This window comes from Rhipicephalus microplus, chromosome 4, assembly GCF_043290135.1.
Source record: "Rhipicephalus microplus isolate Deutch F79 chromosome 4, USDA_Rmic, whole genome shotgun sequence".
Lineage (NCBI taxonomy): Eukaryota > Metazoa > Arthropoda > Arachnida > Ixodida > Ixodidae > Rhipicephalus > Rhipicephalus microplus.
Window position 1 is genome coordinate 74,260,694 of NC_134703.1, and position 131,212 is coordinate 74,391,905.

General features: G+C 44.6%; 4 protein-coding genes across 7 annotated transcripts; all 4 read left to right on the plus strand.

Annotated features, from left to right (window-relative positions):
• The first annotated feature begins 2,551 nt into the window (after window positions 1–2,551).
• On the plus strand, window positions 2,552–27,420 carry LOC119172111 (venom allergen 5). 3 transcript variants are annotated; one of them, XM_075892956.1, is made up of 10 exons: window positions 2,552–3,186; window positions 7,601–7,648; window positions 11,830–12,177; window positions 16,116–16,203; window positions 17,297–17,466; window positions 18,736–18,842; window positions 20,748–20,872; window positions 22,913–23,056; window positions 24,087–24,352; window positions 25,838–27,420. In XM_075892956.1, the coding sequence occupies exons 3-10, from the start codon at window positions 11,869–11,871 to the stop codon at window positions 25,934–25,936; spliced, it is 1,308 nt and encodes a 435-aa protein (XP_075749071.1). In that variant the 5' UTR covers window positions 2,552–3,186; window positions 7,601–7,648; window positions 11,830–11,868; the 3' UTR covers window positions 25,937–27,420. The 3 variants fall into 3 exon arrangements, with proteins under 3 accessions (XP_075749071.1, XP_075749070.1, XP_075749072.1); XM_075892955.1 differs by lacking the exon at window positions 7,601–7,648 and having other exon boundaries at window positions 2,553–3,186; XM_075892957.1 differs by lacking the exons at window positions 2,552–3,186; window positions 7,601–7,648 and adding an exon at window positions 10,077–10,206.
• A 5,806-nt stretch (window positions 27,421–33,226) lies between these two features.
• Window positions 33,227–70,162, plus strand: LOC142813939 (CRISP/Allergen/PR-1-like). Of its 2 annotated transcripts, none has more exons than XM_075891891.1 (14): window positions 33,227–33,450; window positions 44,911–45,093; window positions 48,285–48,419; window positions 49,059–49,146; window positions 50,470–50,639; window positions 54,744–54,847; window positions 56,255–56,376; window positions 57,037–57,084; window positions 57,325–57,381; window positions 62,096–62,218; window positions 63,026–63,097; window positions 65,668–65,775; window positions 66,992–67,101; window positions 70,029–70,162. In XM_075891891.1, exons 1-14 carry the CDS (start codon window positions 33,445–33,447, stop codon window positions 70,056–70,058), a joined length of 1,356 nt encoding a protein of 451 aa, XP_075748006.1. In that variant the 5' UTR covers window positions 33,227–33,444; the 3' UTR covers window positions 70,059–70,162. The 2 variants fall into 2 exon arrangements, with proteins under 2 accessions (XP_075748006.1, XP_075748007.1); XM_075891892.1 differs by lacking the exon at window positions 33,227–33,450 and adding an exon at window positions 39,706–40,073.
• A 2,626-nt stretch (window positions 70,163–72,788) lies between these two features.
• On the plus strand, window positions 72,789–79,271 carry LOC142814373 (uncharacterized). The gene is made up of 4 exons (XM_075893101.1): window positions 72,789–73,121; window positions 74,922–75,335; window positions 75,816–75,992; window positions 78,887–79,271. The coding sequence occupies exons 1-4, from the start codon at window positions 72,825–72,827 to the stop codon at window positions 79,064–79,066; spliced, it is 1,068 nt and encodes a 355-aa protein (XP_075749216.1). The 5' UTR covers window positions 72,789–72,824; the 3' UTR covers window positions 79,067–79,271.
• Window positions 79,272–83,708: 4,437 nt separating this feature from the next.
• Window positions 83,709–108,563, plus strand: Gpdh1 (Glycerol-3-phosphate dehydrogenase 1). Its single transcript, XM_037423101.2, has 9 exons — window positions 83,709–83,918; window positions 85,131–85,308; window positions 87,231–87,371; window positions 88,084–88,225; window positions 88,979–89,091; window positions 90,240–90,470; window positions 98,796–98,902; window positions 100,624–100,716; window positions 107,862–108,563. The coding sequence occupies exons 1-9, from the start codon at window positions 83,878–83,880 to the stop codon at window positions 107,893–107,895; spliced, it is 1,080 nt and encodes a 359-aa protein (XP_037278998.1). The 5' UTR covers window positions 83,709–83,877; the 3' UTR covers window positions 107,896–108,563.
• The last annotated feature ends 22,649 nt before the right edge of the window (window positions 108,564–131,212 follow it).

Sequence of the window (131,212 nt, forward strand, 5' to 3'; positions counted from 1 at the left end):
AACAATGATGGTGCAGAGTTCGGTAAGGTAGTCGTGGCTATCAAATGCACTGCCTCGTTCGCTCTTTCCGGAGCGCGATGATTTGTTCTCACATGATCCTCAACTATGCATGTTTCACATATGTCGGTGACAGATACGACATTTCTTAGTGCGTGTATGCGCAGCCTTTCCGGGAAAGCTAGATGTTCCGCATGCGCGTGTGGAAACCCTCATCTTCCAAGATTCTCAAGAAACCGCTTCCTCTGGACACATAATACCCGGGCAAAACCAGCCAAGTGGCTTGTTACAGGACTGTGTGCAACATGGGGAAGCAGAATGCCTAGAAATGAAGGCCCACGATGGATTTCCGGTCGATTATTTTATCACTCTGTAAACTGAGATGGGTGACATGCGAATATATGGTGTATGAGGATGAATAATTGATTATGATGAAGATGATGCGAAGAGAAAATTAGTGAAGTTTCTTCGCAGTTCGACGTTGAAGCTGATGTATTTTAACCGATTGAGAGTGAAGGCGAATTATCTTTCCTCAGATATCGGACTGACCGAAGTAAGCTATCGCTTCTCACGGCATCGAAAATATTTTGTCTGCAAAAGCCATCCGCTTCATTGTTGCTAACATGAGAAGGTACCCACTGACACGTTGTCTTCAACAGAGCTGGTGTACTGGAAGTGCAAGGGCTTCTGTATATTGGTGTTTTACATGCGGGTCCGTATTCGGCTTGTGTTTACGCAAGTTCCACTCAAGCAGGCACTCTGGCTAAAGCAATGTAGTATCTGCATTACTGTGCGTTGAGCTTCGTGGCAGCAATCGAATGGCTATTATACACCACCATCACTCTAAAGGGCTGCGCAAAAATGTCCCTTGAACAATACAGAGCACTTAAACGTTCTGGAACGCTCCTCAAATAAGTTGCACGTGGGTAGCTCACATCGCACTAACGTAATGCTAACATTCGCTTCTTGGCACATCGAAAGTTTAATCGATAGTTTAATCGACGTTTGATCAATATTTCTGTAGACGCTCGTTATGAATCAATTTCGCTTGTGTATTAGCCGGAAGTGACTTTGAAAACCAGCAGAAAGTAGCCTTCTTACACACATTCATTCAGACAGCGTGAATTCCGGCGTGCAGGTACACATAACACACGACTGACTTCAACAGCACATGCCTGTCTCTCGCGCCAATGACAACGTGAAACGTTACCTCTAAGTCTACGCTAAATTAATTGAAGGGAGCAGGGCTCCTGTTCGTTGTATGGGATGCAGATCGTTTCCGTTAGCTGCTATTAGGCACTTATGTTGTCTTGGAAGACAACTGTTCAACTTCGCTTGACGTTGAATTACGGGCTAAGCGACTCTGATATCATTGTGCATAGAGCTGTTCAGGGGGGGGGGGGGCGAAGAACTTGACTGGAGTGCCCCGCCTAGGTGGTCTAGTGGCTAAGGTACTCGGCTTCTCACCCGCAGGATCGAATCCCGGCTGCGGCGGCTACATTTTCGATGGAGGCGGAAATGTAGGCCCGTGTGCTCAGATTTGCGTGTACGTTAAAGAACCCCAGGTGGTCGAATTTTGCGGAGCCCTCCATTACGGCGTCTCTCATAATCATATGGTGGTTTTGGGACGTTAAACCCCACATATCAATCAAACTTGACTGGAGTGGCAGGGGCATCCTATACCTCGCCTCTTTCTCTCCTCTGGGCTTTGAATATTCAAGTTAGAGAAATATTTGTATGGACATAGAGTCCACACCACCATAAAAGTAAAACACTGCTGCGGTCTCGGGGGCAGACGGGAGCCAAGTTCAGCTTGCACAAGTATCACAAGGTCAAGTTGCACTTAGCAGTGAAGTTACGACCTGAGCATTTCTTGGAACAGCAGAATCAGAATCAGGTTGCTTATGATAATTTACGAATTGAGTATCTCTTGGGACAGCAGAATCACCCGCCACGGTGGTCTGGTGGCTAAGGCACTCTGCTGCTGACACGCAGGTCGTGGGATCGAATCCCGGTTGTGGTGGTCGCATTTTCAGTGGAGGTGAGAATTCTAGAGGCCCGTGTGCTTAGATTTAAATGCACGTCCAGCCACCCCAGGTGGCCCAAATTTCCGGAGCCCTTCACTACGGCATCTCTCATAATCATACGGTGGTTTTGGGACGTTGAATTTCAACAGTTATCTCAGCAGAATAAGAATCAGTTTGTTCGTGTTAATAATTTGCGATAATTGCATATGTATGCATAAAAGGAGATCCCATTGTTAGAAATAAAAATGGGACCTCCTGTTTCGCCGTCAGCAGAGGTTGCTCTCATTCTTTCGTCGTCGCCAAGGTAACGAGGGCTACTGCAAATCCACGTTCAAGGGGAACAGAACGACGGACTAGTTGGGGCGGATTCGTAATAGCTTGCTTAGCACAAAGAAGGCGGCAGAAGAAAGAGAGGCAGGGTAAGTACTATGCCCCAGAGTTACGTCACGCCCGTCTCCTTTCGTCATCATCCTTTGTGCTACTTTACCGCGATCCAGCTGTGGCGTGCCTGTGTAAGAAGCATTCCTTCGTCGAGCCATCGCTTGTCGTCATTTCTTGGCCGTGAATTTGCTGCGCTCGTCACTCTGACGGTCGCGAACAGCACTCGCATTCACGAAACGACCCGCCCCTTACACGGAAGAACGTGCACTTCCCCTGCCGGGACAGGTCTATCACGAGTCGGGGCAGCCTCGCTTCCTGCCGATGGGCGTCGAAAGCTCGGTCCAAGTTTACTCGGCCCTTCACAGGGACATCGTTGACGTGGTGGCGGCGTCGTGGTCGAAAGCCAGCCGCGGCGCCGGTGGCAGAAGCGCCGAGCCAGCCGGTTACGCTGCAACGCGCGTGCACCGTGACCTTGAGGAACGCCCCCACTCACTCTCTCCCCTGAAGCCGCCACATTATGTGCATACGTTATATGCAGAGTTGCTCCGTCAGCGAGTGCAGAACGCATTCGGCTTAGCTAGCTATAAGAGCGACCTATTCTCTTGTCTGAGACATCGCACGAGCGAACGATCAAGCGCCTGTGCATTGCCTGCACGAGTGTACACACGTCTCGCACGCTGGTCCGCCGCGCCTCTGTCCGAGTGACCGTGTTCTGGACTTGTGATTGCCGTTTAGGAAAACAAGATCGACTAGCATCGTCCACCGGCTTGTATTTGTCCAGGTAAGTGCGCTAGACTTGAACCAAGAACTGCGAATGTTTTACGCTGTTCCACCAATCCTTATTAGACTGCGTGCGCGAATGCAGCTTGTTTGTTTACGAGTGACGCCACGCTTGCGCGGCCATGCAAATACGCTGTACCTATGGGCAGCTTTCCGAACAAAGAAAGAAATGCTTTTTCAAGCATTTAATGTCATGCCGCTGGCTACGTTCTGATATTTCGACATATTTATGAGTGTTCATTAGGGAAAGTTTGCATTATCGATATATCCGGATAAGTTTACCCCTTGAAAGAATTTCAGTGCTGTTTAGAACTTACTCTTTTGCAATATGGCACTAGTTCTCGGTCGTCGTTTTGGTTTTACAACCAAGGAATGGAGTGCCTCTGGTAAAGAAATTATACTGCGAAGCACAATTAGGTATATAAAAGAGAAAACCGGCGAATGATTAGTTTACATGTCGCGAGAAGGTCAGGGCCTACGTGAATCTCTGCGTCATATCCCGAGTAATAGCCTGTCAACGATTTCATGGTATTGCATTACGTTGTCATGATCTCGTCGCCAGCACGTTGGGACAGTAAGTACATGTGATTTGGATGCCTTTGCCTTCACTAAGGAGTACAAATATTGAGAGAATGTAAAAAATTGCAAAGTGTAATGCCGACGCCCCAAAGAACCACATTACGTGCAACGATTCTCTTGCATCATGGCGGGCTCATAAACAACGCGAGATAATCTATTTTAGGAACTAGTGACAGTGACTGCTGCTGCGATTGCGCTTTACGTACCAATGCCTTGCGCCTCACGTGACGCTAACGGGGCCTTGCGTATCACCGATAGATATTCTTTTAGGGGCGTGGTTATCTAGTTAAACGGAAGTGTGTATGTCAAGTTAGTTTGATATAGCAGCAGACCTCAGTACAAAAGTTTAACACAAACACACGCACTCTATTTGAACTTGTATTAATTGTTTCGTGTTGCATGTCTTCGCTGTATGTTTTTCCGTGATTCAGAACCTTACCACCTATATAGTGCTCTAAATGACTTGACTGAAGTGTGAAGCTAAAATGACATGGAGTTATCGTCCAGTGGCTGTAAGCGTGCTACTGGGCGATGACCCCATGACATTGTAACGTCGCACGTGCGCAAGCTGTTGCCCTAATATCCGGCGTTTCAAATATAGTGAAGCTCTAAAAAATCTACATTTATTTGCAACATGGTAACACACACACGTCAGTGGGAATTCATTATGAAAACTGTCGGATACTTTGGGCTAATGTGAAATCGTGCAATAGCGACATATTCGGTCATAAAAAGAAGCAGCCCCGATGAAGCCGTTTAGATGGAAATACGTGTAGATGGGTTCTTCGTAATCGCCGTCTATGCAGGCCAAAACGTAATGCTAGACAGTCCGTTGTAGCAGCCAACAGCAAAGGCACCACAGAATGCTTCGTGTTTACATCTTGCTTCTTTCGTGTATCTCCTCTTCCCGGGTACATCTCGCTACTGGTGTCGTTGACATGAACAATGCGGTGAAATTCAGCTGTGGCACACGAAGATCACGAAGGCTTCTTGCCCATAGGACCTTAGCGGTGCAAGGAAATGTGAACGTCGTTTCATTCATAAATGGAGCTTCTGCCGTAGAACAGTGAAATGTGTGATATTAGTCGAACTGCTTCTGACATCGATTCGAACAGTGTGGAATAACATTTTTTTCTTTTTTTGTTTGTTTGTTTCTAGTTAATATGTCCCGTCGCTGTACATTACAGTGCTGTAAAACACCTAGAGCTTCAAATAATGTAATTAATCCAAATGCCTAGGCTACGCTGAACATTTTATTGACACCCATTTTATTTATTTCCTTTTTACTTCTTCTTCTCTGTCTTCGCAATATTTTTCAAAGTTAGCGCTCTGTACCCAACAGCAAAACATTTGTGCTTTTTCGCTTTTACTCGTTATACACTAGGCGCTTTGCCGACGAATCAACAATCCTAAAAGCTGGCACAAGTTTATCAAGGTCGCTGTAATTCCGTCACTCTCTTCTTTCTTCGCTGCACACTCAACTAAATCCTGTCCTTTTTTTTCAATTAACGCTTTTCTTTTTCCTATCTCTCCAGACAACGCCATGGACCACTTAGACAGTTCTTTTAAGCTTGGATATTCGCGCGCGTCAAGTGTATATTGGAAGCTTCGCGTGGCGTGTCGCCACCGAAATTTCGAAAATTTCCGTCGCCCTTCACCGACATCCGGAGTCGTAGTTGCCCTGTCCCACGGCCTATAATTGACTTGTCATGTTCGAAAGAACAGTCACATTCAAAACCATCGTCGCAACTGCTGTACGCATAGGCAGCCTGTCTTGTGAGGCACATGCATGTGTCTGAGAGCATCGCGCGCATTCTTTATTGGCTTGGCGTGTGTAAATCGCCACCGCCTTTGTCGTCTATTTTAGTACGCCTGTGCGCAGCATTGGATGCTTTTATGCTTCCGCTTTTTTTGTTCAACGGCTGCACAGATCTGGCCTGGGGTTAAACAGGTGTTACTTGGATTCTATGTAACTTAAGATTTGCATGAAGATAAACATGCAGCCTGATCTTTGCAATTAAATTTCAAGTGACAAATGAGTCTCTTCATCAACTTCATCACTGTATATAATTTCAAACAATTAGCGTTCAAGTTGCACAGTTTGGGTTATCTTCGTACGCGTACACAACAGTGGCGCTAATCATTCTGGCATGCTTACGGTGTCTTATAAAGCGAAGACGCAGTAAGATAACCTTACACTGCCGTTATGTATCGATGCACTTTATGTATTTTCATGTGCTGTGTCCATATTATCTCTCTTTTTTTGTCAGTCATTCAGCTACTTTCAAAAATAATAAACATCACCTGCGGTAGTTGTATCACGGGACGCACATCAGTAATTTGCTAGAATTAGGATATCTCACCGCATGGCCACACGTGAACATGGGATTTAGTTTCTAAGAGTGAAGTGGCTGAACAATATGGTGGGTATCATTCAGCCAAGTTTGCACGAAGCTTAGCGCATTTGAATGACAAAGAGAAAGAATGCAGACTCGCGGGTGGATATAGTGTCGAGAAATGGCAAACTCTGCAGGGATGCCACGCAGTATGTTACCGTATCTTTCGCGTGTAGAAATTAAAAAAGAAATGGTTTAACTATTATCCAAAATACTTAAAGGTGTATTCTTTTCTCGGTGGTCACTAAGAGGATAGGTTAAAGAGCGTCTTTCTGCAGTTATCACACCAGTAAAGTTCGTTTCCTTATAGCACAACCGAAATACGTTCATGTATCGCGTCATGCCGCAGAAGTGTCTCGACGTTCACAGTAATACTCTAGTGTTTCCAAGTTACTCGTCTGATGATCCTCTCAGATGATGCTCCCAGTTTACTAACTCTAGTCTCCTTGCGGACGAATGAGAAGGAGCTTCAAGGTGATAATAATGCTCGGTACGTTCTTCCGTCCCGAAAGGGCTTAGAGGGTCCGAGATAAATATACCTTAACACACACACACACACACACACACACACACACACACACACACACACACACACACACACACACTGTTCTGCTTAACTGCTTGAAACGAAAAGCTCAACAAACACCATAATAATTTGAGGCACTTTTTCACAGGACCTTCAGCTCAAATCGGCTCATTCCTCTTATCTAGTGCGCGTTAGTGTTTGTCTACATTAGGATAGGAGTTTTTCTCAGGGCGTTAGCCTTTAAGATTATTCACCCAGGAGGCATTAGAGCAGGAAGAAGCTGGATGAGGTTCAACGGCCTGTCATTTTTATTTCTTCAAACACGCACGCATCCATCAGTCAGGTTTGAGGTGCACGAACGTAACAAGACTCCCTCCGACTGCGGAGTTCCCGCGGTTGTCGTTTTCCTCGAAGTATTAGTTATTCTTCCGCTCTGTTTATTTGGTTTTCCTACGAGGGAGTGGGTTTGGCTTCCCCTACAGATGCGCTTTACGTGTGGAGCGCTTACGCCACTCCTTGTGTATACGAGGAAAGCATGTCGCTTGTGCGGAACTGTAACATGTCATCTTTATGCATAAGCTGTTTCAGTCGGCATCAGCGGGAGCGTCGACAGGTTTCGAACGAAAGCTTCCATTTCCCAGGTGGGAAGCATGCCATGAATAAGAGAACTGTCATAAAACTGTCCTCCGTGAAATTTCTATCTATATCGTTGAAACGCCTCATGCTCGAGCTGTACAGTTTTTTTACATTGGTTACTATGTTTTTTGTTTTCTTTTGGTTTTCTTGATGGTTAATGTGTGCGCGTACGTGAAGAAAAGGAGTGAGCAGAGGGGGGGGGGGGGCACGTTTCTTATTGAAATCCTACTTGTTAGGAAACGTAGGTGCATTTACATACCTTATAACCGTGTCTTTAGGTTGAGCCCTCAAAGGCATGGCAATTACTACCTGGAGTGGGGCTCAAGGTAATTTTTTATCGCTTTCCCATTTTCCTTGTGATACTTAAATGCTTCTCTGTGAAATCTATTGTCTCCTCTATTTGTTGGCAGTCGATGTTCTTTGTCTCAAACTTTTGAAAGACGAAGACCCTTAAATCAGCAAACTGTTTTGTAATGTTGCCAATACGTCATTGCAGTTGAGTATGACCAACGTGTTGTTAGTATCGGAATAATGGACGTGCAAAAGCGGCTGTAGCCCTATAAAATGCATTTGACGAAGCACCTGGCTTTAAAGGCTGCTGCTACACGTTGCCGGGCATCCGCTCCTTTTAGTTCTGCTCTGAAAAGAAGCCTGCCAGCACAGCACAGAAAATCGAGGAGTTTATTCAGTATGTTTACTTCGACAATGTGTTTTCTCTGTCTGTGTGGAAAAGTACACGCCCTTTTCTATTGTATGGTACACTGACGAAGCTAGTGACACCGAAAGCGCTCTGGCGTGCACTGCAACGGTCCACCAAGCACGTGTGACGCAGTTGGCCCCCGGAGAACGGCTACGTGCACTCGCATTGCTTGCGCAATGTGAGCGTAAACAATGTGAGTAGCAGCCGCAACACACTAGTGACGCTGTACATACAAATTCACAGATTTACTTGTACAAGTGAACCGTGAACAGAAGCACCTCGAGTGCCACACCACAGGAAGTGGTGCGTGAAATACACCCCACCTGTAGGATTTATTTACTGATATGTGGGGTTTAACGTCCCAAAACCACCCCATGATTATGAGAGACGCCGAAGTGGGGGGGGCTCCGGAAAATTTGACCACCTGGGGTTCATTAACGTGCATTCAAATCTGAGCACACGGGCCTGCAACATTTCCGCCGGCATCGGAAATGCAGCCGCCCTGTAGGATTTATGAGCGGCAAGCGAGGCCGTTGAGTTAATGACAGAATCACGGAACACTTAAATCACCTGAATACGCCGCAGTGCATTTCTTCGCACAATGAAAGCCACTGTTCCAATATATACGTCCCAGTGCGGCAATATTGGGCACGAACAGTCGATAACTACAGGAAATACTTCGTATCAAGGAAAAAAGTAATTTACGTGTAAATTATGTTCTCTCTTGAAGCTTAAACTCCTCCGAGTTTATTTCATATGTGTTCACGAACCTCCGGCGCCCTGTCTGCATCGAACAACAGTCATTTCACGAATGTGACACCCACGTACTGATATACGCGTCTTATCCGTCAGATGGTAAAACAATTCATTGGCTTCTTTAAGATATGTTTTGGTTTCTTCGCGTTCAGCTATGTCCTTGCACAGTGTAATGTGCACTTACTTGACTACAGCCAGCACCACCCTCTCCTGTTTGCATGTGATAAACTGATTGCATATGTGACTACCTCTTCTTCGAATGACATGCGCGTCGTTTGGTACGCGGTTTTTTATGCGAAGTTTCAAGTTCCGATGAATTTTTTTTCTAACCACCCATAATCGCACCTTAGTGTACAAAGCGTGCGGGGCTGTTCTTTTCGAGACGTCATCACTCGGGCGACACGCATTCAATGGAATAAGCACGGCCCCCGTGATTACACGCGATCGGGTTGGCGTGTATCCTCTGCGGACGCCCCATCGTCGCCAACGAATGCTGCCCGCGGAACATGTGATCATTGCCGGTGAGCGGAAACATCGCTGTGTCGCTGCAGCAGCCGTGCGTCAGAGTCTGGGTAATATGGACGATTTCTGTCGGCGCGTTTCAGTTAGTTCGTTCTTTGCGGTGTCTTAGAGAGATATGTTTCAAAACCAAATGTGTGGCTAAAGTGGTGCTTTCTGAGTCTGCTCGTATATGTAAAGGTGGTTGATTCAGCCGAGTGAACAGTTCGGCTTCGAGATTTTCGTTCACTATAGGCCACGTTGCCGCATGCACTTGTTGCGTCTTCGCTAGCAAGGGCATTGGCTGGACAAGTGCATTGCAAAGTTAATGGGAGTACTTAACTCTGATACCACTAAAATCTCGCTGGCATGCACGTGCAGCTTTTTTTTCGCTTTGTTTTGTATAAAGCATCGTCCATGGGCAAGGTCTCAAATCGCACTGACTTCGACGACCCGTGTTAGAGTTAACGCGTTCATAACAGTCTACCACTTTCATGTAACTATCGAACCTTGTACTGATATCTCGAGTGGCGGAAAATCAGTACTCTTTCCTCTATATAGTTGGTCACCACGTTACTCACATCCATTCCTACGTGTGACAATCGCTCGACACAACGCGCTCATTTTTTTCCCGTCTCTCCCTTCGCGGTGACGCCACAGGCGTCACAGGTAGGTCACCGACGGCACTTCCGATATCGATTGCGACGTCGAAAAAGCTTCCATTGTCTGTTGTATTTGTAACGGGCACAACACTTGGCTATCTCCTTCACCGAGCCCATGCCTTTGTAAACGCGTGCGTCCTATCGGGGAGGCGACGTGCGCGTCTCCTTCTCCGACTTTTGCCGCACGGCTACGGCTCCGAGATAAGAACGTAAGACGGGCAATTTTAAGCTGCCAGAGAGCGTCAGATGCGTTGAGGCGACCGTTCATGTGAGTAGTTCGGCCGGGATTCTGAGCGACGTGTTTTAATGTGACATGAGCGTGCGACAGGAATGTCCCTGGATCGAGCAAAGTTACGCTGACTCAAACATCAGTAATTTTGGGGGTTTAGCGTCCCTAAACCACGATATGATTACGAGAGATACCTTGGTGGAGGATTATGTAAATTTCGACTATCTAGGGTTCTTTAACGTGCGCTTAAACTGAAGCAAATGGGTCTCCAGCATTTTGCCACCGCAGTTGGGATTCAACCCCTCGACCTTCTTGCCAGTGCTCGAGCACCGTAACCAGTAGTCCACCGCGACGGGTGACAGACTTTGTTAACCATTCAAACTAGAACATGAATCCCTTGTGCCGCGTTATTCGCACGCTCTCTTTCAATGTTCACAAAAACTTAATGATTGAACTTTGCATGTTTGTCTTCATTCGAGCTACATTGAAGGAGCGAACGGGGCTCGCGGCTTTAAGTCGTCGCTGGTTTCGATGATTCTGAAACAGCCATGCATTAGTAGCCCATCAAGGCTCCGAACTTAGGATAATCTGCCTATACTCAGACAATGAAAATATTGGTCCCATTCAAAATGTTGCACAAAGGTCGTGCGTGAGTGTTATTTTGAATGCGAAATAACTATGATTGCTACGACTGCTCAATTATGTTTATCTTCATGAAGTAACCTTGAATGTCAAAAGGGGTGATAAGCTTCGCCGCTTATTACATCTCTACACAACTTTATGAGCCGTAATGCAGTGTTACATCATAACCGCGATTGAGAAATCCTCAGCGGCACTCGCAATAGCGCTTATGTACGACCATTCAAGAGAACCACATGCAGTGTATACGATAATATGTGGCAGTTACGATGCGGTATCGATCCCTGACCCAGGTGCCCATTGTCTCGGGAAGTAGTAAACGTATCGGTGCGTGGCTAATATAGCTTCAAAGGTAACTTCTCACCTATACATTTATATATAGGAGAATGAGAAGATGGTTAAAGCAGTGCTTCTAAGTTGAAAATTACGTACATCTATGGTGATATCAGAACTAAATCTTGTGAAAGAAACCATTCGAAAATTGCACAAATCGCATACCTAAAGGAAATCGATTGCCTTGCAAGCATTTTCCCATAAGTAGGAAGTTGATACCTAATGTCAGATCTAAGTCATTAAAGGTGAACCAACGCACTAACAGCAGCCGGTCTTTTTCGATTACAACATGCTTATGAAATAACACGTTAATAGCACTTCTTCGGCAAGTTCTTGCGATTTACTAAGCTTCCCTTTTGGGTGCTAAATCAACGCACACAGAGAGAAACGAACATACAGACACGCAGAGTCAGTGTGGTTACACGTTTCACTCGGCGTCTGTTGCTTTAGCGCGTAGAAATCGTGTTTACTTGGGAAAGTTTGTTCAATATAGGCGAAATAATCAAACAGTTGTCCTCCTATTTCTGGCTCTGTGTGTTTTTCAGGTAAATATATGGGTTTACAAATAAGTACATCGAAAATGGGAACTATGGAGAACGAAAGTGGCAGATATTGGAAGTGGAAAACTATATAGTGTCGTGGTAGTAGTAGCGGAACGCTTTTGTAATCACCTTGTACGTTTCCTTGCAGATCTCATTTGGCCCGGATTATTTGAGTAGTTCTCTGAGGATGACCGCTGTGCGGCTGCAACTCGAGCGGTGCTTGTTCCTTCTGCTGCCAACACTGCTACTGCTGGCATTGCCTGCTGTCCCGGAAGGGGAAGCAGCGCCGATTGTAACATCGAACTGCAGCGAGACGTTCCTGCGCTACAACCAGAACCACACCATGTGCCGAGAGGAGCCAGAGTGCGAGATCCAGGTTGCGGGCATCGACGACAACGTCAAGCAGCTCATCCTTAAACTGCACAATCACTACCGTAGCCTCATCGCCGGAGGAAACGAGACGCACATGCCTCCGGCAGCCAACATGCTCGAAATGGTAAACACTTGCCTACTGCGGTAAAATGAGACACTGTTTCGACAAAATCTGGCTGTTTTGTGCTGGTAAGGTATAAAATTTTTCACGGATCCAAACAATTTAATGGCTATAGCTAAATGTCGTATTATATATAGGCTAGAGCGTAATGCCGTTTGCCACGTACGGCAGTAGGTTCGCCTTGTGCATTCGTTCATAAAGGGGAGGGTGAAAACACCATCACCTTTCTGGGATCGTGTTGAATGGCTGCAGGTAACCTCTAGGGGCTCTGGTGGCCGACAGAGGATGAACAGATTAGTTCGCGCTCGCTTTCTCGGCGCACTCTATAGCTGTCTACTCGTAGCTTCCGGTTGGCCTCCATTATCTTGCCGAGGGTAGCGGCCGACTACGAGCCCACATTTGGCACCCCTTGTGGGCATCCAAGTGGTGTGGCCATGCTATTTTGTAACGTTGAGTTCTATTTCTTGAAGGTAACGAATTTTGGGTCACACAGATTATGCAAATAAGAGATCCATGGTCATAAAGGATACGTCCTTACCGGTAGACTTTTTGGTTATAGAGTGCGTAACCCCCCCCCCCCCGTGGACACGCAACGGTCCTGAAGATGATAGCTCGTGCGTTGTGTACGGATATAGCCTTCGCGCAGCTATGCAGCCACAGCGCAGCGATTGCAAACAGAGGGCAACAAGGATGAAAAGGTGGTGACCGACAACAATTTTCACGAGATGCTTCCGTCAGTTGTCCGTTCTCTCTTCCGTCAGCCGTCTTAACGCTCTTAACGAGTCTGTACACGCTTCTTGCTCAGAGTCGCCTTTCAAGGGCGAATCTCCTTAGCCGTGGGTCGTACGTCCCGTGTCGTCGTAGTAGCCACCTCTCGTTTTGTTCTTAAAATGTCCGCTGGATGGCGGTACTTGTATATGATGAATATATGATGAAAAGATGCGAGATGGTGGTACTTGAAGTGTTCACTAGATGGATGGATCGACGTTTTGCCCAACTCCTTATTATTCACTCCATGGACATGCTGTGATTTTTTTCCTTGGTCCCGTGACATTTCTGCAACTTCCCAGCTGCATCGTTTTTATAGATATGCGATTTCCGCATGTTCTCTGCAAACCGAATCGTTCCTAACTGTGCAATTTTGATAGGACAAAGCTCGCTAGCAAATTCCATCAAACTTCTGCCTCTAGCATTGTCGCTCGCATCTGAACCAGTGATTAGGCGACCAAACGGGCTTTTCAACAACCCGGCGAGCCGCAATTACCGAGTCGAAGAATTGCGAAATGGGCAATAGTCGTAGCGCAAGCTTTTGACCACTTGCGCTATAGCAAAAGCCGCACACCAGCAGGCGTGAGTGTCGTAAAATGCACACATGCCGGTGTACGGGAAGGGTACCAAGCGGGACACGCAGCCTGCAATTCGATTTCCTTGTAAGGCATTTCGCGAGTCGGGACAATGCACGCTGTGAGGTAAGATGACCTTGGCACCCCCTGTCTGTGTGTTCAGGATGCCTCCGCCCCTGCGTACTTTCAGGGCGCCGACTAGGACGTGAGCTTTTCTTTATTCGGTGGAGAAGCTGGCGATTGTGGCATTTTCCTTCGTATGTTGATTACACACGTCACCGTAAAAGCAGTTTGTGCTTATATCCATGTTCGCTGGACAAGTTTTTGATGTTTTATTGATGAACTTTGCGAGGAAGTGGCTACATGTAGGTAACATTTAGGAATCGCTTACTAATAAACGTTGTACCTCCACAATTGTTTATTACGTGTCCATATCGAGAAGATGTACAAAAAAGCGCTCTTCCCACTATCAGATATTTTCAATCAGTTTGCTTTAATCAATGTTTAGCTTTTAGGTTGCCGCTTAGAATGTATAAGGATATGCTCAGCTTTTGACATAATTTTCTCATGGTGTTATTTCATTTTAATGTTACTGCGACGTGCTTTAATCAGCTGATTTGGTCAGGTTAGGCTTGCCCACTAGTCCGACTGCATGTTATATTCAAGGACTGGCTCTCAGTTTTCTAATATGATTGTCACAATGAAATCAAATAGCCTGTGTAGCGCCACGCGAAATTTCTTGATCACCACTTCAGTAAGGGCTACGTTCTGTTGATTACACAAATGAGGGAGAAGGTTGTCGGAGTTCTTTCCGGAAGCGTCGCGTGGTCAGTGATGGCCTCGGAATGAGTGCGCGCTTGGGAAACTGGGCGCCTCAACCTCCGTACCCGCACGTACGCTCGCGTTATCGCCCTGTGGGTCCGGAAAGTTTGCATAACGCTCTTGTCAAAGAGCACACGCAGAGCCACGCGTATGCGTAGGCAAACATAACTTCTTTGTCTAAAGCAACCGGATGGGCTTTAGACAATCATGCGGACAAAGATTTTTAGCATTAGAAAGGAAGCCGAGTAGAAATACCGTATACATTACACCGCTATATATTGGTCAGGTGCATCGTGTACATCCTTGAAAATAAAATGCGTCATCTTATTCTCTATATACGCGTATTCCAAGCGAGAACGGCAACAGCTCAAGCCTAACTGCCACTGCTAGCTAATATTTTTTAGGGATATGGTTGCCGAGCGAGCATATATATACGACCATTGTAATTGTACGAGTTTTACGTACGGGAACCAAGATATGCTCACGAGGGGCACCGTAGTAAAGGGCTCCAGGAATTAGTCATCTGGTCTTCTTCAACGTGTGCCCCGATCTAATAATCGGTGCTCAAGCGTTTCGCCAACATTGCAATGCAGCCGTCCCGTGCGGGATTCGTTACCACGACCTACAGGTCAGCAGTCGAGCTCTGGACTGTAGTGGCGGGTAGGCTTATCTAACGCTTTGCTGTTTCTCCTCTACGTGTTATAGGGGTGGACAACTAAGCTTGAAGGAAGCCATTTCCCGAACTGCCATCGTAGGTGCACTATGGCTGATACTTCAAATTTTCAGTTCTATGTAGTCGTTTGACAACGCCGGACGATGGGCGCATGAAGTCGAATATCTCACTGACGACGACAAAGTTCTGATCTTAGCTTTAATACCGGTGGGGCGTTACATTTAGAATTGTACCAAACTGTACACCAGTCTAGAACTATCTGAAAGAAAGGAAAGGGGGGATGTATGCGCATGCATAATTGCGTATGCTCCTTAGATCTCGAGCGAGGTCTGTTGGCAAGGCCCACAATGTGCACGCTTTTGGCAGCAAGGTGCGTGACTTCATACCAAGAAGCGGGAATCTTTTGATTGGAGTTGACCTCGTGGGCCATGCAAGACGGCCAGGTAGTTCCCGGCACAGAAATAAAAATGATAAAAAGCACGCCCATTTGGAGGTACGAGCCAACTTCGATGCTCGCTTCGGCGCGGTCCCATGGCTTGGCAAATACAAAGTGACGTTGAAAGAGGAGCCTGTCACGTCGCGCGCCTACACGGCGACGAAACGCAGAGGGGCGGTTCTGTCTAATGCGATTCTGTTGAATCCTCGGTCACGCGTTTAATGACCACGTCGGATGGTAAACAGTATTTTTCCAGTTTCCTCGTTGCTTCCTAACGCGCGTTTTGAGTTGTCCAGCCTGTCTGAAATTGTAGATTGCGCGAAATCAACTCGTACGTCTGTTCTGCTTATCTAGAATTACGTATTATGTTAAGTGTGCCGAAGTTTCCTCGATTAGTCAGACATTTCTGCCCTTTTCCGTTCTTAAAGTATGCATTGGGGCAGTGCAGCTCTCTTTTATGTTGTTCCTCCTTATTGTGGTTCTAATGGATACTGAAGTTTGACGCCTGAAAGCCATCGATTTTCACGTATAAACAAAATCAAGTTTTGGAGCCCACCTGGTGCTTTTCTCAACCTAATTAACAGCACTTTCCCCATCTTCCTTATGTGTGGGCCTGCATTGGCTGCAAATATTTCACTTCTTAATACATTTGCCTTGTTCGACGCAGGAGTGGGACGATGACTTGGCGATGGTGGCCCAAGCACACGCTAACCTGTGCCAGTTCGAGCACGACTGCCCGTCATGCCGATCACTGCGTAAGTGTGCGCAATGAGCATACGAACTTACACTCATCGTTGCCTTTTTTTCAGCGAGTAGTAAAATTCATTACGCTAGCCAATACACACAGTGTACTGAAAGATTAATATTGGCACGGTAGATAAGGACAGTGAGGCTGTTTCGAAGCAGTGAGTATTTGCAACAAGCTAGCGTTCATGATGTCTCACCTTTAGCTTAATATTGCCCTCCAAAATGGCGCAATAACAAAAATATGGGCAAACATTTCATTATTCACGTCGTCTCGTGGAGAACTCTTCTCGCCTATTTTTCTTTCTCTCCCAGAGAGTGAAGCAACACGCCATTTGCTTTAACGCACACTTAGTTAAGAGAACGTTCCTGCCCTATAACCTCTTAACCTAATCGTGATCCCTCTACGCTCTTGGCAGGGGTTCTGTAACACGAAATAGGTATCTCCTACATTGCTAAATTGAAACGTGTGCACAGAACGACGTCATATTTCAAGTATTACTGGATGTGTCATTGTTCAGGAACTAATCCTCGTCTAACAGCTGTTAGTTAACATTGGCAGTGGTGGTCATCGTTAATTGACTTGAGTACTCAATTGACTTGAGCAAATCAGTCGCCGAAGCTATTTTACTTCTCTTGAATTGTGATTCCATGCATTGGTCGGAAAAATGCTGCGCATCGCATGCATGCGTAGAAAAGATTTTTCTCATTTGTTAGTGCACCCTTCTAAGAAATTTGAGTGAAAGAACATTATTTGAATAAACGCGATCGTACCAGCTGGTTCTATACGGATGACGGCCGAGATAAAGTTGAGAAAGTGTGACTAGAAAGGGGATTAGCTGCAAAGGTCGCCGCGCTAAACAGGTCCTTTCATACACGGTGAGCACACCTTACGCAAAATTATCGACAAAGGTTCCATGGAAGTCGCCACGCTAAACAGGTCCTTTCATACACGGTGAGCACACCTTACGCGAAATTATCGACAAAGGTTCCATAGAGGTCAATTCGGTATAAATACGTAATAACTTTCAGTAAAGCTCTATTTCAGGCAGCAATAATTTTGTTTCACCCTCCCTGAAAAACTCCGCGCTCTTACACTTGCAGAGAAGTTTACCGACGTCGGCCAAAACCTGTGCCTGGACAGGACCACAAGACACAATCCACAGCCGGACTGGGAAAGCTGCGTGCGGCGCTGGTACGACGAGGTGTCCCTCTTTTCCAACGCCTCGCGCACACCATTCCAGTTCGACCTTCCCACTGGACATTTCACGCAGGTGGGCAGAAGCACACTCTAGCTCATGAGCATAGTTTCGATTTAGTGCCATAGTTTCGATTTAGTGCATGGCGCAGTACCTATTTTCGCATGGTGCCCTCTAAAAACTTCTTCTGTGTGAACTGAGTCGTGAATCAGTGTTTGGAGGGACGCTATACACTTCACCCGTGAAAAGTAATTGTCTGTTAAATATTCATAAGTAAGATTCCGTTAATGTATACAGAGGCTTGGGTGAGCCACATAGACTTGAGCTTCGAGGAAATGCACTAACTTGATGTTGCAGAAGGGGTGAAGTGGTGACGGTGTACATTGCCACAGTATACATGTGTCGTTACAGAGGCACCCGCAACACCACCAGCTACGAGGTGGCGATCATTCGCCAGCAAGTCCGCGGAGCATGAAATGTGCACATGCTCAGGGCAACTATAGCTGCAGTGAAATGACCTACATCGGGAACTTCGCAGTGCACGTTATATCACGGGGTCGTCATAGGTCAGTCTGAAAACACGGTTGAACTGGGCTCTGTTTTCATGAACGGGTTCGCATTTTTGTCCACAGTGGAACGCTGGCGCCATCTATCATTCGCTGAACATAAAGCAAAGTATAGCGCTTACAAACTCCAGCGCATCGAGGCAGTTGCGTGGCACCACATGCGTGTTTGTGACAGTGAAAATAGCTACACATATGCATGAGTAAAAGCTGGGTAGCAAATTGGGGCCCCCAAGTACAGTGGCTGTAATCGGCAATCCAGTAGCGGAAATGCTTTCACCGATTACCAGGATCTGTAGTGTATTTGTACTTCTTGTTAATTCTTGTTATCTATATCGTTTCAGTAGTTTCTTAGCGTTTCGTGTATATATAAAATGCATATGAAGGCGACCGGTATGCTCAAGCATTAAACTTTTTGTTTTTGATAAAAACAGAAAAACAATCGCATACACGATATTGCTTATTGTTAACGCGGTAATTATTGTTATGTTCCTCTATGCTTTTTTGTTTCTATTCATGAATGCTTCGCTTTTATGGTGACAATGACTGCTTCTGAACTGAATTCTGTTACTTTCTCGAGAAAAACATGTTTTTCTGCGAATTATTATTACATATATAACGTGCTACTACTGTCTTTTTCCTTGTTTTTTTAGTTAATTTGCGGCCATTTTTTTTTTCTTTTAAGCGTCAAGTGTGACAATATGCTGCACCCAGTAGTCGTAACAATGATGACGCGCCTGCTCGTTCTAGAGCCTTAACGCTACGATTTTTTACGTCGCAGATGGTGTGGGCGACCACGTGGAAGATTGGCTGCGGCTACACGCGCTATCCTTCCACCGAGCCGCCTTTCACCTACGACCTTCTCTACACCTGCGACTACGGCCCAGGGTCAGTGATTATTGACTTCGGTTTTTGTTTGTTTGTTTTTTTGCAATGTAGTAAACCGAGAAATCAATATTTGAGTGCGCCAACTCGTATGAATGTTTAGAAACAAGGCACCGCGGGACTTGGAACAAACGTTATTTAATTCGATAGTAACAATCCGCCGCGGTGGATCAGCGACTAAGGGGCTGCTGATACGAAGGTCGCGGATTCCATCCCGGCCGCGCCAGTCGCTTTTCGGTGGAGGCCCGTGCACTGTGTGATGTTGCTGCATGCTAAAAAGCGCAAGATAGCCGAAATTTCTGAATTCCTCCGTCTATCATAACCATATCTTAGTTTCGGGACGTAAACCCGCAGATATCATTATTGAATTGGAACAAACTTTACACTATTCTCCTTTTATCAGAGCATCAGGCGCTAAGACCAAGCGATCTAAATGGGTGGTTAGGTGCGCCATGTTTCTGAAGCTTCTCACAGCTCTCGCAATCAATATATGGTAGAGTAATTATGCAGTCAAAGATATACGCAGGCAGAGCTAATGCACATGTACCATTCAGTGAGTGGCGTGGACTGCATCAACATCAGCTTTGTTTTCCGAACTTGGCTTTCTTCTTTTGCACTCTTAGCATGGTCATTGTCATGTTTACGAATAGGCGCTTCAGGTGGTGTCCAAAATAAGAAGCTCCCCGATTGTGGAGAGAAGCTGGTGTCAGCGGCCCTATAATAAGGTCATCTAAGCGTGTATTTTATCGACACCAGTCAGCGCGTTTTCAGAACTGCGGCATTGCCACTTAGCCATTTGCTTGATCCCACTAGAACTAAATAAATGACGCTTAGAACGAACATAAGCGCATTATTCGTCTTCCGCACGCTATAGATCACGGGCGCCTTGTTTGTAAACAAGGGATAGGTCAATCAAGAGGCAGCGGTAATCCTCCGACCGCGTGGTGAATGCGTATACGCGCAGCATCCATTGAGCTCACGTTGGCGGACAGTTGCTATGACGTTATGTGCAATTCGGCTTCGAAGATACGTGCAGCGCAAAAGAACAAAGAAAGGCGAAAGGCACTAAGGAAGTCTCTTCGTTTTCCTTCGATCCCTTATTTCGCATACACGGTCGCATCAACTCGTAGTTGAAGGGAGTGCGAGCGTTAGTCTGCTCTATCTGCATCACACGAAGTTTCGGTAACAACATATTTGTCTTGCAGTCAAGCTATATTATCACTTTGCTGAAAATTGCTACCTTGTCAACCATGTTCCCACAGTCACAAATGAAATTTCATCAACACAATGTTTGTTATTGCGCAACAAGGAACTTGCAGCGCAAATATTTCTAAGCATTCTTAGAAATATGAAACGAGTGTTAATTTTAAGTATATCTCAGGCAAATATTTCTCATGCGAGAGGACAATCTGAGAGGACCTGAACACATGTTTCCTGCCAGAGCAATATATAGATTGTACATAGATGTATTTCTAATGGACGTATAGCATCAGCGGCCCCATTTGAGAAGAACACTAGTTAGCAGCTTGATTGATGTAGCGAACATCGATAAATGTTTTCGTTGTAAACAAGCTGCTCCGATATGCTCAACAGGGTTGGCTCAACAAACATGACTATATGTGTTGAGCCATATAGACTATATGTGTTAAACTATATAGAAAAATGTGCTTGCTGGGAAAAAATATGTTTTCGTAAACATAAAAACGAAATCGGAACCTTGCTCGGCATCGTCATTCATGTTTCGGCGCTGATAAGATCTACAGAAGCTTGGGATCCGTATTTTATTGCGTAACAATAGCTGATATTACTCTGTTTTTATTGTGTATAATTGATAGCCTCACTTCAATATTGAGCAATGGCTTTGTAGTTTGTCTTACACTCAGTTTTCGCCTGTTGTGTTTTCTGCAGGGGAAACATTGTGGGCGGCGAAATGTACGAGGAAGGCGACGCGTGCTCCAACTGCCCCGAGGGAACCTGCTGTGGAAGTTCTTGCGATGAACAGAACGTCGACACACGCTTCAAGGGACTGTGCAGTGAGTTTTTATTGCGCATTCTCTGTATACAGTTCGTAAGCATGCTGACAAGCTCCTGCGAACACAAACACCCGCTATGTTAAATAAAAGATACGCTGTCGGATGTTCATTTCCTGCTCTATAGGTTCCAATCTAAAGAAATGGGACCGCAAGTAAATTTTTTCAAATCAATTAAGTGCGCTGAGCTGCGCTTGTTCACGGTAAACGCTTGTCTTTCAGCAAGACTTTACTCCAAGTTCCTATTCTTGACCATAGAATAGCATCGTTTTCGGCAGCATTGGGCCAGATAAGGAAGCCGTCTACAGAAAACAAAGTTCTTAGATCCTGGCTTGCCCGGGCCTTCGACCTGGTGCGTTTTCTGAGAGATCACGGGACTGAAACAAATATTGTGCGTTAAATAGTGTTTTTATGTGTTATATGGACATCAATATTGTCACAATTATATTTTGATGTTTCTACACTGTTCTCGTGTATAATTCTCCTTCTTTAGTAGCGACGCGAGCACGGAGGGGCACTGCTGTTTCGCACGTTAAAGAACCCCAGGTGGTAAAAATTTCCGGAGCTTTTCACTACGGCGTCTCTCATAATCAAATGGTGGTTTTGGGACGTTAATCCCCACAAATCAATCAATCAATCAATCACTGCTGTTTCTCTTGCAAGTTTTTCCGATCACTCACTCATCTTCGCTTTTTGAATATTCGAAAAACGTCGTGTAAAAAAAACCACTGGCATGAAATAGATATATAGCTTCGGCTCAAGTTAAGAGTTGTATTGGGTATCTGCGACATCAGAGCGCAGTTTACTAAGACAGAGGCCAATTAAAAGTAAAAAAAACATAATCAAAATCAGCTGAATGAGTTCACTGAAAGGACAGATGCTTTTCTTTGTGAGCAACAGGAACGTTGCATTACCGAAAGGAGCAGATCATAACCATTTGTATCTGTCTACGTGGTCTCTGATATTCGCGTCTGCAGCACGACTAGCAACACCTACCACCAGGGCTAACGTTTCTTGCTCCGTGAGTCGGGCACAAGATTGCTGCTCCGTGACGCGCAAGTTCCATTGCCTCAATGTTCACAGTTCTTTTCTCTTTCTCAAGAACAGGGTAGTCAACTGGGCGTCTTCGCTGACGTCCTTTTTTGCGTCATGTGCTACATCAGTTGCTGGCGTCGCCTAATCTAAACAACTCTACCGTAAACAACGTCTGTCCTTCTCTGAGAGAACATTATCTTAATGCAAACGTTGCAGCAACCACCGTTCGCGCATGTTGCTTGTTGGCCAGCCAACATGTGCTGGATTTGCATGTAGTCATTCGCGGCACTGAACACCATCGTGATAAGAAATAGTGTGGACAACGGGCGCATAATGCGAAAAGTCTGCAGCTGCGGCTGCCGATAGACGTGGTTCACCCGCGTTCATAACTTGTAACTTAGCAAGTCTTAGAAGCTGGTTCCGTTGTCGATGCGCATTGAAGGCTACAGTTATAGCAAAAAATTTCAAAAATGTTCCCAAGATGTTTGCAAAATGTTCGCATTTGAGAACCATTGCATGGCTACCATTAACCATTATAGTGTGCATTGCTTTTGGCTGTAAACGCTTCCTTCAGAATCAGTGATGGTGAAGAAAGCTACATTTCTGCAAAGACTGGGCACTTAGTTTTGAATTGAAAAGTTCTGACCTTTTATAGTGCTTGCGCATGGTCCATTAAAGTTATTATTTACTGTATATGCCGTACCTTGTAAAATTTTGAGGCCAACTGCATACGTTTACGTAGTCTCTAAACGAGCATGTGGATACGAAGCTATATACCGAAAATTGATAAAGAAGCACTTTGACACTCCTTTGGGTTCTACGGCAGCCCTGGTATAGTAAAACAATCTTTAAATAGAGGTTAGCATGTGTTCTTAAAGAAAGTCATGTGCTTGCCAAGAAAAGAGACATAAAACAATTGAACTATTTTTTTTTCCTTTCATAGTTTATGGGCATGACAAACTTTTTGTGAGAGATAACGTTAATCTTGCATTTCCGTTTTCTTCCCAGAGCCGACGACTCCTGAAGGTCCCAAGCCCACCGTAAACAAGAAGGGCCTCATCTGGGCGTGTCTTTTCAACAACGAGACGTCCGAATCGTGCGAGACTGTCTCCGATCCCCCAGACGTTTTCAACACCAAGCCGATGTTTGGTGGTGAGTTGTTTTATTTATTTTTCTGTTTTATGTGTGTGTGGGGAGGGGGGGGTGTGGGGTGTGTGTGTGTGTGTGTGGGTGGGTGTGTGTGTGTGTGTGTGTGTGTGTCGGTGGGTGTGGGTGGGGTCTAACGGTCGCTATATTTGTAAATTGTACCCGCGTCAACCACAGTCTCAATATGCTTGCACTTGATCTGGGGTTATGAATATCCTTCAATTCCGCTTAGTATTCATGATAACTAACAATGTGTTGTTAGCTTGTGATCTCACAGCCTAAACGGGCATGGTGATGGCTGATAAGGTGATACATAACGATGAAGAACACGCAACTTGATATTGAATGAACATTTTATAACGTATCTTTTAGCGATGCTCCAAAAATTATGACACAGGACATCGAATAAGCGTGCACATAAAAAACGACCGGCTTTCACATGGGCATTAAAATTTTTTGGCAACCGGATCTAGCCACAATTGCAAGCTCGAAAACTAGTGAATACCGAGGGTTCTTGGAGCAGGCAAGTGTATATGTACCAGATGGTACGTGACATTTATAATGTTAGAACGTCCGTACGAGGGTGTCTGCAGCATTAGGGTCTCTCTTTATACCGCGTTTCTATTCACTATGCCCTGAGCAGCATCTTAGAAGTTCGCTTCTGGCAAAAATACTATGATTAAGAAGACGGGTAAATAGCAAATGTTCTCTACAATCAATCGATTGACATAAAGAGCCTATGAAGTAAAATATTTTTTTCAGCCGGGTCGGTAAATCACCTCTTTAGTATACTAATTACGACCGTTATCGCCAGGAGGTCAGGACCATTTATTGCGACCACACCCATAATATCGCTGTTGATCTATAAGCACAAGTTCATTCTCCTGAAGCATTTTAAAATTGTATTCGTTGCCTTCATCCGCGATAACTTCTCAGCGCGATATTTTATGTGTAAACTCGCGGAGCTTTCCATGCCTTTTTAAGTGTTGCCTTTACTGGAGCTGCGTTTTAACGCGCCAATCGTCTGCCATCGCAGCCGGCTACTTGGAGACCGTGGTAGAGGGCGGTAGTCGGGTCGAGCTCACGTTCAAGCGCATCATCAAGAGCCCGCAGTCTCCGTTCTGCATCAACATCGAGTACGCCAAGGGACCGAGCGTGGCGGGAGACCAGGCGGACGGTTCGCTGCGACTGCTCCTGACGTCGCCAGTGCTAAACCTCTTCCAGATCGACGCCGAACTTGGCGGTGACTACTCGGGTTACCAGATGTACTCCTTCTCCCTGGACTTTCGCGTACCCGTCCAGGTAGGCACAACGTGGTCCCCTCGAGCAGTGCTGGTGGGACATTTTTCGGCTTGCCGGTCGTGCTGGCTTAACTTTTACGGCGTTGCGCCGCTGTAAGCACGAGGATGCGAATTTGTTTCCCGTGTGATAGTGGCTGCACCTTCATGGAGGCGAAATACAGGATCAGCCGCGTGCTTAGGTTTAGGTGCCGGTTAATATCCACACGAAGCCTAATATGTTGCGAAGTCCCCCCCCCCCTTGCAGAGTGCCTCATAAATATGGTTCTGGCAGTTCGAAACCCGAATAAGATTTTAACCATGCCACTGTCGGCAATAAATAAAGCAGGGGCGGAGCAAAAATTTTTATTCCGAGGACAACCACACTGTGGGTGTTCGTGTGTGTGCATACACGCAACCGAAATAGCAAATTGTTGAGTTGTGAACCCTCTCCTCCTTGGCTACGTCCTTGACCTGAAGAAATGATGATGATGATGATGATGATGATGATGATGATGATGATTTTATTTTCACCAACACACAGTTGATGGAAGGGCTGAGAATAAAAGCGACTCTCTGCTTCACTTAGTTCTCACCTCCCTTATATACACAGGGCAGTGGTGGTAGCGGCGACAAATAAAAAATATATATAATACTGGAACGAATCGCAGTAGGCCAAACAATGTAACATACTCCCGAGAAGGAACTGGTTGCAAGAAACCTACGTGCGTTGCGTGAAATACGACAGACTTCATGACGATCTCACTGGCAATCTGTTCGGTACGAAGCGGACGACTATTAATCACCTAGTCAGTGCTTCTTTTTTTCTCCCTTTTAATTCTTACGATTGGGTGTTGTTTTGGTGAGTGAACTCCAGCATTCATGAAAGTTGCTTCAGTTTCAAATATCCCCAAAATGTTTTATACGGCTTTCATATCGCTTCCCGAGAGGTGTGTGTCGCATGCGGGCCAAACATATCAATATTATCGTACTCTATTCTATTTAGCTTGCTCATCTTTACAATGTAATTACATTGGGAAATGCGACAGGCTGGCAGCATAAGCACGGAACTGAAAGAACCAGAGCGAGGGTGAAAATATTGTCACGATGATTATTCGCACTAGCACCTTGTGCGCCATGGGGACATATTCTTAGAAAGGATGCCAGTTCGTATAGAACCAGATTATAGCGCTTTGGGGCTTCCCAGTATTCCTTCCTAGCGTGTCAGTCAGTCAGAATTACTAACAATATGTCAACTTATGTAAAACGTTCAATGCTTTCACGACCCCGGTATCGTTTGTTTGGTCGCAGTATGTCTCTCTCTCTCCTGAGAGAGTGAATACCGAAACTTCCTCCGTTAGAAATGTACCAAGAGGATCCTAAGCTATAGCTTCAAGTTATTTAGGCTATTTGGAACTCTTTTAAACACCAAATATTGGTTTGACAGTTCGTAAAAGCAAATAAGAGAAACATTCCCGCTTACCCATTCGTTGCATCTGTTCTTCCGCAGGTTGGCTTCTCCTACTCTGTTCCAACGAACAGCTCTGCGCAGTACTTCAGCCTGTACAAGCTCATCGTAAATCAAGGGGCTTGTTCGCAAGGCTTCTAGGGAACGTCTTTGTGACGTTTCTCAGCTGCGACGTTGTTTCGCATCGGACAAAGCGTGTTTCACGAAGACTCTCGACTCGCGTATACGTGTTGCGCACGTCACAAGCGACGAGTGTCACTTGCCTAACTCGAGGTGTTCCCGTGAGCGTGCCGTGTATTTGCTGGATCAACACCACAGATGAGATTGTGCCTACCCGACGCAGTATACGTCTCTGGAAGGCTGTTTGGAGGCTTCGGTCTCTCTCCACTTTTGTCGGATGTGGTCTCATTCTTTTCGTGCAGGTGATTGTTTTTTTTAGAGTTATCTGTTTGTGTTAACGTACTGTGATGTCCGTAGCACTTGGTCCATGATTTTTGTGTATTGTTCGGTGCAGTCATCTTTTGCGGTCATATGAGTTTTAATCGCTTTCAGGGGCTTCAAACGTGTAAACTTAACTACCGATCTCTAGGCCAAAGCATGTATTTTTTTATTTTGTCCCTCCCTTTAAGCGTACCATTCAGCTCGTGTTTGGGATAGTGCTTAGCAACTTGACTCAGTAGTCGCTCACAAAAAACTAGTTAGCGCATCAAAAGTGGGGCTGCTAGTGAGGGTCAACTACTACTGATCGAAACATGAATCGGCCACAATTTAAGTTTTGTTGTGTTTCAAGACCAAGAGAAGCATTTTTTTTATATTGAACGCATTTGCGACGCCTTTCTTTTTACAGTACATCATCATTACATCCCATGCCATCATTTTTCGCGAATCCTCGTTGCGTTGATACTTTTATAAAACCATTTACTGGAAAGATTTGTACAATAATGCACTTGTGTTAGCTATTCGCGTCTGCTGTAAAGAGGCGTGCTTTCTAGGTGCAACACGTTTTTGAGCCACAGTTTTTTGGGAAAAAAAAGCATTACGTCGTTAAAACAAAGCATTGTTTTTAGAACACTGCTTTAGAGCGTGTACCGATGTTACAGGCTTTCTTTTTCGAACAGCTCTCACAAGCGCATATGGGTGTTTCTATTGATTTGTAACGTTACTGTGCGCTTCAACCGAAATCTTCAGTCTTATACAAAATGCTACTCATGCTATCCGTTACCCCTACTCTTCATTTGTTATCCAAAATGGTTGGTTTTTCGCTTTTCACACTTCAAAAGCGAGAATCTTATTCATCACATCACATGCGTGCTGAAGCATGTTTCAGACAGACACTGATCACGAGCCTAATTTCTTTTTGTACATAATCAACATTTCCATATCGTAACAAGTCCTCGAGAAAATGTGTTGTATACGCAATGCCTTCATTCTTTAGCAAAGTGTTCATTTTTTGTGCATGTATGTACAGTACATAACATGTTCACCGAAGACGCATTTATTTGCATTGTCAACGCATTCATCCTACCACGCTCGTAAACATTCATAATCTTTTTTAGATGAAAGTTATGTATTGGGACATTCAATCATTGTGCAATAAGTATAATAAATTTTCTGTACGGCTCCTACTTTTTGTGCTTCTTCGATGTTAACATGGCTTTTAACATCCAATGCGTATGACTTTCTTGCTAAATTTGAATGCTCATTGCTGCTGCAGTGTAGCGGGTAGCATTGCTCGGCTGCATACCCGAAGGTCGCGGATTCGATCCCGATCACGGGGGTCACATTCGTAGAGGCCCGTGCACTGGTCGCCACAACTGGGATTCGATACCGCGACCAGCGGGTTCCGCAATCGAGTACCTCAGCCACTCGACCGCCGCGGCGCGGCTAAGTCTGAGGAGACAGTCAGATAGAGAGATGGAGAGATAGAGAGAGAGAGAGAGATAGAGAGAAAGATAGATATATATATATAGATAGAGATAGAGAGATAGAGATAGAGATAGAGAGATAGAGAGAGAGATAGATATATATATATATATATATATATATATATATATATATATATATATATATATATATATAGATAGATAGATAGATAGATAGAGATATAGATAGATAGAGATATAGATAGATAGAGATATAGATAGATAGAGATATAGATAGAGATAGAAATGTTTCGCACTTAAAACAAACAGCCACATACACGACCATTGTAAAACATGATCGAAGCCATTCGAGTGAAGTGAAAGTGCCTGGTTGACAGCCAAAGGAGGCGTAACTTCGCATGTAGGCGTCCCGAAAAGCGTAATGTGTGAGCTCGTCAGACCGGCCGGCCGTTTGGCTTGAAGGTGCTGTGCGGGAGGGTCGTTATTTATTCGCGGCTAATCTCCTCGAGTAGCGCATCCAACGCAACCGATGCTCACGGCCGAATGGCATTTGTCTCGTCTCACAGCCACAGGCAAGGTGCCTACCGTCCTCGCAGGTGGGCGCTAGGTATATCTGAGTATCGCCTGTGTAGGTTTCGTTTGCTGACCGTTTGAATATCGCATTGGATAACTGTCGCTCTCGGCAAGGAAATAATACGTGAGTACGGCGTGTATTCTCTATATAAACGTGCTTGCATAAATTGCAAAAAAAAAGCTGAGGCCTTCTTGATTTTCTCGGAGTAAAGGGAAGTAATTCAAAAAGGGAAATCAGACAACGAACACGATACAGATAGACACAGAACTTTATTGGGTCCTGAAAAACGCTACTCCTTTTGAGCAACGCCAGGGGGTGCTATTCTGGACATTGTTGATTTGCGCCATGTTGTCAAATTCCGCCGTAAATGAATGCTAATTGGCCAAGTGAGCTACTACGAGCTCTCTGATTGGCTTAAAATGCCACCATTACGAAATTTGACAATGTGGTGGAATTAGACAGTGTCCAGAATAGCACCCCCCATCGCTACCACGTAGGAACGGGGAGGCCTAGCCTCACCGCCACATCGTGGGCTCTCTGGACAGCCCGTAGTTTTGGTAGTAACTTTGAACTTCGTATGGCAGAGGTCCATTCCTGTTCTGTATGCCGACTTGGGTCCCGTAACGAGAGGCACCATGTTAGCATACGTTCAATGTTACTAACCTCACTACACCCATGAAGAGGAGACACAACAGAGTCTGATGACACTGCAGAGGAAATATAGATTTGGACAAGACCTGGTCTGGAGAATCGATGCTGTTACCTAAAGAGAAAGAACGAAGGGCGCCACACGGCTATGACGCGTTCCCGAATAATTTTTCCCTTTACCGTACAGTGCAATTATTCGCAGACAGTGTATGATCGACAAGCCACTACTGCCGCGCCCTTCTTGCATACAAAACACTACAGTTACCCCAAACGTAGGATAATCTTACAATGATAAAACGAAAGGCAAATTGGCAGGCGTGACATTAAGAGATAAGAAGACAGATGACTGGACCTTATTATAGATAGGGGCAACCGATATGCTAGTTGACAAGGTAAAATAATATACCTGGGCGAGTGACGTCATAAGAAAGACAAATAGCACCGGTGGTTAGTTGAATCGACGGAATAGATACAAAGGAATGGGAAACGAAGTCAAGGCTATTGAAGGATTAAGCTGTGGGGAGCAATAAAAAGAAATGTATACTCTAAAGGTAATCGCCTCAGCAGCAAAAGAGGGAGGTACATTTGCAGGGAATCAGCAAAACAGGGTAAATTGAAGGTCCTTATAAAAGAGGCCTTCGAGTTACAATGGTGCAGTTGATGAGCGAAGACTAAAGAACGTGGATTTTTTGCAAAAGTGGGGTCCACTTCGTTTTAACCACTGGCTCGTTAACTTCTGAAAGTCCAACCTACTCAGACGCTGATGAGCTACGGGCGAAACTTTGTGTCGCAGATCGAATTGTTGTGAGCGCGTAAGGACTGCCTAGCAAGAGAGTACTCCAAGTCATAGTCTGAGGAGTGCGCTGTTATGCATGAATCATTTTGAATAGCCTCGCGATGTGATGTTTCTCGCACTACTGTGTACCATCGGAATATGCAGGGCCCCGCCACGGTGGTCTAGAGGCTAAGGTACTCGGCTGCTGACCCACAGGTCGCAGGATCAAATCCCGGCTGTGGTGGCTGCATTTCCGATGGAGGCGGAAATGTTGTAGGCCCGTGTACTCAGATTTGGGTGCACGTTAAAGAACCCCAGGTGGTCGAAATTTCCGGAGCCCTCCACTACGGCATCTCTCATAATCAACTTGTGGTTTTGGGACGTTAAACCCCCCAAATCATCATCATCATCGTCGGAATATGCAGAATATAGCGCGACATCTTTTTTTGCCTCCCGTGATAAAATCATCACTTGTTAGAGCTGCTATCAAAATACATAAAGAGAACAAAACGGGAAACGTGTGCAAGATGCGCATTGAAAAAAAGTTTTTTTTTGTCTTAACACTTTTGCATGCGCATTCCCACCTACCTGAAATAATAAAATGTCGTAGGGCTATCACATCTGGTAACGAAATACGTGTTCAGCTTAATTGGCCAAGACGTGCTGTTTTAGTGTCCGCTCCAGCTAATTGGCATAGCCGCGCTCACTCGGTTCAACGTCGCAAGCTCCTGCCCCCGTCATATTGACACTTGGTGCTTGGGCGTAACGTGTCAACGGCTGTCATGAATCGCGGCAACCTTTACTCTTCACTTCTACCGGCGGTTGAGCACACGCTATACGGTAAATCTATCGTGGTAAATTTGTTTTGGGGGATTGCGAGAACCCCAAACGGGGAGCCACGGCTTGCTAACCGGCTGATACTGCGTCTGAAGTTTTTATTTCTCGTTTACCGCCTGATATGTCTGCCGGGCATTTATAAACAAGGTTGCCACGGAGATCGCGCATGTGATGAGGGTAAAGTGCAGAGCCGGAACATTGTTCAAGAACGCTTGCAACATTAATACACACGCTGTAAAATAGTCGCATGGTGTATCCACTAGCGAAAACTTTTATCCGCAATCACGCTTTCTGCTTCAAAGAAGTGTCCTCGATTGGCTGATATGTTGTGTTCAACGTCCCAAAACCGCTATATGACTATATCAGACACCGTAGTGGAGGGCTCCAGAAATTTTGACCACCTGGGTTTTTTTTTTTAACGTGCACCCAAATCTGAGCTCACGGAAAAAAGTGTCCTCATTACGAGATTCAGCACACATTCACTTCATCACCCACACGCTCAGTCAAAGGAAAGCCCCGGACGCAACCACTGATGTGATTTCACGTCCAATGAGGATGAGTATTTTGTTACCACATGCCTGCGCTGATACTCCTCGCGTAGACAGGCACACAATAATAAACTATCCTTTAAGCTTGCGCATTCGATTTCAAAATTATGCATTACGCTAACGAGAACCTCTGCGTAACGAACACCTGCGGGCCAACGCCACCGTGACATCTTAGTGAACGTATGGCTGTTGAACGTGCTGGAAGACATACGGGCAACAATAAACTCTGATGGGCATCACGCATTTATTGCTCCTTCCTACAAAAAAAGAAAAAAATCATTTATCAGACACGCGTGATCTATGCTTTGCGAGCTAGAGGTTGCTGCGGCCGGAATTTGCCGTAAATACGAAAGCATTTGACAGGGCCTGATCGCACGCCGTGGTACCACGTACCAGTGACATTTGTTCGGTGTACTTTCATCTGATCGAGCGCGTCTGCTGTGCGAGGTAGGTCAAACGTATCGCGACAAGTCGGTGGCGTAATTGCCAGGTGTGTTTGCAATTGCACTTCCTGACCCTGCGACTGGTTGGTAAGCGCAGTGTTTGCGCTTCAACTTATCTCATTCTATCTCTCATTCTTCTGTTTCGTACTTCTCATTCTCCGCTTCACCGTTCCGCAGTGCATGGCTACAAGTCACATTTATCTCTTGGTTACCGAGTCTACCTTTCGCCATTCCAATTATCTCGCTCTTTATCTAACTGGTTGAATATTCTTACGCTCTTGGTCAAACAACTGTCCAGTATTTTGAGGATGCGAAAAAAAAGAGTCACTTAAACGAAATCTGGTGCAGCATTTCGACGTAATGGCCCTCCGAAACCTGCCTCGTAAAAAGTTAATGGACATTTTTTTATTATGGTTGCCGATGTAGTTGCTCGACCTCTAACGTCTCCAATTTAATGATGTGACTTCTGATTTATTCACACGCCAAATGTTCAACGGTTCAATGTCAGGCTTCTTGGGCAATCAGAGACGTGTGCGCGCGACGCAGTACACTCATGAGTATCTGCATAAACCCACAGTTTTTATTAAAATGATCTAATAATTACCGAAAAACATTTTTGTATGTTTGCGAATTCGTCCCAGCGTTCGAGATTTCCCTGTGTTTCTGTGTTGTCAGTCATATGCAATACCAGAGACTATAAAGGTTATTGTGCCCTTGAGTTTCATTCCGTGTTCCCTTAATGATGTTACTGCCTAGCCAGACCATGCTTTGTCAGTCTTGTTTGCGCAATGAATGTAATTTTTATTTAAATTATACAAATCAATGACAGACAAACTTATCAGATATCAAAAGAATTTGCTGGGACATACTTCCCTGAATAAATTCAATAATATACCACCCAAATTACGCCAAGCAACCTGATGCTCAAAGCCACGCGTCTAATACACACTCCTCGGCGAAAATTCTTTGTATATTCTCTAGTCAACGTCTATCTAATGAAGGTTCTCAATGGTTTCTTTCTCTACGCTAAGGCTGTGTTGGAAACTCTGCAACTTTATCTCGATGGTACACCGTCCCAAAACCTGGAGACCAATGACGTACGAACTAAATCGACAGGACGCGGCTTTAAGGACCCTACAATGCAGGCCAACTATTAGGATTATCGTAATTGTGCGGGCTCAAGAGAGGAGCGCATTACAAAACACATTATTAAATTTGCGGAATCACTTATCTCGCAATGGCATCAGGTCTTCCCCGCTAAGTAAAGCGTCTTTAAATGTGGACGGAGACGTACTCCCAGCCACCAACTTCGACAAACAATTCCGGTTATAGGCAGCCGTTTGTTAACGAAATCAGAATATAGTGAATGCACAACCAAAATTGAAGTATGCTATGAAAACTTTCACTTGCGGAAAGCGCAAGTGACACTCAAATGTAAAGCGAATTCAGTGACAAGCACTAACAAAGTAGTACAAGAAGCAACAGCGCTGGGTACGTCACTAATAGCGATTCTCTTGCTCGGTTGGCGCGCAACAATCTTGACCCCGTCTCGAGCGAACACGTGCGCCTCGCCTCACATCCACGCTGCTGAATCATCAACTTCATTCTGACGCCTTCATGCGCCCTGGAAAGACTAGTGGCATGTTTGCAACAGCCCGGCTGTTAGGGGCAGATGGACGAGCGGCACCCGCGGCGTGCTCAAATCGACGCGCTCAAAGGCAAGGGCTGCCTGCAGGTCATCGTGTACGGCCAGGCTGGTGGCATAAAATGTGCTCGACCGAGTGCGGCTGCGCGCACACGATCCAAAGAACGCGAGAAGGCAACGCGGCCCGGCGTCAGCTGTTTAGCTAACCGTTCTGTCTCGCGCTTTTTGATGTGCCGACAGACGCGCAGCGGCGACGGAAGCCATCGGGAGAAAAGAGCACACCCGTGAAGGTGAAGATGCAAGTGGGTTTTTCTTTTCTTTCTCGCACGCGTTCTTCCTCGCCGAGTTGCTCGAAGCTGTCTCAGTCGCCGCCGCCGACTGCACAAATAGGAGTGATTAGAAAGGACAAATCGCGGTGCTATATAGAGCCAGATGGATGAAAGAAAGCGTGACCGCTGATTTGATGGCGTCACCATTCGTTTGCGAGACGTCGTTAGTTAGCTGCGATTGTGCCATGGATAATTTATTTTTTGGGTGCTATACGGGCTTTTTTTCACTTTTTCTGTCTGGTATCAATGGAGCGAACGATGGCAGGACTCTCCGACGTGCACTGGATCTTTTACAGTTTGAGGCCGTTTCGAGTCCACTTCCTGCATGCGCTTGAAGCGTGTGCTCTTGTGACGGCAACAGGCTTTATCACACTCATTCACTATTCTGGGCAAGCATTTTTAGCCAAATAGAACGTCACTGTAGTCTTTGGAACCTATTACTACGTGCCATGCTAGCGACTCAGTTCAAGAAGACATTTTACTCTCACGTTCCTTCCACCCCTTCCTTCTTTCCTTCCTCCTCACCTTCACGTTCCTTAAGCACCACCTTGCTAGACATGTGTAGCATAGCCTTATACTATACAAGGCTATGCTACACATTGTTTTTTATTTATTTTATTGATACTGCAAGCCTTAACAGGCTCCTACAGGAGCGGGAAGAAATTATACAGATTGTCATCTTCACATTAGACCACAGAACAAAAAATAGTAAACAAAAAAAATGAACACGGGAAAAAATAAGAAGGAACAGTACAGACTACTCTAAACAATTACAAATTACAACTGTACATCTAGTCGAATGAATGGTTTTGCTTTCGCTGTGTTGGAGCAGCAGTTATTGTGCTCGGCTGATGGCCCGAAGGTCACAGGTTTGATGCCAGTCATGGTGGTCGCAGTACGATGAAGGTTTATATCTACAGGTCTGTGTGCGGTGCAAGGTCAGTGCGCGTTAAAGAACAACAGAGGGTCGAAACTTCCGGTACCCTCCACTACGTCTATCATATTTATGACGTGGTTTTAAAACGTAAAATCCTAGATATTACTATTACGTGGTTTAGCCGACGTGTAGCGGAATGAAATTAGACGATGATGTCAGTGTAGAAATGTACGGGCCACTGAAGAGCTCCGCACTTAACGCTTTTAGTGATAATGGGACGAATGCGTCCCATTTTGCCGCTTTGCAGTGCATCAGCTCAATGATTGTCTGCTAAATTGTATTAGCAATATATATATATATATATATATATATATATATATATATATATATATATATATATATATATATATAAAGCACACTTGCGATGCAAGGTATTGGCGATACGCTCAATGTTTATAAAGGTGGTGCCACAACATTGTGTGCAAGATAGCTAAAGTTGGAGGCCTATGGTATTTCCTTCATTTTGCGGATCTTGAGAGAAGTAACTTTAGCATACAACTATGGATTTTCTTTCGAAACTGGAGCAGTATATCGGTCAAAAAGCACGTTTAAAGTGCACTTGACAAAAAATAAAGCGATTTCTCACTTAGTGTAACTACAAAACATGCACGCACAGTTGTTTTCTTCAAGTTAGCAGGGCATTGTTGCGTTACAAACAGCAATTTGTGATTGAAAACACCCTCAAGTTCTTTTTGATCCTGTTGTAGCATTAAGAGAGCAGTGGCAATTGCACCAACAGCTGCGGCTAAAAGGCTGTTGCTGAAATTGAGGTCCAAAGGGAAAGAATGATGAAATTGATAGTTCAGACAGCCAAGAAGCGAAAGCGAAGACAAATGCACAAGATGAGAAAAGTTAAATGCACAAGATAAGAAAAGTAATTCTATTCAGGCCTGGTTGCAATAGAACCAGGGATATCTGACCACCACTTAGTATGCGTTACTTTACCCCTTCTCAAGTTAAGCTCCCAAGATAGGTCGACGACATGGCGCTTCAAAGATTACTCAGGAGCTAATGACAAATGTGTACTTGACCATCTAGAAATGTGTCTTGCTAATTTTGATGGTGATGACGTTTGCAATCTATGGGACCGGTTCAAGGACATGTGCCATTACTGCCTTGATAGCTTTATACCAAGCAAGCGCAAAAAAATTCACAAGTGTACACCCTGGATAACACAAAAAATTATTCACTTGAAACACAAACTTAAAAGATTAAAGAACAAGAAGGCACAGTCTGACGTTATCAGTGAGATTAAAAATTCTTTGCAAAACACAGTGCGCTGCTCAAAAGACCACTACTTTCAAACCCTCCTACCAAAGTTCATAAAAAATGATCCTGATAAGTTTTGGCATTACATTACTGACAAAACGCAGCCTGTAAGGGAAATGAAAATCGATGGTGACCTCGTTTCTGACCCTGGAATTATTGCAAAATATTTTAATCATTATTTTCACAGTGTGTTTTCTCCTGCGCAAACGTATCCACTGTTAATATCAGATCCTGGCATTTATGACGCTGACTTTGTATCTTACTCTGGTGTACTATCTATGCTGTTAAATTTGAAAACCAAGTCTTCATGTGGTGCAGACCAGATTCCAAACGCCTTTTTACGCAGATATGCCGAAATACTTGCTAAGTTTCTTGTAGTAATATTTCGTACTTCTTTGTCCACTGGGAAGCTGCCGAGTGACTGGAGGGTGGCTATGATTATTCCCGTTTTAAAAAAAGGTGACCGGTCCAGCTTTCAAAATTACCGTCCGATATCTTTAACGTCTCAATGCTGCGAGATCATTGAACATATTACTTCCAAACAGATTTTTGAATTCCTAGACGAAAATGCCGTACTAACGAATTTTCAACATGGTTTTAGAAAAGGTTATTCCACGGCAACCCAATTGGTGACAATAATTCATTCGTTAGCAGCGTGTCTTGGCAATAACGGCCAAATTGATGCTATATTTTTAGATTTCAAAAAAGCTTTCAACAAGGTACCACACGACAAATTAATAGCAAAACTTAAAAACATTCACATTCCGGATATTATTGTTTCCTGGATTGCAGCCTACCTATCCAACCACCAACAGCTTGTAAAAATTAACGAAGAAGAATCTCGGTGTCTTCCTGTCACCTCTGGGGTTCCACAAGGTAGTGTTTTGGGACCATTGCTTTTTTTGTTGTATATTAACGATTTAGTAACTGTTGTTGACCCTACTGTTCAAATTCGATTGTTCGCTGACGACTGTGTTTTGTTTCGGGAAGTCACATGTACTAATGATCAGAACAAACTCGAGAAAAACATTGAAAACGTGCGGGAGTGGTGTGTAGAATGGGGAATGGAATTAAATTGGAAAAAAGTGTATATCTCTGTAACGAGAAAGAAAAATCCTAGTGAACACGTGTATAAATTAGGATCGTCTTCTCTCACACAGGTTGACAGTTATAAGTACCTCGGCGTTACGCTAACAAACAACTTATCATGGAACATGCACATAGATAATATTTGCTCGTCTGCCTTTCGGAAATTATGCTTCCTAAGATATAAGCTCAGAAATTCCCCTCCAAACGTAAAGCTTCTTAGTTATTTCACTTTCGTTAGGCCGAAGCTGGAGTATGCGAGTATCGTGTGGGACCCCCATACTAAACAAAACGTTAAAAAACTTGAAAGGATTCAGCGGAAGGCCATTCGGTTTGTTTATTCTAGGTTTTTGCGAACGGACTCCCCCACAGACCTAATGCTAGCTAATAATGTTCCTTCCCTTCAGGATCGTAGAAAGAAGTCCTGCCTTGATTTTCTGTCTCTTTTAGATAATCGCAAACTTTCCCTTGATCCAACCCCTTTTCTTTCTTCATTAAACACAAGACCGACAAGACATCGCCAACCAAATGCACTAACTCCGTACTTCGCGAGAACGGACACGTTCAAATTTTCATTTTTTCCACGCACCATTTCAGACTGGAACCAGACAATCGAATGTAGTACTTGCGTGTATTAGTACTTGCGTGTAGAATGTTTTGCGTGTATTGTATTTCTCTTTGCATTACACCATGCCCTCTTGCTTGGACCAAAGTGTGGTCCGCAGTATGTGTTAAATAAATAAATAAATAAAATGAATTGTTAAGCCAAGTCCTATGGCTCCGTCCTATGCCAAGTCCTATAGTTCACGAATCTAAAGCAGCAGATGTAAACGCACTTACAGGTTTCAATGCATTCAGTGACATCGCGTCAATATTACTTACTAAGGTTCATTAGCACAATTTGATATATGGGCAGAAATTCAGGCGCAACTGAGGTGTTTGTCCTTATATACACCAACCAGACACAGAAAGAAGCTAATGTGGTTGATGTATGCGAAAACCTCAGACAGAGCCACTGGGCTGAATCCAACAGGCAGAGGCGCAGATTGTGTACCACATCTGGAAATAAGGTACCCCACAAATTTTTTTTTTCTTTGCAGTTTTCGAAGTGTCCCTCTGTAGCGCTTGTATCGGTCGTTTTCGTGCTATAAAGTTGCCAAATGAGTTACAGCTTGGTTCCCTCGTGAGACAATGGGACAGGTGCCCCACTTTTTTTTTTTTTCAAAGACACCTCATGGGTCAATGGAACACATACGTTCCACTTTTTCAACGTAAACTAATAATCATATTTTGGTGAAACGTGCTTCATGCTATTTCTAAGTCCGATATATAGGTATTATACAAGCATAATGTCTATTATGTGAAAAATAATGAAAAACCCACAAAGATAAGGGCTTAGCACCATTGTTAGAGAAATAGGTACAATATTGTTGCGGATATCAAGCAGGAAGAAAAGATAGAGAAGCCGACTGGTGCTTGAGTGTGATGGTCAGCCATGCTGATTCTTTTTACCATCCTTCTCTGTAAATAGATTTTGTGTGTACCTGGTGTAGCTGCTGGGCCTTCTTCTTATTTATCTCCTCCTCTCAGGGTTCATACCCAATGCATGGGATTGGCTGCTGGGTCTTCTCCAGGTCTTGATCTTCTTTCACTTCATCTCCATATGAATATTGATAACGTCACGTCTGTCAACAAGTCGTTCAGCTTGTCCAACATTCTAAAAAGACATGAAGTAGGCCATAACGAAAAAATTGCCGATCTTTGCGAAAGGTACCTGCGTGCCATAACAGCGTCGCGATATTAATACATTAACTTAACAATGAATACAAAAGGTAGTTTTAAACCAGAAAGAACTTTTCACAAGTAACCACTAAAAAAATAATTTTCTGAGCACGCAGTCAGCAATTCTTGCAGTAGAACTTTGTATGACCATGAATATCGTCTATTCTTTCAGAGCGTCAACAAACACGCATGTTCCACACAAAGAGGCGAACTATACCAGTGGTCGTCGGTCCACTGAAAGTTAGGAACGCTCCAATTAGGATTTTGCAAATAGCTATGAAGATCGAAATGGAAAGTCCAAGAGCAGGCGGCAAGCCAGACAACACGTCACGTGTGGCGAAACGAAGAATGTCATGTTACTCAAAGTACCATTCCACCGAAATGAAACACTATAAGGAAGCATACTGACTTCGAAGGGGAATTTATGGGCATGAATTTCAGATTTATTTGCAAGGTTGAGATCGGTGGAGTAAAAGCTGTACGAGCTGAACGTCCTTTCAAGTATATTATATTTTTAGTTTCCGTTCCTGACCTCAGCGTTCCTAATGTGTTGACTTTTAAAAAATAATTGAAATGCTCGTGTATACAACTCTTTAAGCGCAAGCTAATAAAGAAAAAAGAAACCCGCGGAATTCAAGTTGTCCCAAAACCCCGTCACCATTGCATCACTTAGAGAAGCTAAACACCATGAATCAAGCACAGCCGTCAAGAAAAAAAAAAAAGATCAGACAGCCAAGTGTGTATGTGTGCTTGATTCTTGGTCAGGTCAATTTGAGAAGCGGCACCAGTCAGCCATTCATTCACTCACTTAAGGCGGCGAGGCATGCTCGGCCAGAGAGTGCCGGTCCCATTCCAGGAAGCGGCATCGCTTTCTCCCTCACCGCTTGTTCTTTCCGGCGCACGCCGCAGAACAGGTGGTCCTGACACCTCGGGGCCTCTCCCCCGCCACGAGCTCAGTCAAGCAAGCTCGCTGGCATAAAAAGAAAAGAAGAAGAACAGCGCGCAGCTGAGGCGTTGTCGACGCACGCCAATCATTTCGGGGGGCACGTGTTTCCGCTCGACTCCGTCGCGGTGCGACCACGAGTGCGTGCCGCATCGCGCTGGACTGATCTGGGTGAGGGTGGTCAGCCTTTGCGGTAGTCCCTCCCCCTCCCCTCACTTTTGTTGTGATTGGTACACGGCGCGAGATTCATTGTGTTTCCGCCAGCGAATTCGTCGCCCATACAGTGGACAACTTGGCGCGGCCAATGGTGTCCTGAATCTACTGACCATCGCTTTTTTTTATTATTTTTTGGGTGAAACCGACCCATGATCTACAGTTCTGCCCGCAGTAGCTTAGACAAGCCGCCGCCACCCTTTTGCCCGAGACATCCAGTGACACTTTTGTTGCGGGATGGCTATCTGAGCTCCTTTCTTGAAGACCGTGAGCAAAAGGGTCTCTCGCTTGGTAGAATTGGTCTTGGAAATTGAGGAAGAAGTGAGCTTTGTGTATCCTGGAGCCCCGCGTGGAGCGGATCTAGAGGTAAGTGGATCTACTCGATATGCCTGAATGGGAGCTTCGGAGAAGCAAAATGGGCTGTTCTTAGTAGGGAGTTTCACACGTTATTTGAAGAGCGAAGCCCTTTATGCTAGAGGTGAAGCGTCGCGTGTCCGCAAGAAAGCCTCCAAGCCGTTGCTTATCAGTTGCGCCCACAGCAGAGAAAACCTGCGCACCGCCACGCTGAGTTTTTCCGCCGCCAGAGTTGAGTACGAATGACAAATGTTGCACGTTTACGCTTCTGCGACGTTAGTTTTGGTGCCCATCTTCTATCACTGCAACCCGTGTTGAGGTGGTAGGAGATGTAAGGAGACTGAGAATCATGTCATGTGTACCAGTATTTCTGCTTCCGCAAACGATGCCAAAGTCTCTAGGGTGCCCTAATGAAAGCCCCATCTCACAGAAGAAGGGAACACTGTTAATTGAGGAATGCGGCAAGAGGGACACGCCACAAGTTATAAACTCGATGAATAGTGAGTCTCCCTGCACTAACACATAGCTAATGATAATATGGCTGATGACAGGCTGCGCTCGTGATTTGAGATGTACGAGTCTTGTAAGGTGACATTGCAGGCCGGTGCAATGACACGCACCATGCTCTATAAATCACAAGCACATAGCATTCGCCCTTCCGAGTTCCGAAATGTCTTTGCAGCATTACCACCAACAAGGTTTTCTACAGCGAGAAGACAGCAGCAGAAGACGTGCCCCTTCTGCGACTGTCATCGCTACAATGCACAGAGAAAATCACTCGCAGTCGCTCGAGCTTGCAGAGACCACAGACCAATGACGCCAGAAATCCTTTCGCAATGTCGTCCTGAGTGGTCATCACTGCCGAAGGTGACGAAGGCAGTGCTCAACTTCTTGAGGACGTCAGACCTACACCAGTGGCTTATGAACTAATGGCGTTGTCATGACTGTGAGGTGTGTGACTTTCTGTGTACGTGTTGTCCCCTTCACTCTTTCTCCATCTTCAAAAGTGTCCCATCTTTTTTCCCGGTGCAGGGTACCATACCGGTCCTTCTAGACTGGTCAACATCCCTGCCTTTCCTTTCTCTCCTTTTCCTTCCTCCTATGATTGAGTCGAAATCTAAAATGTTTAAATTTGTTAGTGCGATCAATGTAGCACACTACAAGCATTGCTTGGACACGTCTGTTGAAAGCGTACAGTTTAAGCACACAGTGTTTTCCCTTTCTTGACTAAGGAAGGAGCGACGTGATGCCGACGAAGATGCCGAAATTTCGTGAGAAATTTGTTCAGAAGAGAAATGCCGAGACAAATGAACGCAGTACCAAAAAGTGGAACTTTACAAATGCCATGAATGGTGCGTGGGAAGGACGCACAAAGGAAACGTACACAATAAGCAAGAAGCTCTATTTTCAAGACAGGAAATATGTACATATTGTGCGACAAGTCTCAGCCTCGGTTAATTGGCACATACGTAGTTTCGGAGCAGACTTCACCTGTCAACTTTCACGTGACGCCAATTGTCATGCCAACGAACCGCCGTTACTCCAGCACTGAAGTTGTTCACGTCTGCCGCATGAAGCTCTTTCTTCACGCGACGTACATATCAAATCAGGATGAGGCATACAATAAATGCCTACAATATCACATTCTTTGTCAGCGTTATCCTGCGTGGTTGATAGGACGTTGCTGCATTTTACAAAGACTTCATACGTGAAGCTCTTACAACTTAAGAATAAGCGGTTCACAGTTTGCTGCTACTCTCTTTCTGTCTGAACCTTGGTGGTGTCGAAAGCCAATAGTTTACGCAATCTCCCCGTTTGTGGTGCAAGCAAGAACTATACTGACCACATTATGTAACATAGCATAAAAAACTCATCATGAAAAAGAAGCTGGGATTGGATTCTGCTGTAACCAAAGCCATGACTTTCCTTCCCGTTACCACTCATCATGGTTAACTAAACGCCCTTTTACTTTGTGTTTCTTTAGGGCGTCACGCTACAGCGTAAAGCATATGCGTAGGCAACCATTGATCCCCGACGCGCTTTCTGATGCGCGTGCTATTCGTGTCTTGGCCACTGAGAAGCGTGAACGCATTTGCTTGCATACATCCAAGCGAATCAAGTTTACGAAACTTCTCTCGTTTCTTGGCGACTTCGTGCAGCCGTTTACATGCGTTCAGCAATTCTGCATGCCGCGGTCACGTTTTTCACCGCTGCGTATGCAAATAGAGTGGTGGAACTTTACAAGCGAAAGAAATGAGGCGCGTGGAGTGACTTACGGTATCGTATGCGGGACTGCGTTGGGATCAACTTGTTATAGCCTGAACCCTTGTCAATATCTCGGCTACTCACGCCCTATGAACATATGTCGTTATTGAGGAAAATGAAAATAACCACTTTCTCAGTCACGTTTATCTCGACATGACGTTGTTGCTTGTCACATAGCCAAGTTACCTGAAGGTGAAAAGCAAGAAAACTGAATACTGATGATCACGAGAAAAAATGGATTAGCTCACTTGGACCTACAGAGGGCTGATGGCTGGAATGGTATAATTAATTTAGTTACAGTGCACCTGGCTACGATAGACATTGACTACTTGCTCGGTGAGGTAATTTCTTGGTAAGCCAATTCCACTCGAACAAGAACGTAACTTCCTTGATTACAAAATAGTTAACACAAATATATCAACTATATCCTGCTACATACTCCTAATTATAGCCCAGTTTGCCATCACAATGATAGACTTTGACTAAATTTCTGGCGCAAAATCTTTGTCATTAAAGCTTCATTATTTGTCAGTTTAAATTCTTATGTTTCGTAAGTTTGTTTTTTCTTCCATTCATCCGTCCAAAGTGTTCAGACAAGCTGTCAAGGACAGATGTCCGGCTTGCATGGGCTTCCATTAATTTTTTTGTCGATTACATTTGTGCATTTTCATTTTCCAAAGTATTGTTCTATGATGTGAAGCTGGTTTTTGTCCGGAGCGCATCACTAAATAAAATATATTCTAAACGCGACGACATTTATGGGTGGATCACGACGCGCTGTTGCCCTGTTAGAGAGTTCCTCCATCATCCTCGTGTGTGTAACACTGCAGCTGAAAAGTAAGAAGGCGCGATCCATTGCAGTGACAGCAAAAAGTGTTGCTTTTTCAAAAAGTGAAAGATTATATTACGGTTGCTGTGCTCGGCACATGCAACAAAACTACGATGCGTACATGTTAGTGACGTTACGGAAAGATCACTTGAGCGTCGTTCGCAACGCACAGCGTCTTTTATTTTCAACATTCGCTACCAGACCATTTTGAAAGTAAGCATTTCTAAATAAAATTCATGATCTGAGGCATTATGAAAAATGAAATGGCTGCCTGTTCGGTTGCTGGTACGCCTCTTGGTTAAATCTTCACCTCTTGCATATCCATAAAGCTGTACCTATGATTTTTTAATGATGTGAAACCTAAGGAAATGTTAGCGCGCAATTAAGGAACCAGCTACTTATTAGCTCTCGATCGAGTGTTGAATACACATATTAAAGGGAAAATAAAGAGCAGTACATGGGAAATAGAACAATCGAGCACACATATGCAAAAACACACAAATACGCACCACGCATATCAAACAATACCAACAAAAACATAAGGAAATGAGAAATGTCTCTAAAAATGTATCTAGTTAACATTCAATCCAACCGGAACAAAATAGCAGCGGACACGTCTGGTCCTTCTGGGGATGTATTCGCGCAAGTGTACATAACAGTCGATACGTCATGCACGTCTGCGCACTCATATATGATGGGTGTCATATAATACTGCGCATAATAAGTACGACATGTGTTACGCAAATGAAAGTTCATTGTTTCTGAGCACTTGTCAGCGGTTCCTCTGTTTTCCGAAAAAGCTTTAACGCTTTCGAAGTGTACGTTTGTAACGCTCCGCTAGGCCACGGGCCCAAAAGTTTCTAGATACTGAACGGTCTGCGGTCTAATGTCAACAGTTTAGATTTGAGATGGCGTCTCGGCGTGTCATGATGTGGGCACTCTATGAGAAGGTAATATACGTCTTTATTTACACACCCACATTCACATTCAAGTGTTTCAGTTCAGCCAAAGTGTGTGTAAAAATACTTTTTTTTTTGCATGTGATAGCCTTGACCAGGGAATAAGTGTTTCCATCATTCTATCTAATGCTAGCGTAATTTTGCATTCAATGAATGGTTCAATATAATATAAATCACATCTCTTTGTACTTTTTCAAACCAAAAATTTTTGCTCATTGGAAAAGTTGTAGCCTTTATAACACTACGTAATTCATTTTTCAAGATTGGTAAAGAAACAATAACAACTTTACTATATGCTTGTCGTGCCCCTTCACCGGCAGCTGTGTTACCAGGAATGTTGCATTGGCCAAGTATCCACTTGAATTTGATCTCATGTTGCTGCTTGGCTTGCTTTAGTGAGCTTTTCAAATGTTGCGTATGTCATACTATCACTAATTGCTGTCGTGTTTGTACTAGAGAGGGATGTTAATGTGGCGTGTGAATTGATGAAATGTATCCCTTTTCTCGCGTATGTGGCCGAGTCTAGAAACCTAATGAAATACAGAATAGCGAAGAGCTCAGCTGTTGTGCATAACGTCGTGCGACAAAATTTAAACTATTATCAACTATTGAGCTGTGGTATAGTAAATACTGATGTTTAAACTGATGGAATACTTGAGCCATCTGTGTAAACGTGTATCCTGGATACCACATGAGTATCTGATAAAGCGATATTTGTTGAGCAGATAGGATTAACATGTCTCGCTTTCTGATGATATCATCTACTGGCCTATGAATAAATATTCGTCTGTTGTAGATCCAGAAAGTTGTGCCAATGGCACCACGTGTCAAAGGAGGTGGCTCTTCCATCAGGACGCCGCTTGCTGTTCACTTCTCATTACACTGCCTGCTACTCTGGGGACAATGTTGGGCATACCACTGCAACGACAAGTACCGCAAATTTTCACCACGACATACGATATGTCTACCGCACCGCCAGGTGAGAGTAAAAGTTTTAGGAGTAAATTTATTTATTTATTTATTTATTTGGAATACTGTTAACCCCGAGTAAGGTCCATAGCAGGGTGTATTGACACAAGTACATATCAAAAAACAATGCAAAAAATAATACCATGTATATATATATATATATATGTGTGTGTGTGTGTGTGTGTGTGTGTGTGTGTGTGTGTGTGTGTGTGTGTGCGTGCGTGCGTGCGTGCGTGCGTGTGTGTGTGTGTGTGTGTGTGTGTGTGTGTGTGTGTGTGTGTGTGTGTGTGTGTGTGTGTGTGTGTGTGTGTGTGTGTGTGTGTGTGTGTGTGTGTGTGTGTGTGTGTGTGTGTGTGTGTGTGTGTGTGTGTGTGTGTGTGTGTGTGTGGCAGTTCATTACCGAAAAGAAATTAGTGATCATAAAGTTATCTTGGCAATTTCCCAATCATCACTTCAGACGGAAAAACCGAAGAGAAAGCAAGTAAAGCTTTATGAAAAAGGCAACTATGAAAGATTCACCACTGAACTGGACGAATTCTATACTTCTTTCGAGCAAGGTTATTGCAACCGCTCAGTAGAACGAAATTGGAGGCTGTTTTCGGATAAAAGGCAAGAATTAACTGATAAGTATGTTCCAACAGTATCCATTCAAAACAAGCAGTCAGCGCCATGGTTCTCTAACTTAATTAAAGAGAAAATAAGTAGAAAGAAAAGATTGTTTGGGAAAGCAAAGGCAAGAAATGATCAACCCACGTGGCAAGCATACCAGAATGCAGTAAAGAAGCTTTCAGAAACCATTCGCGCTGTAAACGAAACTTCTTCGAGATAACACTAACAAATATGTTAAAAAATAACCACAAGCAATTTTGGAAAGCTGTCAACCCATCTCCCCCAATCAGGATAACACTCTATGACGACAAGAATAGTTAACTAACCGATAGTGACACTGCTGTCACACTGAACAAGGCATTTTCTTCAGTGTTCACAACAGAAGCCGATGTGAACCCCTCCTTCTCCTCATATCCAGTAATTTCCGAACCGATGCCCCCGATTTCAATCACGCCCGGCGGAATTCTTCACATAGTTGAAAATATGAAACTATCGTCCGCCACCGCACCGGACGAAATAAACTCCAAAATTCTGAAAAATGTTAAATTTCCTGTCAGTGCCATTTTTTCCTTGGTTTTCGCTCAATCCTTGTCATCTATCAGTGTTCCCACTAAACGGAAACTAAGGAAAATTGTTCCCACCTACAAAAGTGGTAACAGATCACCACCTTTTAACAATCGCTTCACCTCAATTACTTCCGTTCAATCAAAAATTATGGAACATATAATTTTCATGAATATCATAAACCACCTTGAGCGCAATAACTTCATTTCCATCGCACAGCACGGGTTTCGTAAAGGGCTATCGTGCGAAACATAACTTGCCGTTTTCACCCATGATTTACAGCAATAATCTCGACAGCAATATCCAAACAGACGTAATTTCTCTCGATTTCGAAAAAGCGTTCGACAAGGTACCCCATCGCCGTCTAGCGTACAAACTATCACTGCTCAATATAGATTCATTTGCATTCAACTGGATAGAAAACTTCCTCAGAACAAGAAAGCAATTTGTCGTAGTAAATGCCGCGCAATCTAACACAACCCCTGTTCTTTCCGGCGTGCCACAAGGTAGGTTACTTGGCCCACTGCTGTTTCTTATTTATATCAATGACATCCGACATTACTAACATTACTTATATCCGACATTACTAACAACATACGTCTTTTTGCAGTTTATTGTGTGCTGTATGCCAAAATTACTTGTAACCAAGACGAACTTACGTTGCAATATGATTTAAAAACTATTGAAAAGTGGGGTAAAAGTTGGCAAATGTCATTAAAGGTTTCCAAGTGCAAATTAATGTCTTTTTTACGACACGCGAGTCCGCTAACTTTTAATTACACTCTATCAGGGTCGTCTTTACAATTCGCAAAGTCTTATAAGTACTTAGGTGTTCATATCGCGAATGTTCTCTCCTGGACCGTCCTCATAAAGAAATTAACCGCTTGCGCTACTACATCTCTTGGGTATTTGCAGCGTACTATGAAACTTGCTCCTCCTCACTTAAAACTACTGGCCTATAAAACCCTAATCCACCCAAAATTAGAGTATGCAGCCGCCATATGGGATCCGCATCAGAAGTACCTGACGGATAGCATTGAAACAATTCAAAACCACGCCGTTAGATTCACTTTCTCGGACTACTCATCGTTTATTAGTGTCACAGACCTGATATCACGCCTAGCACTTCCTCCCCTCAGCCAACGCCGGAAGTTTTCGAGACTGACATTATTTCACCGGTTTTATCATTCTTTATCACCCAACACTTATGCCGAAACCGCATGTATCGAGCCGCAGCAATAATTAACTACAAGTAACATACCCTCGTCCCCGTAAGAACACATTTGCGCAGTCATTTTTTATACGCACTACAAAGGAATGGAACCATATTCCAGATTACGTGGTCCAATTAAGAAACCTTGAACAGTTCAAGTCGTCGCTTACAGCGCCTGGGATTGTGTGATGTATTGGTGCTGTTTCTTTCTTTGATGCACTTCGCGTTTATGATTGCTATTTCCAGCTCATGTGTCCACTGAATTTTACATTTTTGTACAAGTTCTTGACCCAACGTTTGTGTATTTATTTTGTAATCATGGAGCTCGTAACACCTTTGTATGCTCGTACCAAGTGTATCTTTTGTACCACCCTTCATGTAATGCCTCCACTGCGGAGGCCCTTGAGGTATTAAAATAAATAAATAAATAAATACCGAGTGAGGAGAAAATGAATACTTGAAAATATTGTTTTTCGTTTGAAAAAGAAGTAACGTGAACGAATTTCTGCGTCTTGTGGCATAGCCTGAAGAAAGTGCGACGCATTCATGAGTGTTGCTTTTTAATTCGCCTTTGACAAATTTAAGCACAATATGAGGGCGTGCAATTTCGTTTCCATCTGACAGCGTCCATAAATTCCGTCCCATCGGTTCAGTAACAGACGTAATACCATATTGCTTTATGATAAACCTGACTGCTGTACTTTGCACTCTTTCCAGTTTATTGATGATATTAGCAGTAAATGGGTCCCATATTACGTTTCTATATTCAAGCAGGTCATACAATATCGTTTAAAATGTCACTCTCTTTCCAACAGGACTGCTCGATAGCTTCAGCCGGTGTGACGAAGCAAGAAATCCAGGAAATAATGACTGCACACAATAAATACCGGCAGTACGTCGCCACGGGCAAGGTTCCCGGATTTCCGCCTGCTGCCAATATGATGGAGCTAGTAAGCTTTGTTGCGCATCTTATTCTGCACAATTAATTACTGTGTCAGGCAGCCTTCGAGAGCACAAGGCCTATTGCGCACATACACTTACAATAAGATGAGCTAATTCCTGTCTCAAGAGATGGGCTGCCAATACATCTTAATATATTACCGAAGACCAAATAGTACGGGACCAATAAACATAAAACTATGTTCACTCATCTCATAAGCTGGTGTTCCACACTATAGCAAAAATAATTACGCAGCACTATGCACGTGTAACTTGGGTGCATTAAATTGATAAACGTCACAACCACCAGGGATCACCTGTAATGGAGCGAAATACTAACAAACTTCCAATTCAGCTTTAGCGCGTTAAAGCATCAGCCCACTATATCGTTCTGCTAAACTAATTACTAACGGCGTTAACGTTACGCACGAAGTCGACTTGAATAAATTGAAAACTAACTTATTTCGCTCATCTTAAGTTACATGCCACGGAACATCGCATTGCTCGTACATGATGTAGCCATTTAACGAAACCGACTGAATCACTTGCTGTTCTATATCGAAATGAATAAGTTTTTTCCGCCATGTTACGTATTCGTTCCATAATGTTTCATCATGGCTTTTAAATTGTCAATTCAATGGCTGACGCAGGTCTGGGACAGTGAGCTTGCTGCAGTGGCTCAGGCGCACGCGAAGCAGTGCCGATTCCACCACGACTGCTACTCCTGCCGAAGGGTTTGTAAGTTCGGGGTTTCTTATGTGGCGCCAACGCGTTTCATTAGGTTTCACATTAAAAGCAAGTGTTCAACGTGGTCCCCATTCACCACTGTGGATCAGATAGCTATAGCAACTGGCGCGTTACAACTTTTACTCACGCAGCTTATGTGCCTGAATCAATCTGACATAACACGTCTCCTTACGTTCATCAGCCAACTGAAAGTTTTCCCAAGGGTTGTCGGAAACTCAAGCTCATAATGCGCGCTCTATAAAGCCACCAAGTTTTCTATGGTGGGTCTAGCGACCGTTTATTGCACTTTGGGTACCGCAAGCGGGGAAACTGGATAAATCTTGTCTCTCCCCCCCTTTTTTTTAACTTTCACCTATGCCTGTTTCCACATTTGACCTACATCACATAATGCAGACTAATTATCAAAACTGAACTCATAACTGATGTTGCTTAGCAGTACGACGTGATGGCCAATGTGACACAGCGGCAGCTCTTGTTCAGAACGTAAGTTTAATTTTGCTTTGTACGTATTTGAACGAGTGGTACACCATCAATTTACCCTACGCGTACTCTGTCAAAACAGCCAGACGACACCCAGCTTTTTTTCGACGTAGCTCTGGAGAGCTTCTCTTGGATTGATCGCTGTCTCCCATGCGGTGTCAGTGTCTCTTGTTTTTTTTTTCTTTCTGTCCGTCTCTTGGTAGGTAAACCACAAGTACAATATTGTGTTGATTTATTTATTTGTTTATTTATTTATTTGTTTATTATTTATTTGTTTATTTATTCTTAATTACGTTAATTCGCAGAGTGAATTCATAATTATGCACTGGTTCTTGATAGTTAATCGGGTGTTCCTGATCACAATGCTCTAAAGTGCGCTAGGCTTGTGTGACTGCAAGTGAGTACAACAATCCCCGTGCCAAAAATAAACGTGTCTAATTAGCAGCAAAACTTATATGAAGAGCAGTGTGTAGAAAACTAAGCACATTTAGTACCTTTATACCAGACAGGTAGACGCTAGAAGCAATTGGATAGATTCAATGTCTGAAAATTGGCTGAGAATACAAGTAATGGGTGCATTGAATAGTGTAAATTTAACGCACGAGACAAGTACGCTATCAATTGAAGGCTTTTTTTCTGTCGGTCACTCTTAAAGAACGTTCGTAGAGCAATACTGGAACTCCCGATGCAGGGGCTCTCGGTTGACTGTCTGCTGAAAGTATTTTAGCACTCCGTATGCAGCTGCAGCAATGAATGAATATCAACGACACGAGCGTACTTAAATAGTCGTAATGTTGGTGCAGAATAAAAACGTTATCTTCGTTTTCCCCTCAGCCAGGTTTTCAGCGGGACAAAACATGTTTCTCCATTACTCATCCTCGCTGCGACTGAAACCGACCAACTGGGCGAACGTCGTCAAAGGCTGGTTCGACGAGTACAAGTTGTTCAATCCCAACGAAGTTGACTCATTTCGAACTGTACAAGACAGCGGCCATTTTACTCAGGTACAGGCACTGATCATACGAAACGTGTGAGAAAATTCTTCGACCAAAATGTTTGTCAGATTACTTATTATCTATTGAGAAAAATAATTTGACACCTAACATCAATGCATATATATTCACAAGGAAATGCAACATATATATAGTATGTGTGTGTGTGTGTGTGTGTGTGTGTGTGTGTGTGTGTGTGTGTGTGTGTGTGTGTGTGTGTGTGTGTGTGTTTACTCAGGTACATTTTACTCAGGTACAGGCACTGATCATACGAAACGTGTGAGAAAATTCTTCGACCAAAATGTCGAAGAATTTGTGTGTGTGTGTGTGTGTGTGTGTGTGTGTGTGTGTGTGTGTGTGTGTGTGTGTGCGTGCGTGCGTGCGTGCGTGCGTGCGTGTGTGTGTGTGTGTGCGTGCGTGTGTGTGTGTGTGTGTGTGTGTGTGTGTGTGTGTGTGTGTGTGTGTGTGTGTGTGTGTGTGTGTGTGTGTGTGTGTGTGTGTGTGTGTGTGTGTGTGTGTGTGTGTGTGTGGTATCTAAATTTGGCGATCAGTTTAGGCGGCCTTGGCCAGTGAAGCCCATGGGTTCGAGGCTCCACTGTACGACCTCATGATGGCCCCCTGTCCCAGAACCTTACGAATAAACTTCTTCTTCTTCTTCTTCTTCTTCTTCTTCTTCTTCTTCTTCTTCTTCTTCTTCTTCTTCTTCTTCTTCTTCTTCTTCTTCTTCTTCTTCTTCTTCTTCTTCTTCTTCTTCTTCTTCTTCTTCTTCTTCTTCTTCTTCTTCTTTATTGAAATAGAAAATAAACGAAGGAGTTTTTGTCACCGTTACTTGGCGACGGCTACCCCTTTCCACCTAAATGGTACAAATAAAAGTATGAAAAAAAACAATGACATATATACATATATACAGTCCTTCATGGGTGAGAGCAAAATTTCTCTTATAAGGGCAGAACAAACACGTAGACGACACGCTCACTTTTAAGTTTTGTCCGCTGAGTAGTCGTCACAAATCCTCGTTTCTTCGAAGAAGTGTTGCAGCACCTTCATTGCTTTGCCATTTGTTTTGGATGGCCATGGACCTAGTATTTTATTCAACCCGAATGGTCGCTCAGGATCTTACCTATGCAGTTCTTGTTCTAGTCGCCTTCGGTGTGTCGTGTTTCGGACAGTCGAGCAAGATATGACAGATATCCTCGTCGTCGTGGCCGCATGAACATGCTGACGATGTTGCACGATGAATACGACGTAGTGCTTTGTGTAAGCAGTTCCGAGTCGTAGGCGATGAATGAGTGTGTCCATACATCTTGGGAGGTCACGGTCTAAATGGAATTCAAGATTAGGATCAACAGAATATAAGATCGATTCCTTTGTTCTGTATGTGAACCAGGTAGACAGGCATAATTCACGTTTTGTTGTTCTTAAAATTCTATTTACATCATATTGAGATACCGGAATGAGGCACGTTTGCGTAGAATTATGAGCGGTTTTTGCCAACACATCCGCCATTTCATTTCCCTAAATTCCGCAGTGACTAGAAACCCACTGAAATGCCACTCGATGATTCGACTTCGTAGCTTCTGAGAGCTCTTTTAGTATAGCGTATACTATACGCACATCAATATGTCTTGAAGTGGCACTTTCCACACATGAGAGTGCTACCAGAGAGTCTGTAATTACCACCCATTTTCTTGGTGTCTTTGACAGTTTAATAAAGCTTATGGCTGGCAAAATTGCTACGAGCTCCGACGTTGTTGAAGAAGAGAGGTGGCCCAACCGACATGCAAATTCTTCGTGCAATTCCGGAATTATGAGTGCTGATGTCACTGTCTCTTTGGTGACGGAGCCGTCAGTGTACACGTGAGTGTATGCTTGGTACCTGTCAAACAGATGATGTGATGCCAACTGCTGAGTGGCAACGTTGGCACTTCATGTTTGCTGCGAAGTCCTTCTATTGACGTTTCAATAGTCGGTAGCTCAAGCAGCCATGGAGGGTAGTTTTGGTCCAGTGGCCAATGTGTCGACACAGGAAGCCGGGAAATGTACTGTTGGTACACATGGTGTATTTGCGCTCCAGCACGGTTCACGATGTTGGATATGAGCGGATGGGAAGGGTGTTGCGTGGCTAGACGAAAGAGGTGCCGACATGTCACCACATTTCCAATTACTATAAAGTTGGGTTCTCTTGCCTCTGCCAGTGTCAAAGAACTTGATGTTGCCTGTGGAACCCCCAGACATATGCGTAAGCTTCGTGCTTGTAACAGCTGAAGTCGGTGTAGCGACGTCTGAGAGATGTTGTGGAGAACTGGCGCAGAGTAGGCAATTTTCTGTCGGATTAGTGCACAATGGACGTGGAGGAGAGACGCTGATGTACCGCCCCATTTTGATTCTCTGGCCATCCACAAAAAGCTTCAAGTTTTTCACCCTTTTTCTCGTAAATGACAGAACTACAGATTTGGCGTGAGAAATCTGCATGCCTCGCTCTTTGAGGTAATCACTTATTGCGTCTAGTCCTTGTTGAAGCCGATGTTCGATCACTTCCAGTGATTTGTTAGACGTCCATATGCATATGTCGTCTGCACTACTACTACTACTACTACTACTACTACTACTACTACTACTACTACTACTACTACTACTACTACTACTACTACTACTACTACTACTACTACTACCGCTACTACCGCTACTACCGCTTCTTCTTCTTCTTCTTCTTCTTCTTCTTCTTCTTCTTCTTCTTCTTCTTCTTCTTCGTCTTCTTCATCATCTTCTTCTTCTTCTTCTTCTTCTTCTTCTTCTTCTTCTTCTTCTTCTTCTTCTTCTTCTTCTCCTCCTTCTTCTTCTTCTTCTTCTTCTTCTTCTTCTTCTTCTTCTTCTTCTTCTTCTTCTTCTTCTTCTTCTTCTTCTTCTTCTTCTTCTTCTTCTTCTTCTTACATTAAGCTATGCTCATTTTTTCTGCCCTTCAAATCACACGCAAGCTTCACGCTGCCATATTTTGTATAAGCGATTAAAAATTCGGGTATCTGGCTGGTATCTGTGGTGCAACACCTTGCGTTCAGGTGGTACTCACCTGTCGACAAGAAATGTAGCGGAGCTTCTCCATTAGTACCAGGCTTAAGTTTTAATAGCCAATTGTTATCGGTAGAAGTATTTTGAAACAAATTAAGCTTAAGGGTGCAAAGGCAGTCTTAAAGAAGACAAGGCCACTAGAGTGAACGTTGACTACAGATGCTATTCATGTTCCAGGGATTTTGCATCACTTCGAAATTCCGTCTTGCCTTAATTTCAACCATATTATGTTTAATTGTTCTCAATTGAAACATTCGTCAATGGTTTATCAATTTTGATGACGGTCATAACATTGCAAGCCTCTGTCTTTAGCCTGCAATCAAAAATTAGTTAACTTAGCTGACCAATTCGCAATGCTAGAGATGCCGTACTGCGAGTTCAAGGAAAAGATTGACAGGATATAGCCCCAGCAAAGCATTAGTTTCAGGCTTATGGTTAAAGAAGCATTGGTTTTGCTGGGTGTATTTATAATTAGGTATTTTAATTCAGTACTTTAAGGAAGAATACGGAGGCAAGCTTAGCTTCTTTGATGATACGAAGATTATTGTGAGAATGGGTAATATGTAGGCACGTTTGGTACCGTAGGCTTCCGCTTTATTGGTGAAAACAAACGATTGCGGTATAGGTCCTTTCATTAGCCTGTTCAGGCGGGCTACACAAGTGTGACTTAGCATCTGGTTCTTGCTTTCTGAGCATGTGTTTTTGGTGCTACACCTGTTTTTTTTTCTTTGTTCAGTGCTTGACCAATGTAGAGTGCGATATTCCATTCGTCTCCGTACCTTACCTTGGGAACGTGGCTTTTTTTTTTCGCACAGCCGTACACTTTCAGTATGTATAACACACTATAGACTAATAAAGGTTGTCTTCTTATTAGGTACGCTTCTTTGTAAATTTGGCATGTAAGGTTTCTGCGAATGATTTGAGTTATTTGCTACACGTTCGTGTGTTCTATTTTTCCCGTGTGTATACCCTGAAAAACTGTGCTTGCAATGGCGGTTGTCTTCGTGTGAGACCAATATACGCACTTTTAATCATTTTTCTTAAGCACAGTTGATCTGGGCGAAAACCACTCATGTTGGTTGCGGCAAAGCAAGATTCAAGATTAAGGACGAGGATTGGTATCGTACGCTGTACACGTGCAACTATGGACCCATGTAAGTGCGTGTCCTGTATATCTTTGTCAAACTCGCAACAAGAGCCACAACTGCAACCACAACTCTCACCTGCCGTAATTATTGAGTGCAATATGAATTAAATAATGTTGATAATCGTGTAATAAATAACGTATTGAAATAATTAAGATAATGTTTAGCATTTTATCATCAACACTTGCATGCCATTTTCGCCTGCTGTTCTTCCATGCGAGTTCGACCGACATACACTATAGCGGATCATCACATGTTTCGCCTACGTGTCGATGAATGACAACATGATTCTCAAGCGGTGACGTGCAACTACTCTCCCTTTTTGTTTATGCTCAGCTGTGCCAGCCTGCTGAAGGAACTGCTCTTTGAAAAAAATCCGGAAGATCTCACGCTTTCTGGCGTTCAATGCCATGTGAAGCAGTAGTCGAGTAGTGGCCTATAACAACTTTTTAGTAGTTACGGGCATATCCTGTCTAGGTCTGTAACAAGAAATTTTTTTCCAAAAAACAAAGCCTAAGCCCACCCCCCACCCCCCAAAAACATAAGCAACACAGAAACAGACAAAAAGTTAGATAGTGAGAGAGATCGACTGCAGAAAGAAAGACGAGGAGCTAGGAAGGAACTCTTGTTCATGTTCTAGTTTTTGTTGAACTCCTTAGATTGACATTTACTTCTATTTCCTTAATATAGCAAGTCGTATTCCTTGCCGCTTATTGTATCGGTCTTCCTTTGTTCTTCATTCACTCTAAAGTTCTACTGTTCAGGTTTAGCCCAATGCTTGATCACCGAGAACACACCACGATGATATTATTGGGCTGGGATGCACTCCAAGGCATCTTCGCCTTACGCCAACGCATCTTTGCGACCACTGTTATTTAAAAGCAAAGTGTGGCGACAAAAAGTTATTAGTTAAGCTTATTTATTCTAGGTCGTTTCACGTATAGCATCCCAGTAACATTTATAAATATCACATATGTACAATGATATAGCCGTGCACGTCGGGTAAATGTCGACTGTAGTTATATAGGCGCACCATTCGCTGAAGTTCACTTAAGTAGCAGTATCCCAGGGATACCATCCACGCGAACACCAGTGCTTCATATCAGTTTACCGCTTCAGGTGCTATCAGTATTCCTGTTTCTGTTGACATGATTACGTAATTGTAAATGACTGCTTCTATAAAATATATGCGGCTGTTAAATGTATCTCTGTGCGGGCATTTGTACGTATTTTTCAGCACCACTTCGTAACGTTTCGCTTAATAAAAAATACAACACAGTCAACTTCTATCCGCATGCTTACTTGGCATGACATCGATTCCCGAGGTAAGCGGGATCTGCCTATTATTTTTGTTGGTTTTTTTTTTGTTTTTTAATTGTGAAATTGGTTATTCAGAGTCCACGTTTTCCGCAACAGGGGCAATGTTATTCAGTCTAGGGTCTACCAAAAAGGTCGACCGTGCAGCCACTGCCCGAACAGAACATCTTGCAGCCCGTCTTTGCCTGGTTTGTGCCGCTTGGCTGCAGTGCCATTGGCACGTAAGTATCAATACAAACTGTGGGTCGTATTTTGCTGGAGAACTACGTCACTTCAATTCTACTTACCTACGACAGCCGAAGTTTCGAGCAGGCTGGTTTATGACGAAGCAGCAACGAAGAGATGACGATGCTTTCCAAACAGGCCTGCACTACGTGCAGGCCTGTTCAAGCTTGTTCAGTAGAGGGCGTGCAATATAGAGAGTACGTAAAATTGAGGAACAACAAAGGAAAAGCCTAAATACGCAACAAACCATAAGAAAAAAAAAGCCATAAATGAATTGTGCAGTTGAATATTTCCGTGGGCATCTGTCAATCCAGGGTACATGCTCAAGACAAATTAGAATATTAAAATAAAAAAGTTACGTACTTTGTAAACACGATTATGTAAGTGCGTTTATACGTGAACTAGCGCTACTATACATTAAAGCCAGTGTAATTACACTAATTTAAACATAGTTCACCTTCACCTTCTTTTTTTTCTCACGCTTTATCTCGCAACTGTTCACTAGCCTTATTCACTCGCGAAAACGCTTGAAAATTTTGCTCAAGTACAAGCCTTATCAAACGTGCATCAAGAAGCGCATTCCAGGTCTAGTGTAATAATAACTTTGACATAATTAAATGAACTGATAATTTACTTGTGAATCCCTTTTATTTCAGGGCTATCCCCTGCCGACGTCGTTCGAATATATCATTTTCCTCAGAAGAGTGAGTATTGAACAAGGGCGCTGGAATGGTAATATTAGATAACAAATCGAATGAAATAGCAAATGATTTCTTTCGAACGAGGTTTTCAAATAAAAATGAACTGCTGATTTTGGCAAATTAAATCAAATGGTGCATTCCTGTATCTCTATTTTCTGTGAGCCATTTGCGTGTGTTTCGCTTTTATAGCAAACAGTGACATTCCTTTTTGAATGATTATTTCTGTTTGTTTTAACTTTTCAGACAAGGGTTTGATGAACCATGTCCGTGTGTATCCTTTCCCGCAGCAGGCGCCAAAACGTGAGTGGCCGCCTAATTTTGTAATAATTCTCCCATCAAATAAGTCTCGCAGAGGCATCCTTGCCGTTCAGGACAATGTGCATTACTTCCCACTAGAAGCCGCATCTCTACCCACGCCCCTTCTTTGCTCTCTCTCAAAACACACACACACACACACACACACACACACACACACACACACACACACACACACACACACATATATATATATATATATATATATATATATATATATATATATATATATATATATATATATATATATATATATATATATATATATATATATATATATATATATATATATATATATAATATTTTATAGAATATATATATTCTTGGAAATATTATCACTACAAGGCATTAGTGGTTTTTGTATAGATGACGCTGTTATAACTAGAAATTCACAGCATGTTCAGGGAGTGAATGATGATGAGTGAGGCGAAGCGTCCGTCTGATGCGTGCTCCAGACAGACAGACAGACGCTCCGCCTCACTCACCATCAGTCACTGCGTATATATATATATATATATATATATATATATATATATATATATATATATATATATATATATATATATATATATATATATATATATATATATATATATATATATATATATATATATATATATATATATATATATATATATATATATATAGCAGCCAGTCGTACGAATAAAACAATCACAGCATACCCACGCAGTGACTGATGGTGAGTGAGGCGGAGCGTCTGTCTGTCTGTCTGTCTGTCTGGAGCACGCATCAGACGGACGCTTCGCCTCACTCATCATCATTCACTCCCTGAACATGCTGTGAATTTCTAGTTATAACAGCGTCATCTATACAAAAACCACTAATGCCTTGTAGTGATAATATTTCCAAGAATATATATATTCTAGAAAATATTATATATATATATATATTTGCGTGTGTGTGTGTGTGTGTGTGCGTGTGTGTGTGTGTGTGTGTGTGTGTGTGTGTGTGTGTGTGTGTGTGTGTGTGTGTGTGTGTGTGTGTGTGTGTGTGTGTGTGTGTGTGTGTGTGTGTGTGTGTGTGTGTGTGTGTGTGTGTGTGTGTGTGTGTGTGTGTGTGTGAATAATTTTGTATCCGGGGGTATCCGGAGTTTAACGTGTCAAAACCTCAGTATAACTATGAGCGATCCTATAGTGGAGGGCTGTGTAAAATTTTGCTATCTGGTGGTCTTTAACGCGGACTGATGTCACGCAGTATACAGGCCTCTGGCCTTTCACCACCATTGAAATGCGACGGCCACGGCAAGGGTCGAACCCGCGACCCTCAGGTCAGCAACCAAGCACAGTAATCACTTCACCACCGCGGCCAACTTATGTAAACAAATAAAAAAAAATCTCGAAGAGGCGTTGTCAAGGGAGTTAACGTTTCGACAGGTGTTCACGTCTTCTCCGAGACACCAGCTGCCTAGAAGACCACAAGACCACTTGTCGAAATGTTCGCTACAGTGGCAACCCCTGTTCAAGCATACTGATCTCGTCAATATGCTTGAACATATCCTGTACTTTTGTTTTCTGCCTGTATGTTTAGAAAATGAGACGATTTGGAGTAGTCGGCCCTCTCCTACGGGAGGGTGTTGAGCTGTCAGTCTGTAATTATGAAGACCTCCAAAATTGTCTTGAGAACAAAAAGTGATCAATATTTAGAGATGCACATGTACACAACTACGGGAGAGCGCTAAGCCGTCTCGGTTCGAGTCAATCGAGGTGAGTACACTCGAACCCACTTGAACAATACTCAAGTACCAAGAAACTTTCATTCTTATAACCGATAATTTCTATAATCGGGTTGAACAAAAAAAAGCAAGACAGGATGGCGGGCTACTCTGAGAAAACGGAAATATTGGTAATAATCAATAGGATATGTCAACAGACATCAGCCCTCGAATAAAATAAAAAAGATGCCACTTTTTCGGACATGCTTGAAAATTCGGACGCTTTCACTGGACCGCTACGTGGCTTATAGAACCAATGCCTAACAACATAGGATGTTCTGGTTGCTGAAGGTTTTCCAAGTCTAGACTTCTTACTTAAATTGTGTGTCCGAAAGTGGAGCCACCACCAATCTGGAGCCACCACCAATCCAACAACGTACTGCATTTTGAAAAGGCGCTTTGCCGCAGCACTGTAACGTTTTTGGTAAAGCATACCGCAAATACGAAGGGGTGCCAGGGCGAATTGGGGTTGTAAGCGAGGTTTCACTATCTTGAATTTCTCGTTTTCTTCTTTTCCGAGATTTTTTGTCCATCAACTTTTGGCATTGACACCAAACAGCCACAATTTATTGTTATAACCGATAATGCGGCATGTAAGCATTACTGCAAGTGTGTTATTTCGCCATAGAAAAAAAATTGGGGCATATCCACGGAGTGAATGATGATGAGTACGGTGAAGCGTTCGTCAGTCCACCGCACTTCCATCCATCCGTTCGTTCTTGCTGCCGTCCATCCATAAGTCAGGCCATCCACCCGTTCATCCGCCCGTACGTGCGTGCGTCTGTTCGTCCATGCGTTCATCCATCCGTCCGACCGTACGTCAAACAGACAGACAGAGCGACGACGGACTGACGCGGGCAGCGGATGATTCACGGTTTGTCGATAAAACTCTCCGAACCTTCGCCCCACTCACCATCATTCACTCCGTGGATATGCTGTGAGGTGGTTACTACATACATACATACATACATACATACATACATACATACATACATACATACATACATACATACATACATACATACATACATACATACATACATACATACATACATACATACATACATACATACATACATACATACATACATACATACATACATACATACATACATACATACATACATACATACATACATACATACATACATACATACATACATACATACATACATACATACATACATACATACATACATACATACATACATACATACATACATACATACATACATACATACATACATACATACATACATGTGACGACCAACCCACAACTTTAAAGAGCTTCGCCCCTAAAAATACAGATGTCTCAGGGCACCAGGTTCTCAAGCAAAGGGCACGGTTAACTGCTCCCCTACGGTCCTTATAGCACGCACAGGGTACATACACTTAAGGAAAATATAACATAAAAATATGGGCTGTTTTCACGCCAGCTGTACGTTGTTTATCGTGAACTTATTTACAGCGCAACACCAGAAAAAACACAGGACAGGGAAGGAGCAAAAGAGAAAAAAGAAAAAAAAAGAAAAGACGGCGTACCTTGTTTGGTGAAGTCATTTACCTTGTGTGTTTGGAAACAAGTGGTCAACGATTACCGGAACCATGTACCCCATAATCACTGAGTAGTGTGTAACTACTCCTCGTACTATCTAAATGGTTCAAGTTCTCAGAAAACATGCAAGCGATTCAGAGTATACGGTAGTTTACTATAGGAGAATTGACGGCGGCTGTCTTTGCTGCCGTTCGGTATGTGTTTAAGAAAAAGAAACCTCGAGCCATTTGGGCTTAGAACGATTGCCACATGGAAAATTTAGTATGCTGGCCTGTCTACTCTTCGATAATCCAATGACCTACTGCTGTTGAAGAGTGATTGGAAAGTGTTTCAATAGGCCCATCTCACGTATACTCCAGAAAAGTGGCTCAGCTTCTTCACAAAGTCATCTTTCGCATTGTCATTCACTTGCTTCAGAAATTTTGAAAAAGCCCCATATTATTTATGGAAAATGTGACGGTATTTTAGTTTACTGTTTTAAACGTAAACATAATATCCATAATTCGTTATCTTGGGAGAATCGGACCCGCATCACGTGTTTTTACATGACCCTTGATCAAGTGAATGCATAGAAGGTTACATGTAGGTATTATAACCGAGACGGACAGAGTGGGCCTCTCAACTCCTTCTTCATCGATGCCTTAGTATCAGAGCAGAACATCCCGTAATTATAATAGGTAATGTGTTGCATGAATTTTGACAGACTGTATATCTTCCGCAGAACTAGCCAACCTCGAGTTGATAATTAAATATAATCAACAATTTCCTGACAGTAAACTTGCGTATTGTGTAATATTTTGACTAACAGAAGTTGCAATGTAATAGCATGCGTATATATATATACATATATATATATATATATATATATATATATATATATATATATATATATATATATATATATATATATATATATATATATATATATGGCACAACGGGAGCGTTGTCAACAAGGATAAATATATTTATTTCCGAACAGTTTCGGGAGGGGACCTCCCTTCATCAGGGGATGAGTTATCCCCTGATGAAGGGAGGTCCCCTCCCGAAACTGTTGGGAAATAAATATATTTATCCTTGTTGACAACGCTCCCGTTGAGCCATATCCCATACCTTCACGAAGACTAACTGGCCCATTGAATTATTACTCCCACTATATATATATATATATATATATATATATATATATATGTGTGTGTGTGTGTGTGTGTGTGTGTGTGTGTGTGTGTGTGTGTGTGTGTGTGTGTGTGTGCAAATGACATTAGCAACGTCGAATAATTGTTTAGCTATCACTCAGCGCCTTGGTTGTGGATGAGCCCCAGCTGTTAAAATTTGATGGATATAACAGCAAGAAGTTTTCTTTACAATCACCTGATTGACTATAACCTTGTTCCGTCTACGTTTTTTTTTTTCAGGGACCATTCATACGTTCCCTGTCGCCTCACCGCCAAACGTACCCACGATTTCTGGCCAAAAAATGCAGATCGTTGAACCAATGCACAATATTCAGCAAGCTCAGTTACCATTTAATCCCGAAGGTGAATAATTTTAGAGGTATTTCGTTATTTGAATGTTTGATTCCTATGACAATGGCTTCATATGAATGATCAAGATATGACAAGTGCACATGCTTCATAGAGCTAGATTTCGCAGCTATTGAACAATAGTTTTCGGGTCTTTTAGTGAAATGACGCTTGACCCGTTCATCGCAGTAGATCATAAGGTGGACGAAAATGGCAAAGCAGAGTAATAATTGTAATAGACTGTATGCTAGTATGCTACAAAAAAATGAGATAATGCGTGATGCGAATATTCTTTTTTTTTTGGTAAAATTGTGGATGTTTTGTAAGAGAATACCATACGTTGATTTTATTATTAATGTAAGCATGTGCTTGAAAAAGCATGCTATATAGAGGAAGTTGCATCGTGTAATAGGCTTCAGAAGTTTAACGACCAAGACCAACTAGAAAAGGCTGAATATTGCAGCTGCTTCGCCAGGCAGCCTTAAATACTGATTTTCGGCATGTTTTAAAATACGCCAGCAAACGAGTGCAGTTCAACTCATTGCACTCACGAATTGCTGGAAAATTTAAGGCTCTCTTTATCCCATTCATCCCGAATTCAAAAACCAACTTTATTCTTATTTTGCGTTCTTTTCGTGTGTTTTGTGCGTTTGGTAAAGTATAGCCGGTATTCAAAAATAATTTTTTGTTATCTTTCACCTCGTTACTATTTTCGTGTCGCTATAGCATGTACAGGGTACATACACTTAAGGTAAATATAAGATAAGAATATGGGTTGTTTTCACGCTAGCTTTACGTTACTTGGCGAATGTTTTGTTCCAGTGCTGAGCGGCATGCCTGTAAATGGTCAACCGGAACTAATGTTTGGATCGGGAATGGACATATTCGGTGACCGTAAGTAATTACGCACATCTTTGAAATAAGAGCGCATGCAGATTGGCTTACTTGCAACAAGTATATTATTCTAATTTGACTCATTCGCTGTGCACATCTCTGCAAACATCCATCGGACGAATAGTTGAAGAACCAGAAAATCATCATTATTATCATCATCACCATCAGCCAGACTACGTCCACTGCAGGACCAAGGCCTCTCCCATGTTCCGCCAGTCAACTCGGTCTTGTGCTTGCTGCTGCCATTTTACACCCGCAAACTCCTTAATCTCATCTACCCACCTCACTTTCTCTCTCCCGCTAACCCGTTTGCCTTCTCTGGGAATCCAGTTAGTTACCCTCAATGACCAGTGGTTACCCTGCTTACGCGCCTCATGCCCGGCCCATGTCAATTTCCTCTTCTTGATTTCAACTATGATATCCTTCACCCTGGTTTGTTTCGTGATCCACTCTGCTCTCTTCTTGTCTCTTAAGGTTACACCTATCATTTTCCTTTTCATCGCTCGCTGCGTCGTCCTCAGGTTAAGCTGGAACCTCTTTGTAAGTCTCCAGGTTTCTGCTCTGTAGCTAAGTACCAGCAAGATGCAGCAGTTATATACCTTCCTTTTGAGGGATAGTGCCAATCTACCTGTCATTTTTTGAGAGTGCTTACCAAGTGTGCTCCACCCCAATCTCATCATTCTAGTTCCTTCAAGCTCGTGGTTCGGCTCCGCGGTTATTACCTGTCCTAAGTAGACATAGTCCTTTACAATTTCAAGTGCACTATCACCTATCCCGAAGCGCTGTTCTCTTCCGAGGTTGTTGTATACATTACTTTCGTTTTCTACAGATTATTTTGAGACCTATCTTTCTGCTGTCTTTGTCTAACTCCGAAATCATGAGTTGCAATTCGTCCCCTGAATTAATCAGCAATACAATGTCATCGGCGTAACGGACGTTACTAAGGTATTCTTCATTAACTGTTATCCCTAACTCTTCCCATTCTAGAACTCTGAAAACCTCCTGTAAGCATGCAGTAAATAGCATTGAGGAGATTCTATCCTTGCCTTACACCCTTCTTAATTGGTATACTGTTAGTTTCTTTATGAAGCAGTATGGTATCGGTTGATCCCCTGTAGATTTCTTCCCCGATGTTTATATATGCTTCGTCGATGCCCTGATTCCGCAGTGTCTGCATGACGGCTCATATTTCTACTGAATCAAACGCCTTCTCGTAATCTATGAAGGCTATGTATAGTGGTTGGTTATATTCTGAGCATTTTTCTAACACCTGATTGATAGTAGGAGCATGGTCGATTGTTGAGTAGCCTGTTCGAAATCCTGCTTGTTCCTTTGGTTGAATGAATTCTAATGTTTTCTCTACTCTGTTAGCAATTACCTTTGTAAATAGCTTGTATACTACAGAGAGCAAGCTGGTCGGCCTGTAATTATTCAAGTCCTTGTCATCTCATTTCTTACGTATTAGGATGATGTTTGCAATCTTCAAAGATTCGGTTACTCTTCCCGTTAGGAGACACCTCGTAAGCAGGGTGGCTAGTTTTTCTAACACGATCTATCCTGCCTCTTTCAGCAGATCTGATGTGACCTGATCCTCACTAGCAGCTTTACGTCTTTCCATGCTCCCCAAGGCTTTTTTTACTTATTTTATTATTACTGTTGGGTTGCCATCTAGGTTACTGCTAGTTCTTGAATTAAGATCGTGGTTGTCCCGGCTACTGTAAAGATCTCTGTAAAAATCCTCCGCTATTCTAAGTATTCTATTCATATTGGTAGTCAGTTTTCCTTCCTTGTCCCTTGGTGCACATATCAGCTTTTTGCCCATCCGAAGTTTCCTCTTCACTGCTTTGATGCTTCCTCCGTTCTTCAGAGCGAACTGAAAACCACAGCTCAAATTGTTACCTTGGTCTCAAAAACAATTTTCACCACGAATGTTCACTAGAATCTGTGCGCACTATACTTGATACATTTTATTGTAAAACACATTATCAGTTTTTTCCTTTCCTCACTTTATTACGCGAGAGAAAGAGAACATTATATACCTTCATACCATAAATAGGTCTTTCTGGATTGCATGTTTAATTGGTCTAAGGTTTCCTTGCCGATTTGTCCTGCTGCACATGTGTAGTGGTAATTTGTGCCTTATGTATCAGGATAGAGAAGGGTGGCTTTGACTTACATCAGCAACAAGCTGCATTGCTGTTCTTCTTGTGATAACATTTGTTTATCATTTCAGACATACTGCCGATCCCAATGGAAATTTAGCAGGAAGCGCGCACACAAATTAAGCATATACAAGAAAGAACATTTCAGAGATAACAATATGAAAGATATATAAGGAGGTTAAACGTAAAATCACTTAAGAACACTTATGGCAAGTATAAACAATGCATTCACACACAGTTACAAAGAACACGCTATGAAAAAGGGAAAAAAAAGAACAATAATGATAGAAGTTGTGTGTACTAAGAAAACATATATTATATGTCAATATGTTGTTACAGAATGAAAATAGTGTCATAACACAGATCAAAATGGCAATGCTTCAACTTTTGTCGCAATGTCTTTTGCAGCACTACAAAGGTTTTCTAGGAAAGCAGGCCCGCCCCCTCGAGAGCCCATCAGCCCCGCCAACTCTGAAAACGCGCCCTGCAAATGTGATGAGGCAGCCATGGAACAAAGTAAGTCTTCGCAGCACTTTTACTTGTGCAATACTTGTACTCGCGGTTCTTCACAGCCACTATACTTGTAAATGGAAACTGAGAAGCAAGATCTGCAAGGCACCTAAGAGCAACTGTTTGGGTTGCGAAAAAAATATCCAGTAGTCAGAGTAGCCTAAACATACACGTTACACTGCATGGATGGTCAAATGCAGGGGACTATAGATGCTCACTCATAGCGGCATTCCTTTTTTTTTTTTCACGAGCACATTGAGCTACTTTTCGAGATAATGCACGAATCGAGACGATTTTTTTTATTTGGAAAGATTCTGATTTCTTCAAAGCTACAAACACCGCTGGGAAGAACATCTATAAATGCACTGAAAAATATTTCGTGCGTGTTTTCAAGACCATGGGAAGAAGCAACATAGAATGTTAGTTTGACCGTGGCCCTTTAATATTGAAGGACCATGGTTTGACTTATGCATTGCAATGTTCGATGCACTTAACTTGTAGACGAAACATGAAAATACAGTGAACTGAATTCGACCAAACAATTTCCTTTCAGTTGAATATGTTATATCGATACTTTTTATAAAGCTATTATATTACCCCCACCCCCTCTAGGCTCATTTGCATTGCTCTATATTAGTTCACAGCTCATTAGCGGTTGCTTTTCGACATGATATTTCTACACTTTTTTTTTCATTTCTGCTGTGTATACTAGAATCTGTCGTTGTCACTATAGGCTGCGGTCATTGTATATGTCTCCAGGTACCAAGTGGTCAAGCAGAATTTCGCATCATGAACTCCTAAGATATATATACGTGATAAGTACGCCTTTTTACCTTAAAGCAGGGTCTTGTTCTTCCGACAGCCCCGGTTCTGAGTTTGTGTTGACCTCGTTCGTGGTCTGATTCTTTGTTCTGTCTATATCAACCGTTGAGGTTCTTTTTTAGTCGGCTATGACAACTAATTTTTTTTAGTCGAAGTATTGCATCTCTCTTCTGAGATCACAAACGACGTTGCTGTAAAAACTTTGCTATAAAAGACTTAAAACAATATTTTTTTTCTACAAATAAAATCCGGCGTGCTTTTTTTGCACAGCTATTGATGTAATCTACACTTCCCCACTCCCCCTCCCCAAAAAAAATATAAAATATCGCACTTGTTACCGCCTTAGGGATTGATCGAGCACTTATATATTTTTTAATAATTTTGTATAAATTTTTTTCAGTGAAGAAACATCTTATGAGCATTATACCCAAAGCACATGGTGGAGTGGTGCCAGAAATCCAGGTCAAGTGTCAATGCAAGAAAGTCGTCTCTCCGGGATCGACTTATCAGGTATGAGTACGTCGTTAACAAATAAATTAGATAGTATCATGTTACTTGCCACCGACACACGTACTCGTGAACAAAAGAATGGGGCGGATTTCAAAAAAAAAACTGCCGTAGCGCAGCTTCGATGAAGTAAAAAGACGCATATGTTCTACGGCTTATTTATCGTGCCATTAGATTGTTGTACGATCGTAGAGCCACACAAGTTGCACACTGTAGCCAATGCAATAGCCAACAATCAGCCAATACTAGTGAATAACAACTTGCACCGCTGTTATTAGAAAAAAATGCGGTATGTTTCACACGAACTATCCGCATTTTAAAACTAAGGTTTTATAGTCGGTTATGAAGTAAATATAAAGACATGCTTCGCCAGTGAAACACCGGCGCGCTTGCCAATCACCCATGTAAAGTCGTGCCATCCATGGCCTCCTTTGGAACCGTAAGTACGTTTTTGTTGGCGCTCACCTAAATACCACGCACATTGAGAATTAAAAGTTCGTCATTCTCTCCCAGAATACGCTTTAGCCTACGCAGTGATATCAGAATACCTGATCAAATTTGGCGGGGTGATCAAATTTTTCACTTATAACCAGCAAAACGAACTTGTGTCTGTATGAGAATGCCAACTATCTGAAACGCGCACAATGCGTTTGACGTCAAAGAAAGGAGAAAATTTGATTGGGTGGAGTATTTGTGCCAGTACTCTCCAGAAGGACAGGGGCAGTAATAGATGTGGGTGGAGCTTTTATTTTTTTATGGTTTCAATAGACTGTAGTGTGTATTTCTGCTTTAGTATTGTTTTTATGTAGCGTGTACATCCTTCGTATCACTGCCTATTTTTCAACGAAAGTGTTTTATGCCGGGAGCAGCATTGCTCCACTGAATTATTTCCGACACGGGAGTCACGCTGTAAAAATATACACTAACAGATGGCAAAGAAAAAAAAAGAAACTAGATTTCCGTCCCCGGGAGTCGAACCTACGACTTCTCACTCCGCAACGCGTGGCGCCAATCGACTCGACAACAGAGCGTGCGTTCTAGTTTTTAACAGTGAGCTATTTATATACACCATTTGCTGTTGGCGATACCCGGAACTTGTTGGCTTCTGCGTGTTCTCGTTATCGTTTGCGAGATCAGGCGAAGGGCTTGGAGGACGCGCCTCACGCCTTGCGATGCACGCGCGCCTCTGCAGAGCGTGGTTGCTTGTGCTCGCGCTTGTCTGATCATAGGGCGGCTCGAACATACAATGCTTTCACGGCAAGTTTGCGTTCAAGTCACAGAGAGCACGAACGTCACTTCGCTCGCTGCGGAGCCCGCGTTTGCGAAAGGAGCGCGCTGCTAAACCACCAAAAAGTAAGAGTTGTACAGTTGTTGGCCCTCCTCCTGTGTATACTTGTGCGTTCGTTTACTATGTCTTTCATTGTGCTTGCGCAGAGCGCGTTAAGTGTCTAGCTGTGACAACTGTTTGTTCGCGTTCGTCACATGAATGTTCTTTCATGCGTCTTTAATGCTTCAGGAGCGCGCTGCAAGTTTCGAGATGCTTGCCGTTTCTCTCGTGACGTTACAATTTATTCATTCCTTCACGCCTGTGGGGAAACAATGTACAATAAACTCTCAACGTCCTCTTTGAAAACACGTTTCACTTTCGTGTTACACCGATCTCGATGTCCAAATTATCAGCCATGATTTTTTCTTCCTATTATAGCTCATAAAAAGTGTTTTGATGCTAAATAAAGGACTGCTTTTAAACTCAAACCGCTACCCAAAAAATGATTCGCGTTAAAATATGTAGCAATACAAAAGATAGTATGTTGTGTAACCCGGTGTCTCAAAGTGGTAGCTATCGCGTGGAAATACTAATTCTAGGAACGGCCGCAGTTTACTCGCCAGTTATTTTATTGAAGTTTTAATCAATCAAGTAGTTAAGTTATGAAGAATTAGAAATCGTTGAACACTTTTTCTGAACACACTACAGCATTTTTTTATGTATGAGTACGTGAACGGCATACTGCTGTTTTGTAGCAGAGTACAAATGGTACTTTAAATCCCCTTTCGTGTTATAAACGTGTGTTATAAACACTGTGGAAATATTCCAATCACAGCTAAAGACGAAAAAAAAATTTTTGTCTAGCAGAAATACAGTAGGCAGGGAGATAGTTGCCTAAATTGTCATCTACATTTTTAAACAATACCTGAGTTGGCCACGTGCAATCATTTGGGACGTTTGGCATGACATTACCCATTAGTGAATGTCTTCGTTGTACATTTTCTCTATACTAAAATATATAAAATTGTGCCATGTTTTATTTCTCGTTTTCTAAGGGCAATCAAGACCATTTGCTTTTCCAAATGCTGCGAGAATGTACTTGTTCTATGAAAATAGGTGTCTTAGTGTCCGGGCTGCGTTTTTGTTGAATACATACAAAAGAAGTATGTGACAACTACACACCAAAAGGTAAAAACTCGCACGATATCTTATGCATCTGTATAAAACGACTTTCAAGACGACAACGTCTTTTTTTTCTTCTCAGCCAATGTATTTATTAACCCCACCCCCTACTGAAAGCATTCTGCACTTAACGTAGTTATGCACTGCCCCCGGAATCGGAGGCCTTGCAGTCCTTTTTTTTTTGCACTGCATCTGGATTTGCATTGTCTCCAAGATAGGCCCAACTTTCACCAAGATCATCACGTGATGTGAGATAGTAATGACATCACAAATTTTTGTGTCTATGGCGTCATGGCGACGTCATTACTTGCTGATTTTTTCACCACGCGTGTTGGTGCCCATGCTGGTAAATTTTCATTTCGATGAGGCATACGAGTATAAGGCTTTCGCCTAGATGACTCAAGGAACTGCTTTGTCGCAATGCACGAAAAAGCAGTTCAGAAGGCCAGAACTTACCATGTATATACGAAACCGATTACAGGTTTTGCAGCGCCGTGATTCCAGAAAGTGACCGGACGCACGACGACGATCGTGAGAACGTACGCATTCTACTGAATCAGCATTGGGTATCATTCACGCAGAACGGTTCCTCCTACATTTTTGCACGGTCATTGAGCGCTTAATAAACAGATTGTCATCACTGTTCTACAGTGTTAATGATTGTATGCTCAAACAAATATATAAAAGAAATGGCACAAAGTGTACTCGTAGTAGAATAGAGTAGACCTCTGAATGTGTAGCGTGCACCTACTCTGGGTGATTGGCCGAGAACCGGATAGTTTTTATAGCCTGATTCTTTAACAAAAGCTTAATATTGGTCTATTTAAAAGAAAGAAGATGAAACATGAGGAAATTAATAATGGAATGATAAAATGTTATGGATTACAAGCAATGAAGTGGAAAATATGAATTGAAAAATAAGTTTTAAAATGTAAGAAATACGAGCAATAATTGATTTTAACGCTTGAGTTTCTTTGAACCTTTGAAGATCTTCTGCAATGTGTCAGCAATCTTCCCATTACTGCGACCCAGAAACAAAGCCTCGAAAGAAAGTACGTTTCGCACATTTAAATAAATGGAAGCGGAAAACGGCTTCTAAAGCATTCTTGTGCAAGTCATAGTATCCACTTCAGAAAATGAGATAACTCGGTTGACTAATTTACTCCGCAAAAAAAAAGAACAACGAGGGGAGGATGCCAGAGCAGCCTTGTGTGAATATAAATTTAGCTGTGGAGTCTGACAACGCAGTCTAGTGATTGCGATTTCCATTGCTCGAGTTTGAGAAGCGTTACTATTTCACTGATCAATGAAGTGCTTGAATTCTAATGTGGATGTTATTGAATGTGCCGAAAATTCACTTAATATTATCTTCTTAATGAAATGTTCGCCCAAGGGGACCAGAGTGATGGAAACACTGCTCACGCCACCGCGGAGAAACAAGTCAATAGGTGCATCATCAATGTGCAGAGAGGTCGTCCATAGGGGACGATCCTAACCAGGGGAATTCCGAGACACCAGTGCAGCCTCAAGTTGAGTACCACAAGAAACCGAAACTGCTCCTGCATGAAATGAAAAAAAAAACACAGCAGATACTACTCGAAAAACAAAAAGACTATCCCAGTACTTAGCCACCCAACCAGCACCACACACAGGCGGGGCATCGAACTACAAAGGACGGGCGCCGAGTATTTGATTGCGTCTTTTACATTCAATCTATGACACGTACCGACTCTGGAGGATTAGCCAAGAAGGCGAAGTTGAAAATTTCGTCTCCTTTTTTTTTTCATCTTCGTCCACGTCTCTTATCGCGCTGCAATTGGTCTAAAATTAGTAGAAAATGTTAAGTACAGGTAGACCTCCAAAAACAAAAACGAAAAATTATTCCACATTTCAATCGAGGACGGGTTTGACCGAGGACCAGTCCTTATTCTGGTTGGTTGGTATCTCAACACCTTGGCGCAACACACCTATAGGGGGATAGGCCATGAATGGGACGGTGCCTTGCTTTTTAAATTAATTTACTTCTTTAAAGGGAGGGTCGTTCATCCAAGTCGAAGCAATGACTTTTTTTTTTTTTGCGTGCGCGTGCACTTCGTATTACTACAGACTGGGATATACGCAAATACACAATGACCTCTTGAATAAATTGCAAGTTCAAAACACCTTGCGAGTCCTCTTTCGTGCCTTTGTATACAATGATTGTACGCAATCATCACCGAGGTATACCAATCAAAGACAAAGAAGAAGAAGATGAGCCATATGCGCCAGCGGTTGGTGTTCGGCACTTTGGGTACTGGCATTCAAGCCCGCTTGCGCAAGTGGTGAGTGCACTGTCATTGTTCTGCTCAAGAATAACGTTGAATTACGTTTCGCTTTCGTTCTTAAATAGCGGTAAGGATTTCGCTCCTTATATAGTAGACCGTGCAGTGTTGCTAGGCAAGCATGCTCTAGCTTGCACCATTTTCTTCTTAATGACTATATAACCAATACATATTCTTAATGACTATATAACAAATACATATCTAATGAAACTATACCAGATGAAGCATAGGGTGTACTCATCTTGTTTTATTTTTTATCTTTTTAAGTGTGTTTACTTTTACCTAAATTGCAAGGAACCGATAATGGAAGAAAATTCACCCTTTTCCGCTACTGGTATCCGAACCCACGACCTCGGCTATACGGTATGACAGCACCAAGTCTTGGTTGAAGGCTGCTCGTACGAACAAGAAAGCCCATAATAATTAAAAAATCAGAAATGTGCAATTTCGGGCTGTTATATCTGGTAAGCCATGTTTAGTGGCGCCAAAAACTTAACGCAAGGAGTGTGGCAGCTTGGGCTAGTTGGTATGGCATGACGATAACGCGAGAACAAAACGACGACACAGAGAAAAGAAGGACACGAAGTTGGAAGTTAGCGCTCGTGTCTTTCGTGTCCTTCTTGTTTGTGTGTCGTCGTTTTGTTCTCGCGCTATAACTATCGTTAACACAAGGCACTTGAGAGAGTGTACAGAGTTCTACAACCTGTCAGGTACAAACTTCCTTTATTTGTTATTTTTTTTCATGTTACGTCTCAGCAAATACAAATGAAATATATAGGGACTCCCAACACTTGGGGAGACCTAACCAAAATTTCTTTCATTAGTTCTTGCGTTTATTAGGAAGTAGGAGTAGCAACGCCCTTTTGTTACTTTTGAAATAGTAAACAGATCCAAGAACTCGCCTTCTTGCCATATTTTTTCTCCCTTTTTTTTCTCTTGTTGCCGCTGTTCTTGTCATGTTCCTCTTTTGGATTCGGGAACGCAGGCGTGGCTTTCTACTGCTTGCCTGGATGTCGTCGCGGCCGCAGGCCGCCTTGTCCGGTGAGCTGGACGACGCTATCTCGAGGAAGGCCCAATCGACGCCTTTCTACTCGCTGAAAGCGTCGCAGGGCGCGCTCACGAACGACTCCCTGTCGAACTTCACCTGCATCGCGGTCACCAGCGCAGACGTCAGTTTCTCCTGGTCCCTCGACGGAAAACCACTCGATGAGGCGTTCACGGGCGAACCTCTCCGCGTCCCCATTTATTTCACGGTGAGCACCACACACAGCTCTCCCTGCCCACTAAGCGATGCTCATGCTAACCCTACTGTAGCGTATCTCCATTCGCATGCCCATATATCGTGTGCATGGGAGGGGTGTCAGCCCTATACATTGACATAATATGGAGAGAGAGTCGCTGCAACTAAACGGTACAAAACTGTGCCTTTCCGACCAGCGTAGGACTGCAGAAACGCGTCGGATGATGGGGGCATGGCGTATCGATAATAGCAGTCCCGCTTGCGTAAGCCAACCATCGATTAACTTGCGGAAGCTCCATCTAGATTACATGTGCTTCTCGGCTATCCTACGAAGTGCTGACCACTCGTCGTAAACTCGTTCACGGCGCAAGTTTTGTCAACAGGGCCTCATGAAGTGTGAGGCCCACAGGACGGCTTTGTGCTTTCCCACGGTAGAGTGCCCATGGTACTATAAACCGTTACCCACTTTTTCTTAACACACAAGATGAAATAAAATGCATTGACCGTTGTATTTCACGTAGACCAGTGCGAGTCCACCAGGTTGATAGGTTCGCCTATTGCATGGACATGCGCAGATACATTTTTGTACCTTCTTTCTTTTCCGCCGTTGTGCGCTTCTTCAGTTGTACATGTAAGCGTTTGCGGTGTCCTGACTATTTTCCTGCGTTTGTGTTTGCACGACTTGTCTCTTTTAAAATGAATACGTACCAACTAGTTTAGATTAGATTTGTGGGGTTTAACGTCACAAAATTACCATATGATTATGAGAGACGCCATAGTAGAGGGCTCCGGAAATTTCGACCACCTGTGGTTCTTTAACGTGCACCCAAATCTGAGTACACGGGCCTACAACATACCAACTAGTTCAGTGCTCTGGCATGCTAATATTATGATTGGCTTAGCGGTTGTGTCAGTATTCCCGCCAAAATTTACCTAGACGCTGAAGTTTCCGCTCTAAAACTATCGATACACAAACGTGAATCTCTACGATAATGTCATCTACCTGAAACAAACATTCTTGAAACATATCAACTAAGTGGTGGTGTGTTAGCGGACCAGTGGCGATTAAAGCAGCAAAGAATAAAGATTTTTTTTCTGTTGCAAAAAGTGGCGAACACAGCATCCTTCGCCCTTCCCCAGGTTCCACGTTAGTCGAGCTAAAATAGTACTAACTGGTATTAAAATAGTTTGTCAAATATAGCACCCCTTGTTGTTCTAGGCGTCTTCTGGTGCAGAGTTTTGTTGTCAAGCTGATGGCTGCTGTTGTGAATTAATATATATATTTCGTGTAATAATTTAATTTTTTCGATTATACATGCAAAGTTTTTTTTGTATTGTGAATGTTTATTTAGCACTACCACTGTTACGCCCAGCGCGAGCAGGACCTCGTCAGGAGGTAAATTACCTCCTTTTGTCCTGACCGCGGGCAATGCAGTTGTCACGATAGCCAACAATACAATTGTGTGCAATTGTATTGTTGGCTTCTAAAGTAGTGCTTCCTCCTTCTTTCTTTCTTTCTCTCTCTCTCTCTCTCTCTCTCTCTCTCTCTCTATATATATATATATATATATATATATATATATATATATATATATATATATATATATATATATATACACACACATATGGAGGCATATACCCAGCACCTCCACCACTTGTAAGATGGCGTCGAGTACACTCAGGACTCTCCTTTATTGACTCGAGTATGTGCCCCACAACCTAAACTTGACTGGTGATGATGAGTATGTACAGATGAAAAGATGGGACGCATAAATAATGCTCACAATATATATATATTCTCACTCACAATCAGGGCATCGACCTACACGTGAGCATCGCCGGCCTGAACGGGTCCCTACTTTCGCCTGGTCAGCGCACCAGCGTCACATGCCGCATCCAACTCCTGCGCCACATTCCCGCCGCCTTCCGTCTGTCCGCCACCGTTCGGGCCGGCGTCGAGCGACTGCACAGCGACTTCGGCGACCAGTGCCCGTCTCCTGACCCGTCTTCGGCGCGCGTCGCCGCCAGGGAGTGCGTGGGCGAAGGCGTCCTGTGCAACAAGCGACCTCTCGGGGAAGGTCTGTGCCTGTGCGACCCGTACGAGGCGGTGCGCTACGACGAGCTGCAAGCCTGCCTGCTCCGCAAGAAGCTGGGCGATGCGTGCCTCGTCGACGAGCAGTGCGACGAGCGCAACCAGCGCTGCTACCACAACCACTGCACCTGCCAGGTGTTCTGACTGATTCCTGACTGATCTATTATCCTCTAAAAAAAAGTCGCTAAGTTATCTGTTGTGAAAACAATCGGATAGTGAAGCTGTGAGCGCACGAGTTCGTGTGATACGCTAGCGAGATCACTTGCACCACCAACATAAAGCTTAGTAGATAGAGCTCAGATCTCAGATAGAGCTCTGATCAGAGCAGATAGATCTTGTTCAATTTTGCCTTGAATAAAAGCAAACCAAACCAAACCAAACCAAATAATGCTTAGAAGATTCCAACCATGGCGACGTTTGGGACGTCGCGTTACTGATACTGTTATTCGCCTCTTCATTTATACCACCCTTGGTATGGCTCACTCTGTCCTTACAGTCATATTTTCTCGTGAATGAAAGACATATAAGCACGAGATGAAGGGTATACACTGTCATACGTTTCATTATCGCATATTGAAAGAACTGAAAAAGCAGGGGACGAGTTTTTCATTGCAGGATTCATTCGAGCTACGCGAACGCACGTGCAGCCAGAATGCCTCCCTGAACGGCATCTGCGACGCGTTCCGGCTGTGCCCGGAGGGAAGTGCCTGCACGGACAACCTCTGCAAGTGCGCCGAGGGCTTCTACAGCTGGGGAGGCAGTTGCCAGAAACGGCTGCTCTCCGAAAGCCAGGTGCGTGATTTATCGTTCCGTAAGACAGAAAACGACAGTATTTTACTTTTTTTTTCGAACTGTAAAGCTATAAGGACTGTTTTGGTCTTTTCCTTGTGTGGAGCTTGTCTTGTCCTGCAACAATAACCAGCACCTGTCCATAGCTCACCCTGTACTTCCAAGTAAAATAAATGGCGCGCTTGTATAACATGGCTGGTCTGACGGTGAATAAATTGACTTCCGTAATGTTCTCAATCAATTATTGTGAGTAGGCACCGTATCACTGCTTTGTAACAGCAGGTTGTGCAGCTAATTGTTGTCACAAGTGCTGTAGGTAGGAAGCCGACCATAAAACAGAGGCTTCGCAAATGCGTGGGTGGAAAGCCTATAGACCCAAACCCTGGTCATCTGGGATGGGGTAGCTAAGCCTTCCCTTTGTCCAACCTTCAGTTTGCGTTCTGCTCGGACAGTAATGCAAGCAGACGCAGTCATCCGCGCTTATCGGCGTAACAACGTTGCGTACTATTTCCTTACCTCCCGCGCTTATCGGCGTAACAACGTTGCGTACTATTTCCTTACCTCATGTTCAGAAACGCTCCTTGACTTTAACTTGACTTGCCATCGTCTTCAAGGCAGCGGGCCCGAAAGGCGCTTGTGCTGCATTGAAGGCGCTGGCAAGTCAAATTCAAGGAGCGTCTCTAAATAAGGAGGTTACATATAGTAAAGCTAGCCCAGGCACTTGCAGTGTGTAAACCGTGAACATCCGTTCAATCCTTATGATCAATACGAGAAGCCACATTCCCAGAGGAATGGAATGGAATGAAAAAACTTTATTTCAGTCCTGCAGAACGCACTTAGCGCGTAGCGGGCGTCTCCCACGTAGGGACCGACAGGAAGTACCTGGCGGCCGCTTCGTGGTCCTGCCGGATGGCCCATTGCTGGTCGGCGAGAAGTGAGCTCCTGAGGGACCTCTCCCACTTGCCTGACGTAGAGTCGGCAGGAGTTGTTCTACACTCTCAGAGCATGTGTGCAAGTGTCGCTGTGTGTCCACATGATGGACATGTGTCGCTGGGGTATGCATCGGGATAATAAATGTGAAGCGTGGCAAGGTTTGGGTACGTGTGTGTCTCTAATAGTCGTAGGGTTAATGCCTTCGGTCGGTTAAGTTACGGATGTGGTGGTTGAAAAATGCGGCGTTCCAGGTAAAAGTGCTTTGTAATTTCATTGTACGTAATTGGTGCATCCCGATTGGTATCTAATCCAGCAAGATAAGGTTGCCCTGTGGCAGTGCGGTCGGTAAGTGCGCGCGCTGCATTATGGGCGATCTCGTTGAGGTTGGATAGGGCACCGGGCACCTGGCCGAGATGGGCGGGGAACCAAATGACAGTATGGTGCTTCAGGGCACTAGGGTCCGCATTGCGCAAGATACGTAACGCCTGGTCGGAGATGACTCCGCGTTCGCAGGCTTTGATGGCTGGCCTGGAGTCGCTGTAGATGAATTCCCGTTTGCTGTCGAGCATAGCTATAGATATATAGCTACTTGCTCCGCTACTTCGGGGTTTCGGGTGAGGATTGTGGCAGAGTTAAGAGTTTGCTGCGCGGATGATACCTCGACCACGGCGAAGTCTCGGTTGTTGCGATAGGCAGCGGCGTCCACAAACGAGACGTTGTCCGCTTCCATATCTATGCGCTTAAGAATGGCGGTCGCCTGTGCAAGGCGCCTGCCTCTGTTGTATTCGGGGTGTACATTTCGTGGTATGGGAGTGATCGTGATAAGGTCGCGGATTTCACGGGGAATTAGAGTCAACTCTGGGGGGTCTCTGGCCCTCGAGGAGAAGAAGCCGAGCTCGTTCAGAATATGGCGGCCCGCCTTGGTGGTAGTGAGTCGGGTCAATTGCACGCGTTCCTGAGCTTCGGCGATCTCTTCTAGCGTGTTATGTACGCCAAGCTCGAGGAGTTTGTACGTTGGAGTGGTGATAGAAAGGCCAAAGGCTCCTTTGACCACCTTGCGAATAAGCGCATTGAGTTGATCGCGCTCAGCACGTAGCCATTTGTGTATAGCGGCAACGTAGGTTAAATGGCACAAAACAAACACGTGTACGAGACGCAGCAGGTTGTCTTCTTTGAGTTCATGGTGCCTGTTGGCTACTCTATGTACGAGTCGTATGACATTCCCAGTCTTAGTCCTGAGCTTGTGTACTGTTTGGGTGTTGGTTCCGCGGGACTCGATGATCATGCCGAGGACCTTGATGGTGTCTACCCTTGGTACAGTACGACCATCTGTGGTGTGGAGGGTGATATTGCGTTCCGCCGGAGGTTTCCACCCTTTGGGCTTGGCACCCCGGCGTTTGGGCAAATATATCAACAGCTCCGACTTCGCGGGGGAGCACCTGAGACCGGTGTGGTCGAGGTAAGACTCGGCGGTGTCGATAGCCTCTTGCAGGGCGGACTCAATGAAGCCATCCGACCCTGTGGAGCACCATATGGTTACATCATCCACATAGATAGTGTGATTTAGCCCGTCTATTTTCGAAAGTCGTTCGGAAAGCCCCATCATCACGAGGTTGAAAAGTGTGGGCGAGAGGACGGATCCCTGAGGAGTGCCCCGCTGCCCGAGCTCCACTTCTTCCGACACTAGGTCTCCTACGCGGAGGACGGCTCTACGTCGAGTGAGAAAAGAGCAGATAAAGTTCCCAGAGGAATCCATTTTTTCATTATCGAATCACTGTTGCACGCTATCTTTCAGTACCATTCAAATCGGTGATTAAACCGCGTTTTATTTTCTTATTAACCGTTCTTTTAATCTAATTAGGCTCTATATAACGGCGTGTCCCGTGAATATATCGTGATTTCGGCACATTATGTTGTACGCATTGTGACTGGTATTGGCTTACACGTGTTCTCTCGGTGCGCAGGGCAAAGCGGCTATTGTTGGCATTCTGGCGGTGTCCACTTTGGCGGTGGTGCTGTCCCTGGCTGCCCTGGCGCTCTACTTCTACCGCCACTCGTGCCGGCCCTCGCTCATGGTCGAACGCACCGGATCATCGTGGGACTTCTTCCCCACCGCCACGACTCTCAAAAAAGACTCCCTCTGATACAACGAAAGCTACGTTCGTGACAACATACGGATATTGGGTTCCGTCACCTACTATTTTTGAGGCATTACCCCGCGATATTAAACGTGTGATGCATTGCTATTGCGCGTACTCATAGTGCCAATGCGCTCAACATTTCAATGGGTCAAAAGTACTTAGATCACTTACAAGCCTTCTTTCTGCTTTATAGTATATACAGTCGAACCTGCACATACATCACACCCATATATAACAAATTGCTTTTTATAAAACAGTTTTTAAATCTTATTTAACATATTTTTGATAAAATGTGCGTTCCTACGTGTGTGTGCGTGCGTGCGTGTGTTTTTTTTTTCAACAAAACAAAAATACAGCTGCTGTAACTATTCGCAGGGGTATCTGTGGGGATAAATAACATCATTGCGAATACCGGAACACTAGTGGCCTCTGGTCCTCCTCACGCCACCCCTCGAGGAGGACGACAGACCCTGTCTCCTCGCCACATCACGGGCTTGCTGGATAGCCCGTAGTTGATCTTCAAGGCTTGAGCTCTCTCACATTTTTCACCCAAATATATCACCAAGAGGAAATACGTGTAAAGGCTGCGCTCAAGTTTCGCATTAAGGAGCATCGGTCATTTTTAATATTTCGTATGTATACATAGCTGATCCCGCTTATAACAACACTCAAGTGCCACGAAAATTTCATTATTATAACCTCTGATTGCTATAAACAAGCAGCGCGACAAAAGCTAAGTAGGGAATGGCAGGATGTTGCGAGAAAACTGTGGTATCAGATGGGATAGGCGAACAGACGTCAGCAATAAGGATGACATGGTGGCCAATATTTTGGACAAATTTGTAAATTCGGGCACTTTCACGGAATCACCACAAGCCCTATGGAGCGAATGTATGACAACGCCTTAAGTTCCCTACGCTGAAGCTTAACCAAATGTTAACTGTTTACTTAAAAAGCATGTTCGAAAGTGCATTAACAGAAGCCACCCCCGCACCCACACCGTAGCAGAATTTAGAAACTAGGTTTGCCGCTACGTCAATATGCTAAGCGGCGAAGCATAAAACTAATCTGAAAGAGCGCTGAAAAATGTTGGGGGTTTTGCCGCAACATCATTGCGCTATGCAGTGGAGTGTAACACCAAATAGTGCTGTGTTACATTGGGAGTGTGGCAGTTCGGGCTAATTGGTATGACATCACAATAGTTATAGCGCGAGAACAGAACGACGACAAAGAGACAAGAAGGACACAAGCGCTAACATAAATCTAACATAACCTAGCACTCGTGTCCTTGTCTTTTTGTCGTCGTTCTGTTCTCGCGCTAAAGCTATCGTGGTACTTGGGGTTGTAGACGGGGGTTCGGCAGCTTTTACCTAGACAAGTGTGTTCCTCCAGGAAGGCGCGGAGGTTGGGAACATACACGTTGAGTATTGACTATGTTTGCTCTTGGAGGGGCAAACCCCCACCCCCCTTACTCGTATACGAAAGCACCGCCCCTGTGCGGAAGTGCGTTAGAGTTCTGCATGACGCTTCCCACGCTAGACGGCAATAATGCCTTGGCGGCTTTTTCGTTTTAGGAGGTCTACCGAACCGAAACTGACACTGGTTGGTAATGAACAGTCTATAATTAATTATATGTATTACATCGTTGTAAGCGATCTGCTGTATTGTGAGTTTTAGGCACCCGTCAACATATGAAAGCAAGAAAAATAAAAAAAAAACGTTTTGTGTCGGTGCCTTCAATAAAGATTATCTCAATGGATGAATGAGGTGAGGGAAGGGACGGGGGGGGGGGCTTTTTTCTGGTCCGAGAAGCACCTCTAGTGGTCCGAAATAGAAGCTGGTAGCTTTCGGCCTCCAAAATAGCTCACCGCGTGCCGGAATATCGGAGGCCTGCACTTGCGCCTTTCTTTGAGTACATTACAACCACTATGGAAACATTTGCAAGTTTGGGACTTGTTCCACATGCGGATTAGTCCACTCTTGTCATCGCATTTTGGCCAGCAGAAATCATGGCGTGTGCCTCATCGACGCTGATGCGCATGCGCTGACTACACCTTCCCGGAAAAATGTTCTATTAAAGGGGCGGGACACAGCCCTTCCTCCCCATAATCATCCACCATTGTTTAAAGTGCAGGGTTAGGGTCATATGCAGGCTCTTGGTTGAGGACCCCTTGATTCCAAGAACGGTTTATTGCCCAACTTAATCCTAGGAAAGCAGCGAACCGAAGGCATGTCATTGTGATAACCATGTCATCACTTCATCTTCACTTTTGCGTGATTTGCGAAGCTTGCTTTTCTTCGGAGAAAGGGACAGGAAGTGATCAGCCACGGAAAAACTGTGCACGTTCTTCCTTATTGCAACCCGCCACTTTCATTACGAGAACACCCCTATCTCGTCCCCGTATATTTCCATTTGCTCTACTGGCCAGATCTTCGCAAACCTCATCTGGTCAACTACTGATCAATTAATTTGACCACTGTTGGCATAGACGTGTCCTGAGGAAGGTACAAAGAGAGGCTAATGTGATAATAGGCATTGCTTTGTCATGATCTCTTGTGCTCTGAAAGCATTGTATTCACGCACCGTCCAGTTTAGCGGATGTTGTATATTAACCATGTTTTTGTTTTTTTTTTGTTTTTCTGCAAAATAATCTAGTTGCGAGTGCAGCGATGTCTCTTTCGATCCTTTTGTGCTTGTCTCCGTGTGCTGCTTCATAAGTAAACTTGAACTATTGCCAATTCGCCCAACTTTCTTTGTTACTGAACTTCATATATAGGACCCCGGCCTTGTAAAGCCCATCAGCATTTTCTGGTTTCCTTACGAAGAACCCAAGCGCGGCTTCACTCTGAAAATACATTTATTTAGACATTCGCTATTCTTTCTCGGAAGCTAGAAAACAAACTGAAGCGCACGACGGCTGCACCACAGTCCGCTATTTAGCTAGCATATTTATTTATTCATTAGAGCGACAAAACGGGTATCTGGATTACTTCCAGCAGTTGTTGTTTTTCTCTGGACATGTCGCATGCCCAATGGAGGGGATGGACCGAGTACAAGGTGACTTTTCCCAGTACTTTACGGATTGCTTCATTCATAGTAGCACTATAGTTAGTCAATTATGATTTGAACTGCTGATTACAAGTTTGAAAATATGTACTGTACATACAATTTAGCAGGAGAATTGTTTAGTCGCAGTTATGTATTCCTGAACGGCAAATAAAACATCCCTGCGACTGTACCCCACTGTAGAGGCTCCAAAAGGAAGAAGAACCGGTTCTGATAATTTGGTACAGATATTACATACGGAAAATGCCTAGCTAAATTACACAATCAAGCCCGTTAAAGAACCACAGGCAATCGAAATTTCGGGAGCCCTCCTCTACGCCGTCTCTCATAATTAAATGGTGATTTTGGGACGTTAAACTTCACATATCAATCAATAAAATTGCATAATCAAATCTTGGCCGATCCCCCTGAGTGGCTATGAGTGATGTTTGTGGATTCATCATCATCGTCAATTGCAGGCCCACCTTTAAAGGAGGTACGTGGTGCTAGTATGTTTTCCCTGAATAAATTCGATCAGCGACAAGATTATAAAATGTGGCAATTCCTTTCCTCCCGATTAGAGTAAATGCAAATAGGAAAAGTCAATAAACCTGATCTATGGAAGTAAAGATTGAGGGCGACGTGGCAACGAAATTATGTGGTGGAAACTTCCATCATCCATAATTGAGACAGGTCGCTGTGCCAAGGAAATAAAAAGTGGTTGCATTCTGGAGAAGCAGCCAGTGCAGGGTCTGATAAACTTTGCCTGGCTTTAAGCGCACCAATGCGCACGAGAAACAGGAGCACACTTACACATTTCTTTTGTATTTCAAACTCCCGCGGCTTGTAAGCGCGGCAAATTACGCGATTTCAACTGTATTATATTGCTGTTGCTTCCACAGATCATCTGAATTTGCTGCTTTCTCTCTCTCCTCTCTCTCTTCAGAGCAGCCCATTTTCCACCAGTGCCAAAGCAAGAGCCCGGACCCGGGGTGTTGTTGTTGTTGTTAGTGGTTCTTGAGAAAGAGGAAAAAGGCACCTAATTTCTGTCTGCCTTCAGGCGACACGGCACAGTGCCTTATAGGGGTGGGGGGAAGGAGGGATAAAAAGAATAGAAGGAAAATAGAAGGAGAAGAAGACAGCCAACGAGAGGAAAAAAGAAGAAAATAGGAAAGTGGGGATCCGGTCGAAGCAGTCCAAGGGCGGGGCACCACAATGCGAGAGCTGCACGGCTTCAGGAGACCGCGGAGGGCGAACCGTCGGCGGGAGCTACGCTGAAGTCGGAGATCGCGAGGGCACAACCGTCCAGCTTGAAATCCTGCGAGCGAATCCGGGGTGCAATGAACACATGAATGCATTGCGCGTACCTGGATGACTGGATGAGCCGCCGGAGTGGCGTCATCACAGTTATGACTTATTGTGTTTATTGTTAATCATTAAAAATAATAAATTGCTGCATTTGCTAAGTATTTAGTTCCTTGTTTTTTTATTGTTCAGCCATTACACTTTTTATAAGCAACCTTGCTTTTCACCACTGCACTAGTTGTAGTTTCCTTGCGCTAGGGTGCGCTAGTGACGCTGTTGCGCTGGGGGACGATAGAAACCGTAGAGGACGCTGAGGAAAAGCGCGTCTTGAGTAGGGGGGAGTTGGCACTGGAGTGCTTTTGCGCTGCTGTTCCGAGCCAGTGAGCGGCCGGAAATTTGGCTAATTGTTTCAACGGACAGCCGCCCCCGTCTACTGGAAAACATCATTTCAACCTCCAAGGAGATGCCCACGCATAAGGTTTCCATCGTCGGCTCCGGAAATTGGTAACAATTCAGCTGGTTTACTATTTATAGTATTCATGGTCGTGAAACTAGGGGTGATCTATGAATCGCCCTTGGAAGTTCTAACATTGCTCTCCCCCTTCGTACTGCATATGCGTTACTGTGCCGGCGCCAGCCCTCTTTAATGATGTGGCGCAACGCAGTGTTTTGTGTCTGCGTCAGCTGCCCGGGCGGCGTGTTTTTGCCGCGGGTAATTTGACCTTGCGCTGAGATGCTCTTTGGCTCACCCTCATGCGCGGTGCGAGAGACTTTCACAGCGCACCCTTAGCAGCGAGGGCACAGGCTCCGTGTTTTGACGGGAATCGGTAGTGTTACGTTACTTCGTCGTCTTTTCGTGCGCCACTTCGCTGGCAACGCCATACAAATCAGTTCAGAACCACGATCGCCCCCTACTTTAGCGGCGCCTCGTTAGCGCTGCCCCTTTACAAGGACATTTCGGGACACGTGAGATTCGCGCGATTGTGTATTTCTTTTCCTGTTTCCCGCTTACGGTCTCGCTGCGTCGTGCGTAGGCTCGCCTTTCTTGAGAGCCTGCTTGTCTTTGGAACGTTAGTTTCGTGTTTATCGCGGGGGCACCGGCCTAAGACCATGACTCGTCTAATCTGCACATATGCACGCGCAGAAAGAGCTAAAACTAGACTCGTTATCAAGATCGGCGAGTCGTGACTTTCTAAAGGCCCCGACGTACGTATGGGAGCATTGATCTCTGCCCTTCGTTACGGCCTTCTAACGGAAACCGGCTCGTTTCCAACTCGCGCAAGCTTTTGCTGACTTCCGATTTTTTTTTTTTGCCTTCTTTCACATCACACGTGTTGCATTTCTTTGATGGCCCTTTCTGCGTAGGAGACGTTTTACTGTAGATAGATTCGTTTTCGGTTAGTCATTGTTAATTGTGCCTTGTCTCATGATCTTTCACTGCAGTCCAAAGCAGTGTAATTGCATCGTATGTGAAATTTCTTTCGTCTTTCACGCTACAGTTCTGTTTTTTTTTTAAGTGTGTTGCTTTCTTACTAGCAAACATAGTCAAGAAATTTGTGATAGTTCATCTTAACTTACAGGTGGCGTGCACTTGCTCTAACCATGCGAGTTCGCTGTCCAGAAAAATAACCCACAGCTCTGTGTACCACAATACACCGGTTCGTTTGTTACGACCATTAACAGTATACTGACACAAGTTCCTGTATCTCTTCGCAGGGGTTCTGCAATAGCTCGCATAATTGGGCTCAACGTGCTGAAGTTCGACTCCTTCGACAACAATGTTAGAATGTACGTTTACGAGGAGATTGTCGATGGAAAGAAACTCACTGAGATAATCAATACCCAGCACGAAAACATCAAGTACCTTCCAGGCTACAAGATCCCCGAGAATGTTGTGAGTCTAGCCTTTTCATTAGTGTGCAGTGAATGCTTTGCTAACATTACTTAACATTATGTAATGCTATATAAAATGTGATGGTTATGTATTGTAGGTGGGACATTTAGGTAGAGTTGATATCAATAATTGTTTAAGTTCTATGTCACCAAAGCAATGATATGATTATGGGGGATGCTATAGTGGGCGACAGAAATTTCGAACCATCTGGTGTTATTTAATCTGTACCTACATCTAGATGCCCTGGCCTCAAACATTTCGCCTTCATTTAAATGAGGCCATGGTGCCCGGGATTTAGTTCTGTGACCTTTGGGTAAGCAGTCGATCAACATTTTGTAGACCTTTAAAGTCAACAGATTTTTAGAGTACTGCACTGCAATTACGTAAGAATGATACCTCGCTGTGCAACCAAATATTCCCCACTATAGAGACATTGCAAAACAGTGAGCACCCACTAGCATGCGCCTTCAAAGCACTTCCAACCTCTCGAAGCCTCTCGTTCCCTGACTGCTTTTTCTATCGCTAAGAACTTTTGCCTCTCCTCGTTGTTACGAAACTTTGGCAGTGCCACAAAAGGTTTTCAGTACTCACTGCAGTAATATCATGCTTGCTTTCAAAACCTCCGTATACATACAGTTGAGAAAGGGGAAATGAAGGAAAGGATTAGTGCTGAATGGAAAAGGTAGTCTGCCTGCTAGGCTGTCGTTGACTTTTTAGATGTGTAAAACAAGCTTGCCTATGCATGTGCAGTAACTACTTTGCAAATGGTCAATTTGCAGTCTACATAGTCACTCCCGGTACAGCGACGTGCAGTGAAGTGCTTGGGGTCTGAACCTAATGTCAAGACAAAACTACATTTGACATCTATACGTGATATTTCATCATTTGGAGAATAACATCACTTCATTGGGATGAGAGTCAAAGTGCTATCGAAAAAAAAAAAAAACTAAGTTGCAAAGGGCAGGCTAGTTGCTATCGTGATGCCACAAGCACAAGATTGTTCACCAATGTTCTGGGCAACTGTAACTGCTGACACGTCTACATGCTTATAGAAAGGAGTGGTCTTTTGAAATAAAGTCAGTTGCAAGTTGATGCTCTGTCCTCTCCATTTCCTTTTTTTCATCTATGTGGGTTGCATCCCTCACTCTCCTTTGGTAGTTCAAATGGCAAACTAGTGTTCCATTCTGTAGATTGAATGTAATTTGTCCTAATTGTAAACTACAGCCTTGATGAGTATGCATTTTAAAGTATATTGCAATGGCTGCAAGCACAAATGCTATTGTAAATGTTGACTGAAAATATACATTTCTGCGAGTTTAGTGGGACAGGATTGTTTTGCCCTCACGTGAATAAAACTAACTATGAATTAGAGCGAGCAGAGACAGTTTATTAATACTTTTATGGTACGCAAAAAAATTGCAATTTCGTTCAATGTCTATTTTTGTAGAACATACAATTTTGATGGCTGAAGCTTTAAAAGAGTGTGAAATTTTTTTTTATAATGGCTATCAACAACTCAGCTGCATTACTCAATCTTTCACGGTAACCATTGGTAACAAAAGTTGGCAGCTGAAGTATAATGCATTGTCAAATAAGCATATCCTTGTGCATGTAAGTTTTTGCTGGTTGATAAAGTAAATTGAGCCTTGCAGAAGTTAGTTCACTATTCTGGTTGTTTTCATTTTTCGAATGTAAATTTATGAGCAATTGCTAATATGGCATACATACAAGCAATGCATGGTTTCAAAAACAGGCTGCTATAGTGTGCTCGTACAGGCAATTTTACGAAGTTTGCCACCTTTCTTGAGAGCACACATGTCAAAGTACAGCAAAACTTTTGGATAATTATCAGATATTGTGTTGCCTTGCCAGTAATGTAATGTATTGACTGTTATTGTAATGTATTGACTGTCGTTCTGCAGGTTGCCGTTCCTGACATAGTAGCAGCTTGTGATGGCTCAGACATTCTGATCTTTGTCCTGCCGCACAAGTTCATTGTTCCTACATGCAAGCCTCTGATTGGAAAGATCAAGGCCGGCGCAATTGGACTGTCATTGATCAAAGTGAGCCACCTTCTCTGTTTTACTTCCTTCATGCCTCTTGTGCGAGTAAGTGAAATTACAGTATGAAAGCTGCACAGTGAATGGGGTGCTTTAAAATCTAACCAAGCGTAATAACATAATTTTAAAAGGACTCAAGAGAAATACTGTTTGGGCTGGTCTAGTAAATTATTTTTCTACTTTGCTAGAAAAAGACACTGTTACTGTGAGAAAGGGCTAGAAAAGCCTGAACGCATAAAAAATCTGAATAAGAATGGCAAAGCTACGTTGGAATTCCAACACAGGCTCCCCATAATGTAGATTTTGATGGCATCTCCTCAGTCTATTATTTTGCCAGTCAAGATTGACTCCATTGTGCTTCGATATAGTCAAAAACCGAACATGGCAAGTTTCAACTTCACTTATTTACAACTATTGAAACATAGAAATATACTTTGCAACTCACGACGTCACACTGGAGTATCGGCACTGATGTTTTCGTGTAAAACGACCCATGGCCACTATGTCCTTCCTTTTATTTTCTCACAGTCCGCAAAATCGCTGAAAGAGTGGCTCTCAACAAATACTTCATCACTCTAAACTCATCAGTCATGCAGCTAGCATTGTTTTTTTGGCAAGGTCGTTCCAGCACTTGTGCTATTTGTTTCACTTTTCTAAAACATTTAATATAGCTTTTGTTTATTCATCCTTTTCCGCACTCCCTTTTTTGTCCCAGGGTTTTGACATCGCACCTGGTGGAGGCATTGAACTGATATCTAATGTCATCAAGAAGCTGCTCAATATCGAAGTGTGTGTTCTCATGGGAGCTAATCTGGCCAAGGAAGTTGTCGACGAGAAGTTCTGCGAGACTACGATCGGTGAGCGTCAGTGTGCGCAGTTGGTATAGCTCATTGACAGCCATGCGTGTAGACCCTGTGCATGTCCAACTGGAAACTAGCTCCCACAGCGTGTGAGTAGGGCAGGGTAGAGGCGCTTGGCATGTCAGCTTCTTTTGTAATACTTAGTTATGGTAGTGCCAGGAAATAGCACTGCCAAGGAAAAGGCAGTGTACAAACAAAGGCCATACATGAATAAACATACTATTTCTCATTTTTTGCACACTCGTTGAGCCATTTATGCACTGATCCTTAACTTTCGTTTTTCATTTCCTTAAAACAAGGAGCAGCTACTATTAGCTTCAATATCGTACTTTACAGCGTAAACTGTTCAGCTTTGAATCTTTTGTAAATAGCCATGCAACGCTTGGCACACATGTGATTTAGAAGGCCTAAGAATGGCATAATTACTTTTAGTGAAGTAGATGAATTGAGGCTTTACGCCGTACATCTATGTCAGTGGATGCGTAATGCATGGAAGAGGAAGTTAGGCTAGCCTGAATGTAGGTGTGCCTGTTGACACACACACAACAAACCTGTAGTCTTCGTCATTAGATTATGCGAGTAGATGTCCCACTTATTGAGGCGGCTGCTATCGTTGTTTGCTTCACGCATACCTTCTCTCAGTAACAGAACTTTAGAGTCATAGGAGAGAACTTGAGCCCAATGTAATTAGTCATCACCACTTTTTCCGTTTCGCAACAGTTTGTGAATGGGGATTTTCACGTTTTCCAGGATGCAAGGACCCCCACAACGGTATTCTTCTGAAGAATCTTATTCAGACTGAGTACTTTAGGGTCACGGTGGTGGATGACATTCCAACTATTGAAATCTGTGGTGCCCTCAAGGTGCGTGTGCTCATTCTTCTTGTATGGTTTGAAAGGCTAGTCTGGCTGTAGATCTTGTCCTCATTTTTATGAGCTGATCTACGGGAAATTGAGCGATCCAAAGATGTCCTAACTTACCTGATCAACTTGTTCTGCCGATGTCCTAGTGTACACAGGTCCACGGATGGATGGTGAAACTTTATTCATAGCACTAAAAGACACAACTAGCATGCAGTAGGCTTCTCATATGTGGTGCGATAAATTAGCATTGTTGAAACTGTATGACTGACGTCATATCGTGGTATTCATTCAGTAGCAATGAAGGCGTTTTTTTCTCAGCATCTTATATTTGAGACACATCTCGAAAGGCACGTAAAGGGGTACATATCTAACGTGAATTACAAAAAAAGAAAGAAAAAACTTGCGAAAATTTTGCACATTGTGTATTATGCTCAATCAAATTGTTGCACAAAATTAAATTTTAAGAAGTTGGTGCAGGCTGAAAGGGTCTGTTATGTATCAATGCAGCGGGGCAGTGCACTAGGAAAAGTTTTCTCAAAAAGTCCTGAACAAGATTACTAACAGCCCACTGACAAAGCACCTCTATACAGAGGCTGGCCAGTAAAGTAATAATTATATAAACCTGCATTCAAAACAAGCAGTTTGAGAGATTAGAAAGCGATTAGTGGGCACTGTTTACAACTTCCACAAGATAATGTAGGTCAAGTGGATTGCATGTTGTTATTATGCTGTTAGACTTTACTGTATACAGTAGAGACTCCCTTTGAATGGAACCTGAAGGGACCTTGTAAATATGTCCCATTTATCAGGGGTTCAATTTACTGAGAGATAAACAGGGGTGCAGAACACAAGTACAAAACCAATCATACGAGAGGTGGTTGTTCCATTGAAGCAGCAGTTCTGTTCAACAGATTTCGGTTTACTGAAAGTCAACTGTAAATGTAAAGAAAAGCAGATATTGTCTTCACTGGGGTTTCAAGACGCAATTTGAAAAGCGCAACTTTGACCTTCATTGTTTTGACAATCAAGTGTACCCGCAAATTGATCTTATTATTGTTTTTGAAGGAAGGAGGCCAGTGCAAACATTTAGAACTTGTTTTCCCCTACAGTGTCTCTTTAAAGCCGTCTTTGACGTACTTGCTGTGCAGAACATAGTTGCCGTTGGGGCCGGCTTTGTCGATGGCCTGGGATACGGCGACAACACCAAGGCGGCAGTGATTCGGCTAGGCCTGAAAGAGATGATTGCCTTTGCCGACTTCTTCTATCCGGGCGCCAAGCTGAGCACCTTCTTCGAGAGCTGTGGCATCGCGGACCTCGTCACCACCTGCTACGGCGGCCGCAACCGCAGGGTGGCCGAGGCTTTCGTCACGGCCAACAAGGTGGGTTCGCTGTTTACCCAGTCTCAACTAGATCTGCCATTGTGCTAGGTGCAGGGAATGTGTGAAGGAGCATTCTTGCATGATACGGATGTCTATGTGCTATAAAATTTTATTTTTTACTGCCGGCTGAAGGCACTCTTATTGAACAAAAAGCATCCTCTAATTTCATAGTTACCACATTATCCGGTGTATAAAGTGCACCTTTGTATAAGGTGCACCCTTATGTTGCACGACTTTCATTAGTAAAAATTATATATAACACACCTCTGTATAAGACTCATCTATGTCGAACACTGTCAACAGATAAAACACGACGCGTGCAGACTAAATTCGTTACGAAACAAGTAGTAATGCACATGGCATCTTTTCAATAGCAAAACAGATAGGTGATTTAAAGCATATCACTAATCGCAAAGGCCTCACTAATCCCAAATGTTTATTATTGTCATCAGCTAGAGTACGAACAAAGTGTACAGCACATGCTGGGCAAAAAATAGCCGAAAAATTTGCTCGTTTCTGAAACATTGGAGAGTGTCATGAACGTGAGACGTTCGCCCTCTGGGACTTAGTCGCAACACCTGAATTTTACATCATAGGTCCTTGAGAATGATTGGAAACAGAGGATTAAGTGAAAGACCAGATAAATACAGCTCCAGAGTACAGTGAAACCTCGGTGATTTGTTCATGGCTCATATGAATTTTGGGGTGATACAATTTTTTTTTTGTCCTTGTCAAGGCCTGTTAGTATGCAGTGTAATCAAGTACGGTTGCTACAAAGAGATTTTCACCCCGTGACGTTCAATATGAACGTACGCTGCCATGCAGGTATGAAGAGGTGCTGTGGCAAAATACCCGCCAAGCCCATTCCATTAGGGTGCAAGAAGAAAGGCATTACATGCATTCTGGGCCACCAATATGTCGGAATCATGGTGTTTTACCTTAAGTGGTGCGTCGTAGCCTCTGTGATTGCTTGCACAAATCTTGAAAAACCCTTATGCGCCTCCATGCGCCTTCATGCTTAGATTACAGGTGGCGTTGGCGTCATGCTTTTTAACATGCAAATGTTTCATATGGAGGTCCACCACAGCTCCACTAAGGTAGGCATTTTCATCAAGGATATGAATTTGCAAAATAATCACTGACAAATGGCAAAGAACAAAATCTACAAGAAAAAGTTCTGTCACCGAAAGTTGAACCTATGACCTCTCAGTCTGAAGCCCGTGGCGCGACACGACTCAATCACGTACCCTAACATCTACGCAGTAGTAACGCCAAGCTATTTCTATGTTTCATTCACTGTTAGTGGTACGCAGAGCTCTGAGACTTCAGCGTGTTCTGTTAAGACTAGCAAGATGGCGCAGTGGGTGCAGGGTTGCACTTTAAATGTCATCGCTCCACAGGTTGAAATGTGGGCACGCTAATTTCCTGATCGGGTTGGCTTGTACCTTCTTGTGCTGGTGAAGTTCTACAGAGCATGAAGGTCACTTTGCTCACCGCAGCGGCCATGTTTGCGAAAGAAGCGTACTGCTCTGACACAAAGGAGCTGTAGCAGTTGTTAGTTCACGCTTGCCCAAGTACTTAGATGTAGCTACCAGTTAAAGAATCCTAGGTTGTCTAAATTTTCAGAGCTCATGACCAGGATTTAGGAACATCTGCACATAGCGTCATCTTTCATCGGCCACAGCGGTGGCTTGCCGTAACTGAATAGGAAATAGGCGAGAAAAATGATATCTGACGAAATAAGCTACTTTTCAAAAACGACTCCCAGTTCTACACTGCAGAGACTTGTTTGAACAGTCTGTCAAAATATACAGTGCCGCACTACAAACAGTGCGGCTTACAAGAGTGTTTCATAATTAACATTGAAGTCCCATATGTTTCTAAGGGCGGAGTTCGATTGTCCTAGGAAACCCCACGCATCGAACTGTTACTTTAACAAAATGTATCAATGGCTCTCTGCTACATATGATCTGGAGTCATTTTTGATAACTACATTTTTTGCAAGAGATGCGGTTTTTCTCATCTATATCCCATTCAGTTATAGCAGGCTGCTGTTCCTTCTGCCGAGAGATGGCGCCATATTCAGATGTCCCCAATTCCTGGGAATGCTCCTGTAAACTATGGCATCTCTCATAATCATATGGTGGTGTCACACCGGTCCCGTTTATTAGGGAGGCGATCGCCAGGCTAATTCCAAGAGCCGAAGTATCGGCCCCCCGAACCGCACCACGAAAGCGTGGACAATTTTAGAAGTGGTCCTTATTGGCGCGCCAGCAGACGCCGGTTGTGGCCCAAAGAACAAGTCAGAGCCGAGAGTTGATAAACAACCAAAATTATATTCTCAATAATGGCAGATCGAAAACAATACACAAAAATGCACACTCCACAATAGTTGCATACAATATGTCACCAATCAAACCAATCAATCAACGTACTACACAATACAACCAGCCACACTTGAAACAACGGACACGGACAACAATACGCACTACAATGCAGTCGCATGCATTGAACAACCAAGACACTTAAAGACTAAAGAGATAGAAATCCTATTCAGTCCAAAGTTCTTGGAACCAAAGTCGAGATGATACTCTTCCGAGAATCACTCACTCAAAGTCCAGCGTTGTTGTCGTTCCGTAGCCCTCGAAGTTTCTCTTCCAGGAAACCTCCCGTCTTCAATTGGCCACTCTTCAAACTTCAACTTCTTCGCCGGAACACGTCGACTTCACACACGCAGCTGTTGCCACGCGTCCTCGCTCGATAGCGGTAAACACACACTCTTGCCTGTAGCTCGAGTCGTCACCCCTCAGGTGGAATTCCTCTCTATCTCCTGCTTCGTCACTACGGACGAAACCTTCGCCGACTACACGGCGGAATCCCTACGCGCTCTGGCGTTAACTTCCGTCTCCTCCTGCTTTCTCGTCTCGGCCGCTCGATTAAATACCTTCCGCGCCACCTTCCAGAAATTTCTCGTCATTTCGTCGGCGCGATACGCAGCGAAGGCTGGGGAGAGGCGAGACGGTTTGTCTGCCCTCCGCGTCGGATGACTCGGCTCGGCGTGGCCACGCCTCCTTCGTTCTAGAAATATCGCGGGCTTGCTGGGCCGCCGATGTGGGGTGAGGAGGTTCGTCTGCGACGCCTCGCTTCCGCGGGGAGAGCGCGCGCCCCGGGGATCCTTGGACGTTTGCTTTCTTTTTTTTTCTTTTGACCTCGCGGCGTTTCTCCCGCCCGTTGTCGCAAGAATTTGGCGGCGCGCTCTTTTTTTTTAGCGCTCGTTCTGTGACACTGCCCCCCACTTTAAGAATATTATCTCATAATATTCAAAACCCCACAGACGAGCGCGAACAGTCACCACACACTCCCACAGACTGTAACACCATCAGTCGCTCATGACACTTCACATTCACAATATATCACTCAATACGATTGGACATTGTAATTCAATTACACAACACGGGAAAACACAACCACAAGCGCATGAGTACAACACTCCACCACACATTCCCAACAATACAAACGTACAAAGTTCTGTCTATACAACAATTATACAACACTATACATCACATCATCGCACAGAACACTGACTCGCTCGACATACACTTGAGACACAGGATAACAAGAACATTAACACAACATATGACACTCAGCCCTGCCAAACACATTCTGATTTGACTTCAGCACTTATCCTGAGTGCTTTGAGCAGCGCTTGCGCCCCTTTTTGCGGTGCTCGCTCGATCTCTTCTTGTGCTTCCACGTTCTTTTTCGGCGAGCCCTTTCCAACGACGATATCTGAGGCGTCGTCTCAGCCATCGTTGTCTCTTCCGACACCGTTAGTGCGTCATTACATTCGACGGGTCCTGTCTGTTTATTTACCCGCTTGATCATACCTCTACATTTTGCCCGGCTGGCCAACTCCGTCTCCTTTACACTGTCGGTCGGTTGAGGTCGTGCCGACGTAAGTCCGGTTGCTCGGCCCGTGAACTTATTCGACACGATCGTCTTCTCCTTTGCTGTCTTTTGCGCCGTGGCTTCACCTTGGGCTCTAGTGAGATCCGTCACGGGATGCTCCTCTCTTGTATCTCGCGGCCGCTGTGTTGGCGAGGGCTCTATCTTCGGGTCTTCTCCCAAACATTCCGGATCATTCGGTCCTCGCGCCCCGTCGATGTTTCCGATAACAAGGTCGTAAAGGGGGGTCGTCATGCATAAAGCAGTAACCTTCCCGCTGAAGTACGGGGTTTCAACCTCACTCTCTGCTTCGGGAAGCATCCGAACCGTACGGTCAATTAGGCAAACCGGTTTCGTTCTGCCTGTCAACTCACTTTCCCGTACCAAATTTCTCCGCACGATAACCGTGGAGCTACCGGTGTCTCTTAGAACCGTAATCTTCTTGCCCGCAACCTTTCCAGGCAGCGTTGGCATTCCTTTCGTAACACCGGTTGGCTGTTTTGACATTACAGCACCCACAATAGGAATTTTCTCCCCATTCTTCAACTCTACGAATCCATCAGTAACGGCATTATTTTCAGATTTCGGTGCTGCTTGCACACAGGATACCTGGTGAGTTTGACTCACTCCGTTCCGACATGCATCTGCTTTGTGCCCAGTCTGACCACACTTGAAACATTTTACAACCGTAGGGCTCGTAAAGATCGTTCGACAGTTTTTCGCGCGATGACCCACTCGGTTGCACAGAAAACATCGCGGAATGCTCTCTGGTGCACGCTTCTTTTCTTCGGGAGCCAATTTCTTCGAATCATCGGGACAATCCTTCTTGATCTTGGCCAAATTAGTTCCACCTTGCGCTTCTAAGAATTGATCAGCCAATTCAAGCATTCCTTCAAATGACTCAGCCTTCCTCTCTTTCAAATACAGCGACAGGCTTGGGTGGCAACTAGTAAGAAATTGTTCTCTAATTAGGAGCTCTCTAAGTTCCTCGTACTCCTGCGCTGTCCCTGAAAGTTCAATCCACCTGTCGAAATAATGGCAAAGTTGGGCGGCATACTGCGTAGCCGTCTCACCATCAGCTGGTTTTCCTGTCCGAAATCTGTCCCGGAATCCTTCCACAGTGAATCTAAATCGCTTCAACAAAGCCGCTTTCACCTTTGCGTAGTTGGCTGCATCGGTCGGCGTCAGCCTACCGTACACACTGAGCGCTTCACCACTCAAGCAAGTACTCAAAGCAGTTGCCCATTGCTGTTCCGGCCAATTCTGGCTCCTCGCAATCGTCTCAAATCTGTGAAGGTACGCGTCTAGGTCGTCCTTCCTTTCATCAAACGCTACGAGCAGCTTGCTTGGGTTCAAGCGGAAGCCGTGATCTTCCCGTTCGCTGCTTTCAACTCTAGCTTGGACGGGAGTTTCACTTCGCTCGAGTTCCGTTCGGAGCCGCTCGAGTTCCATCTCGTGCTGCCGCTGCCGTTCCCTTTCAGCCATCTCCGCTTCTCTTTCTTCTCTCGCCCTTTCGGCTGCCAACTTTTCTCTCTCCAGCTCCAACTTCAATTGCTGCTCTCTTTCTTCCTTCAGCTGTCGCTCTTTTGCTTCTCTTTCTTCTCTCGCCCTTTCAGCTGCCAACTTTTCTCTCTCCAGCTCCAACTTCAATTGCTGCTCTCTTTCTTCCTTCAGCTGTCGCTCCTTTGCCTCTCTTTCTTCTTTCACCCTTTCAGCTGCCAACCTCTCTCTCTCCAACTCGGCTTCTTTTTCCGCTTTGGCTCTTTCGACCGCCAACCTCTCTTTTTCCAGCTCGGCTGCTTTTTCTTCTTTGGCTCTCTCTTTTTCTTCTTTTTCCTTCTGGGTGACCCACTTCCGTAGTTCGGCGCCAGAAAGACCCATCTTCTCACCCAGAGCAACTAACTTTTCGAGATCCATGGTGTCTCGCAACTCGCAAATAAAACCTTGCCGCGTGCAAAAAGTATCTGCCTAAATCGGTCTATCAGAACACTCCCCTGCGCTCGTTAACGAGAACACTGAACAACACACAAAATCGTTCCGATAGCACTATCAACAACTCGAGGCTCTTTCTCACTACTTTGGACACACTGTGCACCAAAAGGTCCTGTCGCGGACGCCAGATTAATTGTCACACCGGTCCCGTTTATTAGGGAGGCGATCGCCGGGCTAATTCCAAGAGCCGAAGTATCGGCCCCCCGAACCGCACCACGAAAGCGTGGACAATTTTAGAAGTGGTCCTTATTGGCGCGCCAGCAGACGCCGGTTGTGGCCCAAAGAACAAGTCGGAGCCGAGAGTTGATAAACAACCAAAATTATATTCTCAATAATGGCAGATCGAAAACAATACACAAAAATGCACACTCCGCAATAGTTGCGTACAATATGTCACCAATCAAACCAATCAATCAACGTACTACACAATACAACCAGCCACACTTGAAACAACGGACACGGACAACAATACGCACTACAATGCAGTCGCATGCATTGAACAACCAAGACACTTAAAGACTAAAGAGATAGAAATCCTATTCAGTCCAAAGTTCTTGGAACCAAAGTCGAGATGATACTCTTCCGAGAATCACTCACTCAAAGTCCAGCGTTGTTGTCGTTCCGTAGCCCTCGAAGTTTCTCTTCCAGGAAACCTCCCGTCTTCAATTGGCCACTCTTCAAACTTCAACTTCTTCGCCGGAACACGTCGGCTTCACACACGCAGCTGTTGCCACGCGTCCTCGCTCGATAGCGGTAAACACACACTCTTGCCTGTAGCTCGAGTCGTCACCCCTCAGGTGGAATTCCTCTCTATCTCCTGCTTCGTCACTACGGACGAAACCTTCGCCGACTACACGGCGGAATCCCTACGCGCTCTGGCGTTAACTTCCGTCTCCTCCTGCTTTCTCGTCTCGGCCGCTCGATTAAATACCTTCCGCGCCACCTTCCAGAAATTTCTCGTCATTTCGTCGGCGCGATACGCAGCGAAGGCTGGGGAGAGGCGAGACGGTTTGTCTGCCCTCCGCGTCGGATGACTCAGCTCGGCGTGGCCACGCCTCCTTCGTTCTAGAAATATCGCGGGCTTGCTGGGCCGCCGATGTGGGGTGAGGAGGTTCGTCTGCGACGCCTCGCTTCCGCGGGGAGAGCGCGCGCCCCGGGGATCCTTGGACGTTTGCTTTCTTTTTTTTTTCTTTTGACCTCGCGGCGTTTCTCCCGCCCGTTGTCGCAAGAATTTGGCGGCGCGCTCTTTTTTTTAGCGCTCGTTCTGTGACAGGTGGTATCGGCATATCAAACCCTAGATATTGTCAGTTTGCATTCTCTCTGTATGTATACTGGTGCGCTCATTTCGTGCATCCCCCTTCATGTTTGAGAAGCGTTGAGCTAAGACAGTTGTTAGTTCCTGTTAGTCTTCTGTATGTTCTTTTGTGCAATCTTTCTGTTTGACGAGTGAGCTGGCTAGTTTCGATCTGCTTCCAGTTCTTCACGTGACATTACAACTTATTGCACTCATTCTTTTCCGAAAGGTGAAACAATGTACACTAAGCGCTCGACAACCTCTGTGAAGAGACGTTTCTCTTTAGTGTCTTACGGATTGCTATAACAGAGTGATCAGCCGTGATTTTTTTTTTTACCCGTCAGTGCGCGGTGCTGTCATTGTACTGTGTTTACACGTGCCTGCCACATTCATGCAAGCTAATTCCTCATGCATCAGACATCCTATAAAAGGTGAATGAGGACCTAAAGAAAATGTCAGCCTTGGCGAAGGAGCAAGGCCTTAGGTTAACATGCACGGCTTCAGGGATGCAATTTTGCGGGCACAGCCGTGAATCTCTCGAAAAGCATCTTAAATACAATCTGGATAAGAAAATAATTTCATATGACCACGGTTTGGAAGTTTTCGGCCTTCGTTTATTGTGTCGAAATGCTCCTTAAATCACTTTTGCTGCAGTGCTTTCATGTCACGCAGAAAAGCACACAAAATTAGGAAGGGGCTACTAGCTGTCCCAGGTCAAGACACACCTGGTTCATTAATTACACATACGTGCGCGGGCCGTATATTTGCAAATGCGGGTATAATCATTGACATTTAAAAACTTCACTCACAATCGTTCTGAGCACTTCGACCTTGCTGCGGCTTTGAAAAAAAATTTAAAATGTACGCCAGTTTTTCTTATTTTGCATGCTAATTGTACATAGTTTCTGGTGATTTGAATTCTGGATGCTGTGAATATTGTTCATGATCCCACGAGATACATGTCACTGACATTTTCTGTAGTCTTCTAATTTGTCATTTGCTGCTTAGAGCTGCTTCCATAAGTATGGCATGGTAACATCCCCAATGTGCTGTTCTATAGCTATGTATTGTTATGTCCTTTTTTTTTTTTTCAGTCCATCGAGGAGCTGGAAGCTGAGCTTCTTAACGGACAGAAGCTCCAGGGACCAGAGACTGCAGAGGAAGTTTATGTTCTGCTCAAAACGAAGGACATGCTGGATAGGTAAGGAACCGACAGAATGACATGTCCAGATTGCATTTTTTTTTTTTTAGATACAAAGCACCTTATGCTGGGGGCTGTGTCCCTTGTCTCTCAGCATCATTGTTCGTGTTAGTGCCAGCGCAAGCTCTCAATAAAAAACACCATCTACTGCTCAAGCGAACCATTTCCTGACTGCTTCGCATCCACATGTGGTTCTCTTTAGCAGAAAATGGTGTTATCCTATTTTTTTTTTTTTTTGCTTTTCAGCCACTGTGTAACTGATTAAAAATTGCGACCAATTTTCACTTGGATTGAATTCATTGTGTCGTTAGCATATTCTCCTGAAACAACCCTAGCTGGGCGGCAAGGCTTGTAATGGTATTATCATCTTGTTATCGGCCTTCAAACAGCACTTAAGCAGGTGTATCAGTGCCTCTGTACTAGTTGTTTACAGTTTGAAAGTTGAATTTTTTTTTGCTGATTTTACATTCTTCAGGCGAATGTATTTTACAAAGTAGTTTTTTTAGAGTGACCACAAAGCGGCAGAAAAGTCGTTTGTTTTGTTACATGTACATAGTTCCAGGGTTTTGCAGAACATCGTCTGGTGAGGGGTATACGTTTCAGCAAAGAAAAAAGAATGACATTTCATGATCCCTGCAGGTCTCTTCACATACCAGCGAAGCCTACGTGCCTTTATATGCATAGTAAATGGTGCAATGACCTCGTGTAAGCATTTTGTAGATTTCCATGCATCCGATTAAGTATATAGGGGATCGACTGGAATAATGATTCCAAAATAAGGCAGGATGACAATGTGTTTTTTATGACAGTCATCTAATTCCATTCATTGATATGGCCTTTGTTGAGGTAATGTTCAGATTGTGCGTCGGCGGTGACATGTCCCTTAGCCCCGTGATTTTTTAGTACACAAAAGGGGCCTTTTGACTACAAAATGTATCATGCAACTGTAGTCTGCTGCAATTTTGAACGTTGCTGCTGAATAATCATATTTTCCGAGAACATCCTAACTGAAACATATTGCCATTTAACTTGAACGCCCTATGTGCTCCCTTCAGCCACATCATGACCCCGTATCAATAATAACACATAGCTCTATTGGTTTAATTTTAGTTTTTGGAAATATGGAGCATAAGAGCAGAAAAATCGTATGATGCAGGAATGTATCAACGAGCTTCTGCTGTGATAGAAATTATTGGAAAAGGTGTGCTTTTAAACATACAAGCGATCATGTGCATGTGCATCGTTGATGATCTTGAGGGTTCTTGTGGGGGACATACTGGTACATAATTAATCCTGAAAGGGTTAAACAGGATTCGTTACTTAGATAGTTGGCTCATGTGAAACTAAACAGCTGCACATAGTAGGTTGTGCCTTTGTCATGTGTCAAATCCAGCAAGTGACTATGGCAACTTTTTGGCAACTTTTTTTTCTTTTTAATGTGAGAAACTAAGATTCTTCTGCTTTTTCAACACGTCTCCTCCAAACCTGTGGATGCTCGGAAAGATATTGACCCTGGGTTCAAATGCTAGTCTGGGACAATTTTTTTTTTGTCAACTAAGAGACTGTCTACCAGAGAGGTTTCCTTTGTATCGTTTTGTTTCAAATCAGTGGATGACAATGTTCCTTTTTTATGGCACCTAAACTAGGGCCAATCTCTGTTTTCATTTGATCGGAGCCAACAAACTTTCCCTCAGCTGCCTCTCGTATTTCTGCTGTTGCAGGTTTCCACTGTTTGTAGCAATCCACCGAATATGCAAGCACGAAATACCCCCCAGCGAAATGATCCAGTGCATCAAGAACCACCCTGAACACATGTAAATACAATGGCACCCTCAACCTTTCCTCCTTTACTATAGATCCTTCCTTCTCTTATCCTCCCTCTCTGCCACCATTCCGTTTCCTGAAAGCGTCGGGAGACACGGCCAACTAGCGATGGGCGTGAGCGGGACATGCGCTTGGCAGCGTCTTATGCAACGCTCACTGGATTAGCTCTCACAGGCGAAACCAGTCATCTCGAGCGTCTCGGAAGAAGGCGAATATGGTTCACCCATCTAGTATCTCACAGCAGTGCTTAGCGTTACAATACTAGCATGTAGAGCCCGTGCTTCGAATAATGACTGCAACGCTGGACACGTTCTATTTCGTTGCCCATCTGGCACCAATTGGAGGTGTTTTCATAGCTACTACTCCCTGGCACAACTCGTAGGTCGCAGGCAAGCTTTTTCATGGATGGACACTCAGTTGTGCTGTATAAGTGATAGTTGTAGCTCACAGCTCGGTTTTTGAACAGTTTGTGCATGCTAGGCAAGCAGCAATACTCATTTTATCAATGCAATAGGAATATCGCTGTTACCTTTTGATAGGTTTAGTTTTTAGACGATGTAACTGTCAGGTTCTGCGTTTCCATGCATTGGAGAATAGTGGTGCAGATAAGTGTAATTTTGTTGCTGTCTTCTAGTGCGTTTTTTATGCACCGCTTAGTCTGTATATGGCAGGACTTACTTTCAAGACTTATACATACGTGATAAAGAAGAAATTTATATAACGTTTGTATCGTGATGTTAACTGCCACAAAGTGCCGTGTAATATACAGTTTTCTTGCCTTATTACTTGTTTGTCTTCAACTTTCCTTCTCAACTCTTGAGCTCATTAAAAAAATTCTCTGGATGCACTGAATGCTTACTGTTCTCTCTTTTTTGCTTTGTATTCACACCACTTTTCTCTGTACTGTCCACTTTTCTTTTTCAGCCGAATGCTTAATCTTTTAACACCAGAGTCTCTACAGCCATGGCTCTCCGGCCTGCTGGGCTGCTAACCTGCTAACCTTAGCTTGGATTGGAACTATCTAATTTGAGATTAAATGTGTCCACAGGAAATTTTCGGAGAGGTGGGATGGCGGGGCTGGCAAAGAGAAAGCAGGTAGTGATAATTAAAAGCCAAAGGAAAACAATACACTGTGAAATACACTGGACTCTTTTTAAACAGAAGATGAAGAGGTCAGGACAATGCACTCAATTTGACAGGAGTTTCATTTGCTGAGCGGTAAACAAGGGTACAGAATCCTAATATGAAAGGAATCCCATTCGAGGCAAGTATTCCATATACTAGAAAGTTCTGTTTACTGAGAGTCTACTGTGTGAAACATGTAAGTATTTATCGTTCCCTTAAAACGTATTTCATTTTGCCGCCATTTCTTGTTGAACACACTGTTGCACTAAATATTTTTTTAGGGGTGTGCAAATATAAAATTTTTGAAATACTAATCCAGAAAACTGATGAAGTATGAACGAGAAAAAAAAAACATTGGCTGCAAATTGGCGTCACGCTAGCAACTAACAAGCTTTGAGAAGTACTAATCAACACTTTGGCGATAAAGCCACAGGTTCAACACAAAGCAAGATTTATTTGAGACACAGAAGCTCCAAGCAAATAGTAGAGTTTTGCAATACCATACACAGAGCTTGCGAGCCCATCATAAGCGTTCCTCACCCAACGGGAGCCGACAAAAGCTTAGCGTTTGGCATCAACATTGGGCTGATGGCCATCTACCACGGAATCATCTGCAGTTGCCTTCTGACAAAATAAGTTTTACCATCCATCCCATTCTTATAAGTGCACTGAAGGCCCAATGTGGCTTATTGGTTAGCAGCTGCCCATGCAGTCATCGCCAGCAACAAGCACAAAACTCTTCGACTCCAAAGTGCCTACCAGCAGTCCTGTTGCTGCTATTTAGTGCATGATGAATCACTTCAAATTTGAAAGCAGCTGTGTAGCTCTCGTATCGCCCCGTAATGTAACCACAGAACTGGCACAAGGTACACCAGCATACCACAACGCGCACTTGCCACCTTGTCTTGGCTTAAATTAGATTGCGGCTGCGTGAGTCTATAGTACGCATAATGCTTAAAAGAATGCACCAGGCTGTTGTATGCTATCATTATCAGGGGCTAAGGAGCAAACAACATTTTGGCTGCAATTTTTCGGGGTGCGATTATTACACTCTGAAAAAAAAAAATCACATTTTTCTTGGGCAAGGGAATGGGTTGGGGTAAGAATAATAATTGTGAGTAAATACGGTATATATTTATGTTGAAATTGCTACCTCTTTAGCTATTCTAGTCTGTTATTGAAAAAAAAACAGTAAAATGCCACCATTCGTATTTGCCAAGAAGTATACAACTATGCTAAATAGTTAAGCTTGTGAGTGTAATGTCTTGGGCTCAATTCACATGTTTTAGAAACTTTTGCGTGTGTGGCAGCACTTTATCACAGTCAAAATGCTTTTGTACCTGTCCTAATGACTTGCGAATACGAGCCCGCTCGTTTAATTCCTTCCGTAGCAGGAGTATTCCGATGAGGTGAAATGTAATAATTAACCCCTGTATACATAAATCTAAGCTATTATTGAAGCACCCTAGGTGGCCACAATTTATCCGGGCTTTCATGCCATTCGTTTTGGTGCGTACAATTCAAGTTTTTATCTTTTTTTTTTCTAATTTTCACTCCTGTTCTCATAGGTATAGATAAGGCAAACAAGAGTACCCAAGGTGTCTTTCAACTACACAGCTATAGTCATTATATGGCTTGCTCTCCTTTCCTTTCTTGATAACTACACCCTCACTATGTTCCTATCACACTGACAGCTGCACGATTGTTGCTAAGAAGTACCAGGTGGCATTGATAATGCAAAGAAGGCCTGCGAGATCGATTGATTACTAGTTGTTTTGTGACGGAAAGACGCCACAAAGAAGGCACGCGAGAGAGGCTGAATACTTTTTTTTTCGCAGAGCCACAACTTTTGGTAACTAGGACACTATTACGTCGCATTGTGACAGACTTCGGCATACTGTAGGCAGTGAACTGACGTTGGCAACACTTCAGTAACCGAGTCACGAAGAATTGATTGCAGGCTACGCTACCGCATGAGTGCGATGCGCGTACGACGGAATCCCGGCACTGTCGGGAACGCAGCATAACTACGCAGTAAAGGCTCGTTCAAACTTGAGGCAGGGTAGCCAAAGCGGCGAGGTGGAAAAGTGAAAATCCGGGTAAACTCTCCAGGCGACGACAGCAGGTGGAAAACGGGGCAGCAAGTCTGATCGCTCCCAGAGCTATTCTTTGTGGTCCGCCAAGGCTCGCTGCTTTACTGCAGCCAATCGGAACGCCACACAGTGGTGACCATAATGTACCTTCGGGAGAAGCATTTCCACGTGATAGCGACACTCGCGTAAAAGTGCGAGATGCCCACCTCTTCTGTCACGCAACCAGCAAAAGAAGGCGTGGGGTCTGAACAGGAGCACACACTCGCCACCTCGCCGCTTCCAAAAGCACACTTGCCCGATATATTTTGTTGGCGCAAAGGCTGTGGAACCTTTCAGCTTCAATAATCTGCAAATAATACAAGAGAAATCGCGTGTTCTGCGGACTGCAATGCTCAAACTTCACCGTGAAAAGCATCATGAGCGTGCTCGGTTTTCTTTTCCGCTGGTAACGAAAAAAGCAACGGGCTATCAAACTGTACATCCTGAAACATGTCAACACTGTGGTTACCAGCGTGCACTTGAAATCTGCTGACTTCTGGGACAGGAGATAATTTCTTTGATTTTGCTGACCAGTACCACGACAAGACAAGACATGCTGTAGCAAGCACTTCGGGATTCACTTTCACCACTTGGCGTTCTTTAAGATGCTCTTAAATTTAAGCCCATGGTTGTTCCTCTGCATTTAGCCCCATCGAAATTCCACTGCCGTGGCTGGCACTTGAGCCCACCGAACACAGCAGCATGGTACTGGGCGTACTGTGCCGCCACGGTGGGTAATCCCGAGTCAGACAGAACCGCCAAGGGGCTCTAGTTGCTAAGGCAATCGGCTGTAGACCTGCAGGCTGAGGAATTGAATCCTGGCCGCAGATTTGGGTGCACGTTAACGAACCCCACGTGGTCGAAATTGCAAAGCCCTTCACTACGGCGCCTCTCATAAACCTATGGATCCTATGGTGGTATTGGGATGTTCAACCTCAACAATTACTACTACTATTATTAATGCTGAGACATAGTCGAGTGCATTTGGTTTTTGTTTAATCTACAGTAACACGGTTAATACAACTATGCTTTTGCAAGGGAAAAACACTTCACAAATCTCGTTGCAATTGACACATGCGAGCAGCAAGTAGGCAAACGCTGCTGCCATCAGGGATCGAGCGCAAGCTTGTCTAGGTCGCTCATATTTTGGCAACATGATTGATATTTGTAGTCTTATGCCTGTGTCGACATACGCAAGGGGATTTGTCAACAACATCGATACGAAGAGCAAAGATGGAAGCAATTTAGCTAACCGGTCAGGCGAGGTGGCATGCAGTGCCGCATGTTTACCTGCGAAATACCCTAGAATTGTGGTTCCCGATCTTGCTCGTAGCTTGTAAGCGAACGCTGTTTCGAATAAGTTGCACACTGAAGCATGGCTTCATTGGATTAGGAATTAGTTTGCACAATGAAACAACTTTAGCCCATCTTTTTCACGCCAGCGATAACCCCACTATTGGTAAATGCCTCTGCACCCTCGGGCAAATGATCGGAGTGGTAAAGAAACAACCGATCGCACAGGCGGCTCATTGTTACCTGTCTGGGATGCTGTTTACCGTTGTGGATATATTCGGCCGTGCAATCGTTGGACAGAGCGGATGACAAAAAAAAGTCTGCCAACTTTGACGCACGCTGGATGCCTGATCTAGCAGCCCAGTACGACAGAACGTCGCCAAACTGGCTGCTGCATCAGCGCAGCAGACGTCGAGTTCGGCGCAAGGTCATACCACGTGTCTTGCACTTAATGCACTCAATTATAAGCTGCTTCCTTCATGGGAATATTGTTGCGGTGGAAAATTATCGAGCCGCAAGCAGCAGCGATCATGCAGTTACAACACCTGTGACGAAGGCTCCGTGAATGCAGGTGATCACCACAACAGCCATTTTGGTTTTGTTGAGGGGCTTCCAATAGTCACATAAAGTTACGAGTACATAGCAGCATAGCTTCTCTAAATCATTGAATTTGGACAACGACCGTATCGGCAGCGGGCACCCTTAGATGCAAGCAAACCCTTACCAGAGCATCCTAGGTTTTTCACAAACTCACTCTCATGCACTTTATATTAATTTAAATTTCAGAGATACATTTTGTGCACCAAAAACTTTAATAACCTTCAGTCACTTTTCATGGTATAGCGGAGTGAAGCCCGTCCTCTGCACATAAAGAAAAAAACTTTCTGCAGGTATCTTGCAAATGAAGCTCCCTTGAATAATTTTTTAGATGTTTCAAGACATGCAAAGTTATAGAGGCAAAAAAATTAATTTTTGTATCGTTTTCGGTCAAATTACTCTGTAAGGGAAAGGGTTAATGATCCAGAAACCTGTTTTTCTGGGCTAGTTTGCTACATTCAAAATGTTAAAATAGCCCAAAACATTAGAAACGAGCACGATGATTTATGCCTCTTCCAAATGCTGAGATCGTTTTTTCAGTTGTGAAAATGAAAATGAATAAAAGGAGGGCAACATTAAGGGCTCGTTTCTTCTTTGCTAGACACAACATTAACAATAGTAGAGGGAATGTTGTTTGCAGTCTTTACAAACAATGTATATTTGTATAAGTGTGAAGATAGTACCGTATTTGCTCGCGTAATCCTCGCACTCGCATAATTCTCGCACCCACCACATCGCGCCAAAAAAATACGATTTTTTTCCTCGAGTAATTATCGCACCCCCGAAAACTACCGCAATAATGTCGTCTGCTCGTTCCAGCAATTGATGATGATAGCATGCACCATCTGGCGCCATCTCCTAAGTATGAAGCGTACCATTGCACGAAGATCCAATCCAAACCAAGCCGAAGTGGCCAGTGCCCGTAGCGCATGTTTTGTGTGTTGCGTCGGTAATCTTGGCATGTTATGGGGCGATACTGAAGCCACACTGCTGCTTCAAGTTGCTAGTGATAGGTCATGCGCTAAACAACGCCAACAGGGCCGCCGGTAGGCCCTTCGGAGCCTACGAGTTTTGTCTTCCCTACTGGTGACGGCAGCTGAAAGCCACCAAGACACGTTGGACCTGCTGTGTGCCTAAAACTGGGATTGATGGTAAACTTTATTTCTTCAGAAGGGAACTGGGGACGATTCTGTTAAATAGTCATCAGCCCAATACTGACGTCCTACGCTTACTTTTTGAGGGCTCCTGTTGAGCGCCGACCGCTACCGCTACGCCCGCAACGCCCACAAGCTTCGCGTATGGTAATCTAATTCTCGACTATTTGCTTCCACTTTTTGTGTCTAAAATAAATCTTGCCTTGTGTTGAACCTCTGCTTTTATTTTTGAGGTAAGTTCTAATTACTACTTCTTAAAGCTTGCTGTGAGGTGCTTTTGTGAGAATTCCGATTTGCGGCCACTTCGTTTTCTTTTTCGCTCTCACCTTTTTGGTAGAAAGTTTTCCCCGCGTAATTCTCGCACCCCCCAACTTTGCATCGGTTTTCTGGCAAAAAAGTGCGAGGATTATGCGAGTAAATACGGTAAATGGTACAAAAAGAGCAGGCACGAACCTGCGACCTTCAAATAGTGTGTCTGATGCCCTACGAACTGAGCTACGGCAGTGGCCGTCCCCGTGTTATATGGTATGTATGTGCATTTTCTATGTGGAAGTGTTAGTCAGTAACTATAGAAGTGACTTTTCTTGGCTTTCTTGTTAGTTCTAATAAAAATTGGAATGGTTTCTTGAGAAAATAAAATTTCGGTGCCTATCACGCATTCTGAACAGTCAACTAAAATGTCTAGTGGTTGCAAAAAGCTAGATTTCTTTTTCAACGTGGATCCTATATTCTCAGCATCTCGCCTCTTACCCCATTCTCTGTGACATTGTACATGATGGATTGATTGAATCTACGAAAGTGGCTACAGCAATGTCAACCTTTTTGCCTTTTCAGAAACCCAGACTTCGAATTACCCAGCCACTTATAGGCAGTCTGAATTGGAAGTTGTGTTCAACTGGACAGAAGAAAAAAAACTGGGGCTTTACTTTTATTTGATATCATTCATCACTGATCATTGCATTTGCAACTTTCCGGTCATGAAGTGGGGAAGTGTCTTGAGTACTCTTTTAAATCTTGAGAAAAGCAACAAAGCAGCAAAAAAAAGTCAGTGTTGTACCTTACCTGCTTTTCTGTTGTGTGCTAATGTTAGAAGTGTTGAGTGATTGTGAATGGTATATCATTGAGATAGTTATTTTGTTAATCAGGTGCATGCAAATAGTGTTGCAAGTTTGTAGGCGTGTGGTCTGGGGAATTATTGTAATTCTGCATTACTTGTGACCCAGTCGTTAAAGCATGTGACACATTGATGTACATTTTATTGCTGGTCAAGAATCCGTATATTTGTGCATGGTAATATTCAGTCCTGTTGTCCAATGCCAGCGACAAAAGCCCAGGTTGGAAGTCCAGACTTTTGACATTGACTGTGCAGAGCATTGGCTTCTGTCCCTAATCTGTAACTTTATTCCTGTATGTTTTGTTATGCAGGTAGTTAGTCACGTACATGTTGAACAACAGATTTTTCACCCAGGTGCCATTGGCTATGATCTTGCAAGCTGCAGGTAGTGAATAAATTTCGATTGAAGTTGTTTACTAATACTTCGTGTACTTATCTCTTGTATTTTCGAGTAGTGTTTTTAGGGAGAATCTTCGTTTAATGACATTTGTACTCTTTTAGGGGAATACACTTGTGTTTTCGTAATCAATGTTGTAATAACTAAAGCAAAGCACGATTTTTTTATGTTAACAGGGCATGCTCTCTTTAGTTGTATAATGTGCCTTGCTGGTCACGCGTTTAAACACTGAGCTACAACATTCAGTTACAACACACGTCGCCATTTAGGTGTTTTTCTTTACTGCTTTTCAGAGTTTACTTTTTGAAATGTGCATGAGGTATATTTCTTGGTGCTGTCAGTGTACTTGATTGTATAGCTTTAGGGTACCCTTGATCTCGCATTCACTTTGGTGAACAGGGGTATTCTTAAATATTGAACAGGTTTGTCAATGACTGTGCTGTGAAAACAATGCTATTTCTGAAATCTGATATGTATGCAAATGTGTTTCCCTACACATGCTGCACATTTTCTGCGTGTGCCACCATATCACAGTCATCAATTTTTGTGCCATATGTGGAGTGATTAATTAGATGATTTTTTGATTAAGCAAGTAATGTTTTGTGTAGTTAAAAATAGCCATTCATGATCATTCGGGAGTCATTCCGGAAAAATGAGCCAAGTTTGTTTCAAAATTCTGTCTCCACCTTTTCTAGTTGTACTTTGTGTTAAAGTGAACATAGTTGTGTAGCAGTATCGGTGCATGAAGCCTGTTTGTTGTTACGTGTTAGAAATTTGAAACAGTGAGGAATCAATGCCTAATCTGATCCTAAAGAATCATGTAGAGCTAAATAAAAAATAATAATTAAAATTATGGTGAAAACAATAGCCTGATTCTGTTCTTTGTTTATTGATTACATTTTAAATGACATATGGCACTGTGCAATATAACAAAGTAAACTTAAAAGGCACCCCTGTAATCGAAGCAACAATTGTGCATTAGCATGCCCAGCTTTTTAACCATTTCTTGGTCAAACTAATGGATAATTGCATTGAGCCCCAAGTAGGTCCGGGCTGTTCATCATGTATCGAATAGCCATGCAGGCAACGTTTGTGAGCATGTGCGTGTGCTGCTATTTGCGCTTTTTTTGCTTTGCTTTATTGTTGTTTTTCTGTGGCAAGTACTGTGTACCTTGAAAGCTAATTATTTCGACACTCACTGATTTCGAAATTTGGATCGATCAGATCTCTTCTCTGATACTGGCCAGCATATGCATTCTTCAGTGGCATCGCTCGTTGATTTTGTTGCATTTGGTCACAATCCATTAAATTCCGATGATCCTTAAAACACGCTGAGCGCCGCATATGTGAAACGCGAAGGAATGACGACAGCGTTCATGGACAGCCGAAACGGCGACGCGCTTTGGCCCGAAACATTTTTAGGCCGGGGTCCCGACTTCGTGACGTATTTTCGTCATGAATATGCCGTTGTAAAATATATACTAAAAGATTGAAAAAAGAAAACCGCAGTGTGCGGGGAGCATCCACTGGGCAACAAAACGCATGTTGTCCAGCTTCCTAATGGCGAGTCATTTGCACCATAAACCATAGACAGTCCTCAGAGCTCAGCAATTTCAGTGCGTACGTTTTCTGCCGATTAATTTTAAGACTTGCCTTTCTGTCTCTTTGTCTAGTTCAGTAATCATGAATGGCAATTCGTCCCCTAATATGCAATGCCATCGAAGAAACACGGGTTACTAAGGTACTCTCTATAAACTCTTATTCCTAACTCTTCCCATTCTAGCCTTCTGAAAACCTCCTGTAAGCACGCGGTAAATAGCATTGGGGAGATCGTATCTCCTTGTCTTACACCCTTTTTTATGGTACATTGCTGCTTTCTTATGGAGCATATGGTGTCAGTTGATCCTCTGTAGATTTCTTCCAGAATGCTTATATATGCTTCGTGGACACTTCTATTCCGCTGTGTCTGTATGACTCTTATAACTTACTAAAGAAAAGCAAAAACAAGCACGAAGCATCACACATCTATCGAGCAATGAAATCAGTCAGGCAGTTGCCGACTACATTGCATGCACTCTGGAAAATGCGTCCAATTTGCTTCCTTGCCTCACTATCCTCCCGAAACTCTCAGCGGCACTGATTGACAATTGTTACTTGACAAAGTCCTTAATCACCAACTTGGTCAGACTGCACGCTGTCAGCAAACAGAGAAAAGCTACCACACACTAACCTGTCCACACTCTCCGCGACGATTTGGTGGTTTACTTGTGCGCGCATTTTCACTAGAACCACAGTTTTTAATCAAGAAGAGGAAATGGACATGGGCCGGGCATGTAGCGCGTAGACAGGATAACCGCTGGTCATTAAGGGTAACTAACTGGATTCCCAGAGAAGGCAAGTGGGTTAGGGGGAGACAGAAGGTTAGGTGGGCAGATGAGATTAAGAAGTTTGCGGGTATAAATTGGCAGCAGCAAGCACAGGACCGGGTTAACTAGCGGAACATGGGAGAGGCCTTTATCCTGCAGTGGAGGTAGTCAGGCTGATGATGATGATGTCCTAGTATCAACTACTCTTTTGTATCAACTTCTTGAATCATCATCGACGTCACCAGCTCATGTGAAAGCCATACCTCTCATTACGATGCCATTTTAGATGTGTTTGTTTTTAGACCGTCTGTCACTGTTCTGGTACTTGGCACACCTAGAAACTATATCGCTTGTGCCATCGTACCCCAAGACAAGGTTATGTAATAGTGAGGGCTTGTGAATTCATCTGCTGTGGCAGCCATTTCTCGGCTCAACTGCTGCGAACTGTCTACCAGACAGGCAAGCAAGCAGGACAGGGCAGCTATAGTGCAAGACATCTAGCCATAACGGGCAGATTTGAGGCGAGGCATAGCCTTCTGTCCAGGCGTGGCCTTGTGTATTGTGGTATAGCGAGCGATAAGAAAGAAAAGGGAGGATCAGGAGGCGGGGAGAGCGTATAGGTATAGAATAGCAGAGGTGATTCGATTTTGTCGGTGAAGCTTCCCCTAAGCTCTGGTACACCGACTTTTTCAAGTGATCTCTTTCTATCTTTCTTTTTAATCCCCCATGACCTTATCCCGAGTGAAAAGTAGCAAACCGAACGCTCGTCTGGTTAACGTCCCTGCGTTTCCTTGTCTTGCTTTCCCCCCACTCTCTCTCGTCCTCTTCAACGGTCAGTCTTGTCTTGTCGCCTAGATCTTGGCTCATACTCACAAGGGGGATTGACCACACTGTACCTTATAATAATAATTTTTACACAACGCTTGATAAAAAAATTAGCAGATCCCACGTACAGTGGGAATCCATGGTATGCGAAGCAGGAATGAGAAATGATATGCCACTTTCAAATCGCCACAATGTTACGAGGTGGAGGTAAATTATGCCGTACACGACTTCCGTGTCATGATTATCATGTTTGGATGTGTCGTTTACCTTCGTCATCTATTCACGTCATGTGATGCCAAATTTAGTATATGTGGAGCTAGAGAAGCGGCAGCGAGCACGCTGTGAACGTGGTATGTTGTCATGTTCTTACATGACACGCGTCTCATGATTATCATGTTTGCACCAGTCATATACCTTCCTCATTCGTTGACGTCACGTAACACCAAATTTTGTATATGTCAAGCTAGTGATACGGCCTGGAGTGCATTATGAAGGGCCCAATACACTCCAACGTAACGTTGACGCGCGCGCAAACTAGGCACAGCGACGCTACGTTCGCAAAACATAAGCACTCGCGACCGGCGTGGCCCGACGGCAACCGGTGCGAAATGCGACGCATGCCGGACGCACTCTAACGCGCACGCGTCAAAGCAACGCAGCGCGTGCCTGCGAGTATATGGCAGGACATAGCCTCCTATATTTTTTTGTGCCCGCGCATTAGCGCTAAATACATACGCGCCATCCGTCCCTTATAGTTTTGGCGCTCGCCGTCAGATGCCGCACCAATCCCATAATAATTGAACCAAATGACGATAGATGAAGAAGGAGAAAACAGTCTGGGCAGCGACCACAGGCGTATAATCCTGAAATTTGACAGTGGGGGGGCTAGGAAGAAAACACAGGAGGTTGGGCTCCCGAAAGTAAGCGAAAAGCAGATAGCAGACATCGTCAATAGCATCGAAAGAGAATTAGAAGCACAGCCAACAAAGGTGTGGGAATATGACGAGGTTGTTAGTTGTATACAAAAGGAAATAAACAAAGTAAGGAAAAAAAACCGCTGGAGGGGTAAACGGAAACCACGAAGCTGGTGGGACAAGGAAATTAAACTGGCTATTGAAGAGCGACGACGGGCCTCTAGACTGAACAGAAAAGCAAAGCAAATGGGATATCAGGATGATGAGGTGCAGTTACGGTGGAGCCGGTACCGGGAAAAGAAATTTGAGGTGCAGAAACTAGTACAAGCGAAGATTAAAGCTGCGAGTGAGAAATGGGTATCAGACATACGTAAGAAGGATAAGAGCGCCTCCAGAAAACTCTGGAACCATTTAAAAGCATTGGGAACGACGACTAAGGAGATGCAGACTCAGATACAGGACGGGGACGGCAACGTTCTCCTGGGGGACAGCGCATTAGAATACCTACATGGAGTCATCGGAAAGACTTTCGGCCAAGCACGCGAGAGGTCGGCTAACTGGACCCAGGTGGAAAATAAAAGAGTGGCAGATGAAAAATTTAACATCGAATTTTTGGACTGGAAAAAGGCAGAACACAGTGTTCCCAAAAGTACGGCAACAGGACCGGATGGAATCCCGATAGAGATTATCAACCATTTGGGACCAGCGGGACAGGCGCACTTGTATGGAGCCATCGAGCGCGCTATAAAATCCAAGAGGATTCCTACGCACTGGCGCGAAAGTAGAATGAGTTTGATCTACAAAGGCAAGGGAGAAAGGGACAAGGCGAGCTCTTACAGGCCGATTACAGTCACGTCAGTGCTCTATAGATTAGCTATACAAGCCATCAAAGCCGAGTTGTTGAAGTGGGTTGAAAGTAACGGTATTTTAGGGGAACTGCAAAATGGATTTAGGCCGGGTCGACGCTTGGAAGACAATCTTTTCGTCATAACCCAGACCATCGAAATTTCGGCAGCACAGGGCAGACCAACATGGCTACTGTTTCTGGACATAAAGGGTGCCTATGACAACGTGGACAGGGGATTGCTGTGGCATATACTGGAAGAGGAGGCGATTGGGTCGGAATTTGTAGGGCTGCTAAGGGAAATATATGAGGGTAACAAGGCACACATTACATGGGAAGGGCGTACATACACAGAGCCCGTGTACATTCGAAGAGGTTTAAAACAGGGGTGCCCTCTTTCGCCATTGCTGTTCACACTGTACATTAGAGGAATGGAAAGACGACTAGAGGAGAGTGGATTGGGCTTTGATTTGTCACACCGAAGCAATGGAGTGTTAGTGGAGCAACGGATTCCGGGATTGATGTACGCAGACGATATAGTGCTGCTGGCGGATAATGCGGAAGAACTTCAAAAACTGGCTGACATTTGTGGTGATGAGGCAACGTACCTAGGCCTACATTTTAACCCACAGAAATCTGGAGTCATGGTGTTCAACGAGGAAGCTCATGTAGCACCAATAAGGATACAACAGGAAGCCATACCATTAGTAAATAAGTACAAATACTTGGGGATCTGGCTTAATGAAGGAAAAGACTACCTGAATGCTCATGAAGAACACCTCAGACTGAAAGGGAGACGGAATGCAGCAGTAATGAAACATAGAGCACTTTGGGGACACAATAAGTACGAGGTAGTACGAGGCATCTGGAAAGGGGTAATGGTGCCGGCGCTCACGTTCTCTAATGCCGTATTATGCTTAAAGTCAGATATCCTGTCGGGGCTGGAGGTTAACCAAAAGGCAGTCGGCAGGTTAGCTCTGGGAGCTCACAGTAAGACTACAAACGAGGCTGTACAAGGCGATATGGGTTGGGCTTCATTTGAGGCGAGGGAAGCACAAAGTAAAATACGGTTTGAGGAGCGACTTAGACATTTAGATGAGAAGAACTGGGCAGCCAGAGTGCACAGATACCTGTACCTGAAAAGTGTGGACACCAAATGGCGGAAGAGGACGCGAAAGCTGGCGACTAAATATAACTTGACCGCGGCAAATAAGCAAAGGGGGCCAGTTAAAAAGCAAGTGAGGGAAACAGAGACGCTCATGTGGAAAGAGAGGATGGAAAAGAAGGGATCGCTGGGAATCTACAAGGCAAGCAAACAAGAGATCCGGAAAGAGAACTTTTATGACAACAATAAAGGTAGTGCGTTGCTCTTTGAGGCGCGGGCTGGCTGCTTGAGAACTCTAACTTACAGGAGCAAATATTCGTCACAGGATGAGACATGTGTTGGATGTGGCATAAATAAAGAAACAATCGACCACATAGTCATGGAATGTCAAAAGATTCAGCCGGATAGAAATGGGGGGAAGGTCACACTTCCTGAGGCGCTGGGCTTCGCGGTTGATGGAAGCATTAACTGGTCAGCAGTAGGTATTACTAAGCAGCGGCTGGAGTATTGGTGGAGGAAAAGCAGAGAAGTCGATAAAATAACATCCCAGCCAAGAGTAGCGGCTGGGCTAAATTAAAAAGACATCCGAGTTGAGGGACAGAATTTAAACTCGAACTATTAAGGTAGGCTAGATGGCGCATGCCGTCACCCCGATTCAAAGGGGAGGCCTTTAATCATCATCATCATCATCATCACAGCAGACGACGCGGCCTATGCACGCTTGCGTTTATGACGGTCTAGAAACCGTCTACATTGCATTGGATTATGCGTATACGTTAAGAAGTGCGCACACACCAAATTTTTAACACAAGCACTGTATGCAGAATGCAATGTGAGCTTTTTTTTTGATTTCGCGCTCAAAGCTTGAGCACTTTTCGAGACAATGGTTTGACATGAAAATCTTTTGCCAAGTCGTGTTTGTCAGTCACACTCGTCGCGAAGTTCAGAAAAAGTGGGCGGAGAAACTTCACGAGCACAACCTCCAAAAGTTTTTTTATGATGTCCCGGGGTCGAGCACTTGAGTTTGTCACGTTTCTGTAGTATTTGCGCGGCGTTGTCAACGGCAGCCTTCAGTGGCTGATTCATCTTTCTCGCTCTTGCGAGGAAAACTTCCGCGTAATTCTTTAGAGAATTTAGAACCATTACGAGCTCAGTTGACGGATACAGGAGTCCACCTCTGTCCTGGTGCCTAATTAATGCATCCGATGGCGCAGAGGTGTTTGGTTTAGTCACCAAAGTGAAGCATTCATCACAGGAAATGGTTTCGTGGACTGTTCTTGCAATATAGCCACCAACCATTGCTAGTGCAGCAACATCTGGCGTTGGGAGCAACGTCTTCCCCCTGTCGAGGCTCTCCTCGAGGATCGTGGTTGATTCTGCTGGAAATGCTTCACCGTCATTTTGCGCTGCTCTTGCCGATCGCTGTAGGAGTGCTGATGTGGAGCAGCTGCTGCTGTCTGCAGTAATCACGTTGCTGCTGCTGGACGTGCAGGCTATGCCAGTCTTCAGTGCTTTCTCAATCCCAGACAAAACTGCCCTCACGTCTGTCTGGTCGTTCGAGCCTGCAGATTTCCTCAACCACCCAAAGAAGGCCTCTATTGGGTCAGAGGACATCTTCCTAGTCAGAACGAAACGGAAGCGTGTGACCGTGAGAAGGTACCGAACGCACTCCACGTTTGAGATGGTTGTTATCAGCAAGCCCTCGTACGTTTCCTTGGTCAGAAAATTCTTAGCCGGGCTCTGCCGCTTGATTTCGGCCAGGTAGTCAAGAAATGATGTTTCAAGCCAACCTAGCCGTTCGTCGTCTTCGGATTTTTACTGCTTGCAGTCCGGGTTGTTCTGGTGGAAATGCTGGGTGCAGTTGCTTACGTCCATGAGGGTGAACCACCGGTACATGGTGTCCATGAATACGACGGTTGGACCAACGTGGGCGAAGCTTGCGTCACATGTATGACCTGCCTGCTCTTCCAAGAGCTTCAGGGCCGCGGTCACAGGTGGCGAAACGACTTGCACTGCCCTCCTGACGTTCATTTTTTCCATGCTAGTCGGATGTACGTGCTTTCTTGTCAAGAACCGCACTGGCTTGACAATACTGCGCTGTTGCATTTTGTAGAGGTCTTTCAGGTACTGGGCAGTTATTTCGCCATCCTTTCCGATATCGCGTGACAGAAACTGTGACCGTACGTTTTTAATTAAATGACACTGATCGAAAGCGAGAAAAAGTTTGCCATCTTGATTTGTTGGATGTGGTATGCAGTGCTTGAGGTTACCCCCACATAGCAGTTGGAACGCCTTCACGTTAATCCGATGGTTGTCGGTAACGATCCGCACGATTCTAAAACCTATACTCTCAAATTCTTTGAGTACGTTCATCATGATCTGGTGAAGGTTTTCACCGGTGCAATTTCTAGTAAAAAAATAGGCTACGGGAATCTTATATCTCGTTGACAAGCCACTTAAAATGAAGCAAAGCAGCGAGTTTGCAAGAACTGGCTCTTCTGGCTTGCTCGGTTGCTTCTGCGGCAAGCAGTCACCGTAGTCTACTTCGCCAATGAAGGCATCTCTCTGCTTGAGATAGAGTAAGCGCTGCTTGACCCTCATTTCGTCCACAATGAGCGAGCACGTCTGTGACTGAGCACTCGTGTGTGAAGCGAGCTCAGCTGACAGCCTCTGCTTAATCAAGTCTGTGACGCCTACTTCATTGCGTGACGAACCGAGGAAGCGCTCCAGCGTGCTTCGACAGGGTAGGCGGAGTAGCCCTGAGCTCCTTAAGTGTTCGTATGCCCTCGCTGAGAGGTTACGAAGGATCACTGCGTGGCGGACTGTAACTTCGGACCACGTCGGTTTCACCTTCTGAAAATTTTTGACCTGCTCCAGCAGTATTGAGGCAGCCAACTCATTTTCACTTGCCTGCTCGACAACCTGCAAAAACGCTGGGACATAGCAGTCTTCTTTAAGTTTCTGAAGCTCCCTTTTATATTTTTCAACAGTTCCTTTGAGCCTTTCAACCTGCGCCCTCAGTTCGCGTTCCTTACGCTTCCACTTCCGTCTTTCGATGGTTGGCAACGAAATGCGTGAGGCTACTTGCACTGCTCTATCCACCTGCGCCGTTCTCGGTACGAAGCCTTGGTCAGTCCTGCTGCTGGAGTTGGGCACTTCTTCAACAAGTTGGGAGTCCGATGCGCACGACTGGTCATGTCGTAAGTCCGTAAATACATGTGGTGCACCACCACCGACTGCTCTTTTTTTTCTTGCTGGCTCGTCAGTTAATACAGCCGCAGCACGGAGGAGGCTATGGGAGGAGGCTATGGGCAGGACCGGCGCCTGCCATGGCAACGCTGGTCTGACGCGACGAAATGAACGCCGGCGAGCACGGGCGCCAGGTCACGTCGAAGTGTATTGGCGCCTTGACAGCGGCATGTAGTTATGTTCTCACATGACACGCATCTCGTGAATATCATGTCTGAACCAGTCACATACATTCGTCATCCATTGACGGCACGTAATATTAAATTTGGCATACGTGAATCTTGCGAAACAGCCACGAGTGCATCATGAGTGTGGCACGTCATGTTACATGACACGCATGTCGTGATTATCATGTTTGGATGTGTCATTTACCTATGTCGTCCATTCGCGTCACGTAATACTGAATTTGGTATATGTGAAGCTAGCGAAACGGCCGCGAGCGCATCATGAGCGTAGCATGTAGTCATGTTTTAGATGCGGAGCATCTTATACTCGCGCCTTGTAGTGCGCCGTCCGCGCCGTCCACACCGCTTCTCGAACATTCGACAGCTGACGCGCGCGCATGCGCCGTCGCGCCGTCGCCCACTCTTCCACCATCTGTGCATCCCTTCCTCCTCTACACACCGCGCGCGCTTCACTCCTCCACCATCTGTGCACCCTTCCTCCTCTACACACCGCGTTCGACATCTACAATTCTCCTGATTCTCCAGTGGACGCGCATGTGGCGCCGCGCTTCGAGAACATTCAACAGCTGACAGTGCATGCGCCGTCGTGCTGTATATATACTCAAGGTCGGCGCTCGCTCGCTCAGTTGCCGCTCGTCGGTTGGTTTGTACGGCGCGTCGACGTCCAAGGTCGCGGTGAAATGAATTCCAACGAATCCACAAACACAATGATCGACGTCCCTTCGACCAGCGCCGCCCTTTCGCATACGTGTGTACGTGTTCACTCATTTAACACCCCCTCCTACAACCACGTTAACCAATTTAGCCATCGACCCAAGTAAGTCGCAATTTAACACCCCATTTCACAACCACGTTAACCAATTTAGCCATCGACCCAAGTAAGTCGCACTTTAACACCCCGTTAACCAATTATATGCTCCGCATCCTCCTCAGTGTTCCCCCGAGGGAAGCTGCGGGCAATTTTTTACATGCCACGGATGTCATATCATGTTTGCACCGGTATCATACCTTTGTCTTCCATTCACGTACTGTAACACCAAGTTTAGTATATGTGACGCTAGCGAAACGGTCGCGAGCGCATCATGAACATGGCATCTAGTCATGTTCCATCACACGCATGTCATTATTTTCTTGTTAGGGTCTGTCGCTTGAGTTAGCCATGCAATCATATCATACCATACCAGTTTTGCAGTATGTCATGTGAACGAAACCTCCGCAAGAGCAGCAAGACCATTAAATGTCAGTCATGACATGCATGTCATGATTTTCGTGTTATGACTAGTCAAATATGCTCGTCATATAATCATGTTGTGCCATACCAAGTTTGGTATCAATACCATTATCCAAACGGCCAGGAGAGCTACAAGTCGTAGGCGGATAGATAGATAGATAGATAGATAGATAGATAGATAGATAGATAGATAGATAGATAGATAGATAGATAGATAGATAGATAGATAGATAGATAGATAGATAGATAGATAGATAGATTGCAGTGTGCGCTAGCTCGCCTGACGCAATGCGCACGACGGCAAAATTTTCGCAGCCTGAACACACTGCGCATGCGCGATACTTTTCGCTCAAGAAGCTCCGAAGGCCTAAGGTCCCACCTAGGGACCTTACGAAAGTCACGCGCTGCCGTGTTCACTCTCAAAAAGATTACGACTGCGTACGATATATGCCACAGTGACGTCCGCTGGCAGTCACTGTCACCTCTCCTGAACGCACTGCGCATGCGTGATACTTCTCGCTCTGGAAGCTCCGAAAGCCTAAGGTCCCACCTAGGGACCTTACGAAAGGCACGCGCTGCGGTGTTCACTCTCAAAAAGATTACGACTGCGTACGATATATGCCACAGTGACGTCCGCTGGCAGTCACTGTCACCTCTCCTGAACGCACTGCGCATGCGTGATACTTCTCGCTCTGGAAGCTCCGAAAGCCTAAGGTCCCACCTAGGGACCTTACGAAAGGCACGCGCTGCGGTGTTCACTCTCAAAAAGATTACGACTGCATACGATATATGCCGCAGTGACGTCCGCTGGCAGTCACTCTCACCTCTCCTGAACGCACTGCGCATGCGTGATACTTCTCGCTCTGGAAGCTCCGAAAGCCTAAGGTCCCACCTAGGGACCTTACGAAAGGCACGCGCTGCGGTGTTCACTCTCAAAAAGATTACGACTGCGTACGATATATGCCACAGTGACGTCCGCTGGCAGTCACTGTCACCTCTCCTGAACGCACTGCGCATGCGTGATACTTCTCGCTCTGGAAGCTCCGAAAGCCTAAGGTCCCACCTAGGGACCTTACGAAAGGCACGCGCTGCGGTGTTCACTCTCAAAAAGATTACGACTGCATACGATATATGCCGCAGTGACGTCCGCTGGCAGTCACTCTCACCTCTCCTGAACGCACTGCGCATGCGTGATACTTCTCGCTCTGGAAGCTCCGAAAGCCTAAGGTCCCACCTAGGGACCTTACGAAAGTCACGCGCTGCCGTGTTCACTCTCAAAAAGATTACGACTGCGTACGATATATGCCGCAGTGACGTCCGCTGGCAGTCACTGTCAGCTCTCTCTTTCTTCGTTTTTGTGATTGTTATTTCAAATTTATGGGGAATTCAAATGAGCACCGACCACGTATGTTCACACGAAAGCAGAAAGTTTAAGCTTCCGCACGGGAGCCTCGGTCGGAACGAAACATGAATGTGCAAACAGTCCTATATATATATGTGGGGTAAGTTGGGAAGTTGTCAGGGAAGTTGCCGTCACATGTCAGGGAAGTTGCCGTCACTCTGCATTTAAGAGTGTGGACTGTTGTCTGAATTGTCAGACAGCCGTGATAAAGCCCGGAAGCCCAGTCCTTTTCTCCTAAATTTCGTTTGTTTTACCCATTCCGGTCTATTTCGTGGCCGCCCCGCCGCGGTGGTCTAGTGGCTAAGGTACTCGGCTGCTGACGAGTAGGTCACGGGTTCGCATCCCCGCTGCGGCGGCTGCATTTCCGATGGAGGCGGAAATGTAGGCACCTGTGCTCAGATTTGGGTGCACGTTAAAGAACCCAAAGTGGTCGAAATTTCCGGAGCCCTCCACTACGGCGTCTCCCATAATCATATGGTGGTTTTGGGACGTCAAACCCCGTATATCAATAATTTCGTGGCCAGTTGTTTCTGCGTGTTTCGCCAGTGATACGAAGAAAAAGGCTTCTTCTTTACATCGTACATGTGCCGCTCCAGCTTCTTGACACTCGGGTGTGACCAGTGTTTACTGATTTTTATGAACGCATGCGCAGATAGTTGCAATCTGGTGGCCTGTTCTTAAATTTTGAATCAACAGATAAAGTTTAGCGCTCGACCTTTTTGCTTCCTTCTACTTCTTTTCTTTTATTTGTGCTTTTTAAGTAATCGCGATGCACCCAACAACAAGTCTTACTCAACCATATTTCTAGTATAACATTGGGTTCTTTCTGCACCACGCCTACTTCAAGCCACACGAACTTCGAGTGTCACATTGTGCAATTATGCCGGTCAAGGTCAATCAGCCTGCGGAAGGCTCTTGTGCCACACAAGGTCAGTGCCCTTTTTCGGTTCTTTTTAAGGCTTGGTTATGACATGTAAAGCGTATTTGCAAGATTATTCGCTCCGAGTTGTTGGATCAGATCCGAATCTGGTGAGAGTATTTGCGTGTTTACTCTCCTCGCACTCTTTCTGGATTGCTCAGCAACAGTTCCGAAATCTCAAACGGCAGGCATACCAGGTCATTAAGTATTGGTGGTCAAGATGCATCAGAAATATTCTGCAAGTTCCCATTAATAAGAGGGTAGTGCTAAAAGTTGGTGTGCTGGTGTCTCAACAAGAATTTGCTATCCCGGAGAACATCACTCGCGTGCTAGACAAAAGGCCAAAGTACAGTCATGAGCCTGTCATTTCTGTCCATGAACTCCCATAGGCCTGAACAGACGCGTGTCGAATAAAGCCATAGCTGAAGACCGAGAACGTTGTCTTTTGGAGAGAAAGGACGCTCTAAGCTGGACGGCCTACGATGTTGGAAATGGGGACGCCAGAGACTCAACTAGGCCAGTTGTTTTCTTCTTCAAAGAAAATTACCCTCGATGGCTGCAAACGGAGGAGGAGGGTCGTTTCGTAGTGAACACAGGGGGTGTGTTGAACGACAAGGCACAAGAAGCAGTACCAAAAAACTTTGTACCCGTTAAATAAAAAAACACAAAAGTCAAGAAGAAGACGATAGTTATAGAGCGAGAACAGAACGACGACGCAGAGACAAGAAGGACACGAAGGACGGACGGAAGCACCAAATTTTCGTCCTTCTTCTTGTCTCTGCGTCGTCGTTCTGTTCTCGCGCTGTGACTATCGTCATGTCATACCAACTATAGCCCAAGCTGCCACACTTCAAGGAGAAGCCTTAGCACCGTGTAACTTTCCGGGTTTACTGAAAACCAGAAGTGAATGCAAATGTTTTTACAGGTTTTTTTTTTCCTCTGCAAGATCACAGAAGAAATTTCGTTGCGTGCTATCATAAGAGAAAGGGCTTCTGGCAGCAGGTAGTTAGCCGGTTCCGTTTTTAGTTCTTTAAAGAACTAGCCCTGCTTTTATATTTGACGAGTATATTAACAACGTTTTAGCGACCTTTCAGCTGCATGGGAAGGGCATGCTTTTAACACGTGAATCCCCTCCCCAGAGCACTCTTCACTTTTAGGGGCGAAGCTCCTTGGGCCGTGCGTCGCTCCCTCGTTCGTATGGAGCCACCTCTAGTTTAATTGACTTGTTTAATAGATGGCGTTGTATGTGTATGTCCTTAGGAATAATATAATTACATAGCATTAGTGGTTCTCTCAGCATATTCACGAAGTGAATGATGATGAGTGGGGCGAAGCATCCATCCGTCCGTGCTTCCTTGCGTGCGTCTGTGCTTCTGTCCGTCCGCGCTTTTGTCCATTCGCGCTCCTGTCCATCCGTCTGTCTGTCCGTTCGCGCGTACTTCCGTCCGTCCGTCTATCCAGACCACGATCCAGACACGCGGATAGATGGACACGAGGACAGACGCACAGAAGAACGGACGAACTGACGGACGCATGGACAGATGCACGGACGGACGCTTCGCCCCATGGACCGTCATTCACTCCGTGGATATTCTGCGATTTTTGTGACATGTCTTGAACATTTGACCAAAACCATATTGTTGGCTTAGTACAGCCCACGCGCACAGAAAAATATGCTCCCGTACGTTCAAATTTTGTTGAAGCGCACCAAAACACAAACGGACAGAAGTAGCTGACAAGGACAGCGCTTGTTCTTACAACTGAAGTTTTATTAGTCAGAAAAAAGGTGCGCTTCAACAAAATTTTCAACAATGAACGTAATCCAATTGGCCCAACTTGCCATCTAGCTCCCGTACGATTCTGTTCACTCGAAAATAGTCAAGAGAGCAATTACTACCTATTAACTGTCTCAAGTCTGCCATCACGAAGTCGTGTTCTCACTCTATGCAGAAGAGTTTTAATAACCAATTGGCAAGGCTCTATTCAGCCGGCTTCCCGAACGTAAGCATTGCACGTGCTCAACAGGCACAAAAGCGGTACTATATAGGACCGACGCCACCGTCCAGCGCCGAAATACAGTGTAGGCGACGAGGTGCGGCTACAGCGAAGTGCACCATCGTCTTCAAACAAACTGCGCCTAATCCGTCGTAGTGGTCATCTCAGAAACCTTTCAGAAGGTGAGGGACACCAAAAGGACAACGTCCAGCCCCGTTCAAAAAAGAGGCAAGCCCATGGTGGTACCGTACGTTCACCAACTTCCCCACAACCTCAAGAAGGTTGCCGATAGGCACGGTGTGCACGTAGTTTTTTCGGCGCGACGCAAGTTGGCTGAACTGTGTCCGCAAGTCAGCCGCAATCACAAAAATCCAGGACGCCAGAAGAAGCACAGCAGACCTCATGTGAAATGCGCGACGGATGTCGCATATGAAATACCACTGTCGTGTGGGAAGACGTATGTGCGCTAAACTGGGCGCTGTGTCAGTTAACGATCGAGGTCGGGAGTACTAAAGAATAAAGAAAATGCTCACTTACCTGTGCACGGCATAACCTTCACATGTGAGCCTCGGCTTTGTGACGGGGTGGCCCCGCCGCGGTGGTCTAGTGGCTAAGGTACTCGGCTGCTGACCCGCAGGTCGCGGGATCAAATCCCAGCTGCGGCGGCTGCATTTTCGATGGAGGCGGAAATGTTGTAGGCGCGTGTGCTAAGATTTGGGTGCACATTAAAAAAACCCCAGGTGGTCGAAATTTCTGGAGCTCTCCACTACGACGTCTCTCATATTCATATAGTGGTTTTGGGACGTTAAACCCCACAAATCAATCCATCATTCGTGACGGGATGTTCATGTGACGTCCTCACGCGCCATATTGATGAACAATTCGCAGCTTCCAGTTGTTCTGAAGATAATAGAAAAAAGCGTGCCTTTTTCTATACTTTTTATACTACAAAATGGAGCCACAGTGACGTCAGTGCATCGACACATTAGCGCGAGAGTAATTGGAGGCGTTTCATATTAAGAAAAGAGGTACGGGTTGCGTTAGTGATACGTTTGTTTCACTTGATTGATTGATTAAAACTTTATTTTTGTCCTGAGGAGACACAGGGGAGACCCCGCGCCACCCGGCTAATCCCACGTATACGGACCGTCAAGCCGAGCTTGGCGTCCCGTTCCCGGGTGATCTGGACGGCCAGGGTTCGATCCTTAAGTTCAGGACTGCGTAAGAGCGCAGCCCACCTGTCCTCGCTGAGGGCGGGGCCGATGGCTTCACATTCCCACAACACATGATTGAATGTGGCTAACAGTCCACAAGCGGGGCAATCTGCACTTGGATACCGTTCAGGGTAGATGACATGAAGAACCGCAGGGTTAGGATACGCACTGGCTTGCAATAGTCTTAGGGTGACTGCCTGCGCCCTGCACAAGGCTTGGTGTGGGAGAGGGAATACCCTTCTTGACAGATGGAAGTGCTTTGTTATTTCATTGAACGTAAGTAAGGGTTCCGAGCGAGACAGAGGGACTGCGGAGGCGGCGCGGTCAGTGAGTCCTCGCGCGGCCTCGTGTGCGCTCTCGTTCGGGTTAGAGGTAGAGCCCTTAATCGACCCCAGGTGAGCGGGAAACCAAGTAAGAGAATGGGGTGTGATACTCTTGACGCTTTGGAGAATGTGGAGGGCCTGAGGGGCTACCGTCCCAGTTTCGTAGGCTTTGATTGCCGCCTTGGAGTCGCTCAATATTGACTCTCTGTGACTATCTAGCATAGCCAGCGCGATTGCAACCTGTTCGGCTATCACGGGCTTCGATGTACGTACAGTGGCGGAGCAAGTGAGCCTGGAATTTGAGTCGACGATGGAAACAGCGAATACCTCTTGTTGGACATATGGCGCAACATCCACATAGCTTGCATCAGTGGGGTTGCTACGGACGTGCTCGAGCAGAACTCTATCCCTGGCCCTACGCCGACCGACGTTGTGCACAGGGTGCATATTGCGGGGAATGGGTGCGATGCGCAGTTGAGACCTGATGTTTCTGGGAATCTGCATGGAATCGGGGCACTGGTCAATAGTGTTGAGGCCCAAATCATCGAGTATCTTGTGGCCCGATTTGGCTCCGGAAAGCCTGAGCAGCTGTGAGCGCTCTTGCGCCTCGATTATCTCTTCGAGTGTATTGGGAACACCGAGCTTGAAAAGGTTTTCAGTGTGAGTGCTTACAGGCAAGCCGAACGCGAGCTTGAAGACCTTTCTTATGAGGGAATTGAGCTTACTTCTCTCTGCAACATGCCAATTATACATGGCCACCGAGTACGAAAGGTGGCAGAGCACGAACGCGTGTATGATGCGGATGAGATTGTCTTCCTTGATTACCCGGTGTCTGTTGGTTATCCTCCGGATGAGACCGAGGGCACTTTCCGTCTTGGTAGTGATCTGTCTGTGTGCAGCTCTGTTAGCGCCGTTGGACTCGATATACGTTCCCAATATTCGGAGCGAATCCAATCTGGGCACTGGGGACCCGTCACCAGTGAAAAGCCGTATTTCACTTTGAGACGCAGGTTTCCAGTTACGGTGGCTGCCACCTCGGGGTCTTTTCTTGTAGAGCAGAAGTTCAGATTTCGATGGATAGCACCTGAGACCAGTGGGACGGAGGAAACGTTCGGTCACGTCGATTGCGCGCTGCATGGCTTCCTCAATTTGACCATCGCTCCCACCGGTGCACCAGATGGTTATACCATCTGCGTAGATGGTATGATTGATTCATTGAATCTTCGCGAGTTCCTTGGAGAGCCCGATCATCACGATGTTAAATAGTGTTGGTGAAATAACTGAGCCCTGAGGCATGCCGCGTGAACCGAGGTTGATCTCTCGTGAGAAGTACCCTTCGATCTTGAGCTTGGTAGTTCTCTGGCAAAGAAAGCATCTCACGAAGTCGTAGACCCTCTTCCCTAGCCCTAGGCTGGCAATAGACAGGGGAATGAATTCGTGAGAAACGTTGTCGAAAGCCTTCTCCAGGTCTAATCCAAGGATGGCTCTGGTATCTCCTGTGCTCCGGTCGATGATCTGATGCTTTATCAGCTTCATGGCATCCTGTGTCGAGAGGCCAGCTCTGAAACTAATCATATTGTGGGTGTACATGTAATTGGTCTCGAGGTGCACCTTGAGTCGGTTCAGAAGGGCGTGATCTGCGACCTTACCAACACAGGAAGTTAAGGAAATCGGTCTTAGATTATCTATTCCTTTTACCAGGTTTCCGGATTAGAACTGTGTAGGCCGTCTTCCACTGTGCGGGGACCTCCCCACTGCGCCACACCTCATTAATCTTTTCCGTAAGGAATTTGATGGAGTCATCATCAAGGTTCTTGAGCATCTTCTTGGTTAAGCCATCAGGGCCAGGGGCAGATTTGGCATTTAGGGAAAAGAGAACCTGTCGTTTCTCGGCCACAGTATAGTCCTGGTCCAACTCCAGCACGTCGCACCCCGCGTATAGTCCGGAAACTGTGTGGGTACAGAGCTATCCGCGACTCGCATATACTTGTCTATAAGCTTGTTGACAACCAATTCGTCCGGGGTAGAGTCAGTAGCAAGATGGATGGCTCGCGCGAAGGATCGCCTCTTGCTGGACCTGGTGCTGCCCTGATCGAGAAGGTGTTTGAGAAGACCCTGCAGCTCTTCCCAGATCTCAGCTGACCCTCGATGTTCTCGCAGAGCTCATGCCATTGTTGTTTACACAAGGTTTTGCAGTGCTCCTCGATCGCCCTGTTAACCTCGGAAACCTTCTTGGCCCCGGGCCTCCTGTTATGCTTCTGTCCCTTCCACCTCGTGAGTAGGGCTTGCTTGGCTTCTAGTAGGTGTGCCAACCTGCTGTCCATGTTTTCAACATCGAGGTCAGTGACGACCTCCTTGGTCGCTGCCGTGGCGTCATCTCTGATTCCTTTGTACCATCCTTCAAAGTCTGTCCCAGCCGTCGGTGCTCTCTCAGCTCTGACTTTGCGAAAAACGTCCAGTCGACCACCTTAAATTTTTTCGTCCTAAAACGGGCAATCGCGAAGGATACCTCGATGACGTAGTGGTCACTTCCGAGGTCTAGAGCCGTGTTGACCCACTTGACCCCACCTATATTCTTCACAAAAGTGAGGTCCGGGGTGGTATCCCGGCATGTGGAGTTACCTCTCCTAGTGGGAAAATCCTTGTCAGTGATAAGCGTCAAGTCGGCTTCTGTCGCAGTCTGCCATGGCTCGCGTCCCTTGGGGGTATCATACATGTATCCGCAAACGCTGTGTGGGGCGTTGCAATCCCCTACGACGACAAGGGGGTAACTACTCGCCATGCTCACAGCCCTTTTGAAGAGAGAGTTTGCTCTCGCCCTGCGATAACTGGGACTGCAGTATACGTTGAGAATAAAAAGGCTATTTCTTCGATGACCCTTCTTGAGTAAGTTCGTTATAATTTCAGTCATTATACGTACTCACTGCCATCGGCAACTACAACAAGGTCACGCCATAGGTAATTGTACCTTTTGCTGATAAGTGTGGCAACTACCCTACCTCCTGAATGTGATGGAAGAAAGGCTTAAGGCCGCAGGGACCGACTGTGTTAGCTACCTGATTTGCTAGAAAACGTTGCACGGGCGAGGTGCAGAGAAAACTCTTTTTGACTATATGTATACTTGTGCTTCTCTGGTTGTTTTTTTTTTACTTTCCTTTTTCCTCTCTACGAGAGCTACATACTGTAAAATAAATCAGTCTTCGTGATGCATTCGTACTGAAAGGACGCACGTCATGTCTCTCTGTCTTCGTCCTTTAAAGAAAGTTTTTTGCCTCTCTGCTATTCCACTACAACATTTTTTTTGGTGCCAAAACCTGGGAATAGAGACCCATACAAGATGGACTTCGACAGAATCAAGCGCAAAAGGCCCGTGGTCCGAACGTCGACTACAAAGCTTCTCAACGATATCGCCACCATGGAGGACGACACATCACAGGTTGAGCTTGAAGAAAAGATCAACTTTCTCACTCTTAAAGGAGATTCGCTCAAAAAACTAGATCGGGAAATTGAGGAAGACGTGGAAGATGATGCATTAGAAGAGGGAACTGCATGCTCCGAGAACTACTAAGAAAGAATAAGCGTAGCAAAGACCAAAGTACAGAGCATGCTACGCGAGCTTAGCTGCACTAACACCGCATCAGTGACCGCTTCGCTATATCGCGCCTCAACTTTCGCAGATCATAGAGAATCCAGCCATAACATGCCGCAAGTGACCCCCACCATAAAGCTGCCAAAATTATAAATAGCAAATTAAAGTTCAACGGAGAGCTTCGACAGTGGCAAGGTTTCTGAAGTCAGTTCGACTCGACATTAAACTCTAACAACCACCTCTCCAGCGTGGACAAATTAAAGTACCTGAACAGCTGCTACCTAACAGGAAAAGCAGCTGCCGCTCTCGCAGGTCTCCATTCGTCTGGAGGAAACTATGGAGTTGCGCTCTCACTGCTGAAGGAAAGGTTCGGTCGAAAGGATCGAAGTGATCATCGAGGACCACACGTCCAGATTGCTCAACATCAGGTCAATGCGTGACTCGTGGAACCTCGGCCAACTTAGAAGTGTGGCAGCTTGGGCTAGTTGGTATGACATAACGATAGTTGTAGCGCGAGAACAGAACGACGGCACATAGACAAGGACACGACGTCGTTCTGTTCTCGCGCTATAACTATCGTCGGGCCAACTCCGAGGCCTTGTTGACGAAGTGGAGATGGGTATAAGAAGCCTTACTTCTCTCGGCGTACTCAACACGTACGGAGCCTTATTTCTGACCATTAAAAAAAAAAGCGGGGCCTGCGGACCTTCAGCTAGAATATACTGCCGAAGAAGAGATGTTATGGCAGGAGGCAGTGACCTGGAGGAATTTGTGCATTTCCTGGGAATTAAGGTTGAAGCGGGGGAAAATATAAAGCGGGTCGAAGCACCAAGGGTCATCAGTGCAGAATCGCCTATAGAAAGTCGTAAAAGCATCTTTAAAGCAGCAAAAATATCTTCGGCTGCGGCATTGCATATCATGACCAAGAAAAGAAAATGTCTGTTTCGTTCGTCAGAGTGGTATGAAACCAGTAAACCAGTAACCAGAGATCTCGGCAGCTGACAAAAGAGAGGTGCTGAAGCGTGAGAACAGATGCTTCCATAGCACAATTAACGGGCACACGTCAAAAGAGTGTCGTAAGGCCAAATGACGCAGGTGTGCCAACTGTAGCGGAAGACACCTCACACCTATGTGTGATCCTGATTTCAAAAGGACACCATGGCGCTGATGAACGTGCATTGTCTCCACAAGTTGCTGGACAAGCCACGGTGTTAAAGTCTTCTCAAGCCTCAGAAGAGAATTTTATGTGCACATAAGGGCACCAGTTTCTTCTTCAGACTGCGCGAGCTTGGACCATCTTGAAAGACCCACGGAGCAGTATGCTGAAAGTGCGAGCATCCTGTGCAAGCACCTCTATGTTGATGACCTTGTCGTTGATGTCAACAGCCTTGAGCAGGCTAAAGAGCTATGCCAGCAATCAAGCGACATATTATCACAAGCAGGAATGCGACTCCACAAGTGGATATCTAACGACCACCATTTAATCAACTTCATAGAAGATGGAAACTTGGCAAAACAACTAGAAGGCGATAGCTGGATTTCCTACAGCCACCAAGGTGTTAGGATTGGGTTGGAATGCTCATACAGATAACTTTGAGTACAATCTGACCTCACTTCTTGGATTCCTCACCACAAGAGCTGACAGCAATATATTCGTGTTGCAAGTCTCAGCCAAAATTTTAGACCCCTTTCGGCTCATGCTCCCACAATGCTCTAGGTAAAGATAATGTTTTAAAGATTGTGAAAGTTGGGCGCTGGTTGGGATGATCCCTTGCCAGAAATAATGCAGACGGAGTGGAAAAGCTGGTGTGAACATCTTCGCTGCATCAAGGCAGTTTCAATTTTGAGAACCATCGCAAGCAATTTCTGAGATGAAGAGACAGAGAAAGCATTGCACATTTTCTGCAATGCCAGCCCAAAGGCATACGGTGCAAGCAAGTCTCCCCAGGGAACAATTATTATAAGCCTAATTATGGCCATATCAAGAGTAGCTCCTTTGAAGCGCCTCTCGTTACTCCGACTAGAGCTGATGGGGGCACTCATAGGCGTTCGACTATGCCACGAGGTCGCCAAAACGTTGGACCTCCAGAATGCTGCTACTATGCTTTGGACTGATTCAACAGTAGCCATGCACTGGATTAAAGAAAATGCTGCAAAATGGAAGCCCTTCCTCGCAAACCGAGTATCAGAGCTGCAAGCGCTGACTGATCCCAAGGATTGAAGACACTGCCCCGGATTGGACAACCTCGCTAATTTAATCACTCACAGTATCCTCCCATCAGCTTTGTTAGAAAGCGAATTGTGGTGGACAGGACCCCATTGGCTTCACAAGGATGAGACGCATTGCCCAACGAACGGCGAGCCTAGCTCAGGAACAGAAGAATGCCACTTGGAAGAGCGAAAAGTGACGGTGATACCAATAGTATCATCACTGCTCGAGGCAGTGCTTATAGTGGAGGAGTTCAGCTCATTCAGCAGAGTCGTGCGCGTAACTGCGTTGGTCCGCCGCTTTG

Excerpts from the sequence above, each read along its gene's own strand:
- Gpdh1 (XM_037423101.2), top strand. The coding sequence starts at position 83,878 with ATGCCCACGCATAAGGTTTCCATCGTCGGCTCCGGAAATTG. Across the intron at positions 83,919-85,130 it reads ATCGTCGGCTCCGGAAATTG|GGGTTCTGCAATAGCTCGCA; the intron begins GTAACAATTCAG and ends ATCTCTTCGCAG. Across the intron at positions 85,309-87,230 it reads ACAAGATCCCCGAGAATGTT|GTTGCCGTTCCTGACATAGT; the intron begins GTGAGTCTAGCC and ends GTCGTTCTGCAG.
- LOC119172111 (XM_075892956.1), top strand. The coding sequence starts at position 11,869 with ATGACCGCTGTGCGGCTGCAACTCGAGCGGTGCTTGTTCCTTCTGCTG. Across the intron at positions 20,873-22,912 it reads ACGCTTCAAGGGACTGTGCA|AGCCGACGACTCCTGAAGGT; the intron begins GTGAGTTTTTAT and ends TTTTCTTCCCAG. Across the intron at positions 24,353-25,837 it reads ACTTTCGCGTACCCGTCCAG|GTTGGCTTCTCCTACTCTGT; the intron begins GTAGGCACAACG and ends GTTCTTCCGCAG.
- LOC142814373 (XM_075893101.1), top strand. The coding sequence starts at position 72,825 with ATGTTCCTCTTTTGGATTCGGGAACGCAGGCGTGGCTTTCTACTGCTT. Across the intron at positions 75,336-75,815 it reads ACAACCACTGCACCTGCCAG|GATTCATTCGAGCTACGCGA; the intron begins GTGTTCTGACTG and ends TTTTCATTGCAG. Across the intron at positions 75,993-78,886 it reads GGCTGCTCTCCGAAAGCCAG|GGCAAAGCGGCTATTGTTGG; the intron begins GTGCGTGATTTA and ends CTCGGTGCGCAG.
- LOC142813939 (XM_075891891.1), top strand. Across the intron at positions 63,098-65,667 it reads AATGGACATATTCGGTGACC|CACTACAAAGGTTTTCTAGG; the intron begins GTAAGTAATTAC and ends TGTCTTTTGCAG. Across the intron at positions 65,776-66,991 it reads TGAGGCAGCCATGGAACAAA|TGAAGAAACATCTTATGAGC; the intron begins GTAAGTCTTCGC and ends AATTTTTTTCAG.